Source organism: Pogona vitticeps, chromosome 1 (assembly GCF_051106095.1).
Source record: "Pogona vitticeps strain Pit_001003342236 chromosome 1, PviZW2.1, whole genome shotgun sequence".
In the NCBI taxonomy this organism is placed as follows: domain Eukaryota; kingdom Metazoa; phylum Chordata; class Lepidosauria; order Squamata; family Agamidae; genus Pogona; species Pogona vitticeps.
In genome coordinates, this window is record NC_135783.1 from 225,301,563 (window position 1) to 225,416,971 (window position 115,409).

General features: G+C 40.9%; 2 protein-coding genes across 10 annotated transcripts in view; one reads left to right on the top strand and one right to left on the bottom strand.

The window, feature by feature from the left end:
- The first annotated feature begins 20,325 nt into the window (after positions 1-20,325).
- Positions 20,326-86,026, top strand: ZRANB3 (zinc finger RANBP2-type containing 3). Of its 5 annotated transcripts, XM_078377111.1 has the most exons (22): positions 20,350-20,578; positions 22,756-23,381; positions 31,792-31,950; positions 44,022-44,040; positions 45,493-45,671; positions 46,759-46,990; positions 49,190-49,275; positions 50,660-50,831; positions 52,377-52,499; positions 54,705-54,824; positions 56,200-56,319; positions 58,545-58,724; positions 61,648-61,800; positions 62,849-63,281; positions 67,252-67,464; positions 68,636-68,727; positions 71,679-71,780; positions 73,035-73,180; positions 74,583-74,729; positions 77,272-77,647; positions 85,211-85,342; positions 85,745-86,026. In XM_078377111.1, exons 3-22 carry the CDS (start codon positions 31,799-31,801, stop codon positions 85,841-85,843), a joined length of 3,276 nt encoding a protein of 1,091 aa, XP_078233237.1. In that variant the 5' UTR covers positions 20,350-20,578; positions 22,756-23,381; positions 31,792-31,798; the 3' UTR covers positions 85,844-86,026. The 5 variants fall into 5 exon arrangements, 4 of the variants coding, with proteins under 4 accessions (XP_072840245.2, XP_072840231.2, XP_072840226.2 ...); XM_072984144.2 differs by lacking the exon at positions 22,756-23,381 and having other exon boundaries at positions 20,326-20,720; XM_072984130.2 differs by lacking the exon at positions 22,756-23,381 and having other exon boundaries at positions 20,327-20,445.
- A 2,016-nt stretch (positions 86,027-88,042) lies between these two features.
- RAB3GAP1 (RAB3 GTPase activating protein catalytic subunit 1) overlaps positions 88,043-115,409 on the bottom strand; it is a 41,203-nt gene continuing 13,836 nt past the window's right edge. For 2 of the 5 annotated variants that reach the window (XM_020779637.3, XM_078377120.1), the window contains 19 exons: positions 115,352-115,409; positions 113,630-113,729; positions 112,405-112,486; positions 111,005-111,073; positions 110,524-110,597; positions 109,951-110,043; positions 108,986-109,152; positions 108,040-108,138; positions 106,291-106,463; positions 104,867-104,921; positions 103,967-104,335; positions 103,225-103,362; positions 102,136-102,363; positions 101,266-101,362; positions 101,075-101,178; positions 100,868-100,983; positions 99,691-99,793; positions 93,528-93,548; positions 88,043-89,082 (listed from right to left, as the gene is read on the bottom strand). The exon at positions 115,352-115,409 is cut by the window's right edge and continues 108 nt beyond it. In XM_020779637.3, the coding sequence (XP_020635296.3) occupies positions 88,840-89,082; positions 93,528-93,548; positions 99,691-99,793; positions 100,868-100,983; positions 101,075-101,178; positions 101,266-101,362; positions 102,136-102,363; positions 103,225-103,362; positions 103,967-104,335; positions 104,867-104,921; positions 106,291-106,463; positions 108,040-108,138; positions 108,986-109,152; positions 109,951-110,043; positions 110,524-110,597; positions 111,005-111,073; positions 112,405-112,486; positions 113,630-113,729; positions 115,352-115,409 (2,389 nt within the window). In that variant the 3' untranslated portion in view covers positions 88,043-88,839. The remainder of the gene's footprint in view (positions 89,083-93,527; positions 93,549-99,690; positions 99,794-100,867; positions 100,984-101,074; positions 101,179-101,265; positions 101,363-102,135; positions 102,364-103,224; positions 103,363-103,966; positions 104,336-104,866; positions 104,922-106,290; positions 106,464-108,039; positions 108,139-108,985; positions 109,153-109,950; positions 110,044-110,523; positions 110,598-111,004; positions 111,074-112,404; positions 112,487-113,629; positions 113,730-115,351) is intronic. The other 3 variants (XM_020779638.3, XM_078377123.1, XR_012082094.2) reach the window with 2 other exon arrangements.

Here is a 115,409-nt window from a genome sequence, read left to right on the forward strand (position 1 = left end):
GCCCCTAAAAGCCAATATGAATTCTGGAACATATACACTTACCCACTCCAAATTTTAAAAGAAACACACACACACACACTAAGGGACCTAGGTTAGGATGGGAGGAAACACAATGCAAAATTAAAATTCCCTTAGTAGCTGCCAAGGATCAGGCTAGGATACTCAAAATTTTAAAACCATGATCAATGTTGCCCTCAATGCCTATAGAACATTCCGTGTGCGTTTTTCAAAATAACCCAGAAGAGGCTGAATCATTATCCACTGTCTTAAGAGCCATACCATTTCCAATTTGATAATTGCAGTTTACCACGGCTTTTAAGAAATTATCTTTCAAAGTTGTACAAGCATCTCAATGCCAAGAAAATTACTGTACTATTGTTATCCTTGTTCTAAAATGCATCAGAAACCAAATATATTACACATGGAACATTAAACTGTCTAGACACATTTGACAGATCAGCACAGTAGCTTCATCCAGGAAGTCCCCTAAATTCATAAAAAGCGCCGTATCGGGACACAGAGTACTAGCAAGTCTTTGAGTTCTCTTTCTTTTTTGGAAATCAACACTGTCCCCCCACTCTCCTATTAGAGCTGTTATAAATGATTGATATTTGTTGAATGCTTGTTTATTCAAAAGCATTACTATTTTGTGCATGGGCAGGAAACACCGCAGTCTAAAAGGCCTGGAGATCCCTGGCTTTGGTCCAATTAATCTACATTTTCTATTTTGCTTCTTTTCTACATCAGCTCTGGAAAGATGGGTCAGCAAAACATGCCACAGAAGCAACCCTTATGTATTTTATTCACACCTTGAATACAATAAATGAAAGGCCATAAAATCTGTTGAGATTGTTTCTAGGGCAGAGAACTTGTTATAATTGTCCAGTTTGCAAAGCCAAAATCTTTAGGAACAAAGACATTTATGGGTACACAGACACACACACACACACACACACACACACACGCACACACACACACACTGGTGGGAAAAGGTACATGTGTCAAAAGTGTAAGAGAAGACACAAGGTAAAAGTTGTGAAATTAATTGAATGTTATGAGTGGCAGAGCGGGTCTTCTTTGTTATTTAGTCTTGAGAAAAGCCCCATTCCCTCACTTTGTTACTCTGACAATGTGGTGTTAACTCTCCACTAGAGCGCACATGCCTCGTATCATGCTCCTCACAGGCTGAGTTTTCACTCTCCTCCACCTCACGAACACTTCACAAGTACTGTTGGGCTGGTACTGGTGCGTATACTTGAATTCACTGTATCTTTTGAGTTTTGAATTTAGATATATATATAGTCTGCTCACACTATTCCATTGCTTTTTAAACCCCATTATTGGGCTGTTTATTTCAGCTGCAATACATAAATCTGAAAAAACAGCAACCACATTAATTAAAAACACTTTTCTAGCATGAAGGGTACAATTTAAGGAAATGGCTGCCAAGGGGTATGCAAATGAAAAAATGTTGGGAACCACTGTTCTAACTGATGAGAACCTGCAGCAAAAGGTTTTGCAGCTAATATGGTCTCAATCTGCCCTATATACTTTCTTGCATTCATAACTTGGAAATACTATAAACAGCTTACACAGTTTTCAGAAAACACGGTGAACTTTTGCCTTTATACACCCAAGTGTGGGAGGAACCCAAACTGATGCCAACACATCTTTTAGTGGAAAAATGCAGTTGCTAAAATTCTGTTGGTGTGTCAAAAGAAAGAAAAATTAATATGACCAATGGAATGAATTTGAAATGTGGTACTGGAGGAGAGCTTTACAGATACCCTATACTTCCTGAAAGATGAACAAGTGTGTCCTAAATCAAATCAAACCTGAAATATCTCTGGAGACACAAAAATGTTGAAACCTGAGATTGTCTTACTCTGGGCACATCATGAGAAGATAGGATTCTCTGGAAAAGATAATAATGCTGCAAAAGATTGAAGGCAGCAGGAAAAGAGGAAGGCTGAATAAGAGATGGGTTGACTCTCTAGGAAGCAAGATGGATTTGATTTAAATCAAATTTATTTAAATCAGATATTTGATGATTTAAATAAAAAATCAAATTTTAAAATTTCAATCATGATTTAAATCAATTTGATTTTACAAAATCATTGATTTTTATCCACCCTGCTAGGTAGCCACAGGCTTGAACTTGCAAGCACTAAGCAGGGCTATTGAGGACCGAATATTCTGGAGATTGCTCATTAAAAAATAAAAGTCTTCTCAGCAAAGCAAAGAAAGCTGGGTGGAGGAGAGGGAAAGAGGTAGCTTCCAGGACTACAGAGATCTCCAAAGCTTCCTTGCAGATTGCTTAACCCTCTTGGGCCTGAGAAGACATGCAAAATGCTGTTGCAGAATACTTATTCCGCTTAGCTTTGAAGTTAAAATTTATCTCTCCAGATTGCTTTCAAAAGCTCTTAGCAATACAGATCAAGATTTGTCAAAATTTTAAAAAGTGTGATAACAGTCTTGAATATAGTTAGTTGAAAGCCACTTGAGAATAACAAAAACAACAATAAGGAGGTTAGCATACCATTTTACATCTACTTATGCCATTTTAACAAAACTGTTAGCTATATTTGATGTCATTAGCCAGTCCATCTACTTGACAATATCAAAAGAGGAAGAGAAGTGTTGCATATGAGAATTATTATTTCTTGTATGAGAATTCTAATTTTATTCGCCTGCTGTTTCACTGTATTTTATCTGTCAACTGTCAGCACTCCAGTGTACAGATTCAGAACTGCCAATGTTCTTCATAGGGATACATGTTTCTGATCATAAAAAAAACACCTTGCCATTTAATCTGGCATCACAATCTTTTGCTATGAATATTTTAAGAGTCAGATATGTGTTCAATCATGTGATAGATAATCTGTGATTACATAGTTTTTATACTTGAGTAAGTATATCTTATCAGACAGACAGATAAGAACTACAGTACTTTTCTTAAAAGAACTGCTAGATAGCTTGGTGGTTTCGGTCTCTGGCTGTGGAGCCAGAGGCTAGCAGTTCAGTTCCTCCATCCCAGTGCCTCCTGGACAGGGGTTAGAACTCAATGATCCATAGGGTCCCTTCTAAATCTGCATTCTAAGATGATGATGATGATAATGACCAAAAAAATTCTGCCAACACATAGTTGAAGAGCAGAGAATGGTATTCTGTTCTCCAGTGGATAAAAGGACATTAATACTAATAATACCAATAACAAAACATATCGCTTTCTCTGTACGCTGCTTGCTCTCTTGTCTTCGTAACTAATTTTTCTTTTAACATCATGGTTACTGTCACTATAATACTCCAGGTGTTGCACAAATTTTCTTTTGTTTACCATAATGACCATTTTAGTTTCTGAGGAAGAAAGCTGAAAGATAGGTTTACTTAACACCACCCTTTAACCCTGTAGCTGAACAAGGATGAGAGCTTTCTCCCAAGCCCTTGATATTTGTTTTTGCACCATGGTGTTCACTTGTCTCAGCAGCACCCAAAAATATTTTAATAGGCTGAAAAACACTCATTTATTAATGGAAATTTCATTATCTTCATATATTTAATTATTTTCCTGTACATATATTTAATTATTTACAGATCCATCCCTATTAAATTTCTAGGGCATTAAAGGAAACTTGAGCTACCCACAAAACATGTTGGGGGGTTTGGCCAAAATTATTAATTATTACTAATTATTACAAAATTAATAATTATCCAGGTAAAATTTACACATTTTAAAACAACCCTCATCAATGATTCATGACAACACGTCCTTACAAATACTTACAATATATACAATATTCTATAACCTCCTTGGTGAAAGCTAGAAAACTGGAAAATATAAAAAGATTGGTAGAATGGGTTAAGGAATACGTCCCTGGAGATGTGATATCCTTCTGAGGCAGAGAGGGGCAGATTAATTATCCATTCTCCCATTCCTTTGAGGGAGTCTTGTCAGTGCAGCTAACAGAGGAGTATGGCGGGAGCATTCCACTGATGAGGGACCCTAGCTGAATTTCACGGTTATTCAGATGAACATATCTGGCCAAATTAAATTTCCCTGAGAACAAAATATTTCCTTCCATTGTTCATTTCTTATTCAAGCATGAAAATTATATAATACTGAAATACTGATATATTGCCTCAAAATGTCCAGTTCCCGTAATAATGCAATGTATGAAGCTCACCTTCCTTAACGACAACTGAAGAACTAAAATAAGGTAGGTGAAAGGATTAGTCACGACTACAATTATTCCAAAATTAAAACATACGGTAAGACTAAGATGGAGTAGTAGCCTCAGCAGTAACATTATTTATTAATAGATGGTTTTAGAGAGGCAGATACCGGTACCACTTTCAGTTCATTTTATTTCAACACTCTTTAAGTCTCTGTACTTTTGAACACTAAACCGTTTTATTATGTATCAGGTCCCCCCCATCAATTTCACTTGCTTATAAACAAAACATGACTTCTCCACATATATAAAATGTACTTAATTTTGATAGTCCAAAAATCTAGAAAGGGAGAAAAAAAAAAAGAAAAGACAACTTTGCAATTTAAATAGAGAATACCTTTAACAATATTCAGCTTCTGACAGAATGCACTATTGCATTATATAAGACAACAGCTGCCTTTGTTCTGTACCAATGTTTTACTAAGCATCAATTTTTTGACTGATCGATTCCTATTTTTAGTGAGAAAAACAGATGACCTCTTTTTATTACTGGACGTCCCCCATAAAGTTCTGGAACCTCACATTCTTTTTATTCCTACAATAGCATGAAATACAGATGTATTTTTAGAAATCAAAGATATAATTTTTAACACATCTTTGACTTGAACAGAATTCTAATTTTAATTTCACATCTCTAAACTGTCTGGACCGTCAGCTACTTAATCTGTGTCAGCTGTTGAAAACTGAAAGGGAAATATTATTTATACCTTAGCAGGTTTAAGCACATATTGATATTGATTAGCTCAGTTTACATTCAATGTATTACACTGAACATCTTTACTGCCTGTATCAAAGTAGAACATTTTGAACTAGGAAAAAAAATACAGAATTTCAAAATTCCTGTACATGAGGATAAATCACAGGATAATTTTGCTGATAGTCTCCATATAATCTTAAAATGCCCACGTACCACTAGCATTTTCCTCTCTGCCCCTCACCACATTCCATTAGTAACTTTGCTGCAAGCTTTATATTTGCTTTGTCTGTTCAAAAGGGGAACGACACAATTTGGAGAAAACCAATAATCTTTCTTTTCCAGTTTTTCAGTTTGAATGTGTTGCATTAGCAGAACAAAACCAAAGACCAACAATCTAATGTATACTATAATGCTACATACATTTAAACAAACAAATAAATCTCTTTCTTGCCAATGAAGGTTACTTCCAAGTGTGTACATTTTAATAAAAGTACCACTGAACAAAATCAGAACTAATTCTAAACAAATGCATCCAAATATGCAAGAGAGAGAGAAAATATTTTAAACAATATGTACATCTTCTAATCAGCTTGAGTCCTTTGAGACTTTCATAAATCAACTCAACAGCTTTTTACAGTTTATGTACTACACATAATTTCGCAGGAAAATACAGTCAAAGAAAATGCCAATTTCTGCCTGTACTGAAGCATCAAGTATTTAAAATAATTCATTACGATAGCCTCAGCCCTTGGCAAAATGTGCATGCATAGGGTAAAAGACTATACAGTACACCTATAAACGCAATCTATAGGAAGGATTGTTTTCTCATTCTACAAAGAAATCTGCTTAAACAATCGCAGTACTATAAACGGACACCTGTTTTCTCCAAATTGTAAAATAATAATACCAACATACAGTACCTTCATCTCGCTGGCCTGTAGCATCACGGCATAAAAGTGCTGCAGGTATCGTTTCCATAATATCCATTTGCTAAGGTTCTGAGGTGCTCCTTTACAAAAGCACCCAGTCGATAAACACATACACAGTTGATTATTCAGACATTTGGCAGGTAGCTACTGGAGCAGTTGGTTAAGGCACCTAGTTAAGCTTCAACCATAACAGAACGTCAACAGCTGTATGTTGTGATGTCAGCAACACCCTAACCAGTCTTGACACGGAATAACTGAAATGCATCAGATGCTATATTCAGCTCTTCATTAGCAATTCAGCAGCAAGCAAGGCAAATGTCCTGTGAAACTGTGAGCACACTACGAAATGCCTGTAGAGATGTTTTTAGTCACTCTCTCCTTCAGATTTAGCACTCGCAACCACCACCCAGCAGCAAAGCTACAGCATTCTTTATTCGCTACTGAACAGATCCAAAATATCTGAAACTGCCACAGAAATGCAAGCTCCTTAACAGTTGGAAATAATGTTCCTCTATTTTATTTCTACTTGTTTCACAGTGCTGCAGAGGTATGGCATTCATGCCAGCCACAGGTTTAGCGCTGTCAGAAAACAGTGCCTCGTTTAAATAATTTTAATCACCAAAGGAATCATATGCTAAGAATCTTACGTTGGGGTTGCTGAGCTTTTCTTAAAACAGATCATTGTAAAAAGACATAAGCTTTTAAGTACTGGCCAGCAGAAAGGATGTGTGTGTAAATGTCAAATATTATTCATTCAATTTCCCTTCCTTTCCTCCCTTGCTCTCTGCTATGAAGTACCTGATTTTCCATTTCCTAACCTTGAAAACCAAAAGTAAAGCTTAAGAAACATGTTAAACTACCACAAGAAAAAGAAAGCCTGTAATCTTTGTCGCATGCCATCAACGGAACGACATATTTTCATGAAAGACAATCCTGGAAGAATGCCATAATCTTTCTTAAGATGAAGCAGCCAGCCTAAGTAATCAGCTAATAGCTCCAGTGAAACTCGCTATGAGCATATTTTATTTTCACTGTGGTCAAGCTTCCTACATCATTATTTATTGGAGCTGCACACACATACTAGATGCAAAAAACCCCTCAAAAACCAGCAAGTAAGTATTTATTTTGGGTGAAAATAAAAATAATGTATCCATTTGTATGTTACAAAAACAAATTCAAAAAAAGTCTAGCTATTCGGATTAAGAAAGAACTAAGGACATAGACCAGAGTGGGAGTCCACTGTCAATGTCAAGGGTCAGGCATATGCAAGGAATTAGTGTATCTACACAAATCTACTGCCATTTTCACTTATGATGTATACACATACAGCAAGCACAAGAGATGCTAGCAACCTCTCCAATCTTCTAATTTTAAAAAGTCCATCCCACAAAACAGCAGCTTAGCTACATGATTTGTGCAGAAATTGCTCTTGTACTACAAAAACTTGTATTGAGACTGAAAGAAAATGTCACTCCCTGTTACAGGCAAAAATAAATATTGTTTTGGGATTTCTTATTCTCACTGTAAGAACAAAATGAGGATTTACATCCCCATCTGTACCAAGACATCCTTTATGTCACAACTGCGAAGTCTTCAATTTGTTTTTTGTAATATACCGGTGACTAAGTACAGTTATCCTCATCTGGTCCTTTGTGGTTTGTCATGTAACACTTGTTTTAGCCTCGTTATGCACGCTGCTCCCAATTCTTAAGTTTAGCTTTGTCCTTTTACTGCTGGTCCACAACAAGCAGCAAAGTGGAATAAGATACAGTACTTCAAATTTGGATGGTACACATGGGGACATACAGACTGGCATAGTGCTTTGGACTGCAACCTGAGATTCCCCACAATTCTCAAACCTGAGGAACTTCAACTTTTCTAGCTGTATCTTGCTGTTCCGAAGTGGGTGAAAGAGAAATAGGCTGGAGGCTGAAAATGGACAGCCACCTGATTGAAACACAAACATCAGAAATAATGGGAGAACGTTTAAAGTATGTCAGTAGGTGTGAAATGCCAATCCTACTTACATTCTATAAAATCATTTGATTTCGACATTTCTGGTCTGTCTTATGCTTTCTTTTTAGCTTTAACAAAATGTAAAGGGGAGATAGTTTTCAATTATGGGTGGCACGGTCCTGGTTTCTCTAAATTGGTCATGAGATTTTATCCATAACTAGTACTCAAAATAATTTATTAAACCATTTTGGTTTAGATGGGCTTTTGACACATCTCCAATTTAAGACCACATGGATTTTGAGAAATCATTATTACAAAGATTATTCTGAATATACAGGGTATAAAGATTCATAAGTCTTCTTCCAAAAGTAAACTAAGTTCCAGAGGTACGATGTATCTGCTGAGGGCTGGGGAACTGTAGAATGCAAAGCCCCAAAGCAGGGGTCCCCAACCCGCGGTCCGCGAACTGGGACCGATCTGTGGCCTTGACAGGACCAGGCCACGGAGACAAATCTCCTGCCCCACCCACATGTGCAAACGCATGCATGCCCCTCCCATGCACAGATGGCCTCTCCCACACACACACACACACACACACAGCCACTCCCAAACACGCATGGGCACACACACACAGCCCCTCCCACACCCGCACAGACGCCTGCCCGCTAAACTGGTCTGTGGCAGCCAAAAGAATGGGGGACCACTGCCCTAAAGAACAGATCTTGGGACATGACTCCCATATGCACAAATCTTGGAGCCCTGAAACAAAAATATTCTCAAGTAATGTGATATAGCTGGTTTGAGGGACAACAGAATCTTGGAGAGCTCCATCACCTGTTCTCTAGCATCTGGAAATGAACAATAAATTATTTTGAATCTATAGACCACCTATGGATAGAATTCTTTTGGTGTCAAGGTATCAACCTATACAATGTATATTCCCTCCCATATTTCTAGAGGAAAATATTCTCTTGGCTGGGCCAAAAATTATACTCACTCACCTCTTGCAATCCCTGCACTAGCTCCGTGCCGCTACTGTATTTTCAAAAGAAAGGCTGTTGGTTGTAAGGAAGCATGCCAGGTTAGACAATAGTGGTAAAAGGGCCTACTTTGCAACTGGCACAGACTCCTCTCAATACCAGCCTTTTTCATCAAGCAAAAGCCATCAAGAGAATGATTGTTAAAAGGATGCTATGTGAAAGCACTCCACGCACCTTCAGGCAACCACATTCAAGATTCCTGCCAATCCTTCTAGTTACTAATCACGCTCACAAAGCAGTGGCATTATGCTCGTCATGGCAAATAAATCCATCACTGATTCTGACCAGTGAATTAATACTAGTTTACAAGCATTGTCCAGATATTGGAAATTCAAATGCATCTGAATCATTTGTAGAACACAAACCAAAAAGACTTGGCAGAAGGCTGATGGAGTTCATCTTCCGAACAACAGCATGGTGAATGGTAAAAGATTTTGGAAGCTGTAATCCAACATCTGGGGAGCCCAGACTATTGACCACTCCTTTAGAAGAGTCTACTGTTTATACAAAACATACAAGATGCAGACCCATAGTGTTGAAACATTGTGTGAATTTTGGATATATGTCTCTAAGACCATGAATTATGTCATCAAAGCCTTCTGAGGTCACAGAAAACTACCAGCTAAAACAGACTGAGAATTACAATCTACTCTTGCAGCCTGACTGACGGTGCATTTGAGTGCATTTAGGTTCTGATGCAAGGCATTAATTTAATTAGACCTACAATTAATCTTCTTGTTTCTTCTGTCTACAGAAGCTTTGGGGAAGCAATATGCAGGTATTGGCAGAAGTCAGCCTGGCTTACAGCCAATGGTATACTGGAAGAATGTGCAAGTAGCATGAGAGAGCACCCATAAACCAGGCACAACCATAAATTCTTTACGCACACAGGCTATCCAACAACAAAATATTTTTATGAGCATTTTCAAATAAAAAGCACAAAACAACATTTTGAAATGAGCATTCATATCCCAAAACAAAATGAAGAAATGTGATTAAATGCTTCATCCTTCACAGCTAAACTCTGCTCTCATATTTTGTACTACACCAACTTGGTCATTTGTTTCCTGGCACAATTTGAAGCACTGCTACTAACTTTTAAAGCCTTACATGGCTTAGGACAGACTGAACTAAAGCCTGGGCTAATTACAGAGGTCCAGCTCCCATCAGCAAGAGGTCAGACTGGCAGTTACTCAAGACAGGGTCTTTTCAGACAAAGATCCCTAATTGCAGAACTTCTTTCCAGGGGCTTTCAACGTCAAGTTGAAAACTGGAAGATTCAACAACAGAGTAATGTGTCTTGTGAACTCTTTTTATTGTTTTGTTTTGTCTTCACATGTTTCAACATTTAGAAGCTTTGATATTCTTCTTCTGATATTATTTTATATTCTTGCTGGATGGCCATCTTGTAAATAACTATTGTCACAAACCACTTTCAAAGCACCGATTTCAGTATTTTAGTTCACACCAAGGAGTATAATGCCATGGCAGTGCAATGAACCACTCAATTGCTGTTTTGCCATTGCAGAAACCAGGGTGGATTCTTGTTGCCTATTTATGACAGGAGCTACTGAATCTTTATCCCATTTTTTAAAAAATACTATAACAGTTCTGTATAAAAGACCTTATCATTTGCTACCTTTTGCACAAATCTCAGGGTTGCCCTGACAAATGTGTCATTTATTAGAGCAGAAGTCCTGCTTTAATTCCCAAGTTGCTAATTTTTTGTTAGCTACAATGTGAATGTAGTTCAGTTACTGAATGATGCTGGATATTTTGTGTACATGTGTTTTGTTATATATGTGCAAATAAATATGCATTCTTGTAATCTAAATGCACTGTTCCAGGTCTGGTTCTTTGGAATCACAGAAAAGAAGCTTGCTCCACCTTCTATGTCAGGGGTCCCCAATCTTTTTCACCCCGCGGACTGGCTGGGGAAGGCGGGGTACCCTCTGTGGGGCACAAGGCGGGGCTTGTGCGTATGTGCAAATGGCGGTGCAGCGTTCACACAGACACGATGGAGCATGCGCGCATGCGCAAATCAGCTGTGCAGGGTAAGTGCAGCGGGGGGGGGAGTCTGTCTCCATGGCTCTGTCTGGCTCAGGCCACAGAATGGCACCGTGCCACGGTCTGGGGTTGGGGACTTTTGTTCTACCTGACAGCCTTTAAAGTATATGAAAATGGCTATCATAGGTAGTACTTCAAATGTAAGTAGTACAGTGCATAATTTAATATTAGAATTTAGAAATCATATATTTATTTATTCAATAATTTTTCAATGTCCTCTCAGAAGACATTTCTCATAAACTGGTCCTATATTGTACGTTCTAAAAGTTAACACTTTAAAATGAAACTTAAAAAATTGTGATCAATAGGACTGGCATAAGATTGGTGTAAAATAAGAAAAACAGCTTAGATGAAAGACTTGAGTCAAATGCAATGATTTAAACACTCTGATATAACGTTCAATGGTTAAAGAAAAAAATGTGTGTCATGTCTGCAAAAGACCACTGTTAACTATTAGTGAACTGAATATATATAGATTGCTGTCCAAATAATCCTCTGCACACAACAGGACCAAGCTACTTGCTGTGTGCATGGTAAGAACATTCTCAAATTCATTAGTTCCTGTAATTTACAAATATTGGGATGAAAACCAATTTCACATCTTTGATACCTTGCTGGCATGATTTGGAAGAAAATGTTATTTTATCACATTTAATGTTTCCTCTTTCAGTAAAAGATACAAAAGAAAGGAATATTGTTTCCTAAACCAGAGCAGAATTCTGTACTTGATTAAAAGTATACTTCAGGAAGTACGAAAAACCCAAGAGCACAATATAAAAGTACACCCTCCTTTTCAGGTCTACAGAAGCACTCAATGCTTAAAAGATGAACAGAAACCATTTTTCTTTACATCTTTTCCTTCAAGGAGCAAAGATGGACCCAGTTTAGATTATCACTTCAGGCTTCATAACCTATGCTGTACATTAACCAGCATTAAGTCAGAGTTTCTGGTTTGGATGTAATGAGGGCCTCTGGTTTAATGTAAGTCATAGATGAAGCATCTATGACTTACGTTGATCCCATGATTTGCATCTTGGGAGGAAAGAATAGGAAGGGAAAGAATAGGGAGGGCAAGGGGTCCTGACATTCGTTCCTAATGTCAGGAATCCCGAACTTTCAATACCAGCACTAGGAGTCTGACAACAAGGGTTTGTTCAAGACAAGCCTGACACACTGTTGAACAAAGGGAAGTTTAATCTCATTTTCAACAGTGAGTAGGTGCAACCTGCTCTGATGAGACCAGATCAACCATTTACATTTCTACCTTCTACAGTCACCTTAAAGAACATTTGAAATTACAAGAGGCTGCACAACAGTCTTGTGTTTAGACATTCTCCCTGGATTCTATGGCAAATCTTTTGGCTACGTATATCATTAGACAGCTTGTTCCTTCCTATAACCTACCTATTCAATTAGATCAAATATCTGAATGGAAAATGATCTTTAACTATGGCTCAAGAAAGCATTCCAACAACATACGGTATACACATTTGTACATACAAATAAGGGTCATAGAGTTTCCCCAAGGGAAGGTGTCAGGCATTAACAGGGTCACAAACACAAAACAAATTCAATATAGCATCTCCCTACCCCCCACTGGGGTTCTGACAGTAAGACCAATTGCTGCTCTTCCCTTTTCCCTCTCATCAATGGGAAGGGCAGGGGCGAAGGCACAGAAACAATTAAGGGGAATTCCACACTCATCCATACCCCAATATTATTTCCTTTTATCCAGTCATCAGATGAAAAGTGCTTAGAGCATTAATGCAGGACAGGACAGAGCTAATCACAGACTATCAATCTCATTTTGTCTTTTACTAGCATCATATCATTCTGATCCATTTTTCATCTTTACTTCTGCCACTCTGTAAAATGAACTGTACTCTACAATGCCCATTCTTCTAACCATGATAGCTTCGTAAAATGCTGGAAATGGATTGACTTTATGATATAGATGTTTGCCAAGCAAACATGCATAATTAGACAAGGAAAAAAAACCATCCCAGAAAACACCTACGAGCTTCAACTGGCTTCAGCACAATGAAATAATAAGCCGTTAGCATTTAAGCAGTTATTTTTGGCTTTTTTTCCTAAATAAAATTGAAGAGGCCTCCATTGCTAGCCATTATGTTTAGCGAAGAGGCTGCTAAAAGCAGACCATGATGTAGCTCATGTCCTGTTTCATCTCGACATTATACAGCCATGAACAGGAAGAGCTACATTCAGCAAAGGCAAAAACACACTGGCAAGGATGCTGCAATCAACGATGAGGCCAAAACAATTACTACGGTAGATATTATTTGGTCTAAGAAAAAAAAATCAAGTCCAAGAAAAATTAAACGGATACAGCATCCTTGTAAATTAAAAACAACAAGAATGTAAATTTGTGCCGAATAAAATCATTGTCAGCACTTAACAATGCTGAAGTGGTTACCTTTAACAGTATAATTTTTAAAAGGCTTTTAAAAGACCAATTGAATCCTATAATCACCACTCTCATATCAAAGCACTCCTTTAAAAAAATACTATCATAATTACAAAGACATGAAAGCGTATTTAACACACTGAAATCTGCAGGATCCTCCCACTGAAAGTCAGGTCAGATAAAGTGTCAAAATGGCTACAAAAGTGCTTCAGGTAAGTAATAATAACCACGTGCCATCAAGTCAATTCTAACTTATGGCAACTCTTTTCAGGGTTTTCCAAATAGAGAATATTCAGAACTGGTTTCCCATTCCCTTCTTCTGGGGTGCTCCGGGACTGTTCTGTCAGATCCTGATCTGAATAACTGACAGGGTCTCCCAAAGCCACACAAGCTGGCTCTTTTCCTGGAAGGTCCAGTGAGGAATCAAACTCACAACCTCCGGCTCTGCAGCCAGATAACTAAACCACTATTAGATTACAGTAATGTTATGTAAATGTAGGAATCTTTTTTTAATGTCAAACAAGGAAAATTGCACATACACAGGGCACAGTGTACCATCACTTAAAATACCTCTGCTTGTGAAAATTCTCTTATCCTACCAATGCAATATCTAAGATGAAGAAGGTATATGGATATTTGGGAATATTTCAGCCATTCCACTCTTCTTTCTTTGGATGAAAACTTTCAAGGTCTGACAGTTCTAGTGAACATTCTTCATTTCCAGTCTCCTTACAAAATAATCTAAGCATTCTAAATTATATCAATATATAAACTTCTTCTGGGAACAAGCCTCCATGGTTTCCATATTGGGGTTTTCCAATATCCATGGTGGTGAGTACAGGAACACGCTTCCCACTCCAAGGTCTTCAAAGGTAGTTTTCAGAATAGTTTAGCTGTCACCTTCAGAGCAGAAAATTTCAAACTGTGGTCCACAACCTCTGCACGGGTGGTTAGCAAAAAGCTTACTCATGACTACATTGCCAAACCAGACCAGAGGCTAAGCTGACAAAAGATTAAGCCATGATTCATGGCAAAATAAATAAAATAAAATACAAATTAAAAAAGAAACAAACACCAGGCACATCCACTGTGATGCACAGCCAAACTGCAGTTCTTCAACTATGACTTGTGCATATGCTTTGATCTCTAGAAGAACAGAAACAAAAAGGAAGTGGTCCACCCCAGTGATGTTCAAGTGGTCTGGCGAGAAGGCTTCAAGAACTGTTGCATGAGAGAAAGAGGCCACAATTTGCGGAGTGACAGGAGACAGTGCTTTGGTGTTTCTAAAATTTGGAAACAGAAGAGTCTCTAAAATGAAATTATATTTTATTACTCTTTATTTAACAAAAAGAAAAGAAAGGGGCAGTGTGTTAATTTGTACAACATAACAATGTTCCAATAGCCAAATGAAGTTGAATCAAAAATGGTACTAACTCAATACATATTATAGCCGTTTAAAAGTTAAAATGCAAAGCTTTGCCTAGATACCACGTTCATCAGAATACCTGTAAAGAGTGTAACACCTATCAGCTCAATAGAACATTTCTTTTTGCCACTGCTCAGATTTTAAAAACAACACTGAATGCACTGAAGACTATTCATCATGTGCCATCAAGTTAATTCAACCTTATGACAATCCTTTTCAGGTTTTTCTAGGCACAGAGTACTCAGAAGTGGTTTCCCATTTCATTCTTCTGGGAGCATCCTGGGACTGTGCAGCTTGCCCAAGGCCACAAAGGCTGACTCTTCTTCCAGGAGACATACTGGGAGTATCGAATGTCCACCCTCTGGTGCTACAGCCAGACAACCAATTCACTGAGCTATCAAGCCAGCTGAAGAGTATCAGCACGTTCATTTTAACACACCATCAGTAAACATGCACAATATCTTTCTCCTTGTCAGCTGGAGAAGCTTACACTGGCCCTTTAAACAGCACAGATTGCATCCAACTTATGGCAATCCTAAATAGGGTTTTCAAGGTATGTGAGATATTAAGGAATGGATATATCATTGGCCCCGTGATTTTCCACAGTCAAACGGACTTAACAACCACCACCATGTTAGTATAGCAGAGCTGGAAGGGACCCTATGGATCATCAAGTCCAGTCCCTGCCAAGAGGCACAGTAGGGAATCAAACTCCCAACCTCTGGCTTTGCAGCCAGAGGCCTAAATCACACTCCTTTGTCTCAGTCCAACATTCTGTTCACTATAACACATTGGCTCTTACAGACATAACAAAATTTACCCCTTTGAAATTAGGGCGCTTCTAAAAATCAAACAATCTTTAAATCTTTAATCTTCAGTTTTGTTGCTTTCTTGGTCTATGAAACAAACAGCTTTTTTTAGAAAAGGAAACTGGAATGGGGCACAGTACCACAATATTTTCCCCTTCATCTCAACAGCAATGACCAAGTCAGTCTTACTTCTCCACAGACCCTAAAATATTGCCATTTTTAAAAAAAAAGAATTTATCAATTAAAGAAATTAACATCCCCTCAATGAAAAAATAAACAAGACAGTATCTCATGGAGTACTCTGCTCTAGTAAAATTATTCTGGTTTTGTATTTGCGAAGGCTTTCACGGCCAGGATCTAATGGTTGTTGTGGGTTTTTCAGGCTCTTTGGCCGTGTTCTGAAGGTTGTTCTTCCTAACGTTTCACCAGTCTCTGTGGCCGGCATCTTCAGAGGACAGCACTCTGTGCTCTGGTTTTCTTTTTACTTAGAAAACAGTGAAGAGTTAAAATGAGATGGATGCAAGGAAAACAATATATTGGTATATTTAGTTTCTACCAGTGTTTCACAGCTGATTAGGGCAATCTCTCTTCATCTTTCTAATTAATGTTTAGAGCCAACAAGATTCCACAAGATTCTGAAGAGTAAACAGGTTCCTAAGTAATTACAAATAAAGAAAGCATTTACATTAAGATGTACACTAAGAATACTAGTGCACAGCCCTTGGTATGAGTACATTTGAAGCACAGCTGCACTCACAGCCCTTGAGAAGGGGGGTATGTCTCTGAGTAGATCAGAGGAAAGTAACACTGCCTGGCACCAATCAACTCAATCTCCAGCACTTAGCCAAAGCAGATGTAGCCTTTCCGATGCAGTGAGAGGCAAATATTGTACATGTTGCTTACTTATTTACAAATATTTACAAAACACTTATACCTAAAGATTTTAGAGCTGTACACCACAACAAAACACACTGTATAAAATACATAAGGAAAGAGACAACGTTCACAATAGCCATAAAGAGGGTGGAAAACCTTCGACAACTGAGATAGTTTTCAACATGCCCCTAAAAATAAGAATTGTAAAAGCACAATGGAAGATATCAGAGGGAAGGATATTCCACATAAATGCTGAGGGGACCCGAGGCCCACCAAGAAAGCCCTTGTAGAGGGTCTCAGGAATTACATACATGTGAGGAGCAGATACTGTATCCCAGTGCAGGGTTCACAATCAGGGAGCACCATCCATTTTTAAAGTTCTCATGTGCCGCCTCCTGCCACCATAATATATATTACATTACATACGGTCCTTGGAAACAAGAAATATCCTCCATTATAAGCTAAGAGAGGGTCTCCAGGCTTATAAATTACAAGAAGCACTCACAGGTCAATGGTATACCATCATCCCACTCACTACGGATCCTGCAGATACAATTAGAGTACAATTAGGCCCTATGGTTCTTTGGGATAGGCCAACATCTGCAAACATACTCCATCTATTGACCAGGTTTGCTGACCCCGAAGCTCGTATTTAAAGTCCTTAAATACCAGTTCTTTTTTTATCTGTTTCAGGGAAAAGTGACAGTTCGTGGGATTACTTACTGCAGGTATGGTGGAGATCCTTTTCTGTCTCCACTGCTGTGCAGAAGCAGGAAAGTCTTCCTTTTATTCTGAGAGAGGCAGGGAGGGCATGGGATATTGAGAGGGCAAGAGACAAGACCGGGATCCAAGAGGGGCACAGGCATCCCTCTCCCCCACTGGAGGCCTGGCATCCTACAGTTCCTGCTTTATAGCCACCTGCCATCCCAAGTGGCAACTGAACCACAGCACTTAAAAGGGCACGTGTGCGCGCCTGTATGTGGACGTTGCACACACGCACACACACACTGGGCACAATCACTTCATTCTCAGACACAGAGATACATGCGAATAAAATTCACGTATAGATACATCCACAAATACATGGTCTCCATTTAGTTACAAACGAGGACAGTAACCGGGGTGGGAAAAACCTGGCCAGCCCGGGGCTATTAAGCCGCCACCTTTCCTTGCCTTGCCCCGGGGATGTTTGCTTCCCCCCCCATCATCATCATCATCATCATCACCACAAGGCCCGGGGGTGTAACTGCACCCATTGCATCCACGAGGCTGGCGCGCACTTCCGTCCAATGCAGGCCCAGGGAGGGAGGGAAGGAGGGAGGGAGACTGGCGGGGCGGAGGTGGTGCTTCTGCTGCAAAGCACAGGACTTCTCGCTTCCCCCCCCCCCCCCCCCGGCCCGGTTCGCCCCTTGTCCCGCTTGGAACAGGCCCCAAGCCCCCCCCACCCCACCCTCGGGCGGCCGCTCGGGGATTCCCGACCCTTTGCGCCCGAGGGAGCTAAGGGGGAAACGGGGCTATTTATAATGGGACAAGCAAGACAGCAGCAGGGGGGCGACTTACCGCAGTGGCGCGAGCCTGACGAACGGGCGGACCAGGGGCGGGGAAAAGGGAGAGGGGAGGGAGAGGAGACGACGGCAAGGCCGGGTCGCTAAGGGGGCTTCATACACGAGGGGGAATTAACCCCATCACCAGCCCCCCAACAGCGGCTCCGGCTCCTCCTGCTGCTGCCGCCGCCGCCGCCGCCGCTGCCGCGGGTGCCATAGAGAACGGCCCTCTACGGGCACCGTCAGCCAATCGCAACCTCCCGTGCCGTTGACTGACATCCCTTCCAACCCATGAGGATTTAACGCACTCTTTTCCACCACCACCGCCGCCGCCACCACCCCGCTCCTCCTCCCCCGGACCCAACCACTGAGTGGTCCAATATTCGGCCCACGCAGAAAAACGCCCCGGCGTGGGATCGCTAGCCAATCAGAATCCGCGCCAGAGCTGAGCGACGGTAAGGAAAAACCAATGGCAATGCCGGGTGAGACTTGAAAGACCGGCAAGCGCTTACCCCCGCCTATTTACGTCTCTGTGACTGAGAGTATGACGGCTAGAGCTGGCTTGTGAGCGTCGCTGTTGGGTGGCTGTTTGCCCTGTTTCGGAGTGGCTTCGCTTCTCTTTTAGCTCTTCTTCAGTGGACGCTTTGAGCTGTCCCGTGATCGATCTCTTCAGAGAACCTCTGAATTTATATTCTCAGAAAATGGAACACTGGACTACAAATCCCAGACGCCCCTGACCGTGGGCAAGCGATGCGAGGGATGTTGGGGCATGTAGTTTTTTAAATTTTTTATTTATACTCTGCCTTTCTCCTAAAAATGACCCAAGGCACCTTACAGTAAAAAAAAAACAGTATTAAAACTGAGCCATTCTTGATATATTATATACTGTGTTGGCATGGTTAAGATGTTCCTCCCGCAACCACTGCAACACCCTTAGATAGCAGCACCCAACTAACCATCTGTGGCTTTTTTTGCCTTGTTATACACATTTTCTCCTAAAAGGCCATGTTTCTGTTGAATTCAGTGGGACTTGTTTTTTTTAAACACATCATGTGCATTCTTCCAGCTTTGCTGCAAACCGGATTTTTATTATTCACAGTGAGTGATGCCATGACGATGGAGGCTCATCTCCCACCGACACACATTATAATGAAGAGGAACCAAAAAGAAACCTAACACAGCAGTTCTGTCTTGCTAGATTTTGCAGGAATGCTACTATCTATTAAGACCTTTGTATCCAGAATGGAAAGTTTCTTGAGTGCATTGCTACTCACACCTGCAAACAAGAATTAAATCTGTCATTTCATCTGTGATGATGTAGTTGAAATGGGGAGGGGCAGAATTCTCAGTCATTTTCTTTGCAACCTCTACACTGTGGTTGAAAGCTAGTGTGTGCAATGCATAGAGTGTGGAACTAGGACTCAGGAAACTAGGGTTCTTCAAACCCCTGCTTGGCCAGCGAAACTCAGGGTGTGTGTGTGCTGGCAATGGTAACCACTCCTTGGACATTCCATATACCACAGAAAGCTCTTAGAGTCACTGTACAGCAAATGGGAATACCTGTACATTTGGTGGCATGTAAGATTAGGGTTAGAATTCAGTCCTATAGACATGCCATTTGGGCTACTAATCAACAGATAAACATACAAGTGTTCTGTTTAAACTTTGAAGTATTTTAAGGAGCAACTAATTTACTCTATTCTATCCACTTCTGTTGATAAAAAAATAATCCCCACTAGGCTCCTTCGAGATGCTGGACAATAAGCCCCACCAACTTTTAGCCGGCACAGCGATGAGAAATCGCGGGAGTCGTGTTTCATTGCCTCCTACTGTAAACTCCCTTTGGGAGATGCATGAGTGATCCCGTCCCTCCCATCTATTCCTAAGTGGGCGTCTCCATGTGGGTTCATCAGCAAATGTCCTAGCTACTGTTGCTGCTGCACGACCACCCTCGGAGCATATATAGATATTGCTCCTTCCTGTCGCAGCTTCCGTTTGCATTGCTTCCTCTAAAGTCACCCCGTGAATGGGGCGAGGGAGGGAGTAAGAAAGACGTTTCCACGAGAGACGGTGCATCCGCGTTTGCGCAAATCTCTCTCTCTCCCCCCTAGGTTCCAATTGCCGGGAAGGGTTTCCCGCGCATTTTCTGGCACAGTAAATCTCACACGATCCGGAATGTGCCTTTGACGGGACCAACAATTGACCCCGTCTAAACGCTCCTTAGACCCACCACATTAGAAGAAGGGGGGGGGGGGAAACACAATTATACGGGCAGTCATTTGTTAAGTATCCACGTCCGCCTAGCCAGGTTCACTTCCGCCCTATTTGAGCGCCAAAAGTCGGGGGGAGGTTAGTGGCTAAGGAGGAGGAGCTGCTGCTCCCGTTGTTGCTGAGGTCCGTGGGAAAAGGGCGACATTCAGAGCCCGGGACGTGCTGTTGGGCGGGTAAGCGGGGTTCAATCGAAGGTTCAAAAGGGAGGCTTTCTTCTTAAAGCACTGCTGAATAGTAACAACCGACGTCCTTTCTCGAGTTTTTGAAGTTCCCTTCGGTTGCAGTCCTGATCCCGTGTACCTGCGGGTAAGATCCCGTGAACCAAGTGGGGCTCCCTTCTGAGTACGTACACGCGTCTAGGATTGTATGTACCGTTCAGTCCGCGGAACGGTTCGTCTTCTACTCTTTTTCACCTGAGCATTTCCCCAGTAAAAGGGCAGCTTGAAAGGTAGATTTCTCTTTACGGGTGTTCGAAAAGGGGATTTGGTGCGTGGTGGAGTTAGGTAGGTCCGTGTTGTTGTTATTCATAGGGCGGCCACCGTGCTTCCAGGTTGTGGTGGCGACCCCATGTCTGAATTGGCGACCTTCAAAAAGTCAGCCCTGCTCAGCTCTTGTAAACTCAGGGCCATGGCCTGATCGAATCAATACATCTGTTATTTGGGTCTTCATCTTTTCCTGTTGCTTCCAACCACGAAAGTCTTCTAATAATGTCTTCTAATAATGTGTTCGAACTACAGTAACCTGTAGTTTTGGTCTGTGCAATACTGTTTGAAACATGACCTTTCTGTGTAAGGTAGGACTAGACATATCCAGGACTAAGATTTTGGAAAGCTGGTATTATTATTATTATTATTATTATTATTATTATTATTATTATTATTATTATTATTATTATTATTATTATTATTATTATTATTATTATTATTATTATTATTATTATTATTATTATTATTGCTGAACTCTGTTTAAGGGGCATTAGTATTCAGAGGTATGGTTCTCATCCTCCAAAAGTAGTCTGAACTTCTATTGTTCACTTTATCTCTTGGGAAATTGCTACCACATAGATGTAAATCCCCTAGGAAATTGTGTGATCATTAGAATTGATTTTAGTGAATGTGTAGCTGTGTGTAACACTGTGCTGATTGATCAGTGAAAGTTAAATGATTTCCAAAAACTTGAATAGCATTATTAAACTCTGGCTTAACAGTAGGGAAAAATTAATCTTTTCCCAACCAGTACATTTTTAAGTGTCCCACTAGATCAAATGAAATTTACATTTAGTACAGTTATGCTCTGTTAACATTTTTTTAAGTTCTTCCAAAGGCTACAAGGGCAGAAACAACACCACTTAAAAGTAATCCCTGGGTTTTCTTTTACTTCTGCTGTCATAAGAGTTCACCATGCTTGTTGAAGAGCCAAATTATTGCTGGTATTTAAGATTTCAGAGAGAGCAATTAATGCTTCGTTCTCTGTAGACATGAGTGTAACCTGAGATTTTTGCTCCAGACAGACTAATTAAAGCTCCAGTTCTATTCATATTTGCCTAGGAGTAAGTTCCCAAATGTTTGCTTCTGAGTAAATACCATGGGATTGTAATGTTTGTCTGTCACAGAATGGGGCAATGTCTGGTCCTTCGGAAACTGTTGGTTTACAGTTGCTTTGTTGCCTTGCACTGATGGGGCTTACAGTCCAACAGTATTCCACCTGTGCTTTGTTTTGTTTTCATTTTAAGATTGTTATAAAACGTACACTAGTTCTTTTCGAGATTGCCAAACAATTTTCTTTTCTCTCAATAATGTACTGTAATAATTGCTTGTTTCCAAGTCAATTTCAACTTATGGTGACCCTTTCTATTTTTTAAATGATATAGAGTAGAAGTGGTTTACCATTCCCTTCTTCTGGGGGGCATCCTGAGACTGTGCAGCTGGCTTAGGGCCACATATTTATTTGTTTGTTTGTTTGTTTGTTTGTTTGTTTGTTTGTTTGTTTATTATCCTGCCTATCTGGTCGGTTAAGACCACTCATAGACTGACTTTACTTTGAGAAGGCACAGTGAGATATCACCCACTCATTTCACACACTAGCAAGGTTATGCTCAAAATCCTCCAAGGCAGGCTTCAGCAATATGTGGACCAAGAACTCCCAGAAGTACAAGCTGGATTTCGAAGGGGCAAAGGAACTACAGACCAAATTGCTAACATGCCCTGATTATGGAGAAAGCCAGAGAGTTCCAGAAAAATATCTACTTCTGCTTTATTGACTATGCAAAAGCCTTTGACTGTGTGGATCACAGCAAACTATGGTAAGCCCTTAAAGAAATGGGAGTGCCTGACCACCTTGTCTATCTCCTGAGAAATCTATATGTGGGACAGGAAGCAACAGTTAGAACTGGGTATGGAACAAATGATTGGTTCAAAATTGGAAAACGAGTATGACAAGGCTGTACTGTATATTGTCTCCCTGCTTATTTAACTTACATGCAGAATACATCATGCGAAAGGCAGGACTGGAAAAATCCCAAACCAGAATTAAGATTGCCAGAAGAAATACCAACAACCTCCGATATGCAGATGATAGCACTCTGATGGCAGAAAGTGAGGAGGAATTAAGGAACATCATAATGAGAGTGAAAAAGGAGAGTGCAAAAATGGTCTGAAGCGCAACATCAAAAACGCTAGGATCATGGCCACTGGTCCCATCACCTCCAGGCAAATCGAAGGGGAAGATATGGAGGCAGTGACAGATTTTACCTTCTTGGGCTCCATAATCACTGCAGATGGAGACAGCAGCCACTAAATTAAAAGACACCTGCTTCTTGGGAGGAAAGCGATAACAAACCTAGACAGCATCTCAAAAAGCAGAGACATCACCTTGCCGACAAAGGTCCACATAGTCAAAGTTGTGGTTTTTCCAGTAGCGATGTATGGAAGTGAGAGCTCGACCATAAAGAAGACTGACCACCGAAGAATTGATGCTTTTGAATTGTGGTGTTGGAGGAGGATCTTGAGAGTTCCCTGGAGTGCAAGGAGAACAAACCTATCCATTCTAAAGGAAATCAACTCTGAGTATTCACTGGAAGGACAGATCCTGAAGCACAGTTGCAATAGGGGTAATGACTTTTATCAAAAGATTAAAACTTGAAAATCCAAGTTTGCATAATATGCAGTTATACGCCCTTGTGATCAGTAGGAACTATAAATTGCTTATGTTGTGTAAGCCTTCTGTTTCCCTTATCAAACAGTTTGTATCATCATCTTTTCTCCCCCACGAAACAGTAGCCACATTACAGGGTGAGAATAATTTACAAATGGTTGTTGTGGGTTTTTTGGGCTTCTTGGCCGTGTTCTGAAAGTGGTTTTTATTTATTTATTTATTTATTTATTTATTTATTTATTTATTTATTTATTTATTTATTTATTTATTTATTTATTTATTGGACTTATATACCGCCCCATAGCGCTACAAGCACTCTCTGGGCGGTTTAGAATTTTTAATTATACAGGCTACACATTGCCCCCCCCCCCCAGCAAGCTGGGTACTCATTTTACCGACCTCGGAAGGATGGAAGGCTGAGTCAACCTTGAGCCAGCTACCTGGGATTTGAACCCCAGGTCGTGAGCACAGTTTTAGCTGCAGTACAGCATTTTAACCACTGCGCCACGAGGCTCTTTTCCTAACGTTTCACCAGTCTCTGTGGCTGGCATCTTCAGAGGACAGCAAACTGTGCTCTGGTGTAGTTTGGCTAGGGCGTGGAGTATTTATGGCTGTGAGATGGGATGATTAGTGTGTATTGTTGTGGGTGTATTGTTTTCTGTGGAAACCAATTTACAAATGGTTTCTGTATATTTATTCTTGCTTCTATGGTAAAGCTTGGCCTGTTATTACAGAGTTTCCCAAACAGACATTCCTTGGCCACAGCTGTGGAAGTTGACGTCAAAGAATGTCTGTTTGGGATCCACTGTATTATTAAAATTAATCTCTTCTATACTCAGAACCTGGCGGTTGTGATCCTGATTTGCCTGAGTGTTGGAATAAAAGCTATTCTGGCTGTTTCTTGCCAGAATAGCTTTCTTGTCCGAAATTGTGATGCGAGGTAAAGCAGATTCTGATGGTAGATTCTGCTAGACAAAGGCTGGGGGCCATACTCAATACTGTCTTACATGCCCACCAACATTGAGTGTTGATAATATACCGTGTTTCTCCGATAATAAGACACTGTCTTATTATTTTTTGGGTACAGAAAAACACCAGAGGGCTTATTTTCAGGGGAGGGCTTATTTTAATGAACATTAACAGCAATTTTAATAAACAGGTATGGTAAATGTGAACAAAAAAAAAAGTGCCTTTATTCAATAATGATCATGTCATCTTCTTCAACAACATCGTCATAAGTGTCCATATCCTGAATTCTGTCCTGGATGTCTTGCGCTTCCATTTCCTTCAGAAGAAGTGGACCCAATCTGTCATGTCCAGCAATATAGCTCTCTTTAAATGAACATGTCTTGTCCAGGTAACCTGCTCGTAGTGCCTTGGCGACACAGCTGTCAGTAATTTTATCCCATGACTTCTTCACCCAAGTCACGACTTCTTGCAGACGGGGCTTCACAAAGTTTCCACGCTGATTTCTTTCCATTCTATTTTCAATGTAGTCATTGACTTCCATGCGCAAATGGTCCTTGAATGGCTTGTTTATTGCAATATCAAGGGTCTGGAGATAGGCAGTCATTCCTGCAGGAATCATTACTTGATCTATTCTTCTTTCTGCAAGGAAGTTCTTCATTTCTTTAGCGCGGTGAGTGCTGGCTGAATCCCAGACTATCAGACCTCTTCGGTTACCTCGCATAACAAGTGGCAGCATTAAATCAACCCACTTTCTTATAACGGCTTGTGTACACCAGGCTTTTTCGGTTTCAAGAACGTAAATGCCTGACACACGTTCAATCTTATCTTTCTTGCCCTTACTGATGATTAGAGGTGTGGCTTTCTTTCCATCCAAACGAATTGCCAAAACACAGGTGACCCGTGCACTTTCATAGCCAGTGGTGGGAATGTAGATTGATGTTGCACCCCTGTGATGAATTGTTGTTTGAGATCCTTGTCCCATAAACACTGCAGTTTCATCCATAGCAAACATATTGCAGGTTTGGTACTTGGAAAGATTGGTCATATCAATAAAGGACTTGTATGCAAGTGCACGTTTAATAACTTCATCATCTTCCAGCTTAAACATTGTTGTTGATCTTCTTAGCGACAGTTCATACCGTTGAAGGAAACCGTCCAACCAGCGGTGTGATGCTTTGAATCCTTCTGAGACCATTTCAAACTCTGGTGCCATTGAAAGGGCAAATGCTTGAATATCAGCCCTGCGCACAACCAAGGCCTTTGCTCTCCTGTCAGCAATCCATTCACCAATGAGGTTCTCCAAGTCAGGATATAAGGGCTGCCGACCTGATCCATACCTGCGCTTTTTCCCTTTTCCCTCATCCACCTGTTGATTGAGGTTATTATAATCTGCTCTCCATTTTCTGACCATTCGAAGATCCAAAAGTTTTTCTTTACAGAAAACTGCAAGATTCTTGCCATGTGACTCCTCCACAATTGCTTTCTTGTACTCAACAGTATAGCTCTTCCTTTTTGTACTCATGTCTGGGGGTCAAAACAGACAGAATACCAGTAATAAAATTATGATCATCAGTCCTTCTTTTCACTCCATCATTCCCCTCAATAATGTTTTAACCCCATCATGCTCCCTGAGTGCCCCTTTTACCCTCCATCATGCTCCTTCACTCCTGCTTACATACCGGGTTTTTATGTTGTCCTGCCTCAGCAGCAGGCGAGCCTCAGCCACCCTCGACGAGTGCAAGGGGACTGGCGTTTCCTCTTCCTCAAAGGGAAGCTGCAGCAATTTCCTGCTTTCCTAACACCCCCCTTCAGATAATGAACTACGGTAGGAATATCAAAGCAGGAGGGGCAGTTGAGAGGGAAAGCAGTTCACCTGCACAAAACCATCACGGAGAAGAGGCAATTCCCTCCGTCCCTCTCCCGCAGTCCTCAAGCCCCGGTGTAGTCCTCTCGTCTGCTTTGGCCACAGTAGCGCCGTTTCTGACTTTCAAAATGGCTGCGCCCAGCATTTTCCCGCCCTCGGTGAGTGAGGGGAGGGCGCAGGGGCGCTGTGCTCAGCCATTTCGGCTGTTCCAGCCGCGGTCTCGCTGCGGCCGAGGTGGCCGCGCGCAGTGTTTTGCCACCCTTGGTAAGCAAGGGGAGGGCGCGGGGACGCTGTGCTCCGCCATTTCGGCTGTTCCGGCAGCCATTTTAGACCCGCCGAACAGCTGATCTGTGGTCTTGCTGAGGCCGAAATGGCTGCGCATAGCATTTTCCCGCCCTTGGTGAGCGAGGGGAGGGCGCGGGGGCGCTGTGCTCAGCCATTTCGGCTGTTCTAGCCGCGGTCTCGCTGCGGCCGAGGTGGCCGTGCACAGTGTTTTGCCACCCTTGGTAAGCAAGGGGAGGGCGCGGGGACGCTGTGCTCCGCCATTTCGGCTGTTCCGGCAGCCATTTTAGACCCGCCGAACAGCTGATCTGTGGTCTTGCTGAGGCCGAAATGGCTGCGCACAGCATTTTCCCGCCCTCGGTGAGCGAGGGGAGGGCGCAGGGGCGCTGTGCTCGGCCATTTCGGCTGTTACAGCCGCGGTCTCGCTGTGGCCGAGATGGCGAAAATAATCTCAATAGGGCTTATTTTCGGGGGAGGGCTTATTTTAGAGGAATCGTATAAAGTAAGGGGAGGGCTTACTTTCGGGATAGGTCTTATTATCGGAGAAACACGGTAATAGGCAAGCTGTTATAAACTAGATGTGCTGTAGTAATTACAAGTGAATGTCTGGACTTGATTCAGAAAGTTTATGCTATCCTTTAAATCTCTGAGCAGCTTGAAATGAGTCGACTTGCTTTTTGCCTGCTTATATACGTAGGTAATCTTTTCTGGATGTTCATCATGAAATTACTAGTGGCAACTAGAGAGAGACCTGTCTTTGATGACCCTGTATGTGGAATGATCTTTAAAGGATTCTTCACAAATAACATTTTTGGTTGCCAAGCTAAGATCTTTCTCTTCCAGTAGACATTCTTTCCCCCCCTCCCCCAACTTTGTTTTCATCTTCAATTTGAGCAATTTAATACTTTGCTACTATTTCAGTTTTTTTTCTTTGTTTTGATTGTAAAATCAATCAATTGTTTTTGCAATGATTGTTATTGTATTCCTAAACTAGCTAAGGGCATTTACTAGTATATAAATGTTTATATATACAGTGGTGCCTCGCTTTACGATCGCTTCGTAAAACGACGAAATCACATCACGATGAAGTTTTTGCGATCGCAAAATGATGTTCCCTATGGGCTTGTTTCACTTTGCGATGATCGGTTCCCTGTTTCGCTAACCAATTATTGCAAAACGAAGATTTTTGCACAGCTGATCGGCAGTTTCAAAATGGCCACCAGGTAAAAAAAATGGCCACCCACTGTTTTCTGGGACGGATTTCTCGCTGCACGGGCAGCGAAAATGGCCGCGCTATGGAGGATCTTCGCTGGACAGTGAGTTTTAAGCCCATTGGGACTCATTGAAGGGGTTTCAGTGCGTTTCTATGGGCTTTTTAAAATCGCTTTACAGTGTTTTCGTTCTACAGTGGACCCTCTATTTACGGAATTAATCCGTATTGGAACAGTGGCTGCAAGTCAAAAAGTCTGTAGGTCGAATCTCCATTGACCTACAATGCACTGAAAACCGAATAATCCCATAACCGGCGGTTTTTATTCTATTTTTGTTCCATTTTGGTTTTTTTCTGGTCTGTAGGTTGATTCTCCGGCTGCAAGTCGAATCTAAATTTTGCAGCCAGAGAAGTCTGTAACTCGAAAAGTCTGTAAGTCGAGCCGTCTGTAAGTCGAGGGTCCACTGTACAGTGATTTCGCTGGAGCAAATTAACATTGTAATGCGAGGCACCACTGTACTGTATACACATTTATATACTATATATATCAGAGGCTCAGGACAGATACACAAACACACACACACATGCAGATAGATAGGTAGATAGATAGATAGATAGATGTATGTATGTGTACACACACACACACACACACAAACCATTCATTCATTCACTCAGAATGAATGAATGAATGAATGAATGAATGAATGAATGAATGAATGAATGAATGAATGGTGACATGTTATGTTTACTGGCCCAAATCCTGTTTGCATAACTTTGTGCAGCAGAAGCTGATGATGTCATTGGCTTCTGCCATTCAGATTTATTTTAAATCAAATAAATTCTTCCTATACCCTGATTATAGTTTTTGAGGCTCCCTAGGGCTCCCTTTCCTCCTATGGAATTCTTTCAGAGGCTTGGGACAGGTAGTGATGGTATCTTTTAATTGCCACCATTGGGATTTGCACCGTCAACAGCAATTTAGCAGCAATTTTTGTCAATTGAAGGCTTCCCTTCTGAGGCCTGAAGCTTTTCTAGGCTTTCCTAGGCCTAGGAAAGCTTTCCTAGGGCAAAAGGAAGTGGTGTGTGTGTGTGAATCTAAAATGGGGTGAGAGTGACTAGGAAGCATTTAATTAATTTTAAATAAATTTTCACGGTGCAAGCCGATAATGCCACTGGCCTCCACCATTCAAACCTGGGTGAACAGGATTTTGGCTGCTGTTGTACAAATTATGAATATTAATATTCCACCTACAGTACTTAAACTTGTATTTTATATTTAAAGTCTGAGTCCTTAATCCAAGGCTTATCCTTGGTAATTTTATGTAATGAAATAGGCTGTCTCACTAGTGCAAATGGCCATTTTTCAAAGTGTCTGGTATCCCCTAGGCAACATTCACAAGGGAGGGAGGGTATGTATGACCAAAGAGGCTGATTTGAATATTTAATTCTTCATTTTTCAGATTCATTTTTATGCAGCAGTTATGTACTGTCAAGGTTTTGACATTGAGTTTTTCTTAATTGAAAAATAGATTTAACTAAAAAGAAATATTTTTTTTTTGAACTGAAAAGGGTTCTAGGGAAAACAAAAAAATGAGAAGTGAAGAGCATGTCACTCTCCCCCAAGGGTGCTGAGGACACCTCAGAAACAGACAATCTGTACTTCTGAAAAAATGTTCTCTTTCTTGCTATGCAAAGCACAACGTTCTTATTGCACCTCCCGGTCATTTTTTTTAAAAAAAGCAAAAACAAAACCTTCAGTCAGTGGCAAGCCTTTCAGAAAAACGTTGGGATTCATGAACTTTAAACTTTGATTTCAATTTGTTTGCTATATTGTTAGTACCATATCACAGGAGTAGCAGGAGGAGGAATGTTAGAGGCTGTAGAAGAGTGGTTCCTCACCTGGGTAGCCCAGGTGTTCTTGAACTGGAACTCCCAGAAGGCTTCACCACTCACTGTGCTGGCTGGGGTTTCTGGGAGTTGCAGTCCAAGAACACCTGGATTACCCAAGGTTGGAAATCACTGATACAGAGGATTATCAGTCAAATGAACCCAGGCACAGAGATGTGAAGGAATCTACCTAGGCTTGCTGCTGCTAAGGAAGTGACATGACATTAAAGTGAGAGACAGGCTGGCATTTAAAAAGGAAGAACTCTTTGAAATGCTTTTTTAAAAAGGGTTCACTTTAAAAAATCATCAGTTGTTGTTCAGTTGTTTAAACAAGTGGCAGTTCCTCCCTTCTCAACTGAGGGCAAGTTTTGATAGTGAGCCATGCTGCCAAATGTCTTTTTGCTACTGTGTGTCACATGGACCAGTGGATACAGAAGGCAGAGGCCTTCAAGTGTCCTGTTTCTGTGCATTAGATAGTGCACCTGAACCTCTTGTTCATGTGGCTGTTTAAAATCTAGCTTGAAGGAACAAGCGCTATCAAGTCCATGCAAGCTAGATTTTTACACACACAAACATATATATATACAGTATATATGTCAGTGACTCGGCACTAGACTTCCCATCTGTGATATATTTATATTTAACTTTTCTCAGGGATGTTACAAGGTCACAAAAAAGGGGCTTCAGGCCTTACATGTGGCCTGTGGCCTACATTTTGCCCATTTCTGCTATAAATGCTTCGGCTGTCATTTTCAGGGTTTCTACTTACCAAATGTAGGGTAGTATGTCTGTGGAAAAGAAGCTGTGGAATGGTACAGTGTGGAAATTTAGATCCCAGGGTATCATCTGACCATTGTTCAATTATAGATGGCTTCAGCATTTCATTAGAAGCTGTGTCTTAGAGTCATGATGTCGATCCCTATAGCCCAGAATGGTCTATTCTTATTGGCAGCCTTTCTCCAGGGATTCAGGCAGGATTCTTTTCTAGCCCTACCTGAAGGTTCTCAACTTTCCCTGGAGGCCTCACATTGAGGTACTACCCAAGCCTGATTCTGCAGTGGTGCCTCGCAAGACGATTGTTTCACATGATGACAAATTCGTTTTACGATGAGGTTTTTGGAGCGATCTTGCGCTTCGTTTAATGATGTTTCCTATGGGCGATTTTCGCTTTACAATGTTAGGGACCTTGCCTCGCAAGACGGTTAAATTTTAGGTCCCTGTTTTTCGCTTTACAATGTTTTTGACAGCTTGGTCTTGCTTCGCTATACAAGTCTTTTAATGGTCTCTGTTTCGTTAGACGGCGGTCTTCACTTGGGAACCGTGTTTCACTTAACGATGTTTCCTATGGCAATTTTCGCTTTATGATGACAACCCGTTCCCATTGGAACAGATTAACAGGTTTTCAATGCATTTCAATGGGAAAACGTGTTTCACAAGACGATGTTTTCGCTTAACAGCGATTTTCGCGGAACGAATTAATATCGTCTTGCGAGGCACCACTGTATTTGGCTTCCAAAATCAGATGGAATCCTGAATCTGGAATGGTATGGTGATTTACCATTCAGTTCATCTTGCAACTCATTTTCTTAGTTCTGCAGAAAGTCTTGATGATCTTTGAGATGTTTCATTCCTTTCCTCCTGTTATTTGGCCTCCTGTCAGTAGAGAGATCATAGGCACCTTGGTTTTCAAGAACCTGCTTTAATTTTTATAGCTTCGTTTGCTCTACAGTATGTCTTGTACAGCAGTATAAACAATAAGTGTTGCTATTTTTGACATTAAAATTCCATAAATTTTATAAAGTCCAACAGCACAGCTTATATCAATTATACACAAAGGGCATATGTCTTCCCACTCATCTAAATTGCAATTCTTAGTTGAAGTACAAGACTAGGAATCAATCTAAAATGTTCAAACATGTTTACATATTTATATGGAAACACATAAAAATGACAGTGACACACATATATATATATGTGTGTGTATCACTTTATTTGCTTCCGAAATTCCTTGAGTTGCTGTCATGTTCATTCTGATAATACTGTATAGTAAAGTGGTCAACATTGTTTTTAGAATTTAGTATTGCCAGAAAGTACTGGAGAATAAAAAGTGTGGCATGGTTAAATAAAACTTTTCCTTTTCTTTATATTTATTAGGCTGAACATGGAAAGTGTCATTAAAGAGGCATACGGAACAACGTCTTGTTCAGATCTGAGTGTTGATGAGGAGCTGTCATACCTACCAGAAAGGCTAAAAAGGAGACTGCTTCCTTTCCAAAAGAAAGGAGTTTTGTTTGCATTGGAAAGAGAGGGCAGGTAAATTTATCTTAAACATGGAAATATAATGGAATTTTCTGTCCACTTTAATCTTTAGTTTCTAGGCCTGTAGTTGAATGTATTTTGATACTGTGTGTGTAAAAGGGAGGGGTGAAGGGCAGTCTAGTTAGCATCAGAAAAACGTTCACTTGGCAATTTACAGAGTTAGGGCCCACATTCAACATCACCACAGTACCTTACTGCTAGCGGTGGAGTTCTCCTTCTCCCTCTCCCTGTAGTACCCTGAATTATGAGACACCGAGTTCTGGAAAGGCCTCCAGTCCTCTGTAGCCAGTCGTAGGGTTGCCCAGAAGGCTGCGATGGTGGTTGGGCATTGTTTCCTTTCCGTTCCATTGACAGATGCAGTTCTGCTGGCAGAAGCACCTTATTAGATCCTTGGTTCTGACAGTGCAAATGCTAAAGATTCGAGGAAGTTGTTCTTTTGTAGAAGACTAGATGATCTGTCGGGTAGGGGTGGGGGGCAGAAAATGCCTTGGCTATAAAGGATGAAATTCCAAAGTAAAATTAATAATTGATCTTGTCAAACTCTGCTTTGTCAAGATTTTGTGGTATTTTGGAGCGGAATTACTACTCTGATATCATTCTTAGGTATAAATTACAGCATCTAGTGGACTAAAAAGCAGTCAGGGTTGTCTATTCTAATTGGAATGAAGTTTTCATTGTTTCAGTACCTGTTTTGTAGAAGAATGTTCTGAAACTTATGACACTACTGCGACTGGAGAAGGGAGGCTTCACGTACTGTACTTAACTAGCCCACCTGCATATAAAGGCCAGAATGTGAAAACTAAAATATCAGTAGGAATTTTTTTCACCTAAGCTCCTGCTGTTGTACGCACTGCACTACTTTGGTATATGAGGATTTGTGTTCTCCGAAGGGGAGTATTCATGCATAGGCATTTGTGGCTTTTGCAGTTTTTCCATTTGATTCTCCATTAACTAGCTATCTTTGCCATTGTAAATACCTTTTCAGTGGTTGGCATGTAATGGGTTGGTGTTTGTTTCGATCTGATTTAGGCTCATGTCACAGTGATTATAAAACTAAGCCTGAGACTGAAAATTGTGAATAAGTCCAAAGACTCAGCTCCTCTCATTGCTGCTAAGACACATTACATCTTGATGGAAGTTTGACGCAGTTATTCCTGTATCTTTCTATGAATGGAAAAGTACTTTGTGTTGCTGTCAGTCTTAGACCTTTCACAGGCATCACACTGAGTCTGAGCATGCCATGTGGAAGTTGGCTGAGGCTCTATTTTGGGTGAAGTACCCTAATTTGTATAAAACAATTCATTTTTGTTACAGATTTAGGGCTGCATGGTGTGATTAATGACATACAAATGAAATGGTTGCTTGCACATTTTAGAAAGTACCAGGCTCTTATTCCTTAAATAACCCCAGTATGAGAAAAATGTTAATGCTAAAGTGTTGGTTTGTGAGTAGGATGCAAATTATATGCTAGAGTGTTATATAAAACTGATTCACATGAGTGGGTGAAAATCCTTGAAAAATCTGGAACTGCACCTTGAGGAAAACGGCTCTCTTCCCCTATACAGTATGTTCCGTTCAAATGCGTTGTGTTCTGTTAATTAAAAGGATGAGGGACTCCTTGATTCTAAAACCAGCTTGCCTTCTCCTTTTGATATTTGTCATTTATATTTGCTTTTATTATCCTTCATGGAATGTGAGCTGCCTTGAATGTTTGGCAAGGTAAGGTACAAAGGTTTTGGTAAAAAAATTAAGCATCTTTTGAAATGCACATTATGATGAAAAGACCTTTGGTTGGTTTTTAATTTCTGCTTGCAGTTTGCATACATACAAAGTTTTTGACATTACTTTTATACAAACAGTATAATTATTGGTTGACCAGTTTCATAGTTGAGATGTCAAACCAACATCTATCTTACTTTCTGGTTTGTGAGGGTAATAGTTACCATGATACCTGATTTGAGTGAACTCAGGTTATTGTGAACTACCATATTTGCCGGTGTATAAGGCGACTGGGCATATAAGATGACCCCCAACATTTCCACTCAAAATGTAGAGTTTGTTATATACTTGCTGTATAAGGCTACCCCCTCTTCTGCATGCGTGATTCTTGTTCCTTTTGCTGGGAGAGAGCGAAGGTTTCCTGGAAGAAGGACAGCATCAGGACCGAACAGCAGACTGTGGGGAAGCAGCAGAGAGGCGGCAGCCATTTTGGAGAGGCGGCAGCCATTTTGAGAGGCGGCAGCCATGTGGTTGCATCTCAAAATGGCTGCCTCCTCTCTACTGTTCCCGACAGTCAGCTGTTTGGCGCTAGAGTCAGGCTGTTCCCAGGCTAGGAGCCGGGCTCTACTCAGTCTTACTACCAGGTAAGTGACTTCGCTGGAAGAGAGGGAGGGTTTGCTGGATGTGCACCGGGCTTACAAGACGACCCCCCCTCACTTGGAGGCATGTTTTTCAGGGCCAAAAAGTCATCTTGTACGCTGGCAAATACGGTATGTTTTGCTTGCAGACTACAATCAGTTCAACACATTATACTGTAGTTAGTATAATTCCTAATTAGAGATGGGGTTATTCATATATGAATATGAATATCCCCCCACAGGTGGAGATAACGAAGGTCTGGCCCCATGGGGCTGGACTGTCCATTCACCGTTCCGCCATTGATGTGAGCTCGACGGAGCCTTCCTGTTTTTCTGTTGCTCACGATGGATTAGCCACTCTTCGACCTGGCATAGAGGCTCATCATCCTGCCTTTTGCCAGGACTGGCTAATCTGTCATGAGCAATGGAGCGATAGTAAGGCTTTGTCAAGCTCACAGCAGCGGCGGAATCATAAACGGACCCATAGGAACGGACCCTCATTATTGCCACCTATGGGGAGGGATATTCGTATATGAATACCCCCATCTCTATTTCTAATACAGAAAATGCCTTTACCTTATCATTACATGAGAGTATAGAGATCTTATTGTCCAACAGAGCAAATCAATAATAAGCCTATTCTAAAAATGGGGGCAGACAAAACTGGACATTAGGTCAACACCTACCCTGTTTCTCCGAAAATAAGACCTAACCTGAAAATAAGACCTAGTATGCTTTTTCAGGATGCTTGTAATATAAGCCCTACCTCCAAAAATAAGCCCCAGGTAAGTGAAACTCCACCCTCCACCATTGTGCAACAACCAGAAGAAGATGACATGACTGTATCTGAATAAATGTAGATTGGTGTACATGAAAAAAAATAAGACATCCCCTGAAAATAAGCCCTATTGCTTTTTTGGAGCAAAAATTAATATAAGACCCTGTCTTACTTTTGGGGAAACACAGTATAATTTGGCAGAGGTGTAGCAGACAGTCTGCTCTTGCTCTGTTCTAAGTGTGGGGAATTTTGGACAAAGGGTTTTTGAGTTACGATTTTTAAAAAAAATAAAACTCTTTAACCCCCTGCACAGAAACAAGTGACCTTAAACATCCCCAGATTTAAAACAGAAAAACTACCACTTTGTTGTGAGACTGAGCATGTGTGGAACCTGCTTACCAGCAAGAGGGTTGCAAAGTAGATACAGTGGTGCCTCGCACAGCGAGGTTAATCCGTTCCAGATTAACCCTCGCTGTGTGAAAGGATCGTTGAATGGGGCAAGAAAACCAATTGGAACGCATTAAACAGTGTTTCATGCGTTCCAATTGGGCTGAATACTCACCGTTCAACGATGCTTCCAGGCGGGTGGCAGCCATTTTCGCGCCCTCCCCTCGCTGAACGAGGGCGCGAAAATGGCTGCGATCAGCTGTCTAGTGGGTCCAAAATGGCCGCCGGAACAGCCGAAATGGCCGGCCGCAGCGTTTTCGCGTCCTTGGTAAGCGAGGGGAGGGCGCGAAAATGCTGCACGCAGCCATTTCGGCTGTTCCGGCAGTGTTTTCGCGCCCTCCCCTTGCTTACCAAGGGCGCAAAAACGCTGTGCGTGGCCATTTTGGGGTCGCACGGCGGCCATTTTGGACCAGCTGATCGGCAGGTCGCAAAGCGAAGATCGGTAAGCGAACCACTTACCGACCTTCGCTTTGTGAATTGTGCCCTATCTAGGTGCTGTTTTGCGATCACTTTTGCGATCGCAAAAACGGCACCATTGCACGGATTCGTCGCTCTACGGAGCGACCGTTCTGCGAGGCACCACTGTACACTGTTGCAGTTTTGTGGGCTCAGTACCATTCTTTGTTTAAAAAAATAAAACAAAACCCAGCCCTGACCATTGCTTTGTGTTTGAGTGAGAAGTGGTTAACTGATGAAAAAAGGAGTCACCTTCGGGGATTTTCCCTTCCTTGGTGTCTCTTTGTGAATGATAGTGAGCGCAAGAGGATATCCTGTAGTGTAGACCACTGGTTCCCAACCTTGGGTGGGTATGTATGTATGTATGTATGTATGTATGTATGTATGTATGTATGTATGTATGTATGTATGTATGTATTTATTTATTTATTTATTTATTTATTTATTTATTTATTTATTTATTTATTTACTGCCCATCTAGAACATGTCTACTCTGGGTGGTTTACATATAACATAAAAATAAACTAAGGTAAAATCCAGATTAATCACAGAGTTCAAGATGGGAAAGGAAGAGAAAGAAGAAAAAGAAGAGAGAGAGAGAGAGCGAAAAGAAAAGAAAAGGGGAAATAGGCCAGGTAATGGGTGTAGGGAAGGCCTGCTTGTATAGCCATAGTCTTCAAGTTAGTCTTGAAGGCCCTCAGCGAGAGAGCCAGGTTGATCTCTACAGGTAAGTTGTTCCAAAGGCGAGGGGCCACTGCCGAGAAGGCCCGATTTCTAGTTTTTTCTCATCGGGCCTCTCTTGGCATTAAGCCCCACAGCCACCTGGCCTGACTAGAGCGGGTGATACAGGTAGAACTGGGCAGAAGAAGGCGTTCTGCCAGGTATCGAGGGCCTAAGCCGTTAAGGGCTTTGTATGTAATGGTTAGCACCTTGAAATCAATGCAGAAGCAGATAGGTAGCCAGTGTAAGGTGGGGGAAATATGGTGAAATCTTTTCACCCCTGTTAATAGCCTGGATGCCATGTTCTGGACCATCTGGAGCTTCTGTATCAATCTCGAAGCCCCATGTAAAGAGCGTTACAGTAGTCTGTTCTTGAGACTATGAGCGCATGGACCAGCGTGGTGAGCGGCCCCACATCTTGATAGGGACACAGCTAGGTGATCCACCGAAGATGTAGATGGCAGACCGAACCATGAATGCTACCTGGGTCTCCATGGTAAGTGCCATGTCAAAATGGACCCCCAGACTGCGAACCGAATTCTTTGTGGTGAGTGCCACACACACCCCAAAAAAAGAGAGGGAGTTCCCCAAACCACTGACATCAGGGCCACCCAACCGCAGGAGTTCTGTTTTTTCTGGGTTCAACCTTTATCCATCCGACTGCATCCATTGCAGAACAGGCTCAAGGGACGGAACAGCATCCACTGCAGATGGAAAAAAGGAGATGTAGTGCTGGGTGTCATCAGCATATTGGTGACACGAAGCTCCACATCCCTGGATGACCCCCCCAAAGGCATCATATAGACATTAAACAGCATTGGGGAGATGATAGAACCCTGTGGGACCCCACAACTGAGGGACCATGGGGCTGATACATTCGCCTCAATCTGAACTCTCTGGGGATGGCCCTCCAAGAAGAACCGGAGCCAAGCAAGGCAAGGCCACCAGTCCCCAAGTAGAGGGCCTCCCCAGGAGGATATCATGGTCGATGGTATCAAAGGCAGCTGAGATATCAAGGAGGACGAGCAAGGACATTTTGCCTCTGTCAGCATCCCTAAGTAGATCATCCAGCAGGGCGACCAATGCCATTTCCGTGCCATGGTGTGGCCTGAAGCTTGACTGAAACAGATACAGAGCATCAGTTTCATCTAACAGAGCCTGAAGGCGGTCGGCCACCACCCTCTCAACTACCTTGCTAAGAAAAGAAACATTGGCAGCGGGCCTATAATTGCCAGTGTTGTCCGCTGCCAAGCTCAGTTTCTTTCTAATGGGCCTAATGAGCGTTTCATCAAGAAGAGACCCATTTATTATTTCAGTGGCCCATTCAGTTAGCACCGGCCTGGCAGCTTTGATTAGCCAGGCCAGGCAAGGGTCGAGGGAGGAGGAGGAGGCTCGGCAGCAATCAAGGACCTTGTCCACCTCTGCGGACGTCACAGGTTGAAACTGAATAATTCTCAACGGACGGCACTGTGCTGGATGTCTCGGCTCAATCCACTGTTTTCAAATAGGGTGCGAGTAATACCTAGGGTAGCCTAGGTATTACTGGATTGCAACTCCTAGAAACCCCGGGCAACACAACTGGTGATAAAGGCTTGTGGTAATTGCAGTCCAAGAACATTTGGGTTTCCCAAGGTTGGCGACCACTGCTGTAGACTATCTTGACTGCGGCCATTGGTCTTGTCAATGTTCAAATTGCCCTTTGCTATGTAAAGCTTGACACCCCTTTTCCTGCTGGCAATGCAGACACAATATTGGGCCATTTCCTGGCATTTTGAATAGTATATACAGAAGCACAATATCCCACATTTATATACCGGAAGGTTTGTTTCTCTCTCTCTCTCTCTCTCTCTCTCTCTCTCTCTCTCTCTCTCTCTCTCTCTCTCTGTCTGTCTGTCTGTCTGTCTGTCTGTCTGTCTGTCGAGTGTTTGTGCGTGATGTGTGGGTGTATACTGCACATGTACTGTGTATATACTACAGTAATTGCAGATCGATAGGTAAGAGTTGAGTGCAACAGGCTCTATGGTGTTGTAATACACTAGTGAAATGTCTTCCCTGTGCTTTATTCCCAGTTGGCTTGTACAAGAGCCAGGGGGAATGTTTTGCTCTGCAGCTGTGCTTTGATTCTTAACTTTAACATATATGTTATTAAAATGTGTATTAGTTGGAAGGTTGGACTGGGACTGGGAAGATTCAGTTTATAGTCCCTAAGGAGCTGACTTTGGGCTGATTCCTCTTCTTTACTGGCCTTTCAAGAACAAAGCCGAGAAAAGGAGAGCGATGTATGCTTTCAGCAGTAGTATGCAAAAGTCACTAATAAATAATATATAAAATTTGTGTAGCCTAGTGACTTGAATAATAGGCTTGCATCTGAGAGTTATTCACAAACCTGTGTATTTGTGTCATAATGCCTCAATCATCGTAGGCAATGGAACATTTCTGTTTTTTAACCTCCTTGTCCCCCTTTTCTAAATAAAAAATTGATGAGCCACTAAAGAAAGTGCGTGGTTATATGCTTCAGTACCCCAAGTGATCTCATATCTTTGTGCACAGATGCCTTCATTATGTGCATAGGCTGATGCAACTATCCAATATGTGAACACATAAGACTGACTCACGGTTGTGAGGGATGTAACGAAGTCATGGGATGCTAAATATAAAGATATACTGTTGCCCACCCCTTCATGGCTCTCTGGTTGCCTCCATGACTGAGCGCATCAATTCAAGTTCCAGACAAAGAGTTGAACAGGCAATGGCCTTCAGAGATACAGTACAGTAAAGTTCACCTGAAGACAGCTATGAACATGAACTGTTTCAAGGACTTTAATACTTTCTAGAACATTATTTTCCCTTTTCTGTTTGCAAGTACAGGTTGATTGTAGAGCGCTTCTCCCCCCCCCCCGCTTTAGAATGGCTTCTATTTAATGTTTAAATAGTCTGAATAAACTGGACAGTGTATGCAAAATACAGGACAAAGCAGTGTCCTTGCATTTAGGGCTATGGGTTAAACAAAACGAGAGGCACAAAATATTGAGAAGTAAACTGTACCTACTTACTCAGAAGTAAGTTCAGTGGGGCTTATTTCCAGGTTTAAATGTATTTGGTGTACAGTCCACTATTAAATGAATATTTCACTTCTTTCCCCCCTCCCAGAAAAAAACTTAGTGACCCCAAAGGCACATTCTGCTTTATTCATTTAAAAAAAAACTTTTAGTAGCAGTAATGGCAGCAAAATATATTTCTTGTCCTTCGTCCAAGAGGTAGGATAGAGAGAGAGTGGCAGTCACTGACACCCATCTTTCTGGGGACTTTGTGGCCGAATGGGGATTTATGTCCTTTCTGCTTTATTTAGGTTATAATAAAGTAAAATAATGTATAGTGGTTTACTACTAGAGAGGGAGAAAGTGCTTCTGGCCATTATATGGTGGAGTATGAAAAGGCAAAGATCTCATCATTACATACTTTTTGCAGTGGGTTTCATATAATTGTTACACTCATTGATGGAAGCAAGCAATGAGCTTAACATTTTATTTAGTCTTTCTAGGCATCAGGAGTAAACAATTGGTCGTGGTATTCTCTCATTTAGATGCGAGAGGACACTTTAATACTATTCAATTGTAGGTTGTTGTTTTTTAAAATAGGTTTCTAGCTTGAAATGAAATGGGGTGCCTCAACACTCAAATTAGTGTTCTTGGATGTAGCTGTCATATAGTTAGTTGCAAGAGCAGATGGTACGTGAACGATCTAGTCTCAATTGGGTAACTACCAGTGAAAAGGAAATGACTAATTGAACTTCAAAGAACAAAATGTCCTGCTTCTAGCAGTCAAAATACGTGACAGAATTCAGACTTGTGCCTTGAATTTTTTATCTGAAGATCTGTTTTTGTCTGCTTTAGCAGCACATAACCTTTCTGTTGGCGTGGGTGGCTCGCTCTGATTTCATTAATATAGGAAGCAGTGAGAAAAGAAATGTTACTGCTAACAGGTGGGGGGCTATGGGATGCTGGATATTCTTGCAGAGTAAGGAACGTGGTGTTAAATTATTGTAACTTAACCATAATAGGGCTTATTATGTGGCATGTATTCTTTCATTCTGCCCACAAAGGCAGATGGAGTAGTTAACTAGGCATAATACAATCAAGCGTATGGTAATTAGATGTTACTGTAAAAAGACTTCACAGTCTCTCTTTTTTTTTAAATAAGATGTCACTTTCATCTTTCGGGATACCACTTGCCCTTTCTCAATCACTAATACATTTTCTAAAATGTTACTGCAGTCCTCAATATTTCTGTCTCATTTTTGAAGATGGTTCAAGCCTTCATTTTTAAGAATGTATGGGGTCTTTTTTACCATCTAATGAATTTATTTTATTACAGTTATGGGTGGGTTGTTGTTTTTTTGGTTTTTTTGGTTAGTATTTTGCTCCTATATTTTCTTTGGTTTTTAAATTTCTTTTGAAGCCCCATTTGTTGTTACCAGCATTGAGCCTTTCTTACAGAAAGGGCAAGTCTGAAATTTTGCAATAAGTTATTGTCTTGTGCCCATAATTCTGGTATAGCTCACACAATTTATGTAAGCTTATTCTGGTTTGGTACAATGATGTGTACAATGGTACGTTAGGATAATCAAGCATGTCCTCTTATTCAGCAGTGCCATGGGCTAGAGCTCTTAACCTAAACAGACTTCTCATTACTGAATTTCTGCATGTTGAGAATCTCATAATCTTTATTACTTCCATCTTCTCTCCTGCATCCAACTTGCAACAAAAGTTCTAATAGTGGTCACAGTATGAATTTAATTACAGTACAAAAACAATATCAATTCCACTTCTAGACCATTTGGTCTCTTCATCAAAGAAGATTGTTAAAAGAGTGTAGCTTGGATCCGGAGAGCCCTTCATGTGAATAGGAAGTACTTATTTCCATGTCCACAAATAGAAGATTCAGATGTTCTCATTTTCTCTCATAAGGATTAGATACACAAAAATTGTCATTTAAAAATTATCTTGTGTAACAAGAAGTAGACAGATCCAGTTGTATTACCTGTCAGACTGGGATTTGATAAACAGGTAAGATAACATCAACAGACTGATAGAGATATGCCATCTCCAACATCTGCTCAATATGATCAGCGGCCTTTTATGTGGAGCACAGAGTGAATCAAAGAATGGTACTGAAGGACCCATAAAGGCATTTTTAAAAAAGCCTATCCATGACAAAACTCTGGACTTTCCTGAATAGAATGAGCCCACAATGAAGCTGACCTTGTGTCTCAGCATCTTCGCTTAAATTGGTAGACCCCAAGATATCATGAAGAAATCCAGTCTTTGGCAGTTAAGTAGTGATCGCCATAGGCAGAATGTATTTGTTTCTGGATTTTATTTAAACCTCCCAAAGCACTTTGGATTTATTTGTCCATAGATAATCTAGAGTGGTTTGTGGGGACTCCACTGACATTACAGCACTGGAAGAAATATTTCTCTACCATATCTGACTTCAAAGGATAAAGTTACACTGCATAAAACTATACCATGGCGAGAATATAATAAATAAAAATAAGAATCTGTTACTACTTGAACAACAGACTTGTCGTTTAAATGATGATGATTACCAGGCCAGTACAGATCACAGAGACCGACAATCGGTTCCTGATGCTAGTCTTCTCTTCCGTATTTTAAATGAACTATTGACAGGCTTCAAACCTCTTTTTAATTTCTGCAGTTTAGTTGATTTTTGGGTGCCCTCTGTAACGCTTATGAAACAAATCATATATGGAACAAATTGTTAACATGTTTTCTAGCTAACACTTTTCTGTTTTTGAAAAGTGCAGACCTCAATGAAATACCTCAAATACTTCTAGGTGGTGGAATATGTATTGTTTCAGAAATATGACTGTGGTGAGCCCTAACAAGTGAAAGGACGGGAGACATATTACATTTTACCCAGTACTTCTCAAGGGACCTTAGGGCGTAATATGTACAGTGGTGCCTCGCTTTACGATTGCCCCGCATTACGACAAATCCGCTTTACGACAATCTTCTTGCGATCGCAGTTGCAATAAAAAAACGATGGTCTAAACGGGGGAATTTTGCTTTGTGATGATCGGTTCCCTGCTTCGGGAACCGATTCTTTGCAAAATGATGGTTTTCTAACAGCTGATCGGTGGTTTCAAAATGGCCACCGGGTAATTAAAATGGCTCCCCGCTGTGTTTAGGGACAGATTCCTTGCTATACAGGCAGTGAAAATGGCCGCCGTATGGAGGATCTTTGCTGGACGGTGAGTTTTTACCCCATTGGAACGCATTGAACGGGTTCCAATGCATTTCAATTGGTTTTTTTGTTTCGCTTTACGATGTTTTCGTTAACGGTGATTTTCCTGGAACGGATTATTGTCGTTAAGCGAGGCACCACTGTATTTCTTCTTTCATTTGCAGCCTCATAATAATCTGGTGACTCACATTCAGCTGAGAGGCACTGGACCAAGGTTGCTCCATTGACTTAATGCCTCAGTGGAGGTTTATACCTGGATCTCTTGGAATCCGACTGAGCTTTTTAACCCAGGCAACAGGCTAGTTTTCCAAATACACCTCCTGTGGCTAGGATCTAGGCTTATTAAGGGAATTCCCATTGAGCATCAAGTCCCATATCCTAATCAGTCAGCAGTCATAGTTCTATCTACAATTAAAAATATGCCAGAGAAAATGGAATTGTGCTTAAAAACACAGCTAAGGCCATATACTGTATACGGTGGACCCTTGACTTACAGACGGCTCCACTTACAGGCTTTCCAGTTACAGACTTCTCTGGCCACAAAATTTAGGTTCGACTTGCAGCCGGAGAATCGACCTAGAGACCGGAAAAACACCCCAAATGGAACAAAAACAGCTGGGTACGGATTAATCGGTTTTCAATGCATTGTATGTCAATGGAGTCTCGGCCTACAGACTTTTCGACCTGCAGCCACCGTTCCAATACGGATTAATTCCGTAAGTTGAGGGTCCACTATAATGGGATATTTTGCTCCTTTCCTACCTCCTTTTGAACAAGAAGCCTCCATGTCATATAACAAAAGACTCATTTCAGTTTCAGAAGAGGCTTGCCATGGAGTGTAATTGGGCATTAGTAGTGGTTGCTATTAAGTCCCCTTTGAACACATGGAATTACTTGCCTATATTTCTGGACTCTGGACAGTGTTAACATTTGGTGTTGAAGGTAAATTGGATCTCACGGGGAATAATTTTTACTGTGGAATGCGAGCTTTATTTATTGCAATTTTGCTTTGTTTCCTAACTTGTATGTTTTCTCCCCAGGTGCATGATTGCAGATGAGGTACGTAGCTTCCCGTCTCCTACTTTTGTTCTGCTATAACTACTTCCATAATTAATTTGGTTTAGGGTGCATAGTTACTTGTATCTCCTTTAATAAAGTAGTCCATAAAAATACAGCTTCATGAACCAATACATAGAACAGACAAATTCCTAAAATTGGTGGCACTGAAAAATCAAACTCTTAAGTTAACTTTGGAAATGCAGAGGAAAGAACTTACAGTAATCTTAAGTAACATTGTTATAGATTTGAAGTGTTTTCCTTATGAATCCACTTGAAAAACCTAAAAAAAATTGCACAGCTGGATCCAGAGGAATATACATAGCAGAACTTTGTATGGTAGGATTGCAACTCTGTGATCTCTCTCACCTGTGGTGATGCCAGCAAAGGCTAAATGGAGTTGCAGTCAAAGAATGCCTCAAAAGCTATGTGTTCCTTACTGTGTTTTAGACTCTGCTTCTTAAATAGTACCAGGACAATCCCTCAGACCTTGGGTGTGTTAGAACTTAATAATGATGACCAATCAAATGGAGCGCACAATAGTTTTGTTTCCTGGTTGAATTACACAGTATTCAAGGTAACGGTCCCTCTAAATGAGGTATTCAATTGAATGGAATACTGTAATGTTATTAGTACGTATATTCACTAGCAGTCAGTTAGCACCTTCAGAATTATGTAGAAGTTTATTTCAAGAGAAATAGTAATCTAAGTGTGAAGCAGAGATACGTGAAAGGACTATGCTGTCTGCAAGTACCCAACTCATTGGTGGTGGTGACCATATGTAGCCTGTATAATTTAAAAATTGTAAACCTCCCAGAGAGTGCTTTAAGAGTTCTTTGGGGTGGTATATAAGCAGCAAACTTTGCTTTAAAATACATTTAGGCAGCAGTCCCCAACCTTTTTGGAACTGTGGACCGGTTGGGGTGGGTGGGCTCTTGGAGCAGGGGTGCAACATGCCCCAGCAAGCACGACATGCCCACCTGCAAGTGCGACACAACTGCCGTGCATGCGGGGGGGGCAGAGCTCCGTCTCCACAGCCCAGTCCTGGGAAGCCCACAGACCGGCACGGGGTTGGGGACCCCTGCATTTAGGCACATTTTAGAAAACCCAGCAGGTTATAGTATATCTTTAGATTATTTTTACAAACTGTCTTGCAAGCCCCCATTGAACAGAATGCATCAGTCCTTCAAGTAACTATCATCTTATATGGGGGATGGAGATGAGCAGCTATGACTCCATAGACTTTCATTCCACACTGTTATAACTAGAATGTGCTGTGAAGTTAGCAGGATCTTCTATGGGTTGGTTAGTCAGGTTTAGACATGGGAATGAATATAATATATCTAGTTAGGATTTCAAGTCAGCAGCTGATATGAGCACTAGAATCCCCCCCCCCACTTTCACATTATGAATTCCAAACTCGTATTTTTCTCCTTTCAATTTATTGCATTTTAGATGGGCTTGGGGAAGACAATCCAAGCAATAGCTGTGACTTACTACTACAGAAATGAATGGCCTTTGTTAATAGTGGTGCCCTCCTCTCTGAGATACCCTTGGGTTGACGAGATAGAGAAATGGATTCCAGACCTCTGTCCCGAAGATATAGTCATCATTCAGAATAAGACTGACACTTGGTGAGTGGCACTGACAACCAAAGCTATGAAACTGAGCACAGCATGATTTCATCACCTTATTGAGAAACATGGTGTCTCACAGTGTAAAGGGAAGGAAAATTTTAATTAAAATCTTCTAATACAGTAATGCAGTGATCCCCAACCTTGGGCCTCCAGATGTTCTTAGACTACAACTCCAGGAAGCCTTCACCATCACCTCTGCTGGCCAGGATTTCTGGAAGATGAAGTCCAAGAACATCTGGAGGCCCAAGGTTGGGGACCACTGCAGTAACGCACCTAGAATAAGGGTGTTCAGTCATTTGTAGGCTATCTGAAGGATCATGTCACTCCCCATGAGCCTTGTCAGCTTTGTGGAAGGTTTCTGTATATTGTCCATATGTGACCTAGTGAGTCAAACCTGTGAGGGGCTTAGCCTTACACCCCCACCTATTCTCTGTCTTGAAAAAGAGCAGCTGTTGATGGCACATTTAAAGGCTGAATTAAGCCAATCTGTGATTAACATATTGCTATATTAAAAATTGCTATAGTTTTTGAGGGTCCAACTCAACTCACTTGAAGCAATATATTTTGAGGATCTTGGCGTGGTTAGTTGTCTATTAAAGTTGGTTCTGTTGTTCTTGCATCCTTCAAGCACTATGTATCAGCACCTGTCCAGCCCAAAATACCAGAAGGGAATCTGGGAGTAGAGCAGCCAGGGAGGGCCTGTCTATCCTTTGATCTTCTGACCGCTCCTTCCTGCTTCATATTAGGCTGATACTCTCGGCTGTCTGTCTAGCAGTCTCACTTTCTTTCCTGTTTCTCTAAGGGGCAGACATTGCTCTTCTCTTGTGTGTCTTCTAGGGCATGTGTCTGTCTAGTTAGCATAAGGGTTTAGATTTTTATATCTGGAATATACTGTAACTTCCTTAGTAAATGTTAGTCATTTCTTTTAGCTGCTTTTCTTATTTTTATTAAAGGTTTGTTGTGGGACTGACTGCTCACATGTCTACAAAGCACTTTCCGTGCTACAAAGAGAAAAACCCAAATATTTTTCTTACTTTTTGAATATTCACAACAGTTTCCTGAATGTCTCATATACTTTTTCTAGGAGAATATCTTCAAGCAAAGTAGTCGTGTTGGGTTATGGACTGCTAACTTCAGATGCACAGACTTTAATAAATACTCTACACAAACAGAGGTTCAAAGTAGTAATAGTGGATGAATCCCACTACATGAAATCCAGAAATGCAATTCGTAGCAAGATTTTATTGCCTATTGTACAGAATGCTGTCCGGGCCATTCTTTTGACTGGAACTCCTGCTTTAGGAAGACCTGAAGAGGTTCTGGAAATCATTTCTCTCTTTCCAAATCACAGTTGACATGTTACAGCCAAAGCATAGTAGTTTGCCTTTGGATATACAGTTGTGTTCAAAATTATTCAACCCCCAATGCTGTAAAGGGGTTTAGGGACTATAGTGTACATTTGGAATTGTATTCAGAATGAAATCCTACAAGGACGTTTTAAAGAACCAAATGCAACTAAAATAACATCAATTGTTTATGTAATACAGTAGTAAATGTTTCTTTTGTGGTTTCTTCATTGCCACAATTATTCAACCCCTTAAAGACTACCACTCTGAAGAAGAGAGGTTCATTCAGGTGTTTTCGATCAGGTATTGAAAACACCTATGGATGTCACCGAGCACCAATCAAGCATAATAAGCACCAATTAGGCAGCTTTAAAATGACTGTGATACTCAGCTCCTTCTAGACATTTACTGGTGTGGTTACAAACATGGTGAAGTCAAGAGAATGGTCCAGGAAGACAAGAGAAGAGGTGATTTGTCTTCACAGGAAGGGCAATGGCTATAAGAAGATTGCAAAGAAGTTAAACATACCAAGAGACACCATAGGAAGCATCATTCGCAAATTCAAGGCAAAGGGCACTGTTGAAACGCTACCTGGTCGTGGAAGAAAGAAGATGCTGACTTCGACTGCTGTGCGCTACCTAAAGCGTAGAGTGGTGAAAAGTCCCCGTGTGACTGCTGAGGAACTGAAAAAAGATTTGTCAGATGTGGGTATAGAAGTTTCAGCTCAGACAATAAGGCGCACACTGCGTAATGAAGGTCTCCATGCCAGAACCCCCAGGCACACCCCCTTGCTGTCTCCCAAGAATAAGAAGAGTCGACTGCAGTATGCCAAAAAGTCATGTGGGCAAACCACAAAAGTTGTGGGATAGTGTTCTGTGGACTGATGAAACAAAATTAGAACTGTTTGGGCCCATGGATCAACGCTATGTTTGGAGGAGGAAGAACAAGGCATATGACGAAAAGAACACCTTGCCTACTGTGAAGCATGGCGGAGGGTCAATAATGCTTTGGGGCTGTTTTGCTTCTGCAGGTACAGGGAAGCTTCAGCGTGTACAAGGTACCATGAATTCTCTTCAGTACCAGGAGATATTGGATGAAAATGTGATGCAGTCCGCCACACACCTGAGGCTTGGGAGACGTTGGACCTTTCAACAGGACAACGATCCCAAGCATACCTCCAAGTCCACTAGAGCATGGTTGCAGAGGAAAGGCTGGAACATTTTGGAGTGGCCATCGCAGTCACCAGACTTAAATCCGATTGAGACCCTCTGGTGGGACTTAAAGAAAGCAGTTGCAGTGCGCAAGCCTAAGAATTTGACTGAACTGGAGGCTTTTGCCCATGAAGAATGGGCGAAGATACCCGTAGATCGCTGCAAGACACTTGTGTCAAGCTATGCTTCACGTTTAAAAGCTGTTATAACTGTAAAAGGATGTTGTACTAAGTACTAAGATTGAATGTCACTTGGGGGTTGAATAAAAACTAATAATGATGTGAGCACAGAAAAGACATTTGTGGTTATTTCATTATAAACTTAAGGTTATATTTCTCTGACTTACAAGTGCCTCTTTCATGTAAATGTAAGCAAGATGACTGAATGATTAAAATCAATGTCAAAATGGCCAAAACATTCAATTTCAGTGGGGGTTGAATAATTTTGAACACAACTGTACATGTTTTTTTGCTCCCCTCCTGTGCTCAAATAATCATAAGCTGGTATGATGCCTGATTTCCAACCGTTATGGTTTGTGGCAACCACCATTAGTCTTCTGTCTTAACAAATTTTATTTACTGCATGCCGTGAAGCCGAAGAACTGAATCAGAATAACATGAAAGTGGAGTAAAGAACACTTGCGTAATATTTGTATCAGACAGAGGAATCGTGCTGAAATAGAGGAGCCCCATATCCTCCAAGGAAAGTGATTAGAGGGACAGTGGCACATTATTGTGACAGAATAGATAGCCTCCAACTGTAGTTTGTTGGTTTGTTTGTTTTTAAAAAAACTCACACAAAGTTTGTTTGTGAAGCACCTATAGTTTACAAGCAGAGCACTGCCATCTGCACTCCTAGGTGGTGAATTATTGTTGTTACTGACATGCATTGGATTTTAGGTGGTGATTACATTTCTGGGCTTGTTACTAACATGCAATTGTGATTATTTTGTTTGCAGCTTTTCATGCAGCTTGAAGCACTTTGCCCGAGAAAATTTGGGACATGGATTGAATATGCAAAAAAATACTGTGATGCACGTATCAGGTACTTTGATTTCAGAACTTTTATGATACGCCTCCGGTATATTGAGTGCTGTAATTTTGAAAATAACAGCCAGTTCCAACTGTGCACTGTAACAAGGAAAGAGGAGTAATGTTTTTTATTTTAAAAGGACTAGACACTACTCTTGCTATTCCATGCGTAGAAGTTTTGCTCTTGGAAACGTATTTCTGTTGTTTCGAGGAAAATAGCAGTAATCTTTTTACCTAGCTCAGTTGCATCAGTTTTTTTAGGTTGGATTGCAAAACATCTCATGCAAGGAGACCATATGTTGTTTCAGGTTCATCAAGTCTACTCCATATTTCCTCATACTGACTCTCGTATTAGAGGCTACTGCTGGAAGCTTGAGGACCATTCTGTCAATGACAGGACTGAGCATCTTTAAAGATGTATATACTGCAACATGTGTGCTATAAAGCATCCTTTCAAAAAAGTGCATTTGGTCTAACAGAGTGGTTCCCAGTCTTGGGCAACCCAGGTGTTCTTAGACTGCAACTCCAAAAAATCCCAGCCGGCACAGTTACTGATGAAGGCTTCTGGGAGTTGCAGTCCAAAAACATCTGGGTTAACTAAGGTCTAATGCATCCTGAAGCTAGAATCCTGTTTGTGCAACGCTGCACACATAGCACTGGTGATGGCATCAGTTGTGGCATTTTATCTTTAACAAAAGTTTCCTATTTCTTTAAACAGCACAGATTTTAGACATTAAAGACTCTCTGTCCCAAAGCCCCCCCCCAGTCTTCCCCAGGTTGAAAAAGATTCTTGGAAAGCCTTGGAACCTAAGTGCAGGGTAGATTATGAACCTTTTGGTTAAAAATAAAAGGCTGTCGCTAACAGCATCATTGGCCTTACATGTGCAGAGCTGCACCAACAGTATTCCAGCCACTGCTTCTTTCAAGTTCACCAGACCCAGAATGAAATGTCTCTGCTAGCACACTCACTTCCTGTCTTCCTGAATCACTCTTAGCTTTGTTACTGAAAGCAAAATAGGACAGTCAAGGTAAGTGCGTTGTTTGTTTTCCAGTTCAAGCTGTAATTCTGACCCCTAATATTTGACTTAGTATGAGTCATACTTTGTGTTGGAACAGAGTGGACTTAATTTAAATCAAAATTGATTTAAATCACAATTTAAATTTTTAGACGTCTTATTTTTTAACAATTTAAATTTAAAAACTTATTTTAAAAAGTTAAATTTAAAAATCATTGCTGTTTGTCCACCCTGTGCTGTACAATGCAGCCCGAGTGCACACTAGCCTACAGAGGCATTATGTTTGCCTGTCTTTGCACGAGTGTGGAATATTGTTGTGCAACATCACCAATGTTGATTTGAAATTGCTGACCTATTTCCATCTATTTTGGACCACTCCAGATTTTTTGGTAAAAGACGACAGTGGGACTGCAGAGGAGCCTCCAATTTAGATGAGCTGCACCATTTACTGAGTAATGTAATGATAAGGCGACTGAAAAATGAAGTTTTAACACAGCTACCGCCTAAAATCAGACAGCGAATTCCCTTTGATCTTCCCAAAACGGCTTCTGCGGTAAATTAATGTGCTGTTAACTGCCTTTCTGCTTTGTGCAAATAACCGCTCTCTTTAACTGAAACAATAATGGCTATAATTCATTTTCATAAGTATAAAGTCTTCAGGAATTGTTCAGGCAAACAATTGGCATATTCAAAAACATTTTGCTGTGTGGGTTCTGTACAGCCTCCATCGTGAAGCTGTGTGTGTCTAAAAAATGAATTTCTGTACAGCCTGAAAATGCATGTCATGTTGATATAGCAGACGTCAGTGCAGCGAGGAGCAAAGCAGTAAGAAATCTAGAAGTATATTTAGATCAGAGATCAGAATGACAACTGTCCACGTTGCCCGGAAGATTCTACCGGCTGGGATCCAAAATAGTAACTTTTGCAAACTCTGATGTTAGTTATTACTTTAGGATCTGGAGGGTGCCTTCTAGAGGTAATGTTTTTTTTTCTAGATAAATATTAGCACTTCATAGTTTGAGGTGGCAGCATTTACTAATCTCCCCTATGACCAGTGGGTTTTATCCAAACTTATACTCACCAGAATTTTGCTTGTGGTGACAAAGTAGTGTTCTGTCTTGTCCCTCGTCTAACGCCCCCCCCCCGGGTGCCTCCTCTGGATCCTTCAGATCTTTTCGAACTATATAAGGAGTGGTGCAAGTGCTGCAAGCAGGAAGGGGAATGGCAGAAAACTGCCAGCCTAGCCATTTCCCACCTGCTGGGTTTTTCTGCCAGTACTCAAGGAAGAGAGTGTGTGGATCCATCTCATTAAACATGTTTTTGCTTATTGTGGCATCCAGCCATCGGCAGAAGTCAGATACGAGAGACTTCTTTTGTGCCGACTGCCATAATTTTGGCAGAGTGCTTTTCCACTCTCAGACTTCTGAATACTTAAAACGGCAGAGAAAGATTTATATCCAATTAAATTCCGGAATAGATGCTCTCCGTGAAAGAGGTGGTAACAGTGGCCACATAATTAATACGGGACGCTCAGCGGAGTTTTTAAAATGTCATTTTATGGACTGAGACTTGCACTGAGTACTTTTCAGAGATTGTTTCTTCTGCGTCAGATAAAACCATGGATGTCTTGCTGGTTGTGAGCCGAACCCCTTAATGTTTCTAAAACGGCACTCGGATTTCCAATTAATAGGCAGAATAGTGTACCACTTGACTATTATACATGCAGAAATAATCAGGCAAGACACTGAAAAGTAGAGCACTGTCCAAATTGCATTGCAATTTTGATTTCTTCAGCAGTTTTCTGTTCTCTGAGATTTAAAGGATTGCGCTTTGGGACATTGGCTTATGACCAGTGAGTTATAATGCTTACACATTGTTATTTCTGTCCCTGGCTTTCCGTGGGTTTCTATATTTGGTAGGAACATGTGACTGACCTATCTCTGCACTGTCATAGCTCTGGGAAGAAGCTCCCAACTTCAGGGACTATTGTTCTCTCTTTTCTTTTCAGTAGCAAAAGTAGGGCATGATTCAGAGGAACGGTAATTGTTTTGCCCTTTCACTTTTTTGCCTCTAAATATTGTTGTTTCCTCCCATGTAGGACTTAAATGCTAGCTTCGAAGAATGGGAGAAATTGAGGAGGGCTTCAGAGTCTACAGAAAGTGACTTCCTCCAGGTGATGGGCCTAATTACCCGCATGTTTAAACAAACTGCCCTCGCCAAGGTACTTCTGAAATATCTTGTGATTCTCAACGATGGTTCTAGCTATGTTTTTGATAGATGGACAGTTCAGTGGTGGTTGAACATGTCTTTCCATTTTTTTCTCATAAATTGTTGTTGCCTCGTATCATGTTCTCTTCTGTTTTACACATGGCGCAGACTTTCAAGAAAGTTTGAGTCACTGTGAGCACACGAAAGTGGTCTGAAACATGGTATTTTTAGTCAGGTTATTATGAAGTGTTTTGATTCAGCAAATAGGGATGGGGTTTTCAAAATTCTAGGGCTGCTTGTCCCAGAAGTGGTCTACAAACCCCCAGCAGACTTCTGGAACTAGGAGAGGATAAATCAGAAGGCAAAAGAGATGTTTTTCTACTACCATTGTTTTCTTCAAGGACACTCTTTCTACCCACTAGACTGTACGGAGGAGAGCCTCTCACTGGATTGCCCTTCCCGTTGAGCATCAGGCAACTCTCAGGAAATGCTTAAAATTTTTTGTGTCGGTGGGAAACAAAAGAAAAGGTGACAGAGGATCAGAATCACAACTGAAAGCTTTCAGCAATTTGCGCGAGGGGACAGAGATTGCTCTTTTAATAATCATTCCAAAGAAGCAACAGAGAAAACAAAAGATAAAGGAGAAGAGATTTCTTCCCTAAGATCTGCAGAATTAAAGGGGAATTTAAACCAAATTAATTCTGAAGATCTGTGATCCTTGGAAATAGTGTGCGATCTGTGCAGTGAACTCTGAAACAATGGGGGGTTGTTAGAAACTACACTCACCTTTGTGCAAATAGAAATCCTCGCCTCTGGAACAATCTCCCTCCGGAGATTTGTGTGGCCCCCTCACTGGGTATTTTTAAAAACCAACTAAAACCTGCGTGTTCAGGCAGGCCTTCCCCTCCAGTTAATATCTGTTTCTCTCCTTTTTTTCTTTGTAGTTTATTTTTCATTTTTCTTTCCCATCTTAAAGCTTTTACTATTTCATGTAATAACTCTTTTTTTATTATTATTATTATTATTATTATTATTATTATTATTATTATTATTATTATTATTATTATTATTATTATTATTATTATTTTTATTTTTATTTTTATTATTATTATTATTTTTATTATTATTATTATTATTATTATTATTATTTTATTATTATAGTATTATGACTCTGTAAGCCGCCTAGAGTGGTCATATCGACTAGATAGGCGGGATATGAATAAATAAATAAATAAATAAATAAATAAATAAATAAATAAATAAATAAATAAAATGCCTTGCACAAGACACCTTCAGATAAGCCTTCAGCTCACATCTGTGTTGTCGTACATACACTTGTGTAAGGCATCCTTGAAGGATAATATGGTGCCATAGATTGACTGAAATCTTGTTGCATCAGTTACGCCTTATACCATGTTTCCCCGAAAATAAGACAGGGTCTTATATTAATTTCTGCTCCAAAAACGCATTTGGGCTTATTTTCAGGAGATGTTTTTTTCCCATGTACCATTCTACAACTACATTCAAATACAGTCCTGTCATCTTCTGGTTGCTACACAATGGTGGAGGGCAGGATTTCACTTCACTGGGGCTTATTTTGGGGGTAGGGTTTATATTACGATCATCCTGAAAAATCATACTAGGGCTTATTTTCAGGTTAGGTCTTATTTTTGGGGAATCGGGGTAACACTTGATGGCATCATCAGGTGTAGTAGTCTTTTTGGAGACAATACATTTCTGACTTCTCCCTCAAAGGTCTTTCTTTAGGCTCCTGTTCCTTTGATTGCCAGGGAACTGTTGGAGGCCATGGGATGCAGGATGGAATCTTTAGTTACCGAAAATCAGCAGCACCAATCCTGGCAAAGGCAATTTTCAGTAATTAGAAACTCCTCCTCACCCTTGCCAACTTTCTGACAATTAAAGGAGTTCTGCAAGAGCCTTGGGACTCTCAGAGAAGAAATTGATCATGCTTTGTTTCTGAAAAATATATGCTGCAGCTGGTGACATCAGCAGCCTTATGTGACACGAGCTGCATAAACAAGATTTCAGCCATTGATTTTTATTAGCACAAATCACATTAATAGATCTTTTCTTAACAGAAAATGTAACATTTTGTATTGACACAGTGTTATTATTTACGTCAACACATAAATTGTTTTGTCCTTTAATGTTTCCCTTTCTCTTTTAACAAAATTCCAATATGCCTTGCTTGCTTCAGGCTGGAGCAGTGAAGGATTACATAAAAATGCTCCTAGAGAATGACACATTGAAGTTTCTAGTCTTTGCTCATCACTTAAGTATGCTTCAGGCATGTACAGAAGCAGTGATAGAGAGCAAGGTAAGCATCCTTTTTATTGGGTTATAACAAAAACTAAGCTACTGAAGCACCTTTAAGACCACTTTCCATATTCTGGTGTAAACTTTTGCGAATTGCAATCCACTTTTTTGACACATAAAACACAATATCCGAGCCATAAGATATATATTCAAAGGCACTGCATTTGAACCCAAGGTCCAAATGTAGTGGTTGATTTGTCTGGAGAAGTGGACTATCATCTACAGAAGCTTGCACTGAAATAAATTTGTTAGTCCTGAAAATGCTTCAGGGTTTGTTTTTGTTGCTCCTAGAACAGACCAAAACAGCTGTCTGTCTGAAATTTTATTTGGTTTAGACCACCTTTAAGAATCTTATTATCAGTCCATAAACCTGCACATTTTCCTTTTCCTTTCTTTTTTTCTCTCCCCCCTCCCCACTTTTTCTTTTGGTTAAAGGACTTAGAAGTCAATTTAACAAGTTTGCATTGATAGCATCTTGGGCGCCGTACTCATATTGTACACGTAACAGCTTTAGCTTCAGGAAATTTTGACTCCATTTTATTCTCTAAGGTTACCTGTGAATCCTTTTGCACAATTCTCTATTCTGTACTTTAGTGTAATAAAACTCAAGTAAATCTAACTTAAATAATAATAATATTTGTCACCCCTTGTTTATCTTAGCCTCCACTTTGTATGTTGAGCGATATATTAGAACATCCCCATAATGGAGAGTTGCATTGTGTCAGGTTGATGTACATATGCAGCGGGAGCGGAGAAGGAAAGATGAGCCACTATCAGCCTTCCCGAAAAGGGTGGCTCATTAGACCTCCAACTGTTAACCTGCTGTCAATCCATCAGGTTGTAAGGGAGACAGGAAGCAGGGCCTTTCCATGTTAGCAGCTGAAAGACCAACAACATTTGGCTCCTTCTCTCTGTAAGTTATATCCATTTCAGCTGATCTGCATAAGGGAGACCCTCATCACCTGGGTCCTTTCATCATTACAGATGATCACTGGAAGAACCTGCAACATTAAGAATTGATGGAGCACATTTTCCTTTTCTGTCACCGTTCCTCTGTTCTTTTATGTTTTGCCTCTCATTTTCCTAGATGGTAAGCCTGAGGTCAGGAATTTCCCAGTTTTATTGATTTGGGGACTACTCTGAAAAGCAGGTGTACTTGTTTTATGTCATAAAATTAAATAAATGTACACTGATGGCATTTTAGCCAGTGACCTCCATCTGAAATGAGAAGAGCAGACATGATGACCCCAATCTTCCCAAGGTGGAGAAATCCTGGTGGATCAAGAGATCGTCTTCTTTAGTCATTTAACTTGTTTTAAAGCCAAAGATTCACCCTTTAAGTGATTATTTGTTGGGTCTTTTTATTTACATCACAGGTCCGATACATTCGTATAGATGGAAGTGTGCCTTCTGCAGAAAGAGTAAATCTTGTTAATCAGTTTCAGAAGGACCCAGATACTAGAGTGGCCATTTTGAGCATTCAGGCTGCTGGCCAGGTAAGAAAATATACTCCATTCTCAGTTTTTCCAGTATTAGTGCTTGCAGCATTTGAACAGTTCTTGGTATAGCCACTGACAATTTTTTACCTTCTGGTACATGGAAGAGTAGGTTCAGTGAATTGACAGCTACACTGTGGAAAACAGAATGTTCACAGGACACTCTGTTGATGGAAGCAGCAAGGGTGTAATGCTTGCTAATTCTCCCAGCTACTCCCATCCTACATTTCTCTGATAATGGGAATGCCATGGGAAGTGATCTATTGGGAGATAAGGGCAGTCAGCAAAACTTTCTATTCTCTTCTGCTGCTTATGGGAACAACTTAGGATCCAAGCTATTCAACATTTTTCTTCTCTATTTTCTAAGCTAATTGTAGCACCTGGACCTATTTTTAGTGACATTGTGGAGTAGATGCTAGTATGAACAACTTGTAAAGTTTTTGCACAAATGCTTTCATTTTTAATTTTTCCCAACTCAGTCTGCAATGGGTAGCAATTTCCTATAATTTGGTGGCTATTGCTGTGAGGATACATTCCTGCTTTGGTATGCTCCTTGCTCAGGAGACATGTCTCTGCAAAGTCTGCAAATTGTTTCTCCTTGTCTATGGGATAAGCTGTTCTATAACCCAAATGACCGGAGAAATTTTGCTCGGGTCCTGGGGGAACTCTGTGAACCCCAGTGCTGGCTCTATCCTGTCAGAGGACAAGCTGCTGCCATTCTAGAAGAACTGTCCCAGAAACCTGATATTGAATGATATTAATACTCAGGACCATACTTTCCAACGTCAGACTAGTTAGTACCTCACCCTTGTCATGTACCTAGGAGGGAAGAAAAGAAAAGAAAACCAAAATCAGAGATTTTTCAAAACATATTTTTACTGAGATAATTAACAGGTTGTTGAAGTCATTTCAAGCAGTGACTTTGAATGATTAAGGAAAATTAAAATAGAACATGGAAAAGCAGGGTTACAACTGAATGTTAAGAAGACAAAAATAATGACTACAGAACATGTTGACTAGGAAGAAATTGATAGCATGAACTGCATGAAAGCCAAATAAGTGGGTTCTAGGAAAAATCAAGCACTTGAAGCTAAAGTGACTGAACTGAGGTTCTTGTGCTTTGAACATGTTGGCTGAACTCCTTCTGCACATCATAACTTAAATGTGGATGCATGACTCAGCATGCAATCAGTGCCTCCAGAGGTTTATTAACTTACAGCAATTCACTTGTAAAAGTTACATCATTTGCCTAACTGTGTAACAGAATTTCCACTGAGTCTCTTTTTTAAGAAAGGACTCACTGGGGAAAAAAAACATGATATTAGGAAAATTGGCAGTAGGAAAGAAGTAGCTATGACATGAGATATATTGACTTACTTAAGGAAACAATGGACTTTGATGTGGAAAATCTAAGCAGAGCTATTCATAATTGGTTCTTTTGGAAATTATTAATCCATTCATTGGGTTTCTATATATTGGAAGCAACGGGTTGGCATATAACGATAATTGAAGGTTCATTAAGAAGGATCTTCAATATCAGCATGAAAATAGCTTTCCTTGCCTATAACAAGAGATTGGTGGGCAAGTGTCACTGGGTGTGTGTATGTGTGCGGAAACCAGCAACAAGCTAAGAATTTCCAAAAGCAGATCAAGTAGAGAACCCATAGAACTCCTTTGTTCAGGACCCCAGAACAGTATTAGATAATATAAAGGATCGAGTTGGTACCTGGAAGTATCATGGTCTTATTATCCAAAGAAAGGATGCTTGATGTACCATTGTGGCCCAACAAGGCTGGGAAGTCTTGACTTTGGAAGTGGATATATTTCAGTAGTATGTAGGAGGCCGTGTGAAATGATTAGGCATCTGAATCACCCAGAGGCCCATCAGAAACTCCCATTTCTGTCCCTAAGAGGTTGTCAGAAGGAAGGAACTGCAAATGTGTTTTGTCCTAATTTCTTGTCCCTGCCTGTCACTATTTCCAGATGGGAAAATCTTTGAGAAGCAAAACCGAAAGCCGAGTGGTGTTCTCTAGCATTGCAACGAAACACCTTCACCGTTTTGCTATCTGTGCTTCCCAGGCTGGACCTCGCTGCCCATGAAGAACCTTCCAAACCATTTGGATTGTGCAGCTCTGCAACAGTCTGAGGATTTAGTTGGTTGTCTACCCGATGTATCCCTTTTAGAAAGATAATCAAGCATACCTTTGTTTCTTCTCTATATTTAGGGTTTAACTTTTACGGCTGCTACTCATGTCGTTTTTGCTGAATTGTATTGGGATCCTGGACACATTAAACAAGCAGAAGATAGAGCACATCGGATTGGGCAGTGCAGTTCTGTGAATATCCATTATCTTATTGCAAATGGAACGATGGACACTCTTATGTGGGCAATGCTGAACCGGAAGGTAAGGCTCAACCACCTCAGTAGTGGCCGTTGCCACCAATCTCGGATACCTCTCTTGGTATCTCCTTGCCTTCTGACGGCTGTGTCTTCCAGAATCTGACATCTCTTTCCTCAGTTGATTTTTTTGCCTGGGTTTCTTCTATAAACGGCTTGGGCCCTGGATACCTGAAGGACCGCCTCGTTCCATATGAGCCTACCCGGCAGTTAAGATCTAGCCAGGGGGCCCTTTTGAAAGAGCCGTCCCTCAAGGAGGTAAGAGGGACGGCTTGTAGACAAAGGGCCTTTTCAGCAGCTGCCCCCAGACTATGAAATGCCCTCCCGACTGAGATTCGTCTGGCGCCGACACTGATGACATTTCGGCGCCAGGTCAAAACCTTCCTGTTCCAGAAGGCTTTTAACTGAAATAATATTAGCTGTGGGTCTGATGGCAATTTTAATTGTATTTTAATTTTATTTTAATTGTACATATCTTTATTGTATTTTAAATGCTGTAAGCCGCCCAGAGACCTTTGGGTAGTGTGGGCGGCATATAAATTAAATAAATAAATAAATAAATAAATAAATAAATAAATAAATAAATAAATAAATAAATATAATCATGGAAATACCCATTTTTGGGAAGAAAGACGTAGATTGTGTGTCAAAAGACAACGGCTGGACTCCTATCAGTATTCACAATAAGGCCAGTCAATGGGAAGAGAACAGACATCCAGGACTTGATCCGGAATGAACATGCCAACCTGGCTCGCATTGCAGACACTTAGTTGAATGAGGTTGTGGGTGTAAATCTTAGCTTTGTCCACCAGGATTTTCTGTGCAGCAGCAGACAAGACCAGGGACGGGAAGGTGGCGTTGCAGTGGTCTCTTGTGGTTCCATTCCCCTCATCAGGTATCCTGTCCCCCAGTTTTCCAGGTTTGAATCTGAAAATGAGAGCTCCGGAGGGAATAGCAGCTTTGTTGGTGTGCCATCCCACCCGTCCGTTTGACACTCTCTCTGCCTGTGATGGCTGAGCTAGTCTCGAGGGTGGTGTTCAAGTTGCCTTGGCTTGGACTTCAACATCCTTTGCTGTCCTTCTGCAAGACAGATCCCTTTCTCTTCAGGAAGGGTTTTCCTTTAATGACGGGCTGTCCAAGATTTTTTTTTTATTGGGACTACTCTGTTTTTGTTTACTTTTAATGTGTTTTTAGTATTGCTTTTAATACGAAATTTGTTGAATACTGTAATAATGTGTTGCTTTTAGCTTTTGTATTGTTCATTTTTGTTGCTTTCAGCCTCCTGAGTCCTTTTTAGGAGAAAGGCAGAGTAAAAAATATTTAAAATAAATAATTAAAATAAACAAATAAATAAGATGTCTGTAACTTGCTGCAGTGAATTGATGGAGTGCTGGAGCTCATCTGGGTGTGCAACCAGGCATATGGCTGACACGCACATACTGTACCTTATAAGTTATTTGTGGCTAGTTGCACAGACTTTATATGACTACTAGGAGGATTCGGGCCAGTCTTAATTGAAATTCTGTTGAAATGAGCAAATGTTTGTGTTTTGGGCCCTAAACAAGGATGCATCTGTTCCTTGTTTTCTACCTTCCTTCCCTTTGTTTTTTTGTTTGTTTATGTGTTATATCTTACAGGTCATAATGCAAAGGCAAGGATTTATTGATCTTAGGTATGCCACTCTGGGAGTTCTTTTTCAGCTGAAGAGCTGGGTAAAAGCACTTTCAATAGGTAAATAAACATGGCAAGTGGAGCACAACTGAGTTGACCTTTATTGAATTTCAAACTTGGATTTATTGTGCTTCTTAAATTACAACCAGAATGAATCTTCCTTTGAGTCTTGTGGCAGTAGAACAGCCTTATATTTATCAAAAGAAGAAGAAAAAGAAAAACTTGTGGCAAGACTGTTATATTGTTATATTATAATTCATGATAATTACTATATTATTACAGTGTATCTAGATTTATGGATTACAAGCTGACTGGCTGACTGGGGAGAGAAGGTCAGACTGTTTCCATAACAGAAGTTAACTCTAGGCTTATCATGGACAAAGTGAATCATTTCTCTTCGGCTCACTGTCTTAATAGTAGTTTTTTAAAAATTAGACTCTTTTTTCAGGCTAGTAAAATTTATTATTATTATTATTATTATTATTGTTGTTGTTGTTGTTGTTGTTGTTGCTGCTGCTGCTGCTGTTGTTGTTGCAGGCTAATAATGTTAGTGCACTTATTTACAAGGCTCCTTTGAAGATATGGGTTTCACATTGAAAACAAGGCAAAGATCTAGCCTTGTTTTAGATCTTCTAGGTGTTTTACATTAGTTTTAAGTAAAATTTGGTCTCTCGAATTTTATTTTAATTCATGTAGCTCTTGCTTTGCAGCATATATTCCTAAATTTACAAGAATAAAAACAACCGCTTCATAAAATAAAAACAACCACTTCTGAATAAATCTCTTCAGAGCCTGCTTTACTAAAAGCTAGTTTTAACAAATTAGCAACTCGCTCTACAAATATCACTGTGGTGAATTTAAAGCGTGGGGTGGGTGGCATACAGGAGGAGGCGGGAAAACTGACTGATGCGGAAATCTACATCCCATCTTGATCTGAAGAGGAGGCTGCAGGCCTTCAAGTAGGAGCAGTAAGTTTTTTTAATGGTTTTTTGTTGCACCTGAAAGTGTCCCTAAGGTGGATGAATGGGTTGAAGACCCAAACAATGGTTGAAGACCCATTTTGCAGAGTATGAACTTTACCTGTTACCCAGCTCTGTCTTCACACTTAGGAGTAAAATACATCAGTTCTTCAGCAGGTGGAAATCAAAAGTGGAGAGAAACTGGCTAGTTTTTTGTATTAACTAGTCTGGAAGTAGTGTTAGGCGGTGAGGGAGTCAGTGTTCCAAAATGAAATCTTTTATTCGTTCTTCTACATGCAGGCTAAAGTTACAGGCACCACGCTAAATGGCAAGAAAGAAAAATTGCACACTCAAGAAGGTGACAAAGAGAAATGGGATTTCCTCAATTTTGCAGAAGCTTGGATTCCAAATGAAAGTCTAAGTGAGATGAAGGACGAGGTCTTGTTCACCAATGTACGCATGCACAGATAAAGACTTTTTTCTCCGTTTCTAAGACTAGCGCTCTGTTTTCAGTGTACTTTGGCTTCCTGTTCTAATATGCAGGCTCAGAAGTACATGTGTTCATAGGTCATTGTATAAATGTTTGCATTACCTGCATTTGGCCAAATCTGAATCATTGCTTCACTTGATTTAAGAAAAAGTACTTTGAAAAATTAGAGAACTAATCTAATACATAACCATACTCAATCTTTATTTTCAAGCCTTGAACAAAATTTAAATAGGCTGGCTAAGTATCAAACATAAAGTTTCTGTGATTCTTGTATCTCTTCTAAAACTCCTCATTTTTCCCTCTCCCTCTCAAAATAACCACATATATCTCTAGAAAAGGAGAAAAAGTCTATGTGGTCCGTATAAACAATCTGAAGCTAAAGCTAGTTGGTGCCATTTCTTAGACCACTAAAAAAATGCAGACGTTAGCTAGCTTTTGAGTCTGCGTGAGACTTCACTGGGTTAGGCATGACAGAACAGGCAGAAAAAAAATGTACATGTTGCGAAATCCATGGTCAAATGTAGCAGGTGACTGACAGTCTTTTGTTTAACAAGAACCTGCAATCTACCATCTCTGAGCTATTTCTGCAGCCATTTTGGAACTTGCTTTGAATTGCAAAACTTAGCCTGCGTATCTGGCCATGATTTTTGGAACGTTTATGTTTCTTCTGCACTACCCCCTGCTCTGTAGTGCCCACCTTGATGACGGCTTACGCAGAGTCAAAAGCTAGCTCATGTTTGTGATATTTCATATTTGTGATATTGTAGCCTCAAAAAGGTATCACTGCCCGCCTCTGTCCACAGACACCCCCTTTCTCTTACTGCCACTTCTTAATATGTCCATTGTCTCTTCACAGCATGCATTTTAATTTTTTTTTAAAAAGTCAATATTTATTAAAGGATCAAAATTGCAAAATACTGTATTAAAAAAAAGCAATAGAAGACATGAAGAGGTATATATAGTAAAAAAAATCTCCCTATGTTAATTATGTTTCTTTCTCCTCTGCCCTAGTTTGAAAAGGAGAAGCAGCATGATATTCGTGCTTTCTTTTCACCGAAACCTAATACAGAACGAAAACGAAAAATGGATTCTGGTGATACGTCTTGTCAAGACTTCAAAGAAGAAGACTTGGTGAACGGTGGATCTTCAGACCTTGCCCCGGAAATAACTGATAGAGATGTATTTTGTAGAGAATCGAAAAGACCAAAAGCTTTAGAACCATCAACTCCAAGGCATTTTCCTAAGAAAGAACACAAATCTTTGTCGAGAAAAACAAACTGTTTGTTCACCAACGAAACTACCCCGGGGGATTTTGGTTCTCCATTATCTAATCTGAGCAAAAGACCTACTTCGGAAACTGTCTGGCACTGCAGTCTTTGCACTTACAGTAATAATTCATTGCTGCCTTATTGTGAAATATGTGAATCTCCTCGGAAAAGAAACAGTAAGTAAATCCCTATGCTGCTCTTAAGGTACAATTTTAAATTTTTTAATGCTCTTTTTAAAAAAATCGCACTCAAAAGCACTTCATATGTGGTATATTCTAAAGAACATTCATTTAGTAGATCTGTACATATTCTTCTAGTAGCTATTAATCTTAAAAGGTTTACTTTGGTCAAAAGAGGTAATATGCCATAAATTGTAGTATGCCAGTGGATGTTTCTGATGTCATCAAGAAGTAAATTTAATGCTTCATAATGGAACTAGTTCTACTGTGGTCCAGTTCCCATAGCTCCTTGTATAGATTCTCTTTGGATAATATACAGTTCCCAACAAGTTGTCCTTCCCCACCCCCCGTTCTGGTCACTTCCCTTGATCCACCTACCTAGGCACATGATAGAAAAATGTCCTGGAAATTCACTTTGAAGGCACACCAAATACTTTATATCTTGAGTTAAAACCATTTTTTAAAAAATCTAAACTAGACCCATTGAATCGCTAGGACTTGCATAATTGTTCAGTCAGTGGGGTGTTTTGGTTGGAACTGTTGGATTTAGCCACTGATGTCCCTGAGATTTTTTTTTAAAAAAATAATTTTACACTTTCTTTTCTTTCCTTTGCTCTTGTGTTCTAGATATGAAAGCTTTATTCAGGAATAATTCTAAACTATGGTTTAGCATTACACAAATGAGCTTCAGCTGATATACCCTTCTCTCCAATGGCTTGGCCACAACATGGAGACCAGAAATATTTGCTTCTGTTTTACATTGACTGCAGAAATGGTTAGCCTTAATTATGGTTTATTGATACAAACCAGATCCCAACTAGCCTGGGAATTTAGCTTGTTTCAACAAGCCATAGTTAAGATTAACCACAGTTTACAGTTCAGATATAACGCTCATTTTATTGCCATATTCCAGTGAGTACAAAAAGCTGCATTTTCTAAAATCTGAATTTTATATGTACATGTATTTATAACATGTCTCCTGTACAGCAGTGGTTCTCAACCTTAGGTCCCCAGATGTTCTTGGACTACAATTCCCAGAAATCCTGACCAGCACAGCTTCTGGGAGTTTTATTAAGAATATTTGGGGATCCAAGGTTGGGAACCACTGCTGCACAGAGTGTCACCAAGTGTCCTAATTAATACACAAGCCTGACACTGGTAGAGGACTGCTTTACAATGAATACTTTAGTACCAATGAAAAACTGGCGCTTTAAGGGGGTCAAAGCCTATAGATCTCTTCCTTGAAAGTGATGCTTTTTTCCTAACGAGATTTAGAACCATGTGTTCAAGCTGTATCAACTGAAGTACCTGCCACTTAGTGCTAAATGAGTGCTAAATGAGCATGTTTAATAGATGCGTAGTCAGAGTTATGCATGCCCTTTAAATATTCAAATCGTGTAGGCACTGAGGTGGGATCTGTGGCGACTTTGTAAGATGCTTCGCGTCTGGAAAAGGAAGGTTTTTGCTTATGGGGTTGAGAGATGAGATAAAAGGTCCTGGTTTTCTTGGGCTCAACTAGCATCAGCCTATCTACCCAGGTCTAAATTTAGTTATGCAAATAAGGGCAATGACTCAATTCCTGTTATGTGGTGTTAGAGATGTTAAAAGGTTTTTAAAATGTCTGCAAAAAGGTAGACTGAATAGTAATTATTTTTCCTCTTTGCTTAAACAGTGGGGTAAAATTAACACACAGCTGCATTCATTACCAACGGTATTTCTGTGGTAGGTGCCTGAGGCATGTTTTACAATGTTGGAAGGAATATCCAGATGAAGGTACATCAGGTTAGGAGGTCATATGCACACTAGAGGAGAGTTCCAGTGGTCACAGATGCAGAATATGTCCAGCTTGAATCAAAATAATGGAGGAGGCTTCTGCTCCACCTTTCCCATGTCTAGATCAAAACTTCCTAATCTAGGCAGGGACTACAGTTCCAAAAGCGAAATAAAATGACAGTTCTGCTTTAGTAGCTGAGTATAATGCTTGCTGGGTATAACTTTATATTTGCACGGCATTATCATGCCCAGAACTATTCTTTAAATTAGAAGGGGAGCATATACCGAGGTTTGCCTTTTACTTTCTCCTTTGAGAATTGTTTGACATATTGGTTAAATGAATAGTTCTTCTCTTCAGGATAAGCTGGTAGATTTTGTAAGGAGGATAGGGTGTAAGATTTACTATGATAATGTAACTCCAGTCAGCAGTGTTGTATTATTCATCTCTTGATATATGAAGGAGGTCTAATTGCAGTTCTTTGTTGTAGTCTCTGGGAATCACACAGGTGGGTGTTTCTGGGCCTGCATGAAACTTGTTAGAACATTCTAGAACTCAAAGCAAAAAGGCCATGAGGGCAGCTCTCCTCCATTGCACATGTCCCTGCACCTAACAATTATCCCTCAATTCGCTTTAGCTGCCGCTGAGGAAGTTTTTTGGAACATGTTTCTAGAGCCTTCCCCTCCCCCATTTTATACCTCTAAACTTACTTTTATGTCCATCGTCTGAAGTCGTCCCATCTTTCTATGGCCCTGGTGGGCCCTTTCAAAAAGTGTGTTGTCTGTGCCAGCAAATTTTCCCTCAATGACAGACATACATATTACTTCAGTGAGGGACACCAAACCCAAACCTACCAGCACCATCATCAGCTTTCAAAAGTTGTTATTAGAAACTGACATTCCCAGACAATCAAATGCTGCCTCTGCAGGCCATAGGCTCCCTTTCTCAACAAACCTCCATTCCGCCAGTGTCCATGTGTGGGACACACACACATTCCAGACAATGATCGCTTTCTCTTGTGCTTAACCATCTTATGAAATTGCCCTTTGAGCTGATGGCTACGGCGGCCCAGATACTTCTTGCCTTCAAAACAGCTTTCCTGGTGACCATCACTCCAGCATGTAGTGCAAGTGAGTTGTACGCTGTCCTACATGACCCACTTTTCCTACAGTTTCATAAGGACAAGGTCACTATTTTTCCTGACACATCATTCTTACCTAGGTGGTGTCAGACTTTCAATTAGCCTCTTATTCTTCCAACTTTCCTTCTGTCATCTACAACAGAATTCAAGAAAGCCCTTCATACATTGGATGGCTGAAGAGCTTAGCCTTCTACATCTCCAGAGCCAAACATTACCGAAAGTCCAACAGATTATTTGGTAGCCCTCAAGGTTCAAAATGGGTGAACCTATCAGTCCCCAACTGTTATCAAAGTTGCTTGTGAACACAATCAAGTTGTCTTACCAGCTAGCAAAGAGACCAGTCCCTGACTCATTGAAAGGACGCTCGGCCAGAGCTGTTGCAGCTTCCACAGCCTTCCACAAAAGGATACAGTTAAGAGACATTTGCAAAGCAGCAACATGGTCGCAGCCTTTGACATCCATCAGGCATTATAGGCTGGGCATCAGGGCTAAACTCAGTGCTGTGTTTGGGAGAGCGATCATTTCATCTTTGTTGGTGTGACATCCCACCAGCTGGCAAGTCACCCACATGTGTGATTCACAGAGACCGCAATGAAGAACAGGTTACTTACCTGTGCTTGTGGTTCTTAGAGTGGTCATCTGTGAATTCACACAACCTGCCCATTCTCTCCTCAGTCTGCCATACTACTGGTCACTCGTGGACATGGGGAACTGAGGGATAACTGTTAGGCACAGAGACATGTGCCATGGAGTTGGCAGCTGCCCTAACAGTCTTTTTGCTTCGAGCTCTAGAACACTGGTTCTTAACCTTTGTTACTCAGATGTTTTTGGACTGCAACTCCCAGAAGCCTTCACCATCAGCTCTGCTGGCTGGGGTTTCTGGGAGTTGCAGTTCAAAAACACCTGAGTAACAAAGGTTAAGAACCACTGCTCTAGAATGTTCCAGTGAGTTTCACCCAGGTGCAGAAATAACCACATGTATGAATTTACAGATGACCACTTGAAGAACTACAGTTATGGGTAAGTAACCTGTTCCTCCCTTTTTTTTTAAATAGCTGTACAGAATAAAAATCAGATAGACTCTGTCTCTGCTGAGAGCAAGAAAGAAAATGTAGCTGAAGATCCTATTAGTCTGATAGACAAAAGAAGTAAGTCTGCGCAGAAATTTCCAAATGGGTGCCTGAGTGGAATGTCTGATGGAACCAATGAAGAAGCTGATTTTGCTGGGAATAGACAACCGGATCCTTGTACACCAAAACTCGGAGAAGGTAAGAACTGCTGGCTTCCTTTTGAAGGAATGGTTACGAATCCTGTTGTGTAAGCATATAGATAGGCTTTTATAAATTGATTAGTATTGATTAGTATTTTTAATTGTGTGTCTCCATGATCAATAAATCGGTGTGTGTGTAAATTCCCCAAGTATTGAACACTTGGTGCAGCCGACTGTGTATATCTGCCAGTGAACAGTCTACCACCAAATTCCTCTTCACCTACATTAGCCCTTCATGTGGCCTCCAGAAACTCTCTTGGATTTTTTGGGATCTTCCAGAGAAGGAAATCCTATCACAGAAGCAGATGTCTACTTCCCTAATGCTGGATGGAACAAAAAAATAATAATTAAGAAATGAAATGAAAACAAAAGTATTGTTAGGATTATAACCAGATGTATAACTGAGTGAGAAAATTTGAAATAAGCCTTTGTTATTCAACATGCTAAACAATCACTCACTCACCTCAGCTATTTGTATACTGCCCAATTTAGTGGAAAGCATTACTCCATATTAACCACATGGAGACGCCTTCTATGCTTTGGAAGAGCAGGACTTTATGGGGGAAAGTAGTTCAGAAGTGACGAAACAGCTGCCAAGAACTGATCTTCCTGCTCCCACTTGGTACTAAAAATAATCCTGCCCTCATGGTTTCCTTAGGATTCCAAAGAATCTTGTCTGAACAGGCATTTTTCACCTAGGTATCTTCAGTTTGAAATATATTCTTTCTGTCTGTTTCTGCTGGGCATAATTAAATGGAAACCTGAAGCCACATTTAATCTGTAAGTGGTTGTACTTTTAGCAATAGCTTGTAAGAGCTGGCCTAAGGCCTCTAAATGCAGAGAAGCATGTGTTCCCACCACCACTCCCAAATGATGTTGATGAAATAGTAGGACCAGGTAGGTACCCGTTGCCTTGGATACCGTTTTGGTCATGTTTCATTTCCCATGCTTGTTCAACTCAGCTGCCCTGCACAAATGCCATTATGTTATTTGAGTGAGCCATCTTGACTTACAGATGAAATAAGCAATCAGGAGGTACAGTAGGATGGTGACTGGTAAGTAATGTTGAGCATGCGGGAGTGTCATTTGTGTGTTGTCTAATCTGCTATCACAGGGTAACAGTGAACTAGTTGGAAGTCCAGCTCAAGTCCCTTAATTTTTATTTTTAGAGCGTTTAGAGGATTCAGGATCCCTTCCAGGGTATTGTGGCCTGTTGTTCTGCGCAAGTAGGAACACTGATAGAATTCATGTCTATACAAAGGTAGGTCGTTGTTTCAGGTTTGGATCCAAGGAGGTGCAAGTGGAATTATCTATTTGTGAAAAATCTGCTCCTTTTCTCCTACTGTCATCTCCTTTGCTCTCTGAAAACCATTCCCTGAGGGTTGTGAGTCCTTCTAGAACGGTGTGATATAAGGGTTGGGATCAGTGAAGAACCCGGACGGGGGGAGGTCAGTGACAAAAGACAGGAGCATCTTTCTGCTGATACAAGACACTGTTGGCTCAAAGTATCTTGGATCAGAAAATTCTAGCGAGTTTTCGGCCCATTTCCTAAACATGCAGACCTAGACCTAATTCTTTCATCACATTGGGCAAAATCCTCTTGCGTAAAGTTATGCTGCGGAAGCTGGACAGTGTTATGTGTACTGGCAGTGTTTAACTTCAAGTAATTTAACGCTTCCTTTCCCCCATCTTTGCAAGTTCTGAGATTTCCTAGGGCTCTCTTTTGTCCCGAGAGAAGTCTTGAGGAGTCTTGGGATGGTAGGGAACCTTCGATAGTGAAAAATCAGCCAGGATTAACACCACCACCAGCCATCTGGCAGCAATTCTTGACTCTTCAAGAGCCCCTACACACACATCTCAAGGTCCCCAGGAGGCTTCCCCGGGGCGAATGAGAGCCCTAAGGAGCCTTGGAAAACTGAAAAGAGGGAATACGACACTTTCCAAATCAAATATTTCCTTTGATGACCTCATCTAACCTCTGCAGTGTAACTACGCCAACATGATTTTGTCCAGTTATATGTACCCATTACCATTTAAAAAAAATTCCCACAGGGTTTCACTGTTGGAATTACTTTGTGGATTTTTTTTTTTACAGTTTTGTAAGCTGAAGTCCATCTCCCTCCTCTTCTCTTCTCCTCCCTACAAATAGCTAGAAGAAAGAAACCATGGTTCTGTTTCACTTTGTGCAATTCCTAGGTTGCTGTTCTGTTGCAAACCAGGAGTCATGGTTTAAAAGAAACCCCTGCCAGTTCCTGTACAGGCCATCTGCCATCCAAGGACTTTTTAACTCACTTGTTTACAAGCTAGAATTTGTTTTAAAATGGAATTCCATGTTCCAATCCAGGAACACAGTGAGCACAGTGAAACAGAGTCATGGCTTATTCTGGTCAGCAACAGGGAAGGAGGAAGTCAGGGAGAGATGAAATGCTGGTGTCTTGTGCTCCACATAGTCTCGTTTCTGTATAGTATTGAATCCCAGGTTAATCTGATTTGTAAACACAGCTATTCCCTTTTAGACTTCTAACATGAGAAAAAGGGATGAGACTATGTGCCTTCAAGTCTTATTCAAGACAAGCTGCCATACTGCGTCCGCCAGGCTCTCCTGCTTGCTGTGGGAAGGCCTAATCTATGAATGGGACATATTGTATTTGAATCTCACAAAAGGCACACTCTGGCCCGTGTTTCCCACAGGAAGTCAGAAGAACAACCTACAGTTTATTTTTGTATTGTACCTTAGGTTTGCCAGGAACAAACAGACCAGAGCACCAGTGTCTTCTTAGTTCAGACAATATGCTAGAAAAAGCACAAATCAAAGATTTGTGGTTCCTTAACATTCGTATGCTCCCATCTGCTGCTTGTAGGCAACAAGCTGGGGGGGGGTGTCCCATAGAGCAGCCATTATCAACAGGGGCCATGTGGCCTCCTGGGGTGCCCTGGCACATTTGAAGGGGGCCACAGGCTGAAAACATTTCTATTCTGTTTTTCTATTTATCGCTTTGTGCTGAATCCTCTTTTGAGAGGGGTCTCTAAAACCTGAGAAAGCTCCTGAAAAGGTTGAGAATGGCTGCATTAGTCTTGGCTTGAGGTGTCATGTTGAAATGGAGTTGACCAGTTTTTAAAAGAACCCTCTAAGGCATTCTTAGTTACATATTTATCATTTAATCTGTAATTTAACTACTCCTTATGTGGGGAAACGTACTAAAAATGCTAGGTTTTTAGCTTGTGGATATGGACTTTTTCTTCTTGGGAAAAAAAAGGTATCATCTTGATCCAAAGGAACAAAGCAAAATGCAAAATCCACAGGGGAGTGATACTCTTATTAAGATCAGTTACAAATCTGTTAAATATGAAGCTGTCAAACACATCAGGCTAGATTGTGATTTAAGGAAGAATTCTGGAGAATTTAAACATTTGCATAAGTTACTGGTTTTTCAGGTAATTTTGTTTGTCAATGTAGCTTCAATGCAATTTGAAACAAGTTGCTTTTCATTACTCTTGCTAGATATTCTGTGAATAGATTAAAATGGTGTATGTCCTGCAGCAGGGTGATAACTAAGGATGGCATTTTTGTGTATCTTGGAGTAAATATCCCATAATTGTGGGCATTCTACCTGATGTAGACACTTTACAGGCACCTAATTTGGCTCACCTGGGAGAAGGCCTTATCTGGAAGGCTTTTGAGGCTGAGTTAGGCCTTGTTGTACCAAAAGCTTCCTGTTCCTGCCACAGTGGTAGCTAGGATTTTTTCTGAAGAAAAAAGTAGACAGAGCTAGCCCTCGTTCAGCCTCAGAGCCTTTCAGTTGAGGCCTTTCTTCAAGAGAGCCAGATTTGGCGGTCTGTATTGTCTGTTACGAAGAGCTTCCAAAATGGACAACTATGTGATTTGTAGTTCAAGAAATCCAAGTATCCTTTACCTAATGATAACTGCTGGTGCACCAACTTAAATGTCATGTGGAATATTCCTAAACATTTCCGGTTAGGATGAAGATACTGGTGAATCAGGATGCTGATAAACAGTGCAACTGCAGTGAGGGAAATGAGAAATGCTGACTTATTGTACTTGTGTTTATTGTAAGAAACAGCACTGATTCATGGTTGAAATAAATGAGAGGTAGAAAATAAAACAAAGCCAGCACAACTCCTTGAAACCTTCAGAGAACTGAATGGCTTCTTGAATTGTGAAATTAAAAGAACATTTTTTAATTCATCTAGGACGGAGAGCCCTTGAATTGTAACTTCATTCCATTGGATATAAAATTGGATAACTGGGAAGATTTACCAGAGTGTTTCCAACAAAAACAGAACCGTTCGTTGGTAAGATCAGTTTGGTGATTTTTAGTGCAGCTATAAATAATGCCAGTTAATTAACAGAATGCCTTGATGTCAGGTTTTCAATTATTAGCTAGGCATTTGCAGATCTGAATTTGTGTGTGTGTGTGTGTGTGTGTGCGCGTGCGTGCGTGTGTGCGTGCGTGCGTGCGCGCTCAATGAATTTTATTTAGTTCTTAACTCCCAGATAGACAAATTTTATATATATATATAAGCAGATATGGCCCTTAAAGATATGAATTACAAATTATATTGCCAGGATCTTTGATTACCTCAACCCTACCAAAATAAGGCAGGAAAAAATAGCACTCAGAAACATTGACATTCAGATACAGTCACACGAACATGCATTATCAGATAAAGACAACATTCTGAAAGCTATTACCATGTACATTTATTTAGAAAGATACATAAGAAAGGGAGGATAGAAATACGTGAAATAAATTCATTTAGAAAATAACTGTAAAATACATCCATAGCTGCTATCATTCATGTTGGAAGACTTAGGCTGAGAGAGGGAGGCTTATATGTGGCAACTTTGTGAGCTTGTGGCTAAGATGAGATTTGTAACTTGGCAGCTCCTAATTCCCTCAACCACTATGCTGCAGCTGCAGAAGCAGCTCCCAGGGCATATAAAAATGTAGGGAATCTGTGAGCCATTAGATGTTATTGGACTCTGCTTTCCGCTAACCTTTCCTGCCCCGCATTGTACTTCCTCCTTGTCCATGCTGGCTATGGCTGGTGGGAGCCCCCACCCAAGCTCTTGATTAGCATGAACCAGTGAAGCTTCTAGAGTAGTGTGATGAAGGGGAAAGGTCTCTGCCCTGTGGGTGTGTCACTACATTTAGGGTGCTATCACCTCCTTTCCTATTAGTATTCCCTGCCACTAGCAAACAAGTCTGTGTTGTGCTAGAGAGCAGGAGCAATGGATAATAAATTTAAATTACAGCCAGGGAAGACCTTTCCATGGTTCACTTAGGTTCACTTTCCTTGTAGTTTAGTTTATAGATTTGCTTTTTTCCATTAGGTTCATCCTTAAAATAATCCATGGAGGAAAGGTTGTCTGAGTGAGAGTGATTGTAGGTCATCTCCTGAGCTTGATGGATATCAAAGATTGCTGAACGATTACGTCTGGTATCAAAACAATGCTTTTATCCATTAGTCCTATGTTGCAAGCTAAACTCTTGTATGTTATAATATCCAATTGTTGCATTTTGTGTCCCACCCTCCCCTTTCCAGATACTGAGGTTTGTAAGAGAATGGAGTGCTCTGGGAGCCATGAAGCAAAGAATTATCAAGAAAAGTGGGCAGCAGTTTTCTAGTCCCATCCTTGCTGCTGAAGAGATGTTGTCAAAGCAACAAGCCAAGCTCAATAGCACTAAACGGTGTGTGACAGGAGCCTCTCATCTGCTTTGGTGCAGGGATGGGGAGGAAGAAGAAGCCACAGCCTGGTGGTATAGCGCAGGCTTTGCATGCAGAAGGTCTCAGGTTCAACCCCTGATATCTTCAAGTGGAACAGGGAAGACTTCTTGTCTGAAAGCCCAGAGGTCTGGTGCAGGTTGATGCCAACAGCATGAGGTAGAAAGGGCCAAACAGCCATCTCAAAGCAGAGCTCTTTAAATTGCAAAGCTGTGGGAGTGGGGAGAGAAGTCAAAAATACATGATGCCGTTGGTTATTCCTCATCCCTGTTCAGTACGAATCTATTACACAGGAACAACAGTAAAGTAGAAATTGAGTGTGAAGGTATTTTGTGCCTAATGAAGCTGACTCAATCAGGATGTTACAAATGAGGCTGTGTTTAAAGAAAAGGAGTATGTAAGGCCTAGGTTCTGTGTTTAGGATCTGAAGCCAGAGTTGAGAAGGTGACTCTCTTTCTTGGCACACAGATACAATGACTGGAAAAGTCCACCTGCCACACATTGATTAATGGTGGAACTATGAAAAGAACGAGAATCCTTCCAAGAGGGAGGGCACTCTGGGTTCTTGTAGCAAATTTCCATCTCAAGCTTGGCCCCTCCCTGGTCCTAAGACACTAAAACACTTTCTAAATATGCTGTTGCTGCTTAACTTTCATTGCTCCAGTCCCTTGTAAGGTCTCATGGACTGGCATATAAGTGGCCATTATCAATCATTGAAATCCATACCAGAGAGAGGCCTTTATAAGTCCAAAATGGAAAAAAGGCACAACAAGATGTGAACTTTTGTTTGCCCTGATAAAAAATATCACCCCAAAATATATTCTGGAATTTGTTTTATGGCCATTAAAGCTACCTCTGCTCTTCTATTAGTCAGCAGCTCCATATCAAATATGAGAGGCATATAGAAAATACAAAACAATGTTAGCAGACAGCATTCTTTTTTGCTATATCACGCTTGTTACTGAGGATGCTCTCTGAAGCAGTAGTTAATAAATATGCCATTTATTTTACCTTTTATATTCAGGCTTGATAAAATGGTTCTACAAGTGGAAGAGTAGTGACAGAAACAGCCTTAGCCAGAAAAAAATTGCTTAAAAGAAATAGAAGTTCCTGAATTCCTATATTCTTTAGAAAGAAACCAGTAAATCATCATCCTGCACTTTTCAGACTATTATAATACGTGATTAACACATTTAAAACATAGCATTTTACATATTCCATTTATTTAAAATAGAAGGGAGCTATTCAATGGGGTCTGATTTCCAGATGGCATGTAGAAAGACTGCAAATGGTATCTGTTCAGGAATTTTGCTTTTCAGTTTTTGGACTGACTTTACAGGCTATAAGGAATGTTTAATATCATTCTAGGTACATGACAAAAGAGGATGTCGCTAAAGCTTCACTAAAAATAGCTGAAAACATTGGAGGCAGTGTTCACAGGATCACCAAAAATTCTACTGTTGTCTTAAAAACCCACACTCTTTCTACTGGAGGAAGCAATGAACATTCTGCACAGTAAGTCTAGCTGGGTCAGTGAAAAGAAAGAGCACATAGGAATATTAATGCCCCATGATTTCCATTCACCTAAGTCAGTGGTTCCCAACCTTGGGTAAACCAGGGGTTCTCGGACTGCAGTGCCAAGAAACCTCAGCCAGCACAGCTAGTGGTAAAAAGCCTCTGGGAGTTGCAGTTCGAGAGCACCTGGATTACCAAGCTTGGGAACCACTGACCTAAGTGAACTGAAGCCAAGTACACAGTGGAGAAGAGTCTCTTCCTGGACGCAAGGGCCACTTTCTGTGCCTCCATCACACAAAGAGGCAAGTGGCTTTTTCTGTAGTGGCACCCTGGTTCTGCAGTGGCCTGTGTCTTGCGTGGATGAATCTCACCTTGGACCTCTGTTATGGTCTTTTGAATGTCATGCGAAGACCTTTTTATTCGCTCAGAGTTTTTCTGTTTTTTAAGTTCTAAACCTGTGTTTGTGCTTTTCGAGGTGGTTGCACCAGAGCTGCTGATTTTATTTTGCAACTGTTCTTGTCCGTTCTAGATTTTAAGGTGGTTTCATTCCTAAAATAAGCACAGTTATTAAAACTTTTTCTAATCGTGTTGGGTAAAGTGGAAACCAACAGAAAATGAGGAAGACCAGATAAGAGATGGATTGACTCAATAAAAACAACAGTGTCCTTGGGCTTGCGAGAGCTGAGCAGGGCTGATGACTGTCATACTTCTGGATGTTTATCATTCATAGGGTTGCCATAAGTTAGATGCAGCTTGACAATCCATGACAACAGCAACAGTTATGTTTACAAGTGAAATATGTGTAACACTCTTTTTAAAGTCCCACACTTTCACACTGTTGGTCAGCAGTTGATAACAAGACATCTCCAGTAAGTCAGAAGGCAGGGCACTTAATGGTTCCTAGTTGAGAAATTCCATCTGCTTGAATCCCTGATGGGTGCTGATACTAGCATCATTTCTTCTTCGCCCAATTTTTGGTGCAGCCATGGCTTTCCATGACCTGGTCAGTTGTGGATTTGTGTTCCTTATTTTATTGTGATGAACAGTTCTATAATAGCTTATATTGTTTTCCTATCTCTATATCACCCAGAGATCTCTAGCTGTGGGAGTGTAATATAAATATATCAGTTAGCTAGATAATTAAAAGGTTCCGTTTCAATTTATTATTGCACAATAGCTAATTAAATTTTTATAGACCATAGAAAGAATGGAAGCAACTTTTTAAAGTTAAGCGATATATGAGGATAAAATAAATGTGTGAAACATACTAAAATGCTTCAGCATATAGTTACTGATTCAAATGCTTCTTAGAACATGTCTGATCATTTTGGGAGATAAACTTTTTTTCCTTCTCTAAAGCTAATTTAACATGTTTAGCTGCCTTTAATTTTGTGCCATAATCTATTTCAGTGATTATTAAAAGACTATCTTGGCTGAAATCCTGTTGGCATAGCCATAGTTGTGGAAGAGTGATGGCACGAGGAGATTTTCAATAATGAAAGGGTACCCCCTTCTCTCCTGTGGCTTTTCTGACTTGCAAATAATGACTTTCACCATGTGGGAGCCCCAGGACAGGAGGAGGAAATCTTTCTTTACCAAAAATTTCTGCTACTGCTAGATCATATTATGGACATTGGAAGATTTTTAGTAATGAAAGACTTCCTTTTCCTGTCCCATAGTCCCCATTCCTTCCATGAGATGGAACTATTCACAATTCAAAAAAAGCTAGAGGATAGAAGGGGGAAGTCTTTAATTACCAAAATTCCTCCCCTGCTGGTGACATCATCACCCTTCTGTCATCATAGTTACAAGAAGAAGATTTCAGCCATATATTTAGGCTGATTCAGAAGTTTACTTACCATGTAATACTTTTCTCCAGACTTGCCTGGCAGATACTATAATGTCTCTTCAGTGCCTTAAAGAATTTATTACTTTCACAGATGCTGTTTAAGAATATCAACTTCTAGATGCCTTACGTTGCTGAAACTCTTGCTGTTTAATTCAATTTTATCACTTATGTAAGGTGTCCTGGAAACTGAAGGACAGACTATAAATACATTAAAGAATAAATACCGTATTTTTCCGTGTATAAGATACTACTTTTTCCTAAAATCATTATACTAAAAATTGAAGGGCATCTTTTACATGGAAGTAAGCTGAAATAGCTGAGGAGAGCATACCTTGCCTCTGTAAACAGACCTTGCCTCTATAAACAGATTTCCTTCAGTCACGAGGCTTGGCTTCCTACAGTCAAGAGACTTAGCTTCCTCCAATCACGAGCCTTATTGAACTGACTTCAGTTGATGCTGAACAAACCAATTGGAACACACCTTGCTGGAGGTGGAGCCTGTATCCTCAGATTCAACAGGGACTCCTAATGTCCGACATTCTGAGCCCAGAGGCTGAATACTCAAAGCTAAGTTTTCTTAAATTTTGAGTTAGAAGGGGGGGTCTTATAAATGGAAAAATACAGTAGCATGTATAAGCCATTGTTTACCTTTCAAAGGAATTGTAAAATGCTGCCTGCTTATCATTATCTTAGGCTGGCTCAAGAAGATGGGAATTGCCCAGTTTCCAGCTCTGAGCAGCTTGATTCAGAGAAGGGCTATGTGCAAGCTGTGGATAAGGAAGGGAACCCCCTTTGCCTCAGTTGCCAAAACCCAACAGTGCAGATTGAACAAACACCCGTCTCTGCCACCTGGGACACCCGATTTTGTTCTCACACATGTCAGGATGACTTCCTATTCCGCACTAGCCAAAGCTACCTGAGAACTAAAGTTTTTGAGATTGAGCATGGAGTGTGTCAGATGTGCGGGTTGAATGCTCAGGAACTCTACCTGTGTGTCAGAGATGCCCCAAGGAATCAGCGCAAAGTTATTCTGGAGAGTTCTTGGATGTCCAAGCTTCCTTTAAGACAGGTAAAATAAGCTTTCTTCCTCTGGTGATCATTACTCTTTTCATGATCTAGCAGAAGTCTACCAATAAGAGCAGCAGTACTGCTGATGCAAAATGTTTGTTAAATAGTAGTTTTCCACTCCAACATACACAGGGTTTGCATTTAGACAGGTGGTTCATTGGAAACTCATGTTCCCCTCTGTGATCTCTAATACAGATGGGGTTCTACCCCTGTGCAGATCTTTCAGAACATTCTGGAGTTTAACACTTTCGGCAGAAACCTCACCCTGTCCTCCAACCACACATGGGGAAATGCATCTCAGTTTGAGCCCTGAAGTTCTTTTTAATCTGCTGCCAGAGTGACTTTAGAACATTCTCAGACATTCCTCTTATTTTCTTTCCTTTTTCTTGGTGCCTTCCTTGCTGCTTGGTTGAATAGGTCTGTTTGGTAGAGGAAGTCACTCTAATATCCACTGGAAGATCCACATCTGCTCATTTCCCATGAGGGCACTGAGGAGTATTGATGATGTTGCCTTCATCTATTTCTGTTGTTTTTAAACTAAATGTTTCTATAGTTAGTTTTTATGAAGTCTTAACTGTAATGTAAGGCTTTGGAATCAAAATCAGAGAAGTGCAAGTCAAATAGGTAACACGTAAACAGTTCAGCTGTTGATTGTGTGAGATCTGTGTTTTTCATATACATGAGAGCTGCTGGATGGAAAATTGTCTTTGGTCCAACAAGACAAAAAATAGTCTGGTTCTTCATCATGACCTCTGTGAATGCACACAAATGGGTTAAAACAGCGCCTGCGCTGGTCCTCTCGGAATCTTCTAAAGCTTAGGAGAAAAGTAACAAAGTTTAGCTTGACCCTGCTCCACCCGCCTCAGACCTCAGTTCCATTTTTCCCGCCATGAATGTTGGAACCTCTCGTTAGAGCTCTTTATTAGTGTTGTTATTTCTGGCTATTTCAGACTTTGACTTGGCTTGCCTCTCGAGTTTTCGTCTATCTGTTGCCCTGATCTCGGATTGAACGACCATTCATTCTGACTGCAAGTACTTGTTGATTGGACTTTCCTGCCCAATTTACCTACCACTGTGCGGCACGCACCGCTTTTCCTAATCCTATTATCTCGTAATCATTGGACTTCCTCCAATAATTGCCACTTTATGTCCCGGTCCGGACCCTTCAGTCGCTGCTCCTCTTGTTCCCGCAAGCTACCTTTCTCTGACGGGCACAATCTTTGTGTTTTTTGCCTTGGGGAAACCCATCAGCCCCCAGCTCTGTAAACATTGCAAAAATATTACTAAGGCAGCTTTGAAAGCATGTCAGCAGCAGTTAAAGTTTTTTCTCTGGGACAAGACGCTTTCTGCTTCCCAGCCTTTGGAGATGGAATCTACTCCTACTCCATCTACTGTTAGATCCGAGGTTCGGGTTGCCTCACCACCCCCTCTTCAAACCGCCAAAGCTGTGGAAAAATCCAAGAAAGAACCGTCTACTAAAATGCAACGTACTGGTTCATCTGCTTCTAGTTCAGCCAGCGATCTGAAACAAAAGAAGTCGACATATAAGACCAAGGCAAAGCCTAAGGAACAATCTCTTACTGGTCCTCCAGTTTCGGGTTCTGTGCCCTCTTCTATTTTGGAAGATTCTTCCCAGGACTGGGAATCTTTGTCTGAGGCGGGAATGTCTTTACCAATTAGACAACTAGCTCAAACTATTGCTAGTTCAGCTATGGCCCAGGACAGCCCTGTATTTACCGGGCGGGCATCTCAGACTCCTTCATCGGCGTCAAGATCCTTGGCTTCAGATTCTCCACCCCGAAAGAAGTCAGCCAAGACCAAATATTTGACTCCTCCTCAACGTCCATATTCTACACAAGAGGTGGTAGTCTTGCCTAAGAAATCTCGACACAGACATAAACACAGATATGAGGACTCTGACCTCGACGTTGAGAGGAAAAGAAAGCATCGATGTCGAAGGGATGAACCCGTATCCGATTCTGATACAGCGAGGACCATAAGAGGTCTCGGTGTCAACGTCGAAGATGGGAGTATACATCAGACTCCTCGTCAACGTCAGAGGATTACAGGAGGAAAAAGAGCAGAGGTCGCTATGATTATTCCTTGTCTCCTTCCTCTTCAGCATCCCTTCCTCGCAAGCATCGACGTCGAAGATATCTCAACGTCGAGAGCCAGAGGCCATCTCGTCAAGCCCATATGAGTGGAGCTGCCATTGCTCATCAAGAGGGACCGCAACTGACCTCTAAAGGATTAACATCTGGCTTTGAACATTCCTCTCAAAAGAAAACAGGACATGCTGCCAAACATTTGCCTGCTCCTGATCAAGAACAACTACTCTTCTCAGGCTTGCCTGAGCAAGAGGAGGATATCATGTCTGAAGCTTCACTGGATACACCTGTGGCAGGTGAACCTCTAGAGTCTGATGCAGCAGATACTCATCCTTCATCTCCATCTGAGGACTTTTCATCCTACATCCAGATGGTCTCCCGTATGGCTAAAACTCTTAAGATGAACACTGAACAATCACCTCCAGCGACAGAGGATCTCATTTTTGGGGATATTAACCAAGAGAGATCCACCCCTTGAGTTTAGCGTACATACAGTGGTGCCCCGCATAGCGAGGTTAATCCGTTCCGGATTAACCATTGCTATGGGGAAACATCGCTATACGGAACAGAAAATGCCATAAAAACACATTAAACTTAGTTTAATGCGTTCCTATGGCTCCAAAACTCACCGTTATGTGATGTTTCCCCATCCGGCCGCCATTTTCGCACCCTCGGTAAGCGAGGAAATTGCGCGAGCGGCCATTTTGGAACCGCCGATCAGCTGGCCGAAAATGGGGCCGGTGCTGGGGAAGGAGGGTGGGGGAAGGCTCCCCCGCCCCCTCCCGAGCGCACGCCTGGTTTTTCGGCCGGCTGACCGGCCGGCGATCGGGCAGGAGGGTGGAGGAAGGCTCCTCCTCCCTCCTCCCGAGCGCATCCAGCTTTTTCAGCCGGCTGACAGGCAGGCGATCGGGCAGGAGGGGGTGGCAAGCTTCCCCCACCCCCTCCCAAGCGCACGCCTGCTTTTTCAGCCGGCTGACCGGCCGGAGATCAGGCAGGAGGATGGAGGAAGGCTCCTCCTCCCGAGCGCATCCAGCTTTTTCAGCTGGCTGACAGGCTGGCGATCGGGCAGGAGGGGGTGGGAAGCTTCCCCCACTCCCTCCCGAGCTCACGCCTGCTTTTTCAGCCGGCTGACAGGCCGGCGATCGGGCAGGAGGGGGCCGGAAGGCTCTCACCCCCTCCTCCGGAGCGCACGCCGGCTTTTTCAGCCGGCTGACAGGCCGGCGATCGGGCAGGGGGGTGGAGGAAGGCTCCTCCTCCCGAGCGCACACCTTTTTCGGCCAGCCTGGTGAGGGGTCGGGAGGAGGGCCGCGGGGAACACCCGGGCCTTGCCCTGCCTCCCAGCTTTCCCCGAGCCAACCCTCACCCCCAGCGGCGTCAACGGAGCCTGTCAGACGGCTGAAAAAGCAGGCGTGCACTCAGGAGGGGGTGGGGGAAGCTTGCCACCGCCTCCTGCCCGATCGCCGGCCTGTCAGCCGGCTGAAAAAGCAGGCATGCGGTCGGGAGGGGGTGGGGGAAGTTTGCCACCCCCTCCTGCCCGATCGCCGGCCTGTCACAAGTGGTGGAAACTAGCAGTGGACATGTTTGCAACCCCCGCCAACAGGAAATGCAGCAAATATGCTTCTCGTGCGGGAAGGGGCAAGGAATCACTTGGAGATGCTTTTATGATCCCATGGAGAACAAGCCTGTATCTGTTTCCACCTATTCCGATCATTCAAAAGGCGCTGATCAGAGCATTTCAGATGAAGGCAATCTTCATTGCTCCATGGTGGCCACGACAGCCATGGTTCTCCATTCTAATGACAATGGCTGTAGACATGATCAAATTGCCACTTCTCCCGCACCTCCTCACCCAGGATTCGGGGAACATCCTCCATCTGGACTTAGAATCTCTCCACCTGACAGCCTGGAGGATATCCCACCACTACAGGAGGTCATCGAGAACGCTAGAAAACCATCCACTACCCTTCTCTATAAATACAAGTGGAGAAATTTCTTAAAATTTGCTGAGACTCACAGTTTGCAAACTTCACCAATCTCCTTAATCTCACTTATGTGGTATCTTCGATACTTGTCTGACTTGGGCCTGTCCATCTCCACCTTGAAAGTCTATATTTCAGCTGTTGTTTCTTTCAGCCACGTAACTCTGAAGCATCCAGATTTTCTCTCACCCAACCCTTAAGGCTTTTCTTAAAAGCCTTTCTAACATGAGACTTCCTATAAAACATCCTGTTCCACAATGGTCATTACAGGTTGTTTTACATTCTCTCACCCGTCAGCCTTTTGAGCCTATGGCATCCTGTGGCATCCGTCTTCTGTCATTTAAGATTTTATTCCTAGTTGCTATCACCTCAGCACGCAAAGCAAATGAGTTGGCAGCACTTCGGTCTGATACACCATACCTCCAGTTCTTCAAGGACAAGGTCATGTTGTACCCTGATGTTTCGTTTTTGCCCAAATTTGTTTCAGAGTTTCATGTTAACCAGCCGTTGGTGTTGCCTACATTGTTCCCAAACTCTGTTTCTGATGTTGAGCGCATGCTTCACTCCCTGGATGTAAGAAGAGCTTTATCATATTACGTCACACCTACTAAAGAATTCCGTTCAGCACATAGGCTGTTCCTCTGTTTTTATGGACAGCACAAGGGTTCTGCTGCCTCCTCTTCCACATTATCTCGATGGCTGGTGTCTACCATAGCCCTTGCTTATGAACTACAGAGCAAACCTCTCCCTGAAGATCTTAAGGCTCATTCCACAAGAGCTGTAGCTACATCTACGACCCTGCTGCGTGGCGTCGACATCCCCGACATCTGCAGAGCAGCCACCTGGTCCAATGTGTCTACGTTCATTACACATTATAGACTGGACCTTCGGGCCAAGAAGGAGACCAACTTTGGGAGAGCAGTGGTGACATCTATTCTTCAGTGACGGCCCTCCTTCCAGTAAGTGAGCTTGCGAGTCACCCATTTGTGTGCATTCACAGAGGCCATGATAAAGAAAGACAGGTTACTTACCTGTAACCATGGTTCTTCAGGTGGACCTCTGTGAATTCACACATCCTGCCCAGCCTCCTCACTGTCCATCACTGACTAGGTCTAGACTAATCTCAGGCCTTGGTGGCAGACAAATGGAACTGAGGTCTGAGGCGGGCGGAGCATGCACTGTAGGGTCAAGCTAAACTTTGTTACTTTTCTCCTAAGCTCTAGAACAGGGTTGTCCAATCTTTCACCTTCCCTGGGCCACATTAGAAGATGAAAATTTGGTTTGGGCCACATGGGGGGGGCAGCCCTAGCCGTCCTCCGCAGCCCCACTCCAAGCGCACTTACTGGCAGCTGCGATCTCAGACAGCAGAGGCTGCCAACTTCGACTCCGGTGGCTTTATGGGGCCGGGAGGGGGTCCACCTATTGATGGGGACGGCGCAATGCAGTCACGCAGGCCCCCTCTCCCCTCCCCTCCTGCTCCTTCCTTCCCTCTCTCCACCCCTACTGTTGTGACGTGCCCCGGCCGCATTCCGGCCACAAGCGCTGGCAGTGTAACTTGAAACTTTGGAATTTCTTTTAAAATAAAAAATTGCACTGGGACACATTATGAGCCTACCTGGGCTGCATGCAGCCCTCGGGCTGCAGGTTGGACAAGCCTGCTCTAGAAGATTCTGAGAGGACCAGTGCAGGGGCTGTTTTAACCCATTTGTGTGAATTCAGAGAGGTCTACTTGAAGAACCATGGTTACAGGTAAGTAACCTGTCTTTTCTAGTAATACATAACCCATCAGGGGCTGAGATTCTAGTTTATTTAGAAGGAGAAACTCACATTGCTGTTTACTGGTTAATATGAAAGCTTTCCCCCTTCTGAAATTATTTTCCTAATCTGGTTTATAACTTTCTCTTCTCAGTTTTAGAAAAGATAAGCTGTGTTAGTCTGTGCTAGCTATCAGGCCAAAAATGCTAGCACAGACTAGAAAAATAAAGACAAAACATCTGTGGCACCTTAAAGGACAGATTCCCAGTGCATGGCAAATATTTTGTACATTTATATATGGCCCCCAAACAAAGATACTTTGTTGTTGATAGGGCAGCATTTCGCACCTGGCAATAACCTTTAAGGCCCCTGTTAATATTCAGTTCCCCTCCCATGACACATAGTTCCATTTTTTCTTCTTCCTATTCATCAGGTCAGCTTTAATAACTAGTCACCTGCAAATACTTTACCTCATAATATCCCGTATTTTTCAGTTTGTTCAGTCTTGCTGATACTCAAACCACAGGAATGTCCTGAGGCAGACTGTAGGAAAACTGCTATAATGTGTCAATACCATAAAAACTAATATGCTTTATAGCAACATTGCTTGTATTGTTCTTGGTATCCAGGACAAAGTTCCCAATAAATTGAATTTTATTTCCTAAAAAACATTTATGAGGGTGTCATTTGAGAACCAAGCCGAGTTTAGATTCACTCTAGGTTCTTTCACACACTGCATATATTTGTATTTTTTAAAACGTATCCTACTGTGCAACTGCTAACAAGAAATCATTTTTAAACAGTGTCATTTTGCCCTACATGCTGTGAATTTCAAATTTGCACATATTTCAAGTGACTTACATGCTCAGTACAAAAAATGAGAACAACTTTATATGAGTAGCCTGTAAGCTATCATCCTGTTCCATCCGCTCTGAACAAAACCAGCATGAATATGGTGTATTTGATGATCACATCCTCCTTGGAAAGATGAGTGGCAGCTCGTTTCTTAAACTCTTGAATGACAACCTACCAGATGAAACGGAAGTCCTACCCCTCTCATGTGATTTTTAGGCTATATTTTGATATCGTAGTTTGCCATTTTTCCTTATTTTGCCTCTCAGTCTCAAAAACATTAGATAATACTGGAGACTGTTGCTTTTAAACTGTTCTTTTGTGGGCTTTCTTACTGCCTCTTTCTTAACTGAAAGAACAGTAGCTCTGGATGTAAACTTTAGTTTTACTTTGAACGACCATATTTTTCTTTGTTTCATTACATTCTTGAGTCTCAATCCCACATTACAGAACTGGAAAATGAGTCAGGTTTTCAAGGTATGCTGATAATTAAGCAAGTTACAGTACACATACTGCCCGCATTCAGATATTCCATACAGCTGCTTGTGCCCATCATCCATCACATCTCTCTCAAAGACCAAATTTAAAAACCAGTTTGCTATATTATCTGCATTCCCGTGATGTAGGTTGAGTGACACTTTCAAAACAGGATTGCAGTCTTGGGTTTATAGTGATTGCTAAGATCACCATTTTGAATGTCATGGCACTCTCTGGTGGCTAACCTAACCATTAAGTATTCTGATAAGCCAAGTTCATGAAAGTGTGTTTATGTGTATATATAGCTCCTTCCCAACTTGGGACTTGTTTGGATGCAATTACTGAGTCTTTTCAGGCAGGCCACTGCAGCTTATTTTCATATTCTGGTTTCAGTTAAATGACATTATACTGAACCCATCTGAAGGTCTCTTTTGGCAAGTGGATCATATCAAGCCTGTTTACAGTGGTGGAGGGCAGTGTTCTATTGAAAACCTTCAAACACTATGTACCGTTTGTCACAAGGAGGTGAGTACAGAACATGGCAACACAATACTTATTGGGCCCACCACTTCTTCCTTCTGCTTTGGACTCCTTTGCCAGTCAATCATACACATTTCCTGGATCTTTCAAATCAACTTTCAAATGGTCACAAGTAAGTGGCTTCTGTTTGTCCACCTAATTACTAAACACTGCTTGACCTCAATACTAATCCAAATTGTTTCCTTTAAAATACACTACTGTTAGAGCGGTCCTGGTTGTGCCAGTTAGACAGCCAGATATTGGTAAATTAAAATGGTTTTCAAGCTGTCTAATGCTAGATGGTGGGCCTGTACAGAAATCCCTGTGCCGTGTTCCTGCTTTTCACTGTGTACAGTGCTGTGAAATGTATTTTAATCTGATTTTATATGCCATTCTTTTATTTTTCAGAGAACAGCAAAGCAAGCCAAAGAAAGAAGCCAAATGAAGAGACAATCTATAGCTTCAAAATATGGATCTGACATTACAAAATTTTTTGTGAAGTTATGACATGGCTCGCTATTACTCATGTTGACACTAATCATGTACTTTGGTAGGCTCTAAGTTCTTATAAGACAACCCCACTGTTAGGGTTCAGTTCTTCATGGTCTGTGTATGTCTGTTGATCCACCTTTCACAAATGATGCATATCATGTCAAATAAAAGTTTGAAAAGCAGACTAATGCTTACCCACGCTGACGTGTGTTCTTGAAAAAGGGGGGGCACATGTACTCATTTCTTTCATTCGCAGTTATATTTAATGTTATTTTTTCTCAAACTATTTTTGTCTTGACTCTTACAGCTAGCAATTTTTGTATTTTGCTGCAGTCCAGTGCTTCCCTGTTCCCTATTATTAAAGTACTGAATAACTTTTGAATTGTAAGAATACCATTAAAAAAATACTAAGATGAGACCTCATGCATTATTGGGTTCAGAATACATACCAGATTCTGTTAAGTAATTAGTGAAGAACAGAACATGGCAAAGGCGAATAGAGTTTTGTCAAGAGAACAAGCTGGTCATCACAAACACTTTTCCCAACAACACAAGGGGTGACTGTACACATGGAAATCACCAGATGGGCAATACCGAAATCAGATTAATTATATTCTGCAGCCAAATATGGAGAAGCTCTATACAGTCAGCAAAAACAAGACCTGGAGCTGATTGTGGCTTTGATAATCAGCTTCTTATAGCAAAATTCAAGCTTCAACTGAAGAGAGTAGGAAAAAGCACTGGACTAGTCAGGTATAATCTTAACCAGATCCCTTAGGAATACACAGTGGAAGTGAAGAACAGATTTAAGGAACTCAATTTGGTGGAGAGTGCCTGAAGAACTTTGGATAGAGGCTTGTAAGATTGTACAGGAGGCAGCAACAAAAACTATCCCAAAGAAAAGGAAATGCAACAAAACAAAGTGACTGTCCAACGAGGCCTTACAAATAGCAGAGAGGAGAAGGGAAACAAAATGCAAGGGAGATAGGGAAAGTTACAGAAAATTGAATGCAGACTTCCAAAGAATAGCAAGGAGAGACAAGAGGGCCTTCTTAAATGAACAATGTAAAGAGAGGAAAATAATAGAAAAGGAAAAACCAAAGATCTATTCAGGAAAATTGGAGATATTAAAGGAATATTTTGTGCAAAGATGGACATGATAAAGGACAAAAATGGGAGGCACCTAACAGAAGCAGAAGACATCAAGAAGAGGTGGCAAGAATACACAGAAGAATTATACAGAAAGATTTGAATATCCCGGACAACCCAGATAATGTGGTTGCTGACCTTGAGCCAGACATGCTGGAGAGTGAAGTCAAGTGGGCCTTAGAAAGCTTGTCTAACAAGTCCAATGCAGATGATGGCATTCCAGTTGAACTATCTAAAATCTTAAAATATGACGCTGTTAAGGCGGTACACTCAATATGGCAGCAAGTTTGGAAAATGCAGCAGTGGCCAGAGGATTGGAAAAGATCAGTCTACATCCCAATCCCAAAGAAAGGCAGTGCCAAAAAATGCTCCAACTACCACACAGTTGCACTCATTTCACAAGCTAGCAAGGTTATGCTAAAAATCCTCCAAAGCAGGCTTCAGCAGTATGTGGACCGAGAACTCCCAGAAGTACACGCTGGATTTTGAAGGGGCAGAGGAACTAGAGACCAAATTGCTAACATGCGCAGGATTATGGAGAAAGCCAGAGAGCTCCAGAAAAACATCTGCTTTATTGACTATGCAAAAGCCTTTGACTGTGTGGACTACAGCCAACTATGGCAAGTCCTTAAAGAAATGGGAGTACCTGATCACCTTATCTATCTCCTGAGAAACCTATACGTGATACAGGAAGCAACAGTTAGAACTGGATATGGAACAACTGATTGGTTCAAAACTGGGAAAGGAGTACGACAAGGCTGTATATTGTCTCCCTACTTATTGAAAATATTTTATGTTTCAAGCTGCCCCTCATCTGTTTGTTGTGGCATAAAGACTTCAAAGAGAAAAAGAAGACCATACTGGCCACGTTGTAACTATATAGTGAGGACAAGCACTCCTTGTGCCTGGAGAACCTGATTTTGAGCCACAAAAGTTCACAATAAAATAATTATGTTAATCTTTAAAGTGCTGCAATATTTTGTTTTTTTGTCTTCCCCAGCAAAGTACAGGCTTAAGCATGGAACAGACATTACTCCTTTACAAGAATATAGCAATTAAAGGAAATCAATTAAAATACTCCTTTACTTTTCTTTCAGTACACATGTAAACAAAATTAAAGTATTTAGAGTTCAAAGCCGGTGGTCCATAAGGTTTTAATACAGTTCATCCCATGTTATGAATATTGGTTGTATGTTGTGGCAATGTGAGTTACAGTGAACCATATATTCTTTTTTGTTTTCTAGAGCATATTATATGATGCAGAACAAGTACATTTTGGCCCAATTTTTAGTAAAGTAACAAAGCAAACCAATTCCACAAACGAGCTGCATTTTATGTAGCCTAATATTTAAGGGATTTTAAATAGTTTGAAATCCATTTAGGGTAGTATTACACAATGTTCATTTAGCTGGCCATAAAACTGAACAAAGCAAACATCTAGACAAGGCTATGGAATTCTACAAGTATCACCATATCTAGCTTTTGCACTTGGTAAATAATATACAGTTCTCCAATATGTCCATTATCACTGTGGGCAGACTGGCAGGAGAAACAGGAATGGCTTGGTACCTGAAGACAAGTGATCCTGTTTGCCAACATCCCACAAAAGCCCTCTTAATGCAATAGCTAGACAACTTCCTCAGGTATGCAATCTGGGTAGGAAAGATTGTGCTAAAATTCTGATATGAGAAATCTGTTTGGCATAGATGTTGATCTTGTGAGAATTGAGCATTAATTTATAAAACGATTATTTTCAATCTTAGGGAACTGGACAGAGCAATATCCTACAGGGTACATAAACTTCCATGGTAAAATACTATTCCACTCCACAAAATGCAAGAGCATTAGACTAAATGGTGGTATCAGAAGAATGTTGTATCAGATGAGAAGGCACCAGCAAGTCGGAAATCCTCTTTTGTAAGGACACTGTACATCCGCTGAGGGAGAGCTTTAGAGTAAGGGGCAGGCCGTGGGATGGTCGTACGTAAAATAACTTCTCGTCCAGCAGGAGGTGGGAAATCTGTGACCACCCCAGAATTCAATCGTTTCTCATCCATGGAGCCAGATCTTTTTAGTTCATCGTCAAGGGGCATCATTGCCACAACCTATTAAAAATAGAAAAATACACAACACTAAGACATTTTCCCTTCATAAATGTTTTTTAGAAGAACTGTAGGGGATAAAACAAGGACTACATACATAAACAAGGTTTGGATGTTTAGAAGCAGCCCTGCACACATATATGCAAGAAGAAGAAATGAGCATGACAGAAAAAGCACACATTCACTATGTTTTTAAGTGTTGGTGTTCAAGCAAATACTTTATGCGGAAGTGTGCTGTCCTTCTGCAAGACAGGCTAGTGCTAGCTTAGAGGCATTAAATACTGGGCACCACAGACTATCAATGAAGTACAGAAGCAGGCTTGGATTGGTCTTTGTAACAATAAAATGAACATGTTTTATATACAGTATTCTAGAACAGGGGTTTTAAACTCAATTTACCTGGGGCCCGCTGGAGGCAGAGTCTGGGTGAGGCTGGGCCACATCAGATTTTCCGCCAAGCAGAGCAAGAGCCCAAGGAAGCCACCCAGGAGTTTCCTTAGCCTGACTGGGGCTCTGAGGAGGAGGAGGGGTGCACGTGCACACACACACACACAAACAGGTCCAGCAACCTTCCTCTAAGGGTCCCCCCTCAAAAAAAAAGGCACACAGCAGCAGCACCACAACAGGCAGGCCGGCTGGCAGGCTGCAGTTCTGGATAGAGGGTGCAAGAGATGCTGTCTTGGGAGGCAGCCAGCGAGCGAGGCAAGGCTTTTTTTTAACTCTTGACAGCAGAGGACACGTGGTGCTTTGCGGGGGGAGGCAAGGTGGGGGCCAGAAACTATCATCCGGCGGGCTGCAAATGGCACCGGGGCCACATGTTTTAGACCCCTGTTCTAGAATGTCAAACATTATTAGACTGTAAGAGTTTCGAGTTCTGTAACGTTCTGGCATGTATCAAGGAAACTAACATTAATCAAAACTTGATATACGAGTTTAAACACATGATATGACCTTCTGGCAAGTGGACCTTAAGTCCATATGGTCCAAATATGAGGCAGGGATCCTAATTACACAAGATTTCTAAATGGAGGTATAATTTTGAATTGGGCCCTTCTGCAGCAGAACATGTGTTTTGCACTGAACTATGACTCTGAGTTTCAAATTATCAGTACTATGGCTCCAACAAGTTAAAAACTGTTATAGAATCCCAGAGTAATGAAGTTGAAAAGGAGGCCCTTTAAGGCCATTGAGTCTAATCACCTTCTAAATGCTGGAATCAAAGTCAGAATATATCTAACAGATGGCTGTTGTGTGCACCATAATCAAAGTAAATTCCCTCTGCCTTTTTCCTAAAAGAAGGTCTACCTAACTATTTAAATTACTGGTTGTTGTGGGTTTTTCAGGCTTCTTGGCCGTGTTCTGAAGGTGGTTCTTCCTAACGTTTCGCCAGTCTCTGTGGCCGGCATCTTCAGAGGACAGCAAACTGTGCTCTGGGTAGGCTTGAGAGTGGAGTATTTATGGCTGTGAGAAAGCTAGTTTGTGAGATAGGCTATTGTCCTAATCAGGAGATGGTTGATTAGTGTGTTTTGTTGTGGGTGTATTGTTTTGATAAGGAGGGGAGATTATCTGTCCCTGTGGTTGATGGGTGTCATTAGCTGGTCTTTTGTGTGTAGTAATCCCCTGACCTTGTGGCTGGGTGGAGTTCGTTGACCTTTTGCACTGTGTTTTTGAGAGCTGGGAGCCAGGTTTTGTTGAGCTTCATACTTTCCTCCTTCCGGTTGAAGTTTTGTTGATGCTTGTGGATTTCAATGGCTTCCCTGTGCAGTCTGACGTAATGATTGCTGGTGTTGTCCAGTATTTCAGTATTTCGAAATAAAATTTCATGTCCAGTTTGGTTTAGGGCATGTTCAGCTACTGCAGATTTTTCTGGTTGTTTTAGTCTGCAGTGTCTCTCATGTTCTTTGATTCTGGTGTGGATGCTTCGTTTTGTGGTTCCAATGTATACCTGGCCACAGCTGCAAGGTATCCGGTATACTCCTGCAGTGGTGAGGGGGTCCCTTCTGTCCTTTGCTGACCGTAACATTTGTTGTATTTTTGTGGTGGGCTTGAATACTGTTTGTAAGTTGTGTTTTTCCAGAAGTTTCCCCATGCGGTCTGTGACCCCTTTGATGTATGGCAGAAATACTTTGTTTGTGGGTGGCTATAACCGGGCTGAGAGGGCTGCCTATGGCCACTCCATCTGTCTGTTCGTAGAATTCATTATCCCACTGGAAATAGCTGGTTGTAAGGCAGTGCTGGAAGAGGGCCTTGATGTCTTCTGGGAATATCTGCTGGATGAGTGTCAGGGTGTCCTTTACTGGTACCTTAGTGAACAGGGATACTACATCAAAACTGACCAGTCTATCCCCAGGGTTGAGTTTTAGGGTGCTGATCTTGCTTATGAAATGCCCTGAGTCTTTGATGTAGGATGAGGTTTGTCCAATGTGGGTCTGTAGAAGGGTTGCTGGGTGTTTGGCTAATTCATATGTTGGGGAGCCGATGGCATTTACAATGGGCCTGAGCGGGGTAGAGTCCTTGTGGATTTTGGGGAGTCCATATAGTCTAGGTGGTTATAGCAAATTTCTACATGGAGCATTTTGAAAAACTTGCCCTGGCTTCGGCAGCCCTCGCACCCACTGGTTCCGATATGTGGATGACACCTTTACAATCTGGAGTCACGGTGAAGAAAAATTGGAAGAATTCCTCAAACATCTCAACAGCATCCACCCAAATATACAATTCACCATGGAAAAAGAAACAGAGGGCCAACTCCCGTTCCTAGATGTCATGGTCCTACGCAAAACTGACCTCCGACTGGGACACAAGGTCTACAGAAAACCCACCCACACAGACAGGTACCTACACAAAAACTCCAACCACCACCCACGGCAAAAAAGAGGCCTAATCAAAACACTGGTAGACCGTGCAAATCGGAACTGTGAAGCTCAGTTTCTCAACACTGAACTCGACCACCTGAATTGGGCCCTACAGGCAAATGGCTGCTCCAAAAATGAAATCACAAGAGCCATCAAACCAAGAAAACAACACCGAACTGAAGAAGAAGAAAAAACAGCCACCCACAAAGTATTTCTGCCATACATCAAAGGGGTCACAGACCGCATGGGGAAACTTCTGGAAAAACACAACTTACAAACAGTATTCAAGCCCACCACAAAAATACAACAAATGTTACGGTCAGCAAAGGACAGAAGGGGCCCCCTCACCACTGCAGGAGTATACCGGATACCTTGCAGTTGTGGCCAGGTATACATTGGAACCACAAAACGAAGCATCCACACCAGAATCAAAGAACATGAGAGACACTGCAGACTAAAACAACCAGAAAAATCTGCAGTAGCTGAACATGCCCTAAACCAAACTGGACATGAAATTTTATTTCGAAATACTGAAATACTGGACAACACCAGCAATCATTACGTCAGACTGCACAGGGAAGCCATTGAAATCCACAAGCATCAACAAAACTTCAACCGGAAGGAGGAAAGTATGAAGCTCAACAAAACCTGGCTCCCAGCTCTCAAAAACACAGAGTGCAAAAGGTCAACGAACTCCACCCAGCCACAAGGTCAGGGGATTACTACACACAAAAGACCAGCTAATGACACCCATCAACCACAGGGACAGATAATCTCCCCTCCTTATCAAAACAATACACCCACAACAAAACACACTAATCAACCATCTCCTGATTAGGACAATAGCCTATCTCACAAACTAGCTTTCTCACAGCCATAAATACTCCACTCTCAAGCCTACCCAGAGCACAGTTTGCTGTCCTCTGAAGATGCCGGCCACAGAGACTGGCGAAACGTTAGGAAGAACCACCTTCAGAACATGGCCAAGAAGCCTGAAAAACCCACAACAACCATTAGATCCCGGCCGTGAAAGCCTTTGTGAATACAAATTTAAATTACTTTCAAAAGGTTAGGAATATTCTAATTCTGAAGGTCAGTCTTAGGCAACTGTTCACAGTAAATCTGCTTCTACCATCACACACAAGCATAGCCAAAAAGGAACTGTGCTCTGCAAGTAATGGGGACAAATACTTTTGTGAGTTTTAAGAGTTTGTAGTTGTGGATTTCTTTACATTATGCTTGATCACACTGGTCACCAAGACCCAAAGTCAGATCCCTAAGAAGCCACAGATAACTATTTCCAAGCAAGACAATTATCTGTGAACTCCTTAAACTTCAAAATGTTTCTCACATTTGCTGTTTTTTAATTCCAACAATTGAATCTGCAATTTTTCAGTCATACATTTTTCCATAAACCACTGTGACTTCATAAAACCTTGCTGGAAGCTGGAAAGATGAAGCAATCCGTATGGTTGGACTATGTAAATGATCAGTAATACTCAAGCCATTATACTATGCTGCTACAGCATTCACTGCTAAGCAACTATGTGATGTTAGGCAGATGACTAGAATATTAGGGAAAAATCTAATTACCTCCTCAGAAGATTCAGTCAGCTGGATAAGGAAGAGAATCAGTAATAAAAGATAGAAAGAAAGGCAAGTCAGCGATGACTCACGCGGGGTTAAAGAGGTTTTAGAACTATCTGCTTTAAAAGTCAGCATGCCCTTGTATTCAGATGTATATTGCTATTAAGTGGAATGATGATAAACACTGAAAACACACAAGCAAATGGCAAAACACAAATACACAATTTGTACAGAGGACAAGATTAAAATAGCTTACTAGAAACCTATAATTTTTTTCTTTATTCATCAAGTAAATGTAACTTGCTATGGATGTCCAGTGCTAGCAACAGATAGACACAGGAACCCTCATTTGAATGTGGCAGCTGCCTCATTTATTTCAGCTGTAGTATTCATTGTAATAAATACCATTTCCTCTAAAATAAGACCTAACCTGAAAATAAACCCTAGTATGATTTTTCAGGATGCTCATAATATAGGTCCTACCCCAAAAATAAGCCCCAGTTAAGTGAAACCCCGCCCTCCACCACTGTGCAGCAACCAGAAGACAACATGACTGTATTTGAATAAACACAGATTGTTGTACGTGAAAAAAAATAAAACATCCCTTGAAACTAAGCCCTAATGCATTTTTGGAGCAAAAATTTAAATGACCCTGTCTTACTTTTGGAGAAACAGGGTACTCTTCTGAAATAATTCTACAATTGATGTTGAAATTAACAAGGGCCAGAAGCAATGCCTGTATAAGATTCATTGATATATGCAGTCATCCTTAAGGGTTTGAGTCAAAAAGGCTTTAAACAAAAACAAATACCATCTTCCATTTTATGCAGTCATCTGATGGCAGGTGATCTGAGACATAAAGAAAATCCAGGATTCTGTTTGCTGTCTAATGCACTCATAGAAATCACTCAGACGTATTCCCAAGGATGGTGTCTTTATCAGCAACTATTACCAATTTTTTTGTTATACAAAAGTATTTTCCTAGAAAGGATAATTTTTTTGCCTTCATTATAATTGGTTGCAAAGTCACCAAGGCAGGAGATACTTTATTACCATCAATGTAGAAATGAATGTTGATTTATTGTCCTATAGAATGATACATTTTAACAGAGATTTCTGCTCTGGCATGAAAAACTATCATAGTCTTGAACTGTCAGGCCCCTTAAAAGGGTAGTCTTCACCAGAGTATCAGACTAGGTGGATTAGGTTCAAATCCTAATCGGCTCAAGAAGTTTGCTAGGCACTTTACACCAATTATTCTCTCAGCTCAATATAATTCATGATATTTTTGTACAGGTAGAAGGTAGTGTGGGGAAAACTGTATGATGCCACTTCCAGTTGCTGGAAAGGAAGGATAGGATATACATAAATATTATTCCACGCTTATTTAAAGTATCAGCCATGATGGTTGGCCACAAGTGGATGGCAGTCTATGCAAGTGGCCTTTCCTGACCCTCTTTTCTACTTCACTTGCCTGTATCACATGGGCTTCACTTCATAACCTCAATATATGCGAATGATCGTCATGTATTCATTCAGTAGCACAGTGATTCCCAACTTTGGATAACCCAGATGTTCCTGGACTGCAACTCCCAGAAGTCTCCACCACTTGTTGTGCTGGCTGGGCTTTCTGGGACTTGCAGTCCAAGAACATCTGGGTTACCCAAGGTTGTGAACCACTGCAGTAGCACATGCTTTCACCAATATGACAATAATGCATGCTTTCTAGTCCACTAAATTTGTGTACAAGTTTCCTGTGACATTACACACATACACACAATGTCAGGAAACAAGGCATTTCTGAGAAACCTGTACACTTTAGGACTCCCCCACTATAGGTACTTGGACCTTTACAACATATCCCATGACACAGACACACACATGCACACAGATGACTACATAGTCACAGGAAGCATTAGCCTGGCTAGAAGTACTGTTAACCCTACACTTGTGCATAAGCAGAAATGCTGCCTGTATGTGTAAGCAGCACTTTGGACTTATGATGCACCCAAAAGTTTTTAATGCTAGAGAAATATAGCTACATATTTGGTAGGCTACTTTTAAACTCTTGTGAATGTGAGCCAACAGCCACATGCAATCCTGTCCCTTTTTAGACTTTCACCTGACCTCATTCCACTTGAATAGTCTTCCTCTCTTCTTCTTCAATGCCCTGCTATTCCTTGGATTTCCACACAACCCTTAAAAATATTCTCAAGTCCTCAGCTTCTGAGTCAACAGCAAAGGATTCTTAAACGAATGCATGCATTCCATAAGCTGCTATGTCAGATAGTAAAACATTAGACATTGCTACTTGATGCAATATAAATGTGTGATTTTGTACTAGCAAAATTTCATTTGATTCAGTTTAATACAGGCCAGACCTTTATACATGTAAATGAGCTACAATCTGCATCAACTTCTATAATCATTTCATAAAACAACTGCCCTGAAGGGAGCAAATTGATCCATAATAGGTGCTTTGTCAAGTACTGCAATTTTTTCCATTTTGATGAAGATTTAATTACAGAGCTGCCACTCCAGATTTATATCAAGGGCAAGACAGGTGAATTGTATTCTGCCACTACAACCAGAAATGTGAGGTGGGAAAGAGTACATTCCATGGCTTATATTTAAAAACTAACTCAGTGGATTGTTTTGATAGTGGGTTGCACAAGAAACAAGTTTAAGAATAGCCAATACATTGTTAAAAAAGAAAAGTTAACAACGGGGCAATTTTGATAGGAGCTAAAGCTGAATAAGTGGCTCCAGCAATCTGATAGGTTTCTGTCATATTTTTCTTAGACTTTGCTGCTCTGGAGTTTGTTTCTCCATTTGGGAAGACATTTTTAAACTCACTCTAATTTATCTCTATTTTAGAAGGATGCTTTCCTATTTACAACCCCACGCCACCCAACTCTGCCCCACTAGTGTTCTTTTTTTCAAAAACAGAGAGGAATGTGAATGTCATCTTACTCTTTCCCTACACTGGTGCTGTCCAACGCCTTAGTTTTTGTGAGATACAAATAGTAAAACAGAAACAAAGATGGGAAAGAATGTAAGACACAATGAAGGATAAAGACATTCAGGATTCACGCACAGAAGACATTTAGAAGATTTTCAGTTAAAGAGTGATAGTCTTCTCCAAATGAAATGGAATTCTTTTAACAAAGGAAAAAAAAATCACCATTTTATAGTTTAACATCTTGCATTATGGAATTAACATATTCACTCAAGTTCAAAAATGGCAAAACCCTCAATAGTTCTTAACTAAGGCAGCATGGATATGGTAAGGTATCTCAGATTGTAGAGAGTTCCAACATCATCACTACTTTCGGGCTGGATAGTTGATCATGGGAAAGTAACAGTCCTATATTTGTTTGTTTCTGAACCAATCTAAGCAATGCAAGTAGAGCTATGCTTGCACATTACAGCATCGAATTAAAACCCACACAGAACAAAGGGATGCTGAAAGCTATTTAGTCCAACCACCCTGAAAAGTGAGGGAGAGCTACAGATAAAGAAATCTTCTTAAATCCTCAGCACTTTCCACCCAGGGTTTTGGTTATTTTGTAGTCCTGAAACAAAACTCTTAAGAGAAAGATGACGTTAAGTTACTTCTAACTGCTTTTTAAGTCAACATCATAAGAAGGATATACATTGCAGATTCACAGGTTACTAACCTGAATCATATCTATATGCAAGCTTGCTTGCTTATTTTCTGTCTTGCTCTCTCCTTTACACTACCCAAGTGGGCTTACCATGTGAATTTTAAGAAAACAGTTAAGATTTTAAAATTTACAAAATAAATTACAGTATTAAAAAATAATTATTAAATGAATTTAAACATAATTAAAGGTACTCCATTTGTAAGAACTTGAGTTAGCACAGAATAACAATCCATATTATTGCAGCGTGGGGAAGAAAACAAAGCTTGGAGAGTAATACTACTACAGCGATGCAGCAGAATTGTTTTTGTACTCTTCACTAGTGTGAGGAGGTTCGTTATTCACCTTTGTCTGTTCCTCTTCTGCTAATACAAAAGATGAGTCAGAATTATTAATAAACAAACTTTTATTAACATAACTAGTAACTTCGTCTTTATTTAACTCAGTTGAACTGCATAAAGATAATTGGGGAGGGGAACTCTCCCAAAAGCACAACAAGGATTTTTCATTATTAATATCTTTTAGTACAGTGGTGCCTCGCTTAATGAGTGCACCGTAGAACGACAAAATCGCATAGCGATGAGGTATTTGCAATCACAAATGTGATTGCATACCGATGGCCCCTATGGGCAAAACTCGCATTGCGAAGATCGGTAAGCATTTCGCTTACCGATCTTCGCAAAGCGATGCCCGCGGATCAGCTGTTCGGTGGCTCCAAAATGGCCGCCAGAAGCCCCAAAATGGCCGCACGCAGAGTTTTCGCGCCCTGCCCTCGCTTACCGAGGGCGCGAAAATGGCTGCCGGACCCTGGAAACATCGCTGAACGGTGAGTTTTTTGCCCATTTGGAACTTCCCCGTTCGGTACAGCGATGTTTTCACATAGCGAGGGTTAATCCGGAACGGATTAACCTCGCTATGCGAGGCACCACTGTAGTAGGTTTTTGCTGCCTTCTCCTGATCTGCTAGGGGCCTCAGGTACCGGCTGCGTACAGCACACAGGGTCCTGCAACAAGGATGGTGAGCCCATTCTCCTTCTATCAGCTTCTCTCTCGCTGCGTCCAGGTCTATTTGATGTACTTGCCACTCCGGACCTCAACCCTTGGGGTAAACCAAGACTGTCCATTCTTCAGGATTCAAACCTGGTATTATGGATCTTGTTCGGTCTTTGGCTAGAATCTCTTTTCTTTCTTCATCCACACTGGTGGAGGCTCTTTTTCTAGGTATAGAGAATACTTGGATGCCTTTATCTGTTTTCTCGGTTACATTTTCTTTAAATATGGTTACTCTGTCTCTTTAGATTCGTCACCTTCTTTGGTAGTAAGAAAAACTCTCCCTTTCTTCTCCTGTCTCTCTCTTATCTCTTGTCTTGGTTCCCTCTAATGGAATTAACCATTTCTTCCTCTCGTGACTTTCTCCTCCTCGAATCACTCCTAACTCCCCCGCGCGTCTGTCATCTTTCTTCTTTCCAGCGCGAGCCTCTGCCTCTTGTTCTCTCACCTGTTCTGCTTCTACTTCCCTTTCTGCTTTCAATATTTCCCTTGCTTGCTTTATACTAGGCTCTTGAGGGGACGGCTCACTCCCTGTCTCCTCCTCACAACTAGTATGTTCAAAAAGAAAGATGCTTTAAAAATCTTTATCTGGGGTAGGGAGGGCCCTGCCAGCCTGTCATTTTGTGCAGATGGTACTGATTGTCAGTTGACACTTGTAACATGGAATGGTAGCTTCAGTTGCATAGACTGTGTGCATCTATTTCAATGAACCAAAAAATCTGGGATTTAAGTCCATCGGTCTGCCGCTCACAATTATGCAGCTCCAAGATCATGGTGAATCTGCATAGCATAGGTTACCGTGTTTCCCCAAAAATAAGACAGGGTCTTATATTAATTTTTGCTCCAAAAAACACATTAGGGCTTATTTTCAGGGGATTTTTTTTCAAGTACGGCCATCTGCATTTATTTAAATATAGTCATGTCATCTTCTGGTTGCTGCACAGTGGTGGAGGGCAGAGTTTCACTTAACTGGGGCTTATTTTGTGGGTAGGGCTTGCATTACAAGCATCCTGAAAAATCATACTAGGGCTTATTTTCAGGTTAGGTTTTATTTTCGGGGAAACAAGGCATTATACCACATCAATATTGCTGAAACAATGTGTCTTTTAGGATTTTATCAGCTGCAATTTACTGAGACACTGGAGCCTGAGGATATGCACAAAACCTTCAACTGAACATGATATGTAATAATGGGTGGGTATTTACAGAATGAATAGAGGGTAAGATCAAGTGCCCTCTGGCTCATGAAAGCTTATGTTGTAATAAATTTCTTCCGTTTTTTAAGCTGTCACTGGATTTCCTTGTTTTTGTGGCAGACGATCACAACCACCTTTCTGGAAAATATAGTTAACAGTATCCTTACCTGCAGAACAACAATTTCGAAGCCAGAGTTTCAAATATTATCCTTTGAAAAAAGACTAATTAAGTCTACCTGCTATAAAAAGTCCTCCTTACCCTCTGTGCATTCACAAAAAGCTTGCGAATTATAACACCAGCAGGTCCTCTTCCAGCACCAATGACAGACACCTCTGGCTGTTCCAGAAAAGAATTCACAAATCTGTCAACACAAAAGGGTAGAAAAGGAGGGGGTTCAGCAAAAGAGGCAACTTATAAAAAACAAACAAAAACAAAAGAGGGCTTGCTTCTTCAAACACTTTTCAATACTGGTATCACCAACAAAAGATATTCAACAGGCACCAACATCCAGAGGCTAACTCAGGGCTGAGCTAGTCATATGTGAGGTGTTCACCATCTATCCTCCCATATTTTGCTTGCTCGGCTCTGTGCAACTAACTGAAAGCTTCTGATACTGGAGGCATGAAGTGTTCAAGATGTACGCTGTTACCTCTGTACACTTACAGATCTGGGAAGTATTTTGTAATCAGAATGGTTTAATTTCTTCAGTTCTGCTACCTACAGATCTGTGATTGCACTTTCCTGGCAATCCCAACTCTCCCTCATACAAAATGCCCTCTCCAAGTAATAAGGTAAAGGTAAAGGTTCCCCTTGACAAGTTTTGTCCAGTCGTGTTCAACTCTAGGGGGCGGTGCTCATCCCCGTTTCCAAGCCATAGAGCCAGCGTTTTGTCCGAAGACAATCTTCGGTGGTCACATGACCGGTGCGACTTAGACACGGAACGCTGTTACCTTCCCACCGAAGTGGTCCCTATTTATCTACTTGCATTTGCATGCTTTCGAATCGCTAGGTTGGCAGGAGCTGGGACAAGCGACGGGAGATCACTCTGTTGCGTGGATTTGATCTTACGACTGCTTGGTCTTCTGACCCTGCAGCACAGGCTTTTGCGGTTTAGCCTGCAGTGCCACCACGCCCCCAAGTAATAGAGGTATACAATTTGTGTTTTTGGACCAAAATTGCAGAACTTCCCAGGGAGGGAGCTCTAGTCCAAAACTATGTACAGTATCTGCCCACTTCTATTCCTGTTATGCAAAACTGATTTTTGAGGCATGTTTCCTTACTCCAGAATAGAGTTAGGATTTAAAAAAAGACTACATGTCTAGAACCCAATACATTCAAAAAGCAGATACAGTGCTCAGAAAGTAGATACAAGAAAAACTGAAGTCTGAAATGGCTCTGGTGAACTGCAGAAGAAAAAGGTTTCAAAATAATTTACCTTTCAAGATCATTGCGCTCTTCTTCTTGATCACATTTATCTACCCCAAATTTTGCTCTCAGTGACCTTGTTCGGGCAATCGTTGCTTCAACACTCATAATCTGACCAATGATTTCCTGTGTTGGAAAAGAAAATATTTTCCATGCTGCCAAACATCTTAGAAGGTATCTTTCCCAAACATATCATTAAGGGGAAAAGACACCTTACTTCTAGTTTTTTGTCTTCTGGATTTAGAAAACGTAGAACTTTACTGGAGTTGGTGATTATTTGTTTGATTATCTTCTTTACTGAAGAAATGTCTTCCACCGATTCTGGTAGGAAAGAAAAATAAAGTGCATTATAGTAATAGCTTTCCCTTTATTTCAACCATACTGCATTGTTCTCCAAGTGCTATTTACCTTCTTCCTTTACCTTGAGTACAGCTGCATGGATGACACAAGGCAAAAGGTGCCTTGCAAGATCTGCTGGTTTCTGAACTGCTAAATAGTGCAAGACCTGAAGACATGGTAAAAAGGTTAGATCACCACACTATTTCCTTATCAAAAATATACAGGGACTTTGACTGTTTAAAACAGAATCAACTCCTGGGTTTTTTAAAACTCACATACTTTCGCTATTAGAATAAGCTCTAATAATGTATCTTCTGCCATTATATTTCACGGTCTTTAAATGGAGAGAAAATAATAATTCTGCCCAAAATCTGGCACATCTGAAAATGATTCAACTCTAACTATTCAAACCATACTGAAAGTGCCATAGCAAGCATGTCTAGTTCAGCTGTCTATTTAAATCAATCAAGAGACACTGCAAGAGCCCAAACAAAAACCACTACAAACCACTTTGACTTGTCAGTCTCTGGATGGAGGGGCTGTTTGAGGACAAAATGGTAAACACTAAAAAAAAGAAGGGAAATTGTTTGGAATCAATAAAGGACAAAAACAGGGTTGGAAGGAAAAACTACTACAATTACTGCCAAGTAAGAGTTCACAAAGCCCTTAACTCTAAAGTTACCGGTCTCTAAAATTACTTCAAGTACCTTTGGCATGTTTCCACAAACAAAATGAATGCCACCTCGGAGGATTCTACCTCTAGAACATAATTCATGCCTTAATCCACCACTGAAAGGAGCTTGCATGGTTTGTTAGTATTATGAACAATACCAAAAATATTCCTCAGAGCAGACAAGCTAGATTTACAAGTGGATTATGCCACTAGTAATGTACTGTGTAAAAATCAGTGTCCACGTAACTTCTCAAAAATCCTGTTACCTTCTCAGCCTCACGTGTGTCATCAAAGAGTCGTCGCTGCCTCCTCGCTGGAACTGGCTTTGCTGTCTCCCATGCTTCAACCCACATGTTGCTTGGAATCTTCATTCGAGCACTCAGTTCTCCCTTGATAACTACTTCCCCTTTTTCATCGATTACTTCCTCTTCAATGTAATCTCTGGGTGAATACCATCGCACAAAATCCTCCAGACAACAACCGGGGTTGGCAGCCTAGGATTTAGGGGAAGGGGAAGAAACACAAAACATGTTTACTTCTACAGATCCTTCCCAAGCAAAAGCTGTTTAGCAAGATAAGGCACAGGTGGCACTGCAGTTCAGCAGCTGAAGTTTCTAAAAGATGCATACTTGCGACTGTGTATGAAATGGCTGAAATGAGAGATTTTGACTCAGCAGAAGAAACCATTTTTATGGGTACGAATTTCTAAAACAGCTCCGGAAAATACATGAATTAAGATTCCTGTTAAATATTTTCCATGGGGAGATCTAATCTCTGGCAGGTTTTCTAGATTTTTTCCACATTTTTAATTGTCTAGATGAGAGTACAGAAAGTTAATGTAGCAATTGGTCTGAAAGCTACACCTGAAGTTAGTCAACCCTGTATTTTGATTTTAATTTGTAAAAAACGTAGAGAGATGTCTCAAACATTAATGGCCAAACTGTGTACTTCCAGATGCTGGACAGCAACTCCTATGAGCCCTAATTGGCATACACAGAACAACAGAAATCTCCCGGTTATAACTTAACATCATTCATCGTACCACACTTTGTCTACAATAAAATACCCCAACTTCCAGATGGGTTGGTATTCAAAACTAGAGAAAGAAAGATAGCTTAGTTTCCATAAATGGCGGACAGTGAATCAATGAACAGTCAGAAAAATTAAGCAACCAGAATACTATAAGAACATTTTAACTACTGGTGCACACAATGAAAAACAAAAGACAAAACAAAAGAGAAAGCAAGCAATGGCCGAGAGACACTACTGTTGAAAGATGCTGCCAACTGTGCCAATAATGCTAGTCTATTAATAAGTTTGTCTACTAGCTCACTGTATTCAAAACTTGAACCTACCTTGAAAGATTCCATATCTGAAAGCAAACAAGCACTCTGCATGCGAGCTCGAAGATGGGCTCCTTCTGCTGATGTTCCCAGCTTCGCCAATACTTCGGACTGTTCCTCCAGTAGATCTTCAGTCATAGGAGCTGGCTCCTGGAAAGTACAAAGGAGAAGGCACTGACATAGGGATTTCCCTTCTTGGTTGGTACCATTCACTGTGACAAACTAAAGAGTGAGCAACACTCAACAAAACCGTTCTTTATGACTATCACCAACAACTTGATTTTGAAGAGAAATTTGATGTCTATCTACAACTGCAAAACACAGTGCATTATTTTTGTTTATAATGATAAATTAAACCATAGTTTGTCCAGTTTGGATATAAGAGGTACAAAGCTTGAGAGTAAACAATCTACTCCAGTAATGGAGGCAGACTGATTGCCATTGTGAGAAAACCTAAAGCTCAATAATCTACATTTGTTTGTAGGGTGGAACTACATTATATGTATTATTGTAACCTCTGTCTAGGGATGATTATCTTATATTCAAGTTATGAAAATGTGAAATAAAATGTCAAATACATCTGGGTCTCTCAACAAAAGATCCTAAACATGGACAGGGAAAAATGTAATTACCCATAGTAAATGTCTGTATAAAACCACCATCTGGACCTTTTACTTCTTACACAGAACTGAAACAGGCCAGTATGTATCCGGCAATCAGACGTATACAGTACCTCCAAGCCTCACTCTCTTACCTGTGTTATAGGAACATAGAGAGGATCTCCGGGATGAAGCAAAGTCAAGTTGCCATGCTGATGAAGACGACCTTCTGGCTTTAATGCTAGAGTCTCTTTGCTACTTTCTTTTGTAATTCCCTTCTTCCCACCTTCTTGTCCATTTCCTTTAAGCTCTTCAGTGTCACTCAGGCATTCAAAAAACTCTTCTTCACTGTCACTCCAGGATTCCCAAGATTTTCCTACCTCTCCTTTTTCTCTATCACTCTCTTTAGGATATTCTCTACCCATCAGGTCAGTTTTCCCAGTGTCACCAGAAGAGCGATCAGAACTACTTCCCTTTTTCCCCTCATCTCTTGCTTTTTTCCTTTCAATGCAGCAATTCAACATCTGGAAATGAGAGCACATTGAAAACGTATTCTGTGAATAACAACACATGAACAGACAATGGCAGTGTTTTCACTAGGCTGCTGTATGAAAACAGATAATATAAATCCAGATTTACTCTCACACAAGATGACAAGCCCCTGCTTAGAGTTCTAGTGATTCTGCCTACCCACATCATCACTTCCTAGATGGAATAGGGGTCCAGAAAACACAATTGTGAAGCATGAGTTGTACTCACACTAACCTGGATCCAAGCCTGTGTTTCAAAATATTCCATGAAAATCTCCTTAGGACTCAAGCTAATATTATGATATAGATAATGACAACACCAGAAAAAATAGTTGTTATTTTAATATATACTATTTAGACAATACACCAACTATTACTCAAGTCGCTATCCAAGAAAAAAAAGGGTAATTATACAATCATTTTACAATTCTCTTTATTTTTATAATAATAATAAAGTAACAGGTTTTATTTTAAAATGTTTTAAAAATTAAAAATTTGTCTCTTATATTATTTTCTGATATTTACCTGAAGTTTCTGGTGCAGTAAACAACATCTCAGATCCGGAGCACCACTGGCTAACCTGGCAAGAAGTTATATTTACATTACTGGTAGCATCACTATTATAGAAGAAAGCAATTATGAACTAGAACTTGTTGCAAGATACAGTCCGCAATGATGGACCGGGCAGAGAGCGATGATCTGTCAGTAACATATCCTGTCTCCCCATTTCATAGTCTGACTGGAGTCACAGGCTGGGATTACTGGAATTTCCCCCAGAAGACTCTATTAATCAAATCAATATATTTTAAGGAGCAAACCATCTTAATGAGCTCTCTGGTCCTACAGCAGTGGGAGGGGGAATCATGGTTTGACTGAAAGCTGACCATAACAACATGGTATATTCAAATCAATCCCACTAATATCTAGATCACTACCCATTGCATTCCAAGACATCCCATCCCACTACTCCCCACATCCCAGTTAAGAGTATGTTCACCCCATGTAGTAAGTAGTCCAAGGTCAAACCAAAATAAATTCATGGTGGATGAAGAGATCATGAAGTCCAAAGCCAACATAATTCAGGCAGTACTCAGGCATGAGTACTGCACTTCTCAAGATTACATTCTTGCTGTCTTCCATCATTCTGCTCATTACCACCTCAGCCAAGGAGGCTGCTGGATGTAGCAGAATGAATGAGACATCAACATTGCTTTCAGTATGTGTCTCTGGACCAGGTTATGGCCTTAATTTCCAGCCTATGTCAGAAAGATATCCTGCTGGGAACAAAAATATTCTTATCTTGCTGCATGAAAATCCCAGGTAGACAAAGCTGGGTTAGATCAACTCACCAAACTCACCCAGCCAGATCACAATGACTCTCTCAGTTACAATCAGGTCACCAGCACACAAGATCTTAATGTAATCTATTTAGCAGCAGTACTGCTCAGTGGGAGGGATCAGGAAACCCATAAGCAAGCACCTCCAAGGGACAGAAAAGATGCTCTGCACCCATCTATATGCTTTTGAGACCTTTTCCTCCTCCTCCTCCTATGCCTTTCCCAACTTACCATCACAACTATAGTACACTCATTTCCTCTCCCTGCATGACACATTCTGAATTCAATTAAGCATTTTTTTAAATTGCCAGTTTTTAATCAAACTTTAAAAACACATCACACACAAACACTTGTAATTCTGAGAAACAAGGAAGAATTGCATCTTTTCTAGAAAATTCCAGTGATCGTCAATTACAGTCATGAACTTTCAAATTGCCAAATCCTGAGTAGTGTTTGGCTCAACCAGAGTCGAACTGAATGGTCTCTAAGTCAATTTGAGCCAACTGGACCATTTTCTCAAGCATCAAATCAGGGCCCAAACTAACCATGCAATCGGTGCACACCTCTATTATTTACTGTTAACCACAACTAAACGATAGTAAGAAGGCTTACCCTGGAATAAAGAAGTTGTTCTCCCATCTGAAGCGCATTTCCAAGACAAATTCCTGCCAGAGATGTGCAACTCCTTTGACGCCACCATGGTAAAAATTGATCATACAAAGACAGAGGGCCAACTTGTATGTTAAACTGTCTGAAGGAGCAGATTTGAACTGAATGTAGAGATTCTACATGTAAGCATCAGGGATGGAGGGAAATAACCATTAAAATGCATGAAAATTGTATTGTGAAGAAATACTACATTTTAAAATTGTTCAATTTACAAAAGCAGATGAGTTTATCTTCAATAGAATACTGGGGTTAACCAGAGAGAAAGGAACACTGGCACTTACCATGAGACATCTTCTGTAGTGCAAGGCAGACATCATATATGATAGACTGCCTCTCCCGCTTGCCTGAACACTAGTGAATGAGGCTTCAGAAGGAATCCCTTAATGTGAAAGGGCAACCCTCTGCAAGAAAGCTTATCCCTAAGCTGCCAGTGTGAATGGGAATAAAATCGAAGGAGGAGTACTGGGAGGGATAGACGTAGGAAATAATCCCTCTAACCTGATAACACACAACACTGCAAAACTGTTTATTGTGGGAATTTTTTAGTTCCCACAGTCTATGAAAGTACTAAAAGAAACTACATGCTAAAACAATTTACTATCTCTGCTCCTAGCAGTTCCAAGGATGCATTTTTTTCACTACATAAAACAGACATTACACAGTAAATATCAGTGTTCCTTTTTCATGAAGTGGAGGACATCCTGTATCCGTGGTTTCCAGCCTAAGGTAACTCACATGTTCTTGGACTGCAATTCCCAGAAGCCTCCAACAATAGCAGTGCTGGCCAGAGCTTCTGGGAATCGCAGGGTGGATAAAGAAGAACGTTTGTTTAGGAGTTAACATCACTGGTTCTGTCAATACCTGTATCAATATATAATTTCTACTTGGTTCTTTTAAAATGACCTATGGTCCGGACATCTATTATTAATAATAGGTATTGCTGATGAAATCAACTGATGGCAGCTGAGGGGCACGTAGCATGAGTTGATGAAACAATCAGGGGCCACGTGGAATTGTGATACCTTAACACTGGCTTTGTTCCTTATCTGGGTATGTTTGCACATGTATGTTTATATGGGATTCCTGCACACATATTTATGTATATGAGGATCTTTAAAAGTCTTTATGGCTATTTTTTCCTCCAAAACACAAGCAGTGTGTCAAATTGAAGAGCAGGTATATGAAAAATTATCCTTTTACATTAAAAATGGCAGCCACTAGACATGGGATATTCATATTTGTCTCCCAAGGAAAGACACACAGCACACACAGTCGTCATCATTGACAGCGCACCAATCACGGAAGTAGTCTGGCTGGCACTTCCCCACCTCCCTGCACAGCTGACCGCTGTGCCAAAGGGACAAAATGACAAGTCTCTCCGCTCAGCTGCTGAGTGTGCAGGGAGGCAGGAAAGCGCCGGTCAGCCTTCTTCTATGATTGGTACATCACGAACTATGATTGCCATGCATGGTAAATGGACTGGCCGGTTCTGGGGGGAGGGTCCAAATGGCTCAGGTACCTTTGGGGCTGATATTCATATTAGTTTATCCTGGGAAACGAATACGAATATCTCATGTCCAGCAGCTACCATACCTATCTATTCAAAGTCCAAGTAGATCTCTGCATTTTGTTTTTATGTTATTGAGACATGAAAATTTAGTACATGTTTCTCACACATGAAGTTTAACTTACATAGTCTTCACTGTCTGAGGGTGGAACACTTCCTGTTGATGCACTAGTTCTGGCTTCAGATCCATCTGCTGATTTATCAGCAGCATCAGGGAATAAATACTTAAAGGGAAGATTAATAGCATTAGATTTCAAACGTACGTATTTCTCATTCTGGTCATTTCTCACAGACACTAAAATTTGCAACAACACTGTCAAAGAAGCACTATTAAAAGATACTCAGAAGGCAGTTGCTCTGCTGTCCAGAAGGCCAGGTATTTTCTAAAATCTTTTATATTCCATTTTCTAAAAAACTGAGCCTTAAGCCAGCTTGCATGATAAAAAACATAATAAAACAATTTTTAAAAAAATAAGTGACAAGAGCAGCAAAACAGTCAGCAACCAGTGACCAACTACACAAAAAGCATGCTTAAAGACAGCTGTTTTCATTTCCCTTCTCAAACGCCCTTGATGAGTTATATAACTGAAATTTTGGCAGCAAGTTCCAAATCCTGGGTAATGCTACTGAAAGGCTCCAGTGATGTGTTTTAGTTCTTAACACCTCACTAATAGAGAGACACATGATGAGGCTTCTAGTGAAGACAGGGTCTGCATCCTCCATGGAGAGGATGCAGACATTTACTTATCTTCATTTCACACAATTTAAATCTTTAGAAGCTAAGAGGTATAACTCAGAATTGGGTCCAAAGCAAGTTAGAATTCAGGGAAAACAACAGAACATCAATGTTAGAGCAAAGATTAGAACTCCTGTCTGCAGACTCACTGCAACAACTTCCACAAACTGAAATCTCTAGAGCCCCCCTTCCCCAAGTACATTGCTGCAATTCAATTTCAATGTCACACTTGGCACATCAGTGAAACTGGGCAAATGCACTTCTGGCTGCAGGACTACACAAATTCAAATACACAAATACAAATCATCACCATTAAATGCAACATAGTAACTTACCAAGAGAATAGCATTGAGCACTTCATTATTTAATGGAGACTCATCTATACCTCGGTGTTTACGAATCTTTTTCTTTGCTGTGTGAACCATATTTGTCACTGACAACTTATGGATATGAACTGGTGTCGGTTCTGTGAGTTTTGACAAAGCATGGCTTATATCAGCATCTGTAAATATCAAGGTGTTACAGAATGAAGCCACAGATACAATGATCAAAAATGAAACCACAATGCTACTTGGCTAAATCTGAGCATGCCATGTGCTGGCTGATGTATACAATCCAGAAGACTATATAGGCAATTAAAAGGCAACTTGCTCAAACTTGCTAAAAGGTAGAGCAAATTGCAGATCAAGCGAGACAGAAAGCAGCATAATAAATAGTTTGGCATAAATATTTCGCTGAAAAATAGGTTGTAACAGAATATGTGAAGGCAGAAAAGGAATAGAAATACTCTGAAAAGGAAAATTATTTTACATCAGCATATTTTTAACACAGCAAATCACATGCTTCCATTACGTCTCACAAATGGCCCTTGCTTCAACAGGAATAAACACTTAGCTGCTTTCATAAGCACAAGGGGGAAAATGCCTTTCGAACAGAAAGCTTCATAAGATTTCAAAACAGAATATGGAGACTGGCTCTGATGGAAAAACTGACCTAAACTCTATAGAGGTGAAATAAAACAAGATAAATCTAAGTATGGTATTTCTTGTTGGCCTCTGGTGCAGAAGATCAAATGGAAAATGGGCTGAAATGCTGGTTAGTTTGAATAACTGTAGGGTTAGAAGTAAAATATATAAATGTTTAAATATTATTAGTATACTATAGATAAGAAAATTATTGGAAGTGTAACTATTAATTACTACTTTTTTCTTTTTTTATGTGGTCAGAGGATTGTAACTTATATAATAATAAAAATTTAAAAATTAAAAAAAAAAAGCCCAAAAGCTTCATTAACCTTTACCTTTCCCCTCTTCTTCAAATGCTGATTTTCCAAGAATCTCATCCGTTGACTCTTTCCGGCGACAGAGTTTGAAAAATTCAGTAACAAAATCACCTACAATAGGAGAAAAACAACAACAATAAAACAAGCTGTGTGCATTTCAATTTTCTGTGGAAATTCATTTTTTTTCATTGTGGTATAATCTACATTCCAGACAACTAGTACATTTAAGTAAGATGGGAAAGATATCACTTTTTATTTAAGACTTTCAATACATGTGAGCATCATTTCTACTGGGCCATGTGAGAGCACATTATGCAGCCATGTTGTTTGGCCTTGTCAGTGGCTGCTTGGGAGACCACTTGGGAATTTTCTGAACCGAAGTCAATGCTTTTTGTAACAGTCAAGAGGATGGATCTATATGGAAAGCAATGCACAACATGGGCACCCATGTTGTGCTGATTATTCTCACAAAAAATCTTCCCACAAAGATCATACAGATTTTAAATTGTGATATGCAGTTTAAACTAAAACATATATCATACAAAATAAATTTAAAAACAAAAACAAATAAATACATCCAGGGTTGCTTACTCAATAGGCACTGTGGATTATCAGCTTTTCTTACTCTCACAGACCACTGAGGTGCTTGAACAGGATCCAAGTCCCTAAAAAAATAATAGTATAAAGAATGTTACCATCAATTTTGTTGTGCTCTGAACCAGAGAGGGTGTTTGGGAGCAATGATGTCATGGATGTTGAAGTCCCGAACTATCAAAAGACTGGGTAAACTTGGTCAGTCCCCGCAGGAAGAATACTGGGGCATGGGGAGAACAGTACCTCAGGACTACCCCAAATCTTTCCCTGAGCACCACCATAAGGTGCAAATGCTCCAGACCCTGACTCGACAGCACAGAAGTCCTACTGCTGCTGCTGCTGCTAGAATCTCTGTAGTCATTCTACTAAAAAGCAAGGACCTAACAAACCAGAATGAATTACCAGATAACACAGAATTCTGAAGCACACAGTTCAGACATGTAGACTACAAAAGCCAAAGAAAAAAGAATGTACTTACGAATAAACATCATTGTCCACAATTATGCCCTCTGTTAGATGAGGCCATGTAGTTGCTAAATGAAGTTCGCTTTAAAAAAAACAGACATGAGTACATTTGTAAACAGGGGTCTGAAACCATCATATAGGTACAGATACTGGTTTGGGTTCAAACAGGGCTTTTTGTGAACAGAACTACGAAAAGGTTTTTGAACCAATGAAAGATGCCAGTGGCAGAAAATAAGGGATATTTTTACAGCAATTACTGTATCCCTTTTTCTGAAACCCCATAATGGAGAGCTCCCCTTAACACACACTATTCCTCAGAGTTTCCGAAGCCTCTGGAACAGTTCAGTAGAGCAGTGGTTCTTAACGTGGGCGATAATGCCCCCCAGGGGGCGATTTCATTTTTCAGGGGGGCGGTAGAATGAAAAGGGGCGGCGTGGGGGCGCTGGAGCAGAAGGGGGCGGTAGGGGGGCGCTGGAGCAAGCCAAACCTGTTAAGATAGCTGCAGTCTTTTTACAGTGTGCATGAATATATATTTTCCTCCAATCTTAATTTAGTTTCAGAGTTTTCACCTTGAAATTTTTAGTTCCTGCATTGTGGTTTGTTTTTATGCCCTTTTTATATTTCTTTTTGCGTCTTAAAATTCGCTTGCAACTAAATCATTAAATGTTACTTTTGGGGGGCATTTCATTTTCTTGGAATTGAATTTTGTTTTCAGGGGTCATTGGATTTAAGTGTAATAAATAAATAAATAAATAAATAAATAAATAAATAAATAAATAAATAAATAAATAAATAAATAAATAAATAAATAAGATATCATCACCGTGGGGAGGGGGGCAATGATAACTTCCTCAATGGCTCAAGGGGGCGTTTCTTTCAAAAGGGTTAAGAACCACTGCAGTAGAGGACACAAGGGGCTCCAGCAGTAAGAGGCAATCAGTGGAAGGCTTTTATCATTGCTTTCCACCAACAGGGACATTCCAAATAGAATTCCACTTTGTTGTTCCTGCCAACAGTAGCAAAATTGGGAACCAAGCCCTTTGCACTCTACTTTCCCCTATCAAAATGTATGCAACTGAGACTTAGTATTTTCCTGATCATGTACTGATAATTTAAGAGCTCTTATACAGATATAGCATTCACAGTAAATCTGTTTTCTAATTAAGTATTTGCATCCAAGAATCACACTTAATAGAAGAAAAACCTAACGATATACACCACCACAAAACTTCAGCTCATGGATAGCAACAGCATTGGAAAGCCTTACTAATCAGCTATGTATTATGTCATGGCAAATTACCTATGCAAACTGCTGTAAACAAAGTATCTGTGTGGAAAAATAATTGCGAGGTTGGCTTCCCAAATCAAGATATTAGACTAGACAACATGAATATTGTTCATAGCAGATTTTACCTGATAGGATCCTCACAGGCACCGAATGGTAACTTTCCAAATTCTAGGCCTCCAACTTCTCCTCCAACTAAAGCATCAATATCTATAAATAAAACATATATTTATGCATCACAACAACATGAAAGAAGAACATTATTCATCATCAACGAAGACCTGGCAATCAAAACAAACTTGGAAGTTGATATGGCCACCATATATAGTCTTAGCATCCATGTTACAAGTGGAATAGATTCAAAAAATTTCCATCACATAAATTTTCAACAGAACTTCATAATCAAACACATTGTTTTATGTAAATTATTTATGAATCAGTAATGTAACCGAGAACAGGTCAGAATGGACAGAATGCAGACTACATGTGCCTTCATCCCTGAGTTGCTGAAATTTGGCACTGCAGCAGCAGCAGCATCCCCTTCAAAACAATGAGTGCAGGGAGTATGCACTGAATTTTAAAAACGAGTTGCCCCTTTGAAAACCTCTCAGAAGTTTTAAAAATGAACCATGCACCCCAATGTGCCTTGCTTTAGAGGGGGAACTGCTTGCTTTCACTGCCACAGCAACAACAGATTTGGTCCAGTGGATTCAGGACAGGTCAATGGAACCCAACCCCAGAGATTGCCCCTTTCCATACCAGATATTTGTAAGAAAACAGCATAAGCTTGGGAAAGCTTAGAAACTCATCCGTAGGTCCAGTGCCACAGTTCCACACAGCCCTGACCACAGTTGAGCAAGCTGGAATTCACATAATAAAGATCTCTACATGCTTCATTGAAAGAAAAACTCACAGCAGCCAATGTCTACTTGTGACACACAAGAATCTGCCATGTGCAAACTAATCCTACTTCTTGGCAAAAATACACTGAAATTAAGCCACTATTTGGTTTAACATAATCAAGAAAAATCAGTAAAGCTGTCTGGCAGAGATAACCTGCAATTACATTGCTGTAGAATGGTAGAGGCAGGTCCAGAAAACAGCAAGCAATTTAAGAATACTGTTGTGGTACTGAAAGGCATTATTATAAAGTTTGGCTTTATTACATTTAGAACTATTGGAAAACTCTTCTCAATTTCAGAATCAATTTCTTACATAACAGGGATGGTCACTGCTGTGTAAGGAAAATGTTTTTATTTTTGCATCCCCTCTTTTTTGGGGGGAGGCATCTAGGTCACTTCTGGTTTAAGTTCCACAGAATTCCATTATATATTTAAAAAAACAGCATCCTACCTGGTGGTTGTTGAGGCCAGAAATACTGCTGCCAGTCCTGAAGTACATATGTAAGTCTAATGCTTATATTAATTGGAGGTAATGGGGTTAATGGGCAGCCCTAGAATACATAAGAAATACATTAAAAGTTAGAAAAAATTATTTACATTTTTGCTCCAGCTTATGTAGCAGAAGTATCTGTGAAGAATACCTTTTCAATGTTGCTATACTTTAACTCATCAAATAAAATTCCAGAAAGTTTAGTCATAGTTGTCTTTCTGATCCACCTGCAAGTCAAACTAAACTGTTTATTACTAAAGTGAGCTAGCTCTAATAAATCCACACAATCAAAAGCTGATCTATTGATGGCAACTGGAATCTCAAGAACCTCTGGTTTCACAATGTCTGCTAGCAGAAGGCTTGTACTATAAATAGACAACTTCATAGCAACCGACTTCTGCAGCTTACTTGAAGTACTTTACAGATATGGAGGAAAGGAAATAAAAGCCCCAGATGGGCCCACAAGTATCCCCTTAGACTCCTCAGGGGCACTGGTTCAGAATAGTAAAAATAACTGGCCAATTAGGACTGGATACAAGTATATTTATGTGCACTTGAGGTCTGGTCCCTGAGTGAATTAACTCCACTGAACAGTATCTTATTTGAAATGACATCAAATCGTATCTAGCAATAAGGAAATACTTATTGTACTGTTGGTTAAGGTAAAGGTTCCCCTTGACATTTTAGTCAGTCGTGTTCGACTCTAGGGGGCGGTGCTCATCCCCGTTTCTAAGCTGTAGAGCCAGCGCTTGTCCAAAGACAGTTTCCGTTGTCACGTGGCCAGCGCAGCTATACACGGAACACTGTTTACCTTCCCACCAAGGTGGTACCTATTTATCTACTCGCATTTACATGCTTTTGAACTACTAGGTTGGCAAGGAGCTGGGACAAAGCGACGGGAGCTCACTCCGTCGCGTGGATTCGATCTTACGACTGCTGGTCTTCTGACCCTGCAGCACACAAAGGCTTCTGCGTTTTAGCCCACAGCGTCACCATGCCCCCTACTGTCGGTTAAACAAAGGTCTAATCTATTCGCGAAGGCTTTCGCGGCCGGGATCTAATGGTTGTTGTGGGTTTTTCGGGCTCTTTGGCCATGTTCTGAAGTTTGTTCTTCTTACCGTTTCGCCAGTCTCTGTGGCCGGCATCTTCAGAGGACAGCACTCTGTGCTCTGGTGAGTGCTGTCCTCTGAAGTGCTGTCCTCGTTCATGTAACTTTACTCTGATGTTTTATTATATGGAAGACAATGTAACTCTTAGTTGTACTATACCTATTTGAAACAAAGATCTTTAAAACATATCAGAAAAAAATCACAAAGAGATTTCACACACCACCAACATGCAAAATGTAAAATAGTACCAAGCACTGCTGCCTATGAAATAAGCAGAAATAGTAGAACATATAAACAAATCATACAGCACACATTTTCAGCAAGTCATCTACAGAAAGTATTTTTTAAAATCTTAAGGTTATATTCTGTTCAGATGACATAACTGAAATTTTTCAGTAGCCGCAACAGCAATATATGAACTTGCTCAAATCATACTAATGATAGGTCCGCACATACTAGCAGGCTCTACACATATACCTTCCTTTGGCCTGTATAACATATAGATATAAAAGTTACAATCACTCACTGCTGTGGAAAAAATATTCTTGGCATGCATTCACATAGTTATACTTACAATTTTTGACTTGAAGATGTCCAACAGTCCTGATACATGAGTATACTGGCTTGGTACT

Coding starts and splice junctions, on each gene's coding strand:
- ZRANB3 (XM_072984144.2), top strand. CDS start 31,799: ATGGAAAGTGTCATTAAAGAGGCATACGGAACAACGTCTTGTTCAGAT. Junction 46,991..49,189: donor CTTTAGGAAGACCTGAAGAG/GTTCTGGAAATC, acceptor TTTTGTTTGCAG/CTTTTCATGCAGCTTGAAGC. Junction 74,730..77,271: donor AGCAATGAACATTCTGCACA/GTAAGTCTAGCT, acceptor TCATTATCTTAG/GCTGGCTCAAGAAGATGGGA.